This window comes from Grammomys surdaster, unplaced genomic scaffold (genome assembly GCF_004785775.1).
Source record: "Grammomys surdaster isolate TR1022 unplaced genomic scaffold, NIH_TR_1.0 174, whole genome shotgun sequence".
Classification (NCBI taxonomy): domain Eukaryota; kingdom Metazoa; phylum Chordata; class Mammalia; order Rodentia; family Muridae; genus Grammomys; species Grammomys surdaster.
Window position 1 is genome coordinate 24,478,832 of NW_021604622.1, and position 122,561 is coordinate 24,601,392.

Genomic DNA, 122,561 nt, shown 5'->3' on the forward strand with positions numbered 1-122,561 from the left:
CTAGCATTCAACAAGCTGATTTTATATTTTTCTCCACTTTGTAGGACAATCTGAGAGTATAATGTCACCATCAGCACCCTACCTGGCTCTAGAAAATTAGAAACATTTAGATTTGTGGTCTCTTTCCTTTATTATGGTTAGTTTCCTAACAGAAATTATCAGCTCTTCATCTCCAGGATCTTACCTTGTAGAACAATTGCTAGGTAGTTACTAAGTCCGGCACCTCTGAATTACAATGGAGGAGGACTCACTGGCTCTAGCTAGCTCACTAAGCCACACTCCAACAGTGCCTGTTTTGCCACTTTGTGTATGGTCTCTATCTCCGCCGGTCCTCAAGCTGGCTCTAAGTAAGGAGACGTGGAGCTCGAGGGACATGGATTTAAACCCTGCTCCACAGAGTCCCGTCTACATACTCTGTCCTTGCTGTGTATCAACACTGACTCACGTCTAAGAAAAACACCCTTCCTTCCTTCCTCCCTCCAGAAACAAATTACTGAAGATGGTTTCTTTCCTAACACATGGTATTATAATTAAACATCATTCACGTAGTAGGCAACAATTAAAATATTAAACAGTTACAAAATGTATAGATAACTCCGCAAGAGGAATGAATACTCACATGCTGTAAGAGGAACAACTCCCAGCCATGCAAAGGCCACAAGTGTGTAATGAAACCAGTATCGTATTGCAGTGCCAATACTTGTAACTAGTCCAGCAAATATGTCTTGGATTGGTAGCCGTGAAGGCATATCTGGAGAATAAACTATAAGAGGAAAAATTACTCAAGATTTCATGAGAATCTTTAAGTAACTTAATTCATAAATACAATGTAGAGATACCACACTTAAGTTTATTTTTCCTATAATCTAATGATTTTCAAATCATTTCAATAATACTATATTTATAAGAGTTATTTATTTATCTAAACCACAACTAAAATATGGAAATGGCTACATAAAGTCCACTGGGCAGAGAAAAGGCATCAAGAGGAAAGACATCTACTTCCTCAGCCCACAGACTTGAATCTCAAACAGTGTTAGTTTACACATATGTAAGAGGCCAGCCATTTGATAACCTGGCTTCTCCAGCTATAAAGGATCCAAAAACGGACACAAGCGCAAGAGGAATTCTGCAGGCATGTTACCAGAGGACTTTCTAAATTCAAGTGCTAGACACAGCATCCCAATGGCCTGTGACAGCAATTTCACTGGAACAAACAGCTCACTGATGTCACTGAGCTAACCCTCTTCTCAATTCTAACATCGTATTTAATTTCCAATCATAAATTCAGACATCTTTGCAAAATGCAACTTAGATGTGGTTCAAGAATATTCCTGAATTAAAAAAAAATAATCTTTGTAAGAATTATTCCAGTAAAAGCTATTTATTAAAAAAGATCCCTCCAGATAATACATATTGTCTTTCAAACATCTCTTTTCCCAAAGAGGCCAAAACAAGGAATTGTCATATAAACTCAATGATCTAAAATTATAAAACAGGGCCAGGGGAGGAGAAAAATAACTAAAACTAGACTAAACAAAAGACCATGCTGGGTGTTAGCTCAGATACAAGGTACATGTTAGCACAGATAACGTACTAGGTTTAATCTTTAGCAGCCAAAAAATAATTAAAAAAAAAAAAACCCTTCAAGAGTGGTCCTACAGGCCTTTACTCCCAGCACTTGGGAGGCAGAGGCAGGTGGATTTCTGAGTTCAAGAGTTCGAGGCTAGCCTGGTCTACAGAGTGAGTTCCAGGACAGCTAGGGCTATACAGAGAAACCCTGTCTTGAAAAAGCCAAAAAAAAAAAAAAAAAGAAAAAGAAAGAGTGGTCCTACAGAACTATTTGGCTACAAACAAGAAAGAAGCAGTAACAAAGGGCAAGCCTGCGCTCGCCACAAACCACCCAGCCAACAGGACACTTGGTGTAAAGGACAGCAGAGCTTCCTGACAAAGGGCTACAGGAAACATTGCATGAGTGTCAGGAGGAAAGTCAGCTGGGGAGTGAACGCCTATTGGCCTCAAGGTAAAGGTCCACAGGTATTAATGTGTGCCATACACTTTCACAAAGAATAACATGCTCATGCACCAGAGAAAAGTAACGACTATGAAAGAACACAAGTAATAACATTTTTGCTGGCGACAAGCAAACAAAGTGCAGTGACTTTAGTCATCATGCCTGTCGGAGAGCAAGTGAGATGAATGATAGTTCCAGCATTGGCAGTGAGTGAGCAGCACAGGGTCTTCAAACCCACCAGGTGCAGTGCACCAGGATCCCCAGAGTGAAGGACTCTGCTTCCATTTTTTAACAATTTGCTAATACAGTCCTGCTTATTTAATAGTCACAATAAAATCAACAGGTAGAAGTATTATACTTAAAATTTTAGACATCTGAAAAATATTTCTAGCCTTACAAACCATGGATTCAACAGTTTTTTTCCTGGGGCTGGGAAGACAGTATACAGGCCTGAAGATCAGAGTTAGGGTCTCTGGCACCATGTGATGCTGGGTAGGCATGAAAGCCATGGCCTGCCTGGAATTCCAGTGCTCAAAAGGTAGGGACAGCAGACCTCAGAGCAAGCTCGCTGGCCAAACTTGCTGAGGGGAGGAATTGTGAATTCAAATGAGGTTCCGTAATATATGTTAGAAAGCAATAAAATCAAGGACACCCCAGCAGGGCATGGTGACATATGCCTTTAATCCCAGCACTCAGGAGGCAGAAGCAGGTGATCTCTGAGTTTGAGCCCGATCTGTTCTACAGTGAGTTCCAGGACAGACCTGACTGTTACAGAGGGCTCAAAAAAAGGCACCCCATATCCATCTGTGGCACATACACATCTGTGCAACATACTCCCCCAACACACACGTACATGCTCACCCACACAGTCAAACACACATGCCCATACATTTTTAAAAATTGGTTTCAAAAAGAAACAACCACGTGCTCTAAGACTTGTTCTCCTCTACGACCATTTTAACATCACAGTTCCAACTCAGATGGGAAAGCACACTGAAGACGCCACATTCTGATGAAATCAAAGCATCATTGTTTTTGCAGAGAGGTATAATGACTCATAAAAGGAAGGAATGTTTTAGTGACACATACTGAAAATGAATAGATAAAATTAAAACAGGATTTCTTAAAAAAATAGACTAAGAAAAGATTACAGAATATAGTAAAAACGAGAGTACAAACAAAATGAGTTGAAAGCCAAATGCACTCACAAGCACTCACTAAACCCCTCTGTGCATGTTTAAGCTTGTCTGCGACCAAGCAAAAACACACAAAAAACCAAAACACCTATAAAGCATAATTCTTAAAATAGCCTTCTAAGTGGAACAGGTTTTTCTATTACTATCAAAGACAATGAAGTTGAAAATTCTGCTTTCAAACTCTTTACACACCTTTTATTGATAGAAATAACAAAGAGAAAACCTTTTATTGATAGAAATAACAAAGAGAAAACTGTATGAAATTTTCATACAAACTTACTTGGTGTAAAAGCAAATCTGTGCTTGCATAATTCACAGTATTCTTTCCGACTATGTTTCAACCACTGAACTAAGCTGTAATTACAAATATATTCGTAAATACAGTGTTTAAAACAAAGCAACATCACAGTTTCATTGAAAACTCATGTTAATAATTTTTTGTATTACTGAACTTTTATAGTTTTCAACATTTCAAACATGGAATATTTTAACATTTTATATGTCCTGTCTAAGAGCCTAAAACTTAAAAACAGCTTAATATAAAACCAGTATGTACTGTATTAATAAAAAGATGTAATTAACCTAAATTCTTCCGAGCTAAATGAGAACTGAATAATACTGAATAACCCAGGGGCCGGGATCGGTTTCGAAGCCGGCCTCACAGTGCTCGCAGCTAGTGAGCAGGTCAGAATTCCCGTTCTGCCCCTGGCAAGCATGCGTCTCAGACACGTCGTTCCTTTGGCCTATGCTCTGCTTCTTCATCCACATAACAACGTTGCAGACTTTTCTTGCAAACAGTGAGTTAAGATGTATAAAGCAGGGGTTGGTGAGATGGCTCAGCAGTTAAGAGCACTGACTACTCTTTCAAAGGTTCGGAGTTCAATCTCCAGCAACCACTTGGCACAGAGTATTTAATTAATATAAGCTATTATGCCACTTGAAACCAGAAAAGCATAATTATTTCCACAACCAAAACAAGTTCTCCATGCTAGAAGTAAACAACAGACTATCATTAGCATATCCACAGTATACCAAAATAACATGCTAGGTATTAAACTATGAATAATTTCTTTTCAACTTTTAAACTTTTATAACAAAAGTTTTAAAAATAGTGATATGGGGCAAGTTCACTGAAATGATCATTTTTATTACAGAAATGACAAAATTGAATTTAAGAACTATACAATTTTCCAAATGACTTACCATTCTTGATGAATAAACTTAATACTGCCAGTACATACACAAGGATGATAAAGAGGTTTCTCGGGTGTTCCTTCTGACCGACACACTCGACATATATCTGATAACAAAGGAGAAAAAGTGGGATTACCTTTGGGTATGACTTTTATACAAAAAGACCAACAAAACAAGAATATATTGTGCTAAAGGTAAAATCTATCACATTAAACAATAAGATGGAGAGCTGAAAGTTGTGATAAAACTTATAATTAGGGGTACACCTGAATCTAAGTACATTCCTTCAAAATGGATTAAAACGAGTTGTTCCTTACAAAGGTCTGTAAATGAAATTGAAAATTAAACACACACACACACACACACACACACTTATCTACATTTGCATTTTCCTGTAACAAACAAATAAGTAGAATCATGTCACCTACCCACAAATAACAGTGTCCCAACAGTGTAATGTTTAAAAAGTCTAAATTCAGTTCTAAGGGTTTAAGTAACACAAAAGCATCTGAGGGAAGGAAAAATGAGAACAAAATATAATGACATGCATGAAAATGCCAGAATGAAGCTCACTGCTTTGTATGTCAACCTAAAAATTATTTTTAAAATAAGATCATTTCTAAAAATGTTCAGGGATCTAAAGAGATGCTCCGTAGTTAAGGGCACTGGCTGCTGTTCCAGAGGACTTGGATTTCTTTCCTAGTACCCACTTGGTGGCCCACAGATGTCTGTAATTCCAGTTTCAGGGGACCAGATGCCCTCTTCTGGTCCCCACAGGTATGGTACATGTAGACAAAATACCCATACACATAAAAAGGAAATATAATTTTAAAAATAATATTTTTTAAAATCATGTCTGAGGACTTAAGATGAAAACAGCAGAGGAACCCACAGTAGATTCCCTTTCTGAACAGGCGTGTGTTCACACACACTTAGGATTTGGGGACAGCACCTCAGGACCTTGCAGACTCCTACCAGAGAATGAGGAACCAGAAGCTTCTTTAAGCAGAGCTACAGCAGCCCAGGGCTGAGGAGTCAGCAACTATGGACTGCACGGCCTGCCCCAGCACCAAAGGGCTCTAGGCACACACATCCCATCCTCCCACCTGCTGTAGCCAGCACGCAGCATGGAGGAAAACCTCAAGAGAGCTTTTGTGTTCTCTTGCTCATTTCTCCTAAAAGGTCCTCTGCAGTACCTCATTCTGAAATTTGACTATTGCTATTACTTAAAACTGTTTTCTCAGCTGACCCTCACAGCCAAGTGAAAATTAATTCCAGAGTAACTGTCAATGTGCAAAATGGACAAAGACACAATGTTTCTGAGTTGCTCTCTTACGGGAAATTCCTCACTCAATGGAGAATAATGGCAACCCTGATGATTCCTGCTTCACTAATGAACTGAGAGGGGGCCCATGGTATCCTCTGGATTAGCAGCACACAAGCTGAGAACTGACTATGCTGCACCGTCCTAGACACTTGGCTGCTCATTCTTGAGTGACAGAATGCCACTTATCAAAGCTAAAGGACACCAGATAGTCAGGAAACCCTAACAGGTTATGACACTACTCTCCCTGATTCCCAAACAACCAGAGAAGTATCTTTCTTTATCTATATGGAAGCGTCACATCCCCTGCCCACAAAAGAGCTCTACCTTAGAGCTCTCTCCTCTGTGGGAGAGCTCAGGAGCTTCCTTCCACTCACTGCCCCTTTCCTGCTTGGGAGTTAGTGATCTGCATGTCCCCGCCCTCCTCTGTAGTAGTTTAGCATGCCCTCTCTGTGGAATGAATGAAGATTCCCCATCATCTGGATTCCAGGTTAGTCATGGGCACAGTAGGCAGTGCAACTGACACATAAAAGTGTCAAAGGCTGATCTACAAGTACCAGAGCCACTAGCACCATGAATGCAGAGGAGTATCCTGGGTAAATTACCAGTTATCCAGGCAGGAGATAAATGCTGCCCAATGTCACCACTGTACTGAGTACTGACGCAATTATTCATTAATGTAGATTAACAAAGTAGACTGGATGATGTTAATACAGATATGGGATCCTGTATCAACAGCCGTCCTTTGAGAATGCTCCACTGGAACATGATGCAAAGAAAGACAGCAGTAACACAGTCAGGCTCACACAAATGGGGTTGTCACATTACCCACTCTCCAGGGAGGGAAATAGTAACTGGTCAGCTACCAAGTATGAATTGGGAAAGAGCAAAATATGGAACTTACTAGTACACTGTAGTCAGCAAGAGACAAGGACAAGGGTGAGTGAGTGAGAAAATACATGGGCATAGCTAACAAGGCAACTCAACTCTGTGTGAGTGGGTGAGTGGAGAAAGCAGCGCTGGGACCAAGGCAACTTCGAACTACAGGGGTGTTCACCTGTGTAGAAGGGAGTCTGTGGACACGAAGGACTAAGATAGGGAAATCTCCTTAGGGGCACACCTGGAAAGGACACTGATTTTTTTCAGAAGGCCTCCATCCACTTCAGAGACAAACCAACAAACATAGTGTCATGCATAGACAACCAACTTAAACTCAATCCCAAAGCTCTGTTTAACACCGATGAGTGGCAGAGACCTGGCTCCTGGGAGTTCAGACTGTCCCTTCCTCATTCAGAGACTGAAAGGTCAGAACTACCTTCTAACAATCCTGAGTAGTATCTCTTCAGTCACTGATGAGCCAGTCTACAGAGGGCTCTCTTTCTGTTCTTCCTTTCCTTCTTTCTTTTAAGATAGGATCCCATTATGTAGCCCAGGTTAACCTTGAACTCAGTGCTCTCCTGTGACAGTCTCCAAATGTTCCAATATAGCACCACACCCAGCTTACAGTAGCATCTGTAGAGAGCACATGATACAATATATTGGATGCTGCCACAGATAAAAAAGAAGAGCTGTTGTTCTATTAACTAGACATTAAAAACAACTGTAAATATAAACCAGGCTTGGTGGCACACTCCTTTACTCCCAGAACTTGGGAGGCAGAGGCTGATGGATCTCTGCACTCAAGGACCTGACCTACATAGCAAGTTCCAAGACAGTCAGGAGAACACAGAAGAACTCTGCCTCAAAACCAAAACCAAAAAAAAAAAAAAAAAACCAACAACCCACTCTTCTAACCAAATTGAGGATTTAGAAGATAAGAGTTTCTTTGAGGTTTGTTGTTGTTGTTTTTCTTTTTTTTTTAAGATTTATTTATTTATGTATTCACCATTGCTGTCTTCAGACACACACCAGAAGAAGGCATCAGATCCCATTGCAGATAGTTGAGCCACCATGTGGTTGCTGGGAATTGAACTCAGGACCTCTGGAAGAGTAGGCAGTACTCTTAACCACTGAGCCATCTCTCCAGCCCTGTTTTGGTTTTTCAAGTTAGGGTTTCTCTTTGCAGCCTGGCTGTCCTGGAACTCACTCTATACATGAGGATGATCTCCGACTCAAGAGACCCGCCTGCCTCTGCCTCCCAGATTCTGGGATTAAAGGCATGCACCAACAACAGCCAGCTCAAAAGATAGTTTTATGAAAAACAGTATGTATAAAACCATAATGGATGAATATGTTATTTAAATTAAATGAGCAGTGAAATTAAAATGGTTCCATTTTATTTTCTAATAAAACAAATAAAACTCTTATGGGTCTTTAAGAGTATAAATGTATGTTAAAACCTCAAAAGTTTGAGAGCCAGGACTAGGAAGATAGCTGAGCAGGTAAAAAAAAAAAAAAATGCCTCATTTAAGTCTGACAACTGCAGTGTGACCTCTAGAACTCATATAAAAAGCTCCATGCAGGCACCTGCATCTGCAATACCAGCACCTGTTTAGCAAGATGGGTGATACAGACAAGAGCCTGGAAGCTCACAGACTACCTAGCCTAAGCACACAGCACAGCAGCCCCCATTTCAACAATCAACTCCTCAAAGTTGATTTAGTACAACTAAACTTTAGTACAACTAAACTTTTTTTTTTTTTTAGTAAACTAAACTTGAGTACAACTCCTCATGTACTTGTGGGTGGGTTCTTTCTTTAAAGTTTGAGGACCACTGCTCATTAGTAATTGTTCTGATACATTTTTTGGCTCTTTGGAGATGGTGGTGGTGGTGGTGTGTGTATGTGATAATGGTAATGACCCTTTCCAAACAGATCAGTAAAATGATTATTAAGGGCCTCTTACACTCAGACTATATAGGAAAAAAAGGAAGGTAACTGTAGACTGCTCATCCATTTTGTTTTTTGTGGGGTTTTTTGTTTTTTTTTTTGTTGTTGTTTTTTTTTGGTTTTTTTTTTTTTTTTTGGTTTTTGGAGACAGGGTTTCTCTGTGTAGCCCTGGTTGTCCTGGAACTCACTCTGTAGACCAGGCTGGCCTCGAACTCAGAAATCCGCCTGCCTCTGCCTCCCAAGTGCTGGGATTAAAGGCGTGTACCACCACCGCCCAGCCCCATTTTGTTTCAAAACCATGGAAATCATCTTTGCAAGTACAAAACAAAATTATATCAAAATGGGAAATAAGCAACTTGTAAATGAAAATACAAACAAATCAATAAACCCAAGCATATACCATGGCTAGCCACAAAAAAGAAATGAAGACACTTTAAGACAGCAATATGGAGCTGGTGAGATGGCTCAGCAAGTCGAAGTACTTGCTGTGTATATCTGACAGATGGTTCGAGTTCTACTGCTGGTACCACGTGTAAAGGTAAAAGAACAGAACAGAGGCCTCAAAGTTGTCCTTTGACCTCCACATACAGTGTGTGACACACCCATGTCCACAGATACACACACAATAATAAACAGAAATATCTAATTTTAAAACTAAGAAAGAAAAAGAAAACGCAGCAAGGGTTGGAGAAGGAGCTTCAGAGGCTAATAGCATCTGCTACTCTTGCAGGGTTTGGTTCCCAGTACTCGTATCAGACATCTCACAGACGTGACTCCAGTTCGAGGACAGCTGACATTTCTGTGCATACTGACACACAGAAGTGTACATTTATGCAAGCAGCTACACACACATTCACAAAAATACACAAAGTAAAAATAAAGAAATACTTTTATCATTATTATTTATTTATTTTATGTATGTGAGTACACTGTAGTTGTCTTGAGACACACCAGGAGAGTATATCAGATCCCATTACAGATGGCTGTGAGCCACCATGTAGTTGCTGGGAATTGAACTCTGGAAGAACAGTCAGTGCTCTTAACCACTGAGCCATCTCTCCAGCCTCAAATAAAGAAACCTTAATAAAAAAAATTAAAACCAGCAATATATTCATACATCCCTCACAGACTATACTCTAAGGCAAAGGATATACAAAGAAATCCTAAGCATAATTCTTAGCTGTTAATAAAAAAGCAGAATAGAAATAATATTGTGGTTATTTAAAACCGTAGAGGACAGAGGCTACAAGAGGGCTCCAGTACGTGGCTAAGCTTAGCACATACACAGCCATAAGCAAACTCACATTAGTGAGTTTCTCATGTCACTGACCCATCTTTCAGCATGAAGAACACTGCACTGACAATAGGTGGAAAGAGAAAACTTAAATAGTATCTGTCTCAACATTCCCAAATGTCAACAACTAATTTAACTTTTACTACTGTACCCAAGACAAACACTACAGGAAAAAAATGTGATCCTAGCCCTCCCTCTGCCAGTGAAAGCCCAAGGTATCAAACCACCTAACTTAGCAAGAACACAACCCACCAAGATGATTTGAAGGGGGAAAAAAAAGCTAATTGTGACTACAACTTCCACAAATAAGAAAGCACTTTTCTCAGTTGCAGGTCTCAGGAGGGCCTCAGAGGACCCGAAAGCCCAGTGGGCAGTGACAAAGCACCACCACTGACATCAAGGGTGGGGAGAGGCTTTCACTTCCAGCTCCAGTAATGGGGCACGCCTCCTCTACCTGCACATCAGAAACAAACAAAACCAAGCATTTTAGTAAGAACCAGAGGCTTAATACAAGCAGAAATATCTATGATACGATTGAAAAACCACTCATACCAAGCATAAGGAAAACCTCAACCTAAATTAAAAACCCCAGCCAATAGATGCTGCAGCTATCATAAAAATAATCCTGTAAACAACGACAAACAAATCTGAAAGATAAGAAACATCAAGTTTTCAGAGACACGGAAGATAAAGAACCCACTGTAACAAAAACCAAAACAGTTACTGAAAAAAAAAAAAAGTAAGATTTGAAAGTAGGAACTTCTCTTACTCTCTTCCTCTCTTGCCTCTAGCTTCTCCTCGCCCTTCCTCCCTTCCCTTCCCCCTCTCTCCACGTGGTCATGGCCGGCCTCCACTTCTCTCCTCTCTCTCTCTCTCCTCTTTCTCCACCATCTTCTCCCGTTTCTCTCCCTACCTTTGCCCTCTGCCCTGAATAAACCCCCTCCCCTTTGGAAAAAAAAAAAAAGAAAGTAGGAACTTCTCAATCTCAATAGAGAATACTTGTAAAAATCCTTTAAAAGACTTCAGAGACTATTACAAAGTATGTAATGCTTTTGGCAGCAGCATTAAGAAGGTAGAGTAAATAAAGCTCACAAACAAAAACTCTTTTTTTAGCCACAGAAAACAAATACCAAGAACAGTGAGTACTTGAAACTAAGAACAATGCCAAACCCTACACATACTATGCCTTTCTTATATACACAAATTAATGTAGGAGCACTCAAAAACATATACACATGGTAACAGGAAAGAGTGAGTAACAAGAAGCAGGCAATTATAATACATAGTTACAAACTCACAAACATCACTAATGATTGAGCAGTGAGGGATCTCTGCACATGAGTGTTGCGATAGCATCAGAGCTGATCTGATAACTCTGATAACCTGGGGATTTAATGGGTAGGCAGCAACAGTGCAGAAGCACCACATGGAGGGTGACTCGGCCTAGACACAGGTCCTCAAGAGGAAGAACAAGTAGTTCTAGGCCAGTCCTCACATAGGACACACACACATCAGAGTTGAATCTACCCATTTGTTTCCTTACTTTTATTGTATAAAAACAATGACAGGCAAGGTCTCAAGTAGGAGGATCCACTAAAAGGAATTCTAATATTGCATTGTTTCCCATCAGTTATATAATGAAGTATGTATTAATGCAAGCCTTAACAATCATTCTCTGCTGCTAGCAATATACATTTTACTCAAGTGCCATTTCTTCTTTTTTTTTTTTCGGTTTTTCAAGATAGGGTTTCTCTGTGTAGCCCTGGCTGTCCTGGAACTCACTCTGTAGACCAGGCTGGCCTCGAACTCAGAAATCCGCCTGCCTCTGCCTCCCAAGTGCTGGGATTAAAGGTCTGTGCCACCACCACCCGGCTCAAGTGCCTTTTCAACTAGCTTTGTTCATTCTCAAGTGCATGCTCAATTTATAACTGGCTATGTACTATGTGGACAAAAACAGAAACATGAACACACCAGGAAATTTTCTATCAATTATAATACACAAAATTCTTTGAACAGTTTTAAATTTTCTAAACCATACCAAGTAAAAATAAATTCTACAGAAGTATTAGAACAATCACATTCCCATTAATATTATGGAGACATGATAAAAGAAAACAAAAATTGTTTTCAAAACATCCGACTACAGTTTCCCCTTCCTCTGGAGAACAGAAATTTTTAATTGTGGAGTCTAACACACATCCTTAATTAGTTCTTAGGAGAAAGTAAAACTAATTTTCTACTCTGTTGTGGTGGTTTTCTTAAAGATTTAGATTCATGAATGTTTTGCCTGTATGTATGTGCATCAGATGCAAAGATGGTTACAAGCACCCTGTAGATGCTAATAACTAAATGCATGTCCTCTGGAAAAGCAGCAAGTACTCTGAACCACTGAGTCAACTCTTCAGCCCGTCTTTCAAGGTAGTAAAACACAAAACACTCAAGGTTCAAGAGAGCTTTCAAGAATGAATTCATTTGTTTATTTTGTGTGCAAGAACGTGTGCATGTGCCGTGGATCTCCTATCTAGAGAGCAGAGAACAATTTGCAACAGTCAGGTCTCCCCTTCCATCATGTGGATCCCAGAAACAGGATCCAGGTTACCAGCTTTGGTGGCAAGTGCTTTTACTGGCTATGTCATCTCACCTGCCTTGTCATGGTACTTCTAAAAATAAACCCAAACACGTTTTATTATTTTCCAGGTCTATCTTAGGAAATTAACTGCCTTTTCAGGAAGAGCAGGGAGTGCTGATACTGTAAGATAAAGCATCAAGCAATCCAGGTTGACCTCAAATTCACTGCATACTTGAGACTATCCTTTGAATTGTTGATTTTCCTGCCTCCACCTCCTGAGTTCGCTGTGTCCTTTTCCACATAAATATTGTCTACCTGTACGTGCATGCACGTTCATGCAGAGATACTCAAAGACCAGAAGAGGACACTATAACCCTTGGAGATGGAGCAATGTGTTATCGTGACCTGCTCAAAGTGGGTTCTAAGAACTAAACTCTAGGCCTGGAAAAGAGCATCAAGCACTCTTGACCATCAGTCATCTCTCCCGCCCCATCACACGCCTTTTAACTACGATTTGACACAATATACTAAGATGGTATCCTTACCATCTATTCCTTCGACTTTGTTATGCTCTCCCATTTGTACAGCAAGTTTTCCTATAGTGAAACACATTACTGAATGTAGATTAAAAAAAAACACTAGAGAGTGCAGCAGCTAATCACAAAGATTACTAGCCAAACTGAACATTTCCAAATACTGTACCAAGTTGTCATTCTCTGTAAATTATGTCTGAATTCTTTATTCTACTTTTTTCTTGGCGTCTTAATAGGAGTGTAACAAGTGTACGTGTGCACATGATGTATGTGTGTGCAACCACAGTGGCCAATACCTAGGTATGGGTCCTTGAGACCACTTACCTTGAGAGAGAAAGGCATTGCATATGCCAGGCTAGCTGGTCCACAAATTCTTCTGGGGATTCTCCTGTCTCATCTGCTGTCTCCCACAGAAGCAATGGGATTAGACAGACTATTGTGCTGGCGGCTTTGCTCAGGTGCTGGGATCTGGACTCAGGCCCTCCCTCATACATGGTAAGCATTTATCTAGTGAGCCATCTCTCCAGTCCTGTGTTTCTTTCCTTTGAAAATTATTTCTGTAAAATGATTTGAACATCTCCTAGCTCTGTTGGTGATAAATGTGATGATTTCAGAGTTTACTATCAATACTAGTAGACTTTATTTTTATAGAACAGTCAACTTACAGAAGTTATGAGATTAGAGAAAATTCAGTACAGTATCTCTTATTAATGTCTTATCAGGATTTGTTACACTTTCTTAAGTTTAATAACCCAATACGGATCCATTATCATTGAAGTCCACTGTTGGCTGAGAATCTCTTAGTCTTTGCCTAAGGCTCCTCTCCTGCACATTCCATACACACTTAGTGGTCATGTCTCCTTGGGTTTCTTTTGATTCTGGGAGTTTCTCACTTTTCCTGATGTTGATGACCTTGACTTAGAAAGTGCTGATGGAGGCTACTGTTCAATGCTCTCTATTGAAAACTGACTGGTTCCTCACTGATTTGGAGCAGGAGCCCACAAAGGTACACTGCCATTCTTATCACATCCTATCCAGAATATACACAGCAACATGATCCAAACAATGCTGGCCTTGTTTCATCTGCAAAAACTAAACTTTTATTATCTGCCAGTAAAATGTTTACAACTAGTAGCTTCAATCATAATAGGCAAATATTAAAAATGTGTGATTGAAAATATTACTCTGGATGTCTTGTGATTAGCCTACATATGTGAAAAGATCTGCATTAATTGTATACTTTTCATTATATGGAATATAGTTCCTTTAAAACTGTATGTGTACACAGAAAAAATGCAGATTGACTAAACAAAGCAGGAATAAAAAAAAAAATAAACACATTCTACTTCTCAATAAAAAACAACAGCTTGCCGGGCGGTGGTGGCGCACACCTTTAGTCTCAGCACTTGGGAGGCAGAGGCAGGCGGATTTCTGAGTTCGAGGCCAGCCTGGTCTACAGAGTGAGTTCCAGGACAGCCAGGGCTACAAGAGAAACCCTGTCTCGAAAAACCTAAAAACAAAACAAAAAAAACCCCAAAAAACAAAAAAACCAAAAAAACCAAAACAACAAAAAATAAAAACAGCCTAAGAAAGAAAATGTAAAAATTGGAGCTGTTATAATCAGAATAGAGCTAAGAGCTGGTGGGGATGGAGGACACCAAGGAAGCAAGGCCTTCTAAACAGAGCATGACGGAAGCACATATGAACTCAAAGACTTCAGCAGTAAGCACAGGTCTACTGGGTCTGAACCAGATGGAGTTCTACAGTTGAGACAAGTGGATATACACCCCAACCCCTTACCCAGAAGCTAGCTCCAACCCAAGTGGGTCTCACTAGGGAAGCAGACCACATGTAAAGGTATGCCCATGGCCAGCAGTACTAATACAAAATGAACTCAGCAGCGTCTGTGAAGTGTCTTTGTAATGTTGTGTTAGAACTTTTTTTTCACCTTACAGGTCTTTGCATGTTTCTATGGAATTCCTGTGTGTGCAAATATCTCTGTGCATCTATATGCTTCCTGTGCTTTTTGGGGGGAATGAGGAACATCCTTTTTTTCTGTTTGTTTTGTCCGAACACAGCTTGATTTTGTCTTATCTTATTATTCTTCCTTGGATGCCTGTTTGTTTTTATAAGAAGAGACAGAAAGGGTGTGGATCAGGATGGGAGGGCAGGTGGGGAGGAACTGGGAGGAGTTGTGGAAGGGGAAACTGTAATCAGAATATATGCTATTTTAAAATCTATTTTCAATGCTGCTACTTTACAATTCTAGCAATAAAATATTTTAGCTGCTCAAATTCTATTTTTAAACGTTCATTTTTGCTAGGTACTGTAGCAGAAAAATCCTAGCACTTGGGATATGGAATAAGTTCAAAACTATTCCCATTCCCACAGGAACTTCAAGGACAACTTAAGCTCCATGACACCCCATCTCTGATTCCCAAATTCTTTGTCTGTGAAAATATCTTTTGTTTTTAAACGTGGATTTAGGAGGCAGGCATCATACACTGTTGAAAACCCCAACACCCCCCAGCCCCGCCCCCGCACAGCTCTGCTGGTAATGGCATTTGGATTTGAAGCACAGCTTGACAAGCTGAGTCCAATCCCCAAAGCCACATAAAAGAGGAGGGCAAGAAATGACTCTCCAGACCTTTCCTCTGACTCCACATCCACATCCATACACCTCACAGACAATAAAAAGACACTGAAACTCCTATTCCCTTTATACCCCCAAGTTTATTTTACCTTCCTAGATTACTACCAATGCAAACAAAACAACAACCTTTCCTGAAAACTACACTTTCTGGCCTCCCGAAAGACTAAATTTGTATTAAGAGTCTGTCTATAAGGAGCACTTCAGAAAACAGAATGAAGGAAAGAAAGAAAGATTGTATGGATCTGGTTCTAACAACCAGCAGAAACAATTAAGTTGCAGGTATAGGGCCCCAACCTATCGCAGAAGTTAAGGAGAATTTTGCCAGTAGCTTGGGGAGAAGGCTTAGCTGCAGAAGCAATAACTATTCTCAGCCTCAAGTCACCCCTTCAATGCCTAAGTTCCACCACCTGCCCTTTCTTTTTTTCAGTTCAGTTTTGTCAGTAAACGGTGCTGGCAGGCAGGCAGGCACTGGAGAGGAAGGAGGTACTTTCCTGCTCCTCCTGCACTGTCACCGGGCTTAATGATCATTTTCTCACAGCCCTATTAATGAAGACCTGACCTACTTCAGACCTTACAAGGGCTAAGACTTGGTTTGGTCAGTCATTTTACCAGATCAGTTTAGCTACTCTCTTTAGAATATCACAAATGCAATTTAGCTTTCTTTTTAAAGTACAGTATACTTTATACACCATGAAGTTAAATCACAAAGTATGCAATTCAACACGAGTTATTTATAGTACCCCATCATCACTACTTTTAAACCTTGTAACTCACAGCAGTTCTATCAGGCCTTCCACTTCAAGCAACCACTAATCTACTTCCTCTCTACAGAGATTTGTCTATCGGACATCCATACAAAGTGGATCACATAAAATGTGGGCTTTTGCAACTTGTTTCTTCACTTAGCATAATGGTCATGAAGTCCACCTCAGGTGTGCCTTGTTTCTAAGGACTGGCGAATAAAGCCCATTCATACACACGGCACGCTTATTTATCAAATGAGAACCTTTGTAAAAACGTAGCAAAGCCATCCAACAATCCTTTGCGAGATCAAGCTTCCAGAAGTCTCAACCTAGTCCAAGACCACAAAAAAAACCCTAGTTAGGTTTTAGGCTTTTTCAACCGAGTCTAACATTCTTTTTGAAGTAACCTTGATTTACTGAAAGGACCATGGCTCCAAGTTCATTTTCCTATCGACACTCAGTTATTCCAGCATCATTTATTAAAAAAATGTATATCTTCTATGGAACTACTTTTGTACTTTTGTCAAAAATGAACTGCCCATGTACATTTCACAACATATAGAAGCATCCATACCATCAAACGAAGAGATTCTTTTAAAAATCAGTTTCAGATTTACTAACTTTATGTGTACGAGTATATGCCTGTGTATCACATGCATGCCTGGTGCCCTTGCAGATTACAAGAGGGAATCAGAGGCCCTGGAAGTGCGGTTGCCCATCACCATGTGGCTGCTGGGAAACTAACTGGGTCCTGTACTAGAGCAACAAGTGCTCTTAACCTCTGAGCCATCTCCCCAGCCCTAGGCCAGTTTAACATCTGACCTAAATCTTTTCATTTAAAAATTGACATTTTCAGATACATTATCACTTCAGTTTTGACATAGTAACAAACACACAAAAATATCTGAAAATACTCTTCCCTTTTCAATCTGAAGTTTTCACTTAACCAAAACAGGTAAACCGAGTAAATGCAAAAGCCAAGTGACTATCTTTTAATAATCCATATATAAGACATCTTCAAAGACTTAAAATACTACTAGACGTTACAGTCAAGATTTTCACCTTGGGAAAACATATGTATCATAAGGTTATTCTGTTAGTATGTACTAACATTATTCCTTTTACATTTTATTTATGTTGTGTGTATGTATGTACACCACCTACATGCCTGGCGCTTAAGAAGGGAGAAGAGGGCACTGGATTCCCTGTAGCTGTGTTACAGGCAGTTCTGAGCCACTGTGTAAGTGTTAGGAACTGACCTAAGTCCCTGCCAGAGCAGTAAGAACTCTGACTGCTGAGCCTTCTTTCTCTCCAGCTCCATCATTACTTTAATACTCTTAACTCTTAAAGGTTGTGTATCAACACTATCAAGACACCTCAGCAGGTAACTAACAAGCACTTGCTGCCCAGCCTGACTCCTGAGCTTGATGCCAGAAATCCACACAGCTGAAGGAACCAACTCTCCTACAGTGTTCTCTCATCTCCACACTCAAGCCTGTGTGCACAATCTCAAAATAAACATGAATCAACAGTTTGAGAAGACTGATCTTCCTTTCCAATAGGGCAAATATCTATTTATACAACCCACAACAACTTAAGTGCTGTGGCTCCTCAATTTTAAGAGTTCAGAGAAAGCCAGATGTGGTTCCAGCACATTTAGACACTGACACAGGACTGAAGGTAGGAAGTTAACCTCGGACACACGGCAGATGCAAGGACAAATAAAGAGCCAGTTTCAAATCAGACACAAACAAACAAACAAACACCATAAAGAGTATAAGGGGTCCTGAAAGTAAACTTGGAACACTCCTCTGTATCAACCATCCTCTATTACTTTTCTTGTCAAAGTGACACAACTTCTGACAGAAGCAATGTAGCAAGACTAATTTTGACTCACTGTTGAAAGAGATACAGTCCAACATGGAAGGAAGTATAGCCACCAGGGCTCTTCCTTGACCGCCTGCAATCAGACTTGTTACATCTCAGAAAATTAGGAAGCGGAGAACTCAGACCCAAAGGATGTGCTCTCTTGACAATCCTCCAGGCCCACAGCCCCCTAACCCACTTCCCTCTAGTGAGACCCCACCTCCTAAAGGTTCCACCACCCCCATACAGCGCTCTCATCCAACACATTAGCCTTTAAGGGTCATTCCTGAAACAGACAAAGAATGACAACCTTCAAAATGTTACATTTAGGACAATGCCTCTAAGCACTATACAATGAGGAAGAAAGAAATGAAACATACTAACCTAGTTAGCAAAGGTCTTAAGTACACAGAGGTTCAATATTCAGTAAATAGGGACAAAAATTTCTAAAGGTGTGATGTCTCCAAATCCCCCATCTTAAGAAAAAAAATGTTCCAGCAGAACTGCGTACCAAAAAGGTAAGTTTCATTGGGTGCAAATGTACTTTACTAATCTATTTCGATCTTTAGAATACACTATCAAGAAGTAAAGGAAGGTCTGAAAAATAAGAAAGGCTATGATTCTGACGTTAAACAACAGTATATAAGAGTTGAGGGAATGCTTCATTGGCTTCTAAGCCTCAAGAACTGAGCATGCTACCCCATCCCTCCCACCAGAAACACCTCTCCGACGTGACCACACTGGAAGAGATGATTATGTTACAGTGCAGTTGTTAGTGTGGGACCTAAGCAGTAGGACTGTTTGTGTAAGAAGAGACTGAGACACAAATCCGTGCAGATGCAAGACCACAGGGGGAAGACGACTATCCCCAAGCCTAGGAGAGCGCATCCCTCAAGAGGACACCTGTCAGGAAGAGGGTCCAAAGCTTCTGTCCTACAGGGCTGTGCACAGTTAATACCCCGACTATGGTCTCTGTCACAGCAGTCCTTGAAAACTAAAACAATGGTCAAACCCCCACTCTTCCCATTGCTGACTGATACTACTACCCTAGACATCATTTCCTTTTCACTCCTCCTCCCTAAGCTATCTCAATTATTCAGCTCTTGTGAGTTTATACTGATCTGCTTTATGTACATTCCACTCCCACTGCCTTAATTTAAACTTCCATAGCCCACTAAGATACAATGGGTATTCATCTGAAGCTTCCCTGTTAAGATTTCATTCTTCATTACACTAAAAATGAGTTAGTTATCTTCATGTCCTTATAGAAACAAACAAACAGATCAGTCTAATCTGAAAAAAACTGGATAGTGGTTAACTCAAAAACAGTCTCTGGGCAGCACAGAATTCATGGTAGCATTTCAATCCCAAGTACTCTAGTTCACCCATGCAGCAGGCATGTTTTTGGATGTCTGGCCAGCTCAAGAACAGACATATTCTAGCTCCCAGAAATCTGGGGTTAACAGCTAGTAACAAAATAAGGCTACATAAGGAAAATAGCCAGTAATAGAGTGGCGAGAAAATTTGTTATGTCACCTCTGCTCTAGCTACAGGAAAAGTTCTAGAGCTCCTACCTCCTAATAGTGGTATGGAAAGCCCCACACTGGTGCCTCCTCTGAACTTCCAATAGACAACCACCCCCAAATGTCTTTATGATGGACCTGTTCTCCCTCAGTTCATTCATTCACTCACTCCCCAGAGACATGCCTTCCTAGTGGTTTCTTGACATTCCAAGCATGCTTGTACCTTAGAGACTATTCCTGCTCTACCCACAAAACATTTGTGGGATAACTCCTTCTATGTCCTCTCTGTTATGTCTTCTGCTGTCAAAACTGAAAGCTCTGTCCTCATACCTGATGTTTTGCACAGCACATATCAATCTTCTATTTATATACTCTGCACACTTTATTTAGTTTTGTTTTTCCTTCATCACCTACCAAATTAACTAGATTTTAAGCTCAATGAAAAAAAAAATTCTCTACTTTGCTTCCTTCCTAATTCAAGCATACAAACTATGTGAATTGAAAGACATGTTCAATGCTATGCCAGATAAATGCAGGCACACTTGGTTCATGAATGTAAGCACACTTGAGCCACAAATCTGTGGTTAGAATGAATCAGGTTATGTCTGGAAACAATAGTAAAAGACCTATTTCTAAAACATTCTAAAAATGAAGCTAACTAGCTATCTAACTTTGATATCTGCCCGTCCTTTTAATACATTTCTCTCAATGTAGAAGAATTTTAACCCAGTATAATAGCTGCCCCAGCAAGGGATTACATCCAAAGACCTAGGTCTGTGTGATCCAGCTAGAATACAGACATGCTTTTAGTACACATCTTTAATCCCTAACATTGAAGGTAAAGTTAGTCTGTATAAGGAAGCAGCCATGTTTACTTACAAGTGTTGTCTAATTGAGGAGCAGACAAAGCGATGAATTGGAGAAAGGACTGACAGACTAAGTCAAAGATAGGATACACTCAACTCTCACAAGAACAGCACAGGAAAGAGGTGACTTAAGATAGCAGTGCAGAGAGACAGAGACACCAGAAGAGTATTTACAGAGAAAAGTTGCAGGTGAAACAGAAGGAGACAGATAATAAGAAGCCAGAAGATTAGAACAGATTATCAGAGCTGGAGAGATGGTTCAGCAGTTAAGAGCACTGACTGCTCTTCCAGAGATCCTGAGTTTAATTCCCAGAAACCACATGATAGCTCACAACCATTTATAATGGTCATCAAATGCTGTCTTCTGCTTTAACTCAAGGCAACGACAGTATACCCACATACATGAAATAAATAAATCTTTATGGTCCTCTTAAAAAAAAAAAAAAGGGAACAGATTACCAGAGTTAGAAGCCAAGCACAACTCAATGAGAAGCCAGATTGAATCAGTCAGCCTGGAGAGGAGTTTGAGCCAGAACAGCTGAGTTGAACCAGCCAGCCAGAGTTCAGAAAGAACTAGAAAGAGTGAGTTTATTCAGCAGAAAGGCTCTGAGATGACAGCTGCATCTGGCAAATAAAAGCTACTTCTACATCTAAGTTTAAACTGCTCCACACTTTTGCCATAATGTTGATCAATATGATCAGTTGTAATACATTTCACCTTCATATTTTTAAAGATGAGTATTTACCAAGGCTAGGCATGGTGGTGCATACCATTGATGCAAGCCAGCATTTGAGAGGCAGGCAGCTCTCTATGAGTTGGAGGTCAGCCTGGCCCACATATTGAGTTCCAAGACTACAGAGAAAAACCTTGTCTCAAAAATATAAATAAACAAAAAATAGTATTTTCCATCATAAAACACAAAATAGAACTTTAGTACCCTACAAAAATACTGATATAAGTTTGTATTATGTTCATTACTATAAGTAGCTATTTAGCAAAATGAAAAACGAAAGAGCCTGTATCTATCACTAGGTTGAAATATAAGTGTTCTACTGTAGCAAAATACTTAATATTTTTATGGGAGCTTCAGACATGAGTTCTTGACTGCAGCATCTATTCCAACACTGTAGCGCTTTTCCTCTAAAGAAAAACCTGTATCTTGGAGCACAGCATAGATTTTGTTCTCTGAAACTGAAAAATCTCAGTGCACTGGAAGATTAGACTCCTGACCCATAAAATGAAAGGTGGATGCCCTGAGGTCTCTTCTAGCTCTGAAATTTAAAGATTTGATGCCAGCAGTTTACATAACACACCTGCACTTATACAAACTATACACAAATAATGAGTTATCTACCAAATGCAAGAATAAATTACAAAAAATTGCTGATTTGACAAAAATATAATTCAATACACCTAGCATTTTAGCAATCTTAAACTATAAAATAAATCCTTTACTAAAAATACAAACATCCTGAGCATTACAGTATTGTAGACAATGGTCTAACAGAAGAATGTAATATGCTATTTCTGTGGTATTTACTAAATCATTTTTCATAGAATATTTAACTTTTAAAACAAATCTTTCCTAAGTAGGAAATAGTGCTAGTAGATTTTTTTAAAGACTTATTTTTCTTCATATATATTATATATACGCATCTGTATGCCTACCATGTATGTTGGCAAGCAGGGGGTAGGGAGGGGTGCTCTCAGAGGTCAAGAGAGTGAGTTGTATCCTTTACAGTTGGTATTAAGGCAGCTGTGAGCCACCTGACATGGGCGCTGGGAAGTAAACTGAGGTCTTCTGGAAGAATATGGAAGAAAAATGAATGCATTTTTAAAAAAATATTTTAATGTGTATAGGTATTTGTCTGCAGGTATGTTTGAGCACCATATGCACACTTGGTACCTTTGGAAGCCACAAGAAAGAGATGGATTCCCTCCTGGAGTTACAAACAGCTGTAAGCTGAGATATGGGTGCTGGGAATAGATCTTGGGTCCTCTGAAAGAGCAGCCAGGGACCTTAACTATTGAATCATCTCTCCGGCTCTGTAATATGCACTCTAATTAACAGATATTTAATGGATTTGGCTCATCAGGTAAAGGTGCTTGTTAATAAACCTAACAACCTGACTTTGGTACACAGGGCCCACATGATTGAAGTAGAGACTGAATAGAGAACCAACTACCATAAGTTGTCCTCTAAACTCCATAACTGCACCATGAAATGGGCGCACACACACATACACACATACACACACACACACACACACACACACTTACCTTCTCTCTTTAAATAAATAAATAAATAAATAAATAAATGTAATAAAACAAATTTAATTTGCTTTCTGTTAAGTCATACTTTCTAAACAAAATCAACAGTTTGTAATCAAAAGAAACAAACGGCATTTCTTTAGGAAACAATCTACAGGAGCTGGGCAGATGGCTGGCTCAGTAATTAAGAGCACTAGCTAGCAGTTCTGGCAGAGGACCTGGGTTCAGTTCCCAGCACCCACAAGGAAGCTTACAGCCATGCATAACTCCAATTCCTCGAGATCCGATGCCCTCTTCAGCGACCATGGCACCAGCAGGCACGTGGTGCACATACATACATGCATTCAGTCAAAACACTCTATGATATCCTGCAATAACTGAGCAAGTAGAACAATCGTTTACAGGCTTTGTGCCACCTTCATTTTACAATGTTTGTCATGAAACTATCCCTTGCAGTTATTTCAAGTCAATTTTAAATAGGGAGAAAAAAAAAGAACCTTCCAATTCAAAACTTTACAAAAATGGTCATGAAAGCTGTTAACATTCACTTTCATATGCCAGGAGAGTTGACACCGCAGGTAAAGAAAGGTGCCTGATGACTTCAATTCAGATCCTAGAACCCATATGGTGGAAGGAGAATACTAACAAAGGTCCTGTCAACTTATATTCATAATTCACCCTCCAAAGGAAATGACAAAAGCAGGTTCTCACACTCTGGAACACTTGCGGAGCCAGCCTCATGAGCCATCTCTCCAGTTCACTTATAAGTAACTGAGCACGGGGCTGTCAGGAGTGAATCTTTCCCCTGCCACTTACCTGAGTGAAGCTGGGCAAGCTGCTCATTGAACTTAACCTTTAGTTCCTTCACCTGTGTAAGGGCAGGCTGCTGCCTAGTCCTAACCATGTTGAAACAACTGAGATGTAACACAGTGCTAGAGAAAGCACACTGTGACTCCTCAGTAAGTTATTAGTTATTTTGAGCACAATATCAAAATCAATTTTTATTATTTATCAATTTATCCCAATATAAAAAAGTACCTTTAAGCACTAGAAGTACCATTTTCTTCACGACATCACAGACACTCAGTTTCTCAATTCCCGAGTTACTAGTGACTGTGGACATTTCATAAGTCTATGTATGAAGTACTAAGTGCCCAGGTAGAAAGAATTCAGGGTTTCATATACTATGCCAGTGCAAAGCAAGAAATACATATGCTCACTAAATTTAGTCATTAAAACTTAAATTAAAGGAGATTACGTGCAGTTAAGAATACTTGTTCTTGCAGAGGACCAGGGTTTGAGTCTCAGCACACATATGGCAGCTAACAACAATCCAATACATACAAGCAAAATACAAACGAACTTGAATTAAAGCCAGTCATGACAGTGCAAGAGGCTGAGACCGAGGAATAGGAAGAACCCGTCTCAAAAACCAAACCAAACAAGACAAGCACTGGACATAAATGGATGTGAAACCTACGGAGATGCACACACTAGGTCAACCTGTGTGACGGTTAAGCCCTAACAGTTTCATTTGACTCTTTCCCAAAGTTCTGCAATGGCGACTAGCTTCACTCACTGAATAGAGCCATGCTGTAGCATAGGGAAGTGGCAGCAACAAGCAATGAAAAAGGATCAACTGCCTCTTACCACCTGTGTGAATCTTAACCAAGCTATTAAATAAGCCTAAATTTCCGTAGCCACAAAAGGTAATACAGATCCACCCCCCCCTCCCCCCCCCCCGTCAGGAACTTCAAAGTGAACCCTCCTGTGCGTGTTTTGTAAACTATACTTATTTTTAATCAACTCATCACATTACCACTAAACTTTTTATTACTCTAATGACTTCAATACAGTGCTTGATGGTTCAGTTGAATGTAAAGTCGGCAAAATAGACCCTGAGGTTGAAAAAGACGCTCATTCGAACAAGAATATATCCAAACAGTAAGTATCTGCACTAGTAAGTACATGATCAATAATTTCCTCTACTGACTCACTAATACATCGGTGTCTCTAAAAACTGCTTTAAAACACTCTGCCAACGTCAGGTAAGCGGCTGCTTTCTAAGCGGCAGTTTTTTGTCTCGTGTTCTCCGCTAATTCAAAACAACCCCATCCAAAATACACGTCCACAAACAAACCCTTGCTTGCTGGTGTCAAGGATTTACAAGAAATCCTAAATACTGGCCTCTCTCCCTCCCAACAGTCTCTAGGAACCCTCCTCCCTCGGGTCTGGTCAATGCACTTAGGGTAAGGCAAGCAGAGGGCAAGGTTTTACAACAGGGGTCAGTTCAGTCCACTCGGCAGTCGTCACCTCGCGGTGTGTTTTCCGCGAAGTTTCAAAGTCAACAAAGAAGTTTTGTGGCAGAGGCAGGGCAACAGCAAACAGACCCGAACACGGGGGGAGGGAAATGAGTGGGGGAGGGGAGTGGAAAACGCCCGCGGACTTCGCACTGCGGCCCCCTCCTCCGCGGACCGCGGGCTGGCGGAGGCCGGGGCCCCGATCTTCCTCACCGGAGTCCCGGCAGCCCCACGGCTCGGGCAGCCTTCGGTCTCCAGCGCCGCACTTCCCGATACCCCCATGTCTCAAGCACCCCACGTCGCGACACCCCCATATCCCGGACATCCCACATCCCGGTGCCCCACGTCTCGGACACCGAAGTCCTGGCACCCAGTGTCCCCAGTCGTCGCCCGCGGGAACCGGCGGGGGGCGCGCAGAAGAGGGTCACCTTCCGATCCGAGCCCGCTGGAGGACCGGCTCGACCCGCGCGCCCCACGCCGGCCCGGCGAGCAAACTGCCCGCGGGAGCCGCCGCGAGCGCCTCGGCCCGACTGGAGCGCGGGCGCCGCTGCAAGGGCGCGGGCGCCGCCGCCTCACCTTCCTCGGCGGTGTCCATCTTGTCTGGGGGGCGGCGGTGACGCAGCCGCGAGGCGCCCGCGACCCGGCAGAGCCTCAGGGCCCGAAGGGAAAGGCGGGGAGGGAGGAGGGGAGGAGGAAGAGGACGCGGGCCGGGCAGGTGCGTGCGCTCCGGTGCGAGAGGAAGGCAGACGCGGGCGAGGGGGAGAGGGACAGCGGCTGACAGAAAGCGAGCGCCGGGGAGGAGGAGGGGCGCGCGGCAGAGAGACGGGCCTGGGCGGGGCGCGCGGCGGAAAAGGCGGGGCGCTGGAGCGCTCGGCGTCACTTCCGGCGCGCGCTCCTCTCGCTCGCGCCGGCCGGCCGGGCGGGGGTTGGGAAGACGTGCGAAGAACGGCCGGGCGGCGGAGGCTTCGCGGCACAGGGACTGAAAGCCGAGGCGGCATCTCGCGGAGGTGCGGCACGTTCCGGGACAAAGGAGCGAGGAGCAGCGGGAGCGAGCGCAGCGGCGAGCCCGGCGCGCGCCCAAGCGGGAGTGCGGGACAAAAGCCCCGGCGTGGGGAACCGGACCGCCACTCCTTAGGGCATTCTGAATCGGCCCCGGAACAAGCATCTTGGTTCCGCTCCAGAGTGGTTCTGAGGCGCGTCTTAAAAGAATTGCAAAAGCATCCCTAAGATGGAAAAAGACAAGCACCCAGGCTATCAGACTCTCTCCTGGGGAGGCTTATGCAATTGATTGGAAAGACCACGTCTTCACTGCTGAAAGCTGACATTGAGTCTACCTCTGAGGGAAATTGGTTCAGATGGCGACACAATTAGGAAAGCTTACCTGGCCAGAACTAAATGGCTGATGAAAGAATGATGAAAAACTCAGCTCTGCTCTCATCAGTAGGCCACCTTCCTCACATAATCCTTAGAGCTTTCTCTAAATAAGACAGTACAGATTAGAAGGAAAGTTTTCCCAACCCCGATGCTTAAACATGCACATAACGGAAAATAGATTCAAGAAACGGAACTTTGCCCATCAGTGTGATCCTACTGTTACTACTTTCGATCCTCATCTGAGTTTGAAAAGGAGTCCTTCAAAAAAGACTGCAACCCTTGAATAAAGTCATTGATTTGTCTGTCTTCTGTATGACCCGAGGCGACTCTTGCTGCCACAATAGTAAAGATGATTCCAGTAAGAATTCACTCTGTAGGACCTATAGCGGCATACTTCGAGCTAGCTGAGACCAGGAACACAGAACCAAAATTCAAGTCTGTCAGATAGCATGGGAGGAAGGATTCTGGTAGAGAGAGAAAGGGTTGCAGAAGGAAGTGTCATCAATAGTATTCAGGGTGGGTGTGTAAGCCTGTTGGCTGTGGGTAATGTAAGGTGGTGGAATGGAAGACTTTCTCCTTTTGATTTGCTGTGTTTTCTCTTGGGAACTCAAGGGTAAAGTTCACCCTTCGCCAGGTCTCTCTTCCACAATGTGCAGTGAATTACCTTTTGTGGTTTAGACTCTGCATGAGATATAAGTAATGTATATAGACAATGTCTGTCTAGTCCCTACTGTGTGCCAGTCTTCACAACAACCCTTTGAGTTGTATAAATCAGTCAGACCTCCCAGATGCCTCTAATGGAAACTCAACTACTTTTAGGCTAAAAGCCGATGATATTCTTAATGTGAACGTCAAGACTGTGCTGGGTCACAGGACTCTAGAGCCAGAGTCTCTCTGGCCCATGCTCAGCTTGGCCTTTCTATGCACATTGGGTTCATCTTGTCCAACCAATGTCTTCCATGTGGCTGGATACAGAAGGAGCATGAAGCTCTCTGTTACCAAATTTAAATCTCCCAGGGAAAAGCAATTTCTCCAGCAAATTGCCCATCCCTGAACCTATTGACTGTGCTGAAGAAGTGCCGGTAACAACGTGTATACAACCATGTTCACCTATAACAATGTGAACACCACCATGTTCACCTGTAACAACGTGGACATCACCAAGTTCACGGTACTGCCACAATTGTGTGGAAATGTGCTGTTTACTGTGCTCTGAGGATAGTTTACTACCGCTATTGTAAGAGAATGTTGGAGTCTGAAAACAGCTTGTTCTGTTTGTTGGGTCTGTTGTAATTAAAAGTTTGACACCTAGAGGTGTCACTTGTGGAAAGTGCTGGAAACATTGGGAAGTGGGACCTAACATCAGGTGCCTAAGTCGTTGGGGTGTGCCATTGGAAGATCGTAGTGAGAGTTTGGGTTTACACACACCCAGTTATGTAACATTTTGTTTTAATCCCAGGTGTGGGATATGGGGCTCCCTTAATTTGGCTACAACCATTAACTCTGATTGTCTTGTGTTCATGATCTTTGCCAGCTGCAAAGAGTTTAATTCTGGGGATCCTGGGGAGGGAACAAATGCCAGAGCCCCCAGAGGGGTGGGAGATGCTTTGAAGAAGGAAGAGGAGACAGCAGAGGAGGAGGATGCTGGTTCCTGCTGCTCCTGGTTGGTCTTGTTTGATGAGAAGTTGGAGAGCCTGTTGATGAAGTTTGGACTGGTCCCAAGAAACTCAATTCCCCTAATCATCAGGAAGTAGTCAAACGAGGTCTACATCCCCTTTTCTCTCTAACCTTCCTCCTACCTTAGTGTACTAAACATAAACATACAATAGCCCCCCCCCCGAAATAGCCCCGACAGAAGACAGTCCCTGTAGGTTTGTCCTTGAGAGTTCTCACCCCAAAATGGCCAAGCGTAGCCCCAGGCAGACGCTCAGCTCCAGCTTCTATGCACTCCTGTGTGTACATCAATTCCTGTGGTACATCACCTTCGTCCTTCCCCATATCCTTCACAGCTTGCAGTGATAGGAATGGAGAAAGGACAGATGTCTTACAGAGAAGCTGAAATCTGTGGGCCATGCTTACTCTCATGGACCGATCTCATGATGCCACAACCCAGAACCTCGTCATGCTTACTTCGAACACAGGAGGAGGAATTACCCAGTGCAGGTAGGAGTCTCTGTGACAGGACAACCTCACACTCCAGTCATCTGGAGGAAGAAGCTGCAGTTACTAGGTTTTGCACACACCGGTCAATTGTCTGTAAGCATACTTGGACCAGAGGAAGGCCTTGCCGTGCCTCTGAGCCTCACTCACAAGGAAAGCTTTGTCAGTTCCCATGAGTCGCTGGGGACCTTGACATGCTTGTGTCCTTGTCAGTAATCCACAGTCGCTCAGGACTTCACCCACACCTCACACATCCTCATCAGGAGATCCTCACACCACATGAAGTTACTATGTCGGACACCATGGTCTTGAACCTAACAAAACCAAACTAGATGAGCCTCTTTTCCCTCTCCCCATCCCTCACTCTGGAACATGGTCTCACCATGTAGCCTTGGCAAGCCTGGAGCTTCTTTTTCGGTGTAAGCAGCTTGTGTCAGGTATCTTGTTATGGGATGAGAAGATGACTCAGAGGGGACACGTGGGAGGATACAGTATAATTTTTGAGCATGAACTATGACAATAGCAAACTAATAATAACAGTAATTAGCCAAAGTTCCTATTATGTCTAATGAATATCAATAGCAATTCTATGAAGTAAATAACACCTGTTCACAGATGAGGCATCAAATTCACAGCAGGTGACGAACACAAAGGGAAAGAGGAAACGTTAAGCCACAGACAGCTATGTCTGACTCTAGGGCTCCATTTTTTTAAAAAGATTTTTATTTATCTTATTATGTATGTGAGTACATAGTCTCTTCTTAGACACACCGGAAGAGGGCATCTGATCACATTACAGATGGTTGTGAGCCACCATGTGGTTGCTGGGAATTGAACACAGGACCTCTGGAAGAGCAATCAGTGCTCTTAACCACTGAGCCATCTCTTCAGCCCAGGGCTCCACATTTTAAACCTCATTGGTTTAGCATAGCAGCCGCTCACTGCCATCAAATCCTCGATTCTTTATTGTTTTTACTGTGAGCTTAAGTGTGTATCAAACCTGTGACCTTGAAACAGTTGCACAGAAGCCTGCTGAGGAAGCATGGGTGTAGTAAGTAACAAAGCCAAGAGCCTTACCACAACCGTGACATTATCAAAAGCAGAGAATTGCTAAGGGCAATTTATGGCACTGTCTTAAAATTGAATTCTTTCCTTCCCATCTCAGTTTCTCTTGTTATTGTTCTCTTCCCTTCACACCTTCCTTTATTCCTATCTTCCCTCCCTTCCTATCTTCTTTATTTCTCTTCCTTGAAATGAGACCCAAAAGCAGGGTGGGGAAAAAAGTATACAAGTAAAATAGAGAAGCCCACTGTGGTTAGACAGTGTATTATGGTCAACAACTAAAGATGTCAAGAGTAAAGATGTCTCCCCAGTAATAGAGGAAATACAAATATGGAAAGAGGGAAGGCTAGAAATAGTCCTGAAAAATGAAATCTATGAATCACTTGTGGCAGGCATTGAGGTTCAAATTCAGCCATCAGTGATTAAATCATCTCAGGCAATGAATTTGGTAGAAACAAGCGTGGGCTGAAGCCTGATGGCACACACCTTGGGAGGCAGAGGCAAGCAGATGTCTAAGTTTGAGGCCATCCTGGTCTATATAGTATAGTCTATTCAGGACTACACTGTGAGATTCTGTCAAAAAGAAAAGAAAGAAGAGAGAAAGAAAGGAAGAAAGAAAGAAAGAAAGAAAGGAAGGAAGGAAAGAGAGAGAGAGAGAGAGAGAGAAAGAAAGAAAGAAAGAAAGAAAGAAAGAAAGAAAGAAAGAAAGAAAGGGAAGGAAGGGGGGAGAGAGAGAGAGAGAGGAGGGAAGGAAGGAAGGAAGGAAGGAGCGAACTTGGGTTGCAAGGTCTCTAAGCTCTTGGCAAGAGTAACCATGAATTCTGGTGAGTTCATTTGTGGAGATTCTTTGAGAGTGTGTGTATGTAAACTACAAGAACAAGAAGTAATACACAACAAACAGTAGAAACCACCCTCACTGATCTCTTTCTCTCATCCTTGGAGAGGCCAAGCCTCACCCAGACCGAAGTTGTATGCCTTCCTGCACATGGCGTTGGGTATCTATCTACTGGAATCTCTTTGCCACCTGGTTCAGTTATCATACATGTACTGATGATGTATCCAGATCTCTGATGCCTTCCTCAATTCCTGAACCCAGCGTGTGCTACTTAAAATTCTTTCACCTGTAGTTCAGAAACCTGAACATCTCTTTTTTTTTTAGGTTTTTCCGAGACAGGATTTTTCTGTGTAGTCCTGGCTGTCCTGGAACTCACTCTGTAGACCAGGCTGACCTTGAACTCAGAAATCTGCCTGCCTCTGCCTCCCAAGTGCTAGGATTAAAGGCATGCACCACCACCGCCCAGCCGAAGATTTCTTAATTATCTACATTGGTTAAGGTTTCTATTGCTATGATAAGACACTAGAGTCAAGTAAAATTATAGAAGAAAGTATTTACTTGGGTTCCAAAGGGATAGGAACACATTACTATCATGATGGGGAAGGCAGCAAGCAGCCAGCCATGTCACTGGAGCAGCAGCTGAGAGCTCTCGTTCCAATCCACAAACAAGGAACAGAGAGAGCTAACTCAACATAGCAGCAGTTATTTGAAACCTCAAAGCCTGCCCTCAGTGGCACACCTTCTCTAGCTACGCTCCCACTGGCCACCAACTGGGGACCAAGTATTCACATGCCTGAGACATATAGAACATCTCATTCCAACCCCAATATGCAACACCGTTCTCCTGCAGAGTCATACCATTGTCAGTAACATGCGAACAGAAAAGAAAACATCTTGAGGCAGTGTCATGAGTACCAAGGCCCTGTGAGTCCTGCCTAACTGGCTACATTTAGTTAATATCCATGCCGGTCTTGTTAGAGGATTAGCAACCTCGCCTTTAACATCAGAGGACCCTTCCGCCTCCCTAAAAGGTTTAACTTTGCCTCTTCCAGCACTTTCCTACTGTGAATCTGTCTCCATGTAGGACAGGCCTCAAGCTTTCCTATACTCTGCCACATACCCCACTTCTTTGTTAATTGGATTGTGAGCACCTCTCTCTAGAGCTCTCCAGCCTCTGGGTAGTCCCTAAGAAACTGCTCATATAAGCAGAAAGTGGCCAGACCATTTGTAATAGAACTTTGTCCCACAACCTGCAGCAGTGAGCCAGGCACAGCAGACCAGGTTTTCCTCTGTAACACCGATTCCCTCCATGTTTGTTGCTGCTGCTTCTACTTTAGGATCAGCTAGAGCGAGACAAATATGCTCTCATTCCAGTCACATGGGATGCCCTGACCTCATTCACACATTAGCCTTTAACCAAGTCTTCTCCCTACCCAACTCCGCCTTCCTATTTTTTTTTTCCATTTTAAAGACCTTTCACTCTTCTGTTTGTCTTTAGTCTCTGCCAAACACAGCTGGCAGTGGAACTTGCTTTCCACAGAATAGCCTCTGCTTGTTCTTGTTTGGGGAGCCTTTGTTTATCTTTACCTATTTCTAGTGGCTAGTTCTGAGTTCTTCTGGTTAGTATCTTGTCCATCCAATCTTCTGGTCCCCTCCACTACTCCAAGGACTTCTTCACCAGCCTCTAGTTTGTCTCATTTCAGCAGGAATGACAGTGTCCTTCCAGGCAGTGACTCATCTGTTTGTTCATTGTGTCAGAGGAGACTCCAATCACCGTTGGACACCCACAGAGCCTCATTTTAGCCCCAGTGCTAGGGAAGCAGTTGCCATAGTGATAGATGCAGTCCGCAGGCTCACTTCAGAGTGGCTGGCTGCAGCTAGCCCATGCCAGGAAGGGTCAAGCCTTCTGCACGGTCAGTGTTGTTCACTACACCCAACCCATCCCTCCTCACCTCTAAGAGTACGAGTGAAGCAGAGGGTGGGAACCCTCCACGTCCGTCATTCTTAGAGTCTTGATGTAGCGTGCCCTGCCCCACCCCCACCCCCCTGCACTTATTCTTAATGGTTGGCCTCTCTGGGTTGTGCAGCTTAAACTGTGTTGCTCAGCAAAGGAATAAGGTAAATGCGGCCTCCACTGAATGTGTATGAATACCTCAATTTTTTCAAGAGGGTGTAGGTCTAAGCATTCCACGCTAAGATGGCAATAGGGCAGTCTAAGCCTTCTCAAAGGAAGGTTAACAACAAGAACAGAGAAAGCGCACAGCGAGAGTGCATATCTTGATAAATTACAGTCAACATCCAAGTCCGGATAGAGAAAAGGAGCGTCTCCATCTCTCCAGGGTCCCTGAGGAGTTTCCTCCGACCTTCCTCAGTGCTTCCTCCTCAACATGGATGTGATTTCCACGATCACCCTGCTGCTCCACTGGTTTAAGACTCACATAGCTAGACTGAGACTGTAGACCTTTGTATCTGACTCGGCTCAGGGCACTATGACAGTGAGATCCCTCATGAGTTGGCGGTAAGGGGTGTGTGTGTGTGTGTGTGTGTGTGTGTGTGTGAGTGTGAGTGTATGCGTGTGTGTTCACAGTGCTGAGCACAGTTCCTTCCACCCCAGCAACAAGACTATCCCGTTCAGTAGTTGGTCTTCTACATTTAAAATAATTCCCAGTTTAACAAGAACACTGAGGCTTGCAGTACAAATTTTCACAGACATTTCACCCACACTCAGCAAATGTTACTATGTTGCCACCTTTTCTTTACCAATGTTTCTGTCTGTACAATGTATCAATCCATCTTTAAAAAAAACCCATGTAAGAGATAATCAATACAGGTTCTTACCCCTAAATACTTCAATGTACAAGCACATCTTTAAGACTATTTTGCTTTTAATTATGTAGTGGTGTAGGGTTGTACATGTGAATGCAGGTGCCCACACCAGAGGGGTTTGATCCCCTGGAGCTGGAGTTACAGGTGGTTGTGAGATGCTCAGTGTGGGTGCTGGGAACCAGGTTCAGGTTCTCTGCAACGGTAGTACTTAAATGCTGAGCCAGCCCCCCGCCCCGTGTGTGTGTGTGTGTGTGTGTGTGTGTGTGTGTGTGTGTGAGTGTGTGTGTGTTTATTATATTTTTATTTATTTTGTTTGAATGTGGGAGTAGAAGGAGCCATGCCACAACTCATAGGCGGATATCAGAGGACAACTTGTAGGAGTTGTCTTTCTCCTTCCACATCTATAGCCTAGAAATCTGGTTGTCTTGGCAACAAGTGTTTTCACCAGCTAAGCCATCTCACCAGACTTTTTTTTTTTTTTAAGCAAAGTCCCACCATATAGCCATGGCCAGCCTGGAACTCACTATATAGAGTAGGTTAGCCTTGAGCTCCCACCAAGTGCTGAAATTACTGGCCTGGAGCCCTTCTCCTTTATCCTTGAGCAGCAGAGATCAACAGTGATGGAATCCAGGTGCCAGCCTGGCACCAAGGATTTGAGAATAGCTCTGAAAGTCTTGGATCCCACCAACCTGGGAACATGGCAGAGAAGTAGGTCCTGGTCCCTACAGGCTCTGACCTCTCAAGGACCTTCAGTGCCCCCAGGAGCCTTCTCTAATGTCCCTACTGCCCCACCACAGAGAAGATGAAGCATGGAGGAAGGGGAGGTGGTGGAGGAAAAGCCTGGGGCTTTCTCCCTGGATGCTTTCCTGACATAATAATGAACACTCATAGGCCCCATTGGGTCTGATTCTTCCCCTGAAAGCATACAGTATGGTGGTTTATTCAGTTATACAGCCCTGACCACAATCCATCTTTAACCATTTTCTCTCGGTAGGAAGAATGCCTAGGAAGTGGGTAGTCACTCCTTTCTGACTACAGATTGGATTGTTTCAGATGGTGTGCTGGTTTAAATGAGAATGGCCCCACCGTCATGTATGTGTATTTGAATGCTTGGTCCCCGCCCCTTTGGAACTGTTAGGGAAGGGTTATGAGGTGTGGCCTTATTGTAAGTGTGTCACTGAAGGTGGGCTTGGTAGTTTCAAAAGCCCACACCAGGTCCAGTCAGTCTTAGTCTCTTCCCGACCCCTTTTCTGCCTCTCACTTGTGGATTAGGTGTAAGCTCTCAGCTACTGCTCCAGGACCATGCCTACCTGCCAACTAAGCTCCCAGTCATGATACTCCTGAACTCAGCCTCTGAAACTGTAAGCAAGCCCCCAGGGAAATGCTTTCTTTTATAAGTTTCCTTGGTCATGGTGTCTCTTTACCACAATAGAATAATGACTGAGTCAAATAGCATGTTGTGGTAGTTTGAATGGGTATAGTCCTTACAGACTCCTTGATCCACAGGGAGTGGCACTATTAGGAACCATGTCACTGTGAGGAAGGGCTTTGAGGTCTTTTATATGCTCAGGCTACAACACACAGTGTGGCTCACAGTCTCCTGCTGCCTGCGGATCAAGATGTAGAACTCTCAGCTCTTCCAGCACCAAGCCTGCCTGCACGATGCTGTGCTTCCCGCCATGATGATAATGGACTAAACTGTAAGGCAGCCCCAAATTAAGTGTTCTTCTTTATAAGCCTTGCCTTGCTTGTAGGGCCACTTCACAGCAATGGAAACCCTAACTAAGACACATGTGATCTTTCATATCTAACCTCTTTTATGTAAGATCCGCCCATGGGATAGCAGGAATCAGCACATCATTTCTTACAATTGCCACATGACATCCCATTCTGTAGATATCAGCCTCACGTATTGAACACTTGGACTGTGCCAACACTCCTGCTATTATGAATAACACTTCTGTGGATCACCAACTTGTGTGGATATACATGTGCCTAAAAATTGCTGTGGTTGCCGGGCGGTGGTGGCGCATGCCTTTAATCCCAGCACTTGGGAGGCAGAAGTAGGTGGATTTCTGAGTTTGAGGCCAGCCTGGTCTACAAAGTGAGTTCCAGGACAGCCAGGGCTACACAGAGAAACCTTGTCTCGAAAAACAAACAAACAAAAAAAACAAAAAAAAAATTTGCTGTGGTCAAGTGGTAAGTGATTTTGAGAGACTGTCAAAATCTAATTTTAGATATTTTGGGAAGAGGGAACAATGTGAAAAGCAAACAAAGTTTGAGGACCCAAGTTTGATCCCCAGGATCCGTGTGGTAGAAGAGAAAACCACCTTCGACAAGTTCCTCTGTGCTCTGGCCATGGCATGCACATACACATGTACAAACACACACACACACACACACACACATACAGACACACAGACACACACAGACACACACACACTGAATAAAATTAGTTGTAACCCAATAGGAAGCAACAGACCTGCATAGCACTGACAACTCTCCTGGGGATTTCAGGAGAACCTCTCTCTGCAGACATCCCAGAACACAAGAAAGTAGGGAGTGTTCTAAAAAGAGGGGATGTAGCTGAAGAGCACCAGGGGAGTAAGCACCTTCTCCTCCTCCAGGACTGGAGAGAGGCGGATACCCCACCTTGCAGCCATAACCCATCCCAGATGTTTTAGCTAGGAGTGAGAAGTCCACAGGAAGGCCCAGGAGAGGCCAGCTCTGCCTGAACATGGGGGTGGGGGCAGCAAAATCTGCCAGATCAGAGGAGGAGCTTAGCAGCTGAGATAATATTTACCTCTACCTTCAAAAGACTCTGTGAGTTGGCAGCAAATCAGAAAAAAAAAAAAGCATTGTGGGAAGGAAGACCAGATTACTTTACATTAACACTAAGCCATGTTTGAAATTATGATATGTTTGCTAATAGAGAGAAGAAAGAAGGTAAACTGAGGAAGAGAGTCAGTGACACATTAGGGAGTTTAGATACAAACCTAGAGGCCCTGAGTGCTTTCACAGGGCAGGTGGTCAGCTCTTTTCCAGCCTGTCTTGGAGGGGAAGAGGCAGGGAACCTGAGGGCGGAAGTCTCCCTGGAGGCAGCTGTGGAAGCCAGAGCAGGAGAGGAGGTAATCACATTATCAGGAGGGCAGTGAGCGAGGAGAGGAGAGTCAGTAAGATTTCATTTAGCTGAGTGAGTTCCAGGACAGCCAGGACTATACAGAGAAACCCTGTCTCGAAAAACCAAAAAAATAAAAAATAAAAAAAATAAAATAATAAAAGACTTAACTTTTCCAGAGAAAGATCAACCTGGTCTGAAGTTCTTAGCTCTTGGGGCGTGTATTTTCCCTAACTGCTTGTTATGTCTGCTCTGTAAAGAGTCCCCATGGGCTCGTGTGTTTGAAAACTTGGTTTCTAGCTGATGGCACTGTCTTGGGAGGTTGTGGAAACTTCAGCAGGAGGCTAAATCTTGACCAGTGTAACTGTGTCCTGTTCTCCTCTTCCTGCTCTACAGTATGTGCCTCCTGTCACAGAGCAGGAGGTCTCCTCCATGAAGAATTCTATTCCCACAAACCGTGAGCCAAAGTAAACCCTTCCTTCTTCAATTTGCTTTGTGTCAGGTAATTTGATGCTGGTGAAGAAGAGTTATAAATACAACTTTAACAGCATCTGTCTGATGATGAGTTTGCGTGCCAATACATTACCTTCAGGAGGAAACCTGGAGTTTGGAGGGAACAGTTAAGTATTTACCTTCTGCCTTGCTGGGAACTGTCAAGAGGTCCCCTTTGTCAACATACCCTTCCCCCTGACCCCATGCCCAGCCATTTACTTGCCAAACCATCCAAGCTCTGTACTGACAGTCAATGGTACCTCGGCTTCAGCTGCTGTGGGGACAAGAGCTGTGTGACTTCTTTCTCTCTCACACCCCTTTACTCTGTATGTCTGCTTGTCAGTAAGTACCAGCCACTTTCCACCTACCTGATGTTCCCAAGAGACTGGCTGCTCTCGAAGGAGCATTACATCTCCTCTAACACTCATGCCCTGGGTCAGGCTAAAGATCAGCATTCTAGAAAGGGATGCTGACTCAAATAGTCAGATGGAAAAACAGCCCACGGACAGATATGGCTAAAACATTGGGCTTGATCTATGGAACGCCTGGCCAGAGAGTACAAACCTCAAAAAAACCTTCATTCTGTTCTTGGTTTTCATTCAATGTTCTTGAGGGTCAAGTTCACGGCCAAAGATGAACTGTTAAGACAAAGGCTTTGAAAGGGAGACAGTTGGCAAGGGTGAGCCACTGCTCAGGCTGGCTGTTGGCTTCCTCACTGGGGTATTTGTGCATTGCACCTTCTTCCAGGGATTTCTTGGAGTGAGCCCAGGCTGCAGAGGCGATTGGGTACCAGTGTGGAGCTGGTCCCCATCCAAACATGATTTCTTACTGCTAGAGTTTGAGCTTGGCAAAGCTTGGTGGGGCATGGGGTGTGTGTGAGGATATGTTTGAGAGCAGCGTGGGTGAAGATCATGTAGGTCTTTCTCTGTGTCACTCACCAGGGACCTGCAGTCTGAGCGCCAGCACACAAGGGAATTAATTCATGTTTGACCACATCCTTTGTGGAATTGGATTCTTTCATTTGTTCTACAACACGGGGCATCAGGAAACCAAAGAGAACTGGCCGACAATTACATAATAATCATACATTTAAAAATAGTGAATGGATTCTGTGGGATTCTTTGTGGGGAAAAAAAAACAATTTTTTTTCCAAATGAGATTTCATATGAAAACTGTCATTTGAAATCCCAGAGAATACTAAATGTCCATAACCAATGAAAATGTGGTGCAGAGTTGCCCTGGAATTGTATCCAGCTGTCAAGAAAATTGTAATTTGCAGGAAAATATCATGTTCTGTAGAGTATCTCAGAAAGACATCAATGTGCTCTCAGATAGGGATCTATTTCTATGGTGTGTTTATGTGGGTGAGAGAGTGGGCAGAGGTCAGGGAAGTAGGAAGGATGCCTGAGAGGAGGAAAGAAAAAGCTTTGAGAGAGGCAGGAGGGAGGCTAACAGACCGCATATGACAGGAAGGTGATAAGGGAAGTACAGGGATGAAGGGGATGGGGAAGAGTGGGGGAGGGGAGCACAAAAATGCAGAATGCAAGGAGGAACCTGCAAAACCCAAGTAAATATGTATGAAATGGTACCAGGAAGACCATTCTCCATGCTAAACTAAAACAACAAAGCAACAATGGAGTGGGGCTGGGCAGAGGGTTCAGTCCAGGTTTGTCCCCAGAAACAAACTAAGAAGCCAGATAACGGTGCACATTTGTCATCTCAGCAAGGGACCTGCTAGCTCGAGGAGTGGGGTGTAGAGGGCAGTGTGCAGAAACAAGAGAGCCACAGCGTGGGAAAAGGAGGAACTTGTCTTCCGAAAGCTGTCCTCTGATTTCCACATGTGTGTCATCCCTGAACACACAAGCGCACACACGTGAAATTAATACATGAAAATTTAAAACACAAGAAATGACATTACTCACATGCCTCTACAACTGATTTCTGGTATTTTTTAAATGATTAACTGCCAGGGAACTTCCCAAGCCTTTATAGTTCTGCTGAGATGGAACAGAGCATTAGACAAACGCCCCAAAACTGGAATGATCTCTGGTCTTATAATTCTCCCTTGCTGTTCTGGGGGCCACAAGCTGACAGCCTCTGGAAATTTAACTCCCTCTTGCTATTCTGTGGCTGAAAGTTGCTCATTTCTGGAAATTAGCTCCTGATGTTAGCAGCAGATTATGTAAAGAGGTTTTAGTTGCTAGGGCTCTTTTCTCTCTGACTCAAGGGCCCCTCCTTGGCCAGGCAAGAGGCTTGGAGTTTGTCAAATCTTTATGAATCAGAGGGGAAAAAAGAAAAGAGAAAGAATGAAAGAAGGAAAAGAGAAAATGCATGCATGTAGACGAACACTCACTCACTCTGGATGAAACAGAAAAAGAAGCTCCAACAACCTTTATTTTTTGTTCTCAGTATATATAGTGTCTCTAAAACTTACCTCATACAACTATCAGGCAGAACCGTTACATCAGGATAATTGGTAACATGATTTTCTAAATACTTTTGCACTCCAACAAGCTCATAGTCACTTTAAGGCAATAATTCATGTCATAAACCGATAAGACTTAAGGAAGAACAACAGAATTGTGTAGAGGGTGGTTCTGACGCTTTCATCAGGAAACTGTTCACTGCTGCTGAAGGTCGGTGCTCTTGGTTGTTTTTTTTGTGTTTTTTTTCTCTTGTTTTTTTTTTTTTTTTTTTTTTTTTTCTTGGTTGGTTTTTGATCTATCAATAAAGTTCCCAATAGCCAATGACTGAGCATGCGGCAGGACACTGAGAGTGGGTATGACACAGGAGAATCAGAGGAGACTGGGAGAGAAGAAAAGGGGAGATAAAGCCAACCAGCCATGTGAGTTTTGGGTAAGTGGCCTCTAACCACATCCCCGACTGGGCCTAGGGTAGCAGGGGATGATTTAGTAGTGCCTAGTCACTGTGTTAGCCAAGGTGTGCATATTAAGAATAACTGAGGTGTGTGTGTGTCTGTGTGTGTGTATGTGTGTGTTTTCTATTCGAAGATCTGAGATAGCTCCTGGGTGAGTGCATGAATGTGACCATCTGGGAACACAAAGCGATATAGGCAAAACTATGCACAATAGAATTTATATGTTTTTTCATTAAGATTAGTATCTCATTAAACATTCATCATCTGTTACTAGCCCCTAAGTTCATTTTGAGTTTAGAACAATAATGTTTATGTCACAAGTTAGCACAGTTTTGTCAAGAGAAAAATTATCTGATTGTGTTTTATTAGTTTTCAAGTTTTGTATAGATAAACTAGTCAATATTTTATGTTTTGTCCTTATACCTACCATAAATTTTCCATTCCCAGTTTATGACCTTTATTTACTGGATAATGGTCTCATGCCTAATCTAGAAGGAATGTTTTCCTTGATCATAAATTTGTTCCACGTCTGCTTTCTTTGTCTAGTGCAATGAGCCTGGGACACATGAAGATTTACAGAGCTCTGTTTGCATCTTTTTATTCTACAGGTGGCTGAGATTACTTGTATCAATTTAAGAATTGTATGAAATCATTATCAGAAATTGTGAAAGCATTCATTCACATTACTACAGTACACAGCATTACTACGTGAGAGAACATGTTCATGTTGATCTGCAGAATATCTGCCCAATGGAGCGGCTATGCCTGGAAATCACTAGGCTATGTAATAGTGACAGGAAAAAGCAATCCTGGGATAAAGTTTCTTGGGATCTTGCCTCACAGAGCTCACCCATCCAAGGCCAAGGAAAACAGTGGGCCAGCTCCAGAAATTCACTTACATGACTTTACCTTTCCTAGATGGCTTCTGACAGTTAACTGTATTAAAATTGCACTGAAAAGGTTGGAGAGATGGCTTAGTGGTTAAGAGCCCTGGCTGCTCTTACAAAGGACCTGGGTTCAAATCCCAGCATTCACATGATAGTTCACAGCAGTCTGTAATTCCAGTTCCAAGGGAGTTGACACCCTCATGCAGACATAAATGAAGTCAATAAAAATGTAAAAGTTAGAGAAAAAAAATCTGCACTCAATGTGAATTTCCTATTCAAAACCATTTTAACCTAATTTCATCCGGTTCACAGTTTCACGGTTTAAGAGCTACTTAGCATCAGGTGTGGTGAAGCACACTTTTAATCTCAGCACTGGAGAGGCAGGTGGATCTGCCTGACTTTGAGACCAGTCCGATGGTCTACATGACAAGTTCCAGGACAGCCAGAACTATACAATAGACAAACTCTCTAAAAACAAAACAAACAAATAAAGAGCTAACTTAGTGAATTCCTCCAAAAATGTCTAGCGCTACTGATAACCATGGTGGCTGGAGGTTACAATTAGCCCACCCCCACCCCCCCCACACCTCCACACCCCCACCCCGTGAATGTACACCTGTGTCTCTTCCTTTGCAGTGTGTCACCTCAAATTGCTACAGTTTCATTCTGCTGTTAAGCCTGTAACTCACTTTAAATATAATGTTGCAGAAGTCGAGCCATACAAGCACTGAGTGTAGGCCTTGAGAGATAATGTGAACCTTTTTCATTCCCCGGGAACAAGCAATAATCTCATGTCAAGGGAAGCTGTGCTGATGGCCACACCAAGGACCCAGACCTATCCCACCAACTCCAGCCATCCATGGCTCACTGAACAGGGAGTGTAGCCTGGTTCGATTCAGACACCATACGGTTCTGCTTTAGGATTTTTGAACTTCAGCGATGAATGACTAATATAACTGGTACCCTGCCAAGGTGGGAATGGAGTCCTTTTCTCATAGGAGACCTTATGGACTGAGGAAGGACAATGGTCAATAGTAGCGTACTTGTCTGGTTAGGGGGAGGGTCCAGGTACAGTTTCCAGATTCCTAGCTCCAAAACCAAACCCCCAAACCCTAAAAAGGTTTCCTAACTTTTAGTACCATGGAGTAGACATCTCACCACTGAAGTGATTAAGAAAGCCTATGAATTTAGCTTTTCACCTCAAATAGAACAATGTGTATCATGTGAAATTTTAGGACAGAGCTAAAGGGCTTGTTAGGGGGAAATGAAACTGTTCATGAATGAACGGGTCTGTACTCAAAGGAGTGTGGCTCCACTCACTTCAACCTTGGCTTTCTGCATTAGGAAAGTTGAACCCTTCCTCCCCACTCCTTTTGTTTCCAGACAGGAGCACTTCCCCTCAGCAGCTGTCTGCACACTAGATACAGACTGTTTCCATAAGGAAATACTTCTCCTTTCCCTTCTCTCTCCCTGATAGCATGATATTTCCTGCAGCAGTTTAAAGAATTTTACTCTTTTTCCAAGTCAAGATTTTGGGACACACTGTGCTGCTTTTTTAAAAATTTTTTTTAAAAAGATTCATTTATTTAATGTATATATAAATACACTGGCTTCAGACACACCAGAAGAGGGCAATCAGGTCCCGCTACAGATGGTTGTGAGCCACCATGTGGTTGCTAGGAATTGAACTCAGGACCCCTGGAAGAGCAGTATGTGCTCTTAACTGCTGAGCCATATCTCTAGCCCTGTGCTGCTTTATTGAAAAAGAAACACATAACCAGGCATGGTGATGTACACCTTGAATCTCACCATGCAGGAGGTAAAGGCAGGCATGAGTTTGAGGCCAGCCTAGTCTTCAGAGTGAGTTCTAGGACAGCCAGGGGTACATAGTGAGACCCTACCTAAAAAAGGAAGAAAGAAAAAAAGGAAGGAAGGAAGAAGAAAGGAAGGAGGAAGGAAGGAGGAGGGAGGGAGGGAGGGAGGAAGGAAGGAAGGAAGGAAGGAAGGAAGGAAGGAAGGAAGGAGAAACACACATATCTTTTCATTCATTGGGTTATTGGGTTTCCTTGTATTTTTTTGTTTGTTTGTTTTTTGAGATTGTCTCATGTAGCTCAGGTTGACCTCAAATTCACCACTGAGGATGATCTTAAACTTCTGATCCTCCTGCCTCCACCACTTCTTGAAGGCTGGAATTACAGGTATGAGCAATTATGCCTATGTAAGCAGTTCTGGGAATCAAACCCAGGGCTTCATTCATACATTACCCCCATTACATTGTAGCAAATGAGTTATCCCCATTACATTGTAGCAAGTGAGTTACACCCATTACATTGTAGCAAGTGAGTTACACCCATTACATTGTAGCAAGTGAGTTATACCCATTACATTGTAGCAAATGAGTTACATCACAACCCCTCTCCCTAGTTTTAGCTTTCAGAACACCAGAAATGGAACAGGTAAGATAAAACCTTTGAGACTGATTCTGTCACCCAGCTACTCATGTTTTAGACTGTGTGAATGACTTGCTTCCTTTTATGTCTAAGAAGTGTTTCATCATGCAGATGTACAACAGCTTGTTGATCCATTCATTACGTGTTAAAATTGGTTCTGATCTGATCTGGCATGGTTATAAATAGAGCTATTATAAACTGCTCTTCATTTTGATTCATAAAATTCCAGTGTTTTTATTCAAAGCTACTGTGTCAGCAGAAATATTAAACTGCCATTTATAATTTGTGGCTTTTTGGGGGGAGTGTTAAATAAGGATGCACTTTTAAATTAAGCCTTTTTTTTTTAAAGCACACGTTAATTGTAAAAAAGAAACCGATGAGTTTCATTATTAAATTTATTTTGATATAAGTTATGTGGCCCAGGTTGTCCTCCAGCTCATTATATAGCTGAGAATGACCACGTACCCCTGATTCTCCTGCCTCAACCTCCACACTCTGGGATTACATGTGTGTGTCACTATACTTAGTTTTCCTTATGACAGTTTTGTACAAATATATTTTTATCATAGCACCTACACATTACATATACACACCTCCAGCCTTCTGGTCCCCCCTCTGCCTGTCATTCAATAGTACCCTTTATGACATGGAATCTATTTTCCACATATTAAAGAAGTCTACATATGAAAGAAGAGATGCAGTCATTGTCTTTCTCATTTGGAAAGTAGCTAGGTGTGGCCACTTGTACGAAGTGAGCTGTGCGTGGTTGCAGACTGCATAAGGCTTAGCACTGGGATCAGCTGGACAACTGTGCGTGATAAAGTGTCAAATTTCATTCTGTCTGTGTCAGGGGCTTTAGAGAAAAACACAACTGTCTTAGTTGGGGTTTCTATTGCTTTGGCAAAACACCATGACCAATGAGCCGGGCCGGGAGGAAAGGGTTTATTCAGCTTACACTTCCATATGGAAGCTCATCAAAGGAAGTCAGAACAGAAACTCAAGCAGGGTGAGAAACTGGAACCAGGAGCTGATACAGAAGCTAAAGAGTGCTGCATACGCGACTGCTCCTCAAGGCTCACCAGCCTGCCTTCTTATAGAACCCAGGACTACCAGCCCAGGGATGGCACTGCTCACAATGGGCTGGGCCCTCCCCCACAAATCATTAACTGAGAAAATGCCTTACAGCTGGATCTAACGGAGGTATTTCCTCAAGTGAGGCTCCTTCCTCTCTGATGACTCTAGCTTCTGTCAAGTTGACACAAGACTAGCCAGCACAACTGACCCACTGTCAACTTAATACACAAGCACATCACTATTAAGCCACAAACCTTCCTTCTTATTCATCCCCAAGATCTCACATTCAAAACATAAATCACTTTAAAAGTCCCGGTCTTTACAAATTCAAACACATTAAAATTTCAGTCTCTTTAAAATAGTCAATCTCTCTAAAAGCCCATAATCTCTTTTAAACGTTCAAAGCTTTTTGTAAAAATTAAATGAAATACCTTCTTCAGGAGTGAAGAACGAGGGCACAGTCACAACTTGAACCAAACAAAATCAAACTTCAACAGTATAAATGATGTCCAATTATCTGGGATCCACTCACGATCTTCTGGGCTCCTTCGAGGAGCTCGGTCACTTCTCCAGCTCTGCTCTGCAGGACACATAGCTTGTCTTCTGGGGCTCTGGCTGATTCTACTCCACTGCTGCTGCTGTCCTTGGTATTTATCCCATGGTCACGGGCATCTCCAAAATGCGAGGGTCTCCTGCTGCAACTGGGCTGCAATTTTCACCAATGGCCTCTCCTGGTCTCTGCTGTTCTCCATGACCCCACATGCCTTCAAAATCAGTACCACCTGGGTAGCTGTTACATTTCCAAGTTGGCTGCTATCATGAAATACAACCTCAGCGGCTTCTGGAACTCAACTTTTGTGTGCTGGCTCCCAGCAAACACTTTCCAGAAGATTTCACCCCAGTGACGCTGGTCTCCTCTCAGTCACCACTTGTTTCTTAGCTCCAGCTGACCAGCATCAATTTTCCTTGGAGCACAAAGGTTTCACTTCAGGGTTGTTGACCTCTTGTTTATCATAACCAAATCTTCAGTCCCAGCTCAGCAGAATAACAAAAATCTCAGTTCAAAATATCCTCACAGAGTCTTTACACTTCCTTCTGAACTCCATATGCCAGGCCTCCATCTTTTGCCCTGCTCTCAACATTTTTTTAAAATAAAATGATTTATTTACATATGCATATGGAGATTTTGTCTGCATGTACATTTGCATACCAGAAGAAAGTACTGGATCACATGGGACTATAGTTATAGACAGGTAGTAAGCTGGTGTGTGGGTGCTGGGAATTGAACTCAAGACCTCTGGAAGAACAGCCAGCAGTCTTAACTATCAAGCCATCTCTCCAGCCCCCTCAACATTCTTATCCTGAGGTAAGAATGCCCCTACAGAACATTCCACTGAACTCTCAACACTCAATGGCTTTTCTAGCCCAAAGTTCCAAAGTCCTTCCTCATTCTACCCCAAAACATGGTCACATCTGGCACAGCAATATCCCACAATCCTGGTACCAACATGTCCTCGTTAGGGTTTCTATTTCTGTGACAAAACACCATGACCAAAAAGCAAATTGGGGAGGATAGGGTTTGTTTGGCTTGCACCTACCTATTGCTGTTCAGTAGGATGGCCAGCTAGGGCTGTTTGGATGGTGGCACTCCTCTGACCTCCAATGTTGAAGTACTTCACTGAATTTGAAGGTAGAGGCTTGAGGGATGGAGGTGAAATGAGGTCACAGGCTGGAGCCTTCCTACATCAGGACTGTTGTCATTACAAGAAGAAGAGACAATAGGTGTGTCGTTTTTCACAGGTGCACAGAAGTGATCCCTTTTACAAATTTCGGAACTCAATTTCTGTGATGTCCTGTGTTTGGACAATGGACATAGTTTGTGATTATTCTTCATCACCCGTATCAATAACTTCCCCAGAAGCATCTACCATATCACCCCTAATTTGGTCATTTGCTGTCCCTGGAATTGTGGAAATATTAATTTGAGTACTCCATTGTTGTAAAAGATCTTTTCCCCATAAATTTATGAGCATGTCAGCTATGTAAGGTCTTAACTTCTCTGTTTGCTGTCCTGGCCCCACACAGCTAACCCATCGGACACATTGTCTTACTCCTGATAATTTACCAATCCCTGTAAATTGTGTATGAACGTTCTGACGTATCCAATCTGGATTTCAAGACTTTTGGGCAAGTATACTAGCATCACCTCCGGTATCCACCAAACGTTCTATGTTAACACCTTTCATTTGTACCACTAATTTGGGTCTCTGATCTCTAACCACTATTTGACAGAACACATATTTTCCAATACTCCCCAAACCTCCTGTTCTTTCTACTGGAGCAGCCTTGTCCTTGATGTTAAAAAACGACAACAACAAAAATTGAACAATTTTATCCCCTGCATCAATTTGCACCTCCTTTGTCCCGTATGCCATGATTTTTATTTCTTCCTCACTATCCCCATCTACTACACCTGGATGCACAGGAAATCCTTGAGAAGTCAAGCCACTTCTTCCCCAGATTATTCCTACTCCCCCTAAAGGTAAAGAACCATACGCACCGGTGGTAACTCGTAACATTCAACTTGTGGAGATGATGTCAGAGGGGTATCTGTGGCCAAATCCAAAGCTACATTTCCTTCTGTAGCATGTATAAGAGCAGAAATACTTAGTTTTGATTTTCTTGCCTGCTGGGTACTGCCTGGCTGACCAAAGGAAGACGGCTCATATTGTGTGCTGTGAAGCCTCAGGCTGACAGGCCCTCTGTTCATTTCTGGATGGCAAGAGGTTACCTCGCACGTCTCTCTTGGACTGACAATCCTTAGACCAATGCTTGCCCTTTCCACCGTGGCTACAGTACCCTGGAAGCCTTTGTGGATCATTGCAACCAGAACCGGCTTGTTCTCTTCTACAGGTGTCATATTCTCCAGAGTCAATGTGCCTGCAGTTTTCTTTTAAACTATAGGCATCATTATAATTAACAACAAAATATTCCTGTGCTTTGCTTTGGCAGCAATATGCTAAGAAATATTCCTGAATTCTAATAACTATGAGAAATCTAGAACTTTGAAAGGGTGCACAACTCAACTTCTCTGTTAAGTATTACAATAAACTTTAAATTTATAAGACTTCATCCTTGCATCCCAAGGATAAAACCACTATTAGGATATACTTTATATTGGTATTAAATACCTGATCTTCCTATAGGCTAACATCCTTTATCTAAAGAACATAAAATATGTATATATCCCACTAAACAGAATTCCAGTGAGATTACGGTTTAATTCTTATAAGATTGCACTAGAGATAAGTATTCTCAACTAAGAGATACCTGCCCCCAAGAGTTGGTGGCTCACTGTCTCCCATCACTGAGCTGCTGAGGCTGGGCGCTTGGAGCACTTATCAATCCTGGTATTTCAGCGATAGAGAATGGATCTTCTTGCTGTCTGACAGCCCTGTAGAGTACCTTCCACAATACTGATGCTTCTGAGACTTACAGAGAGTGTGCCATGTGGCTCACAATTAAAGTCCTTATACACCTCCTGCTTTGACAGTTGTCTTAAAGTAAGAAAAACTCGTGCCTCTCAACGTGGAAGAAGGTTGAGCTTACTGGTATCTTACATTCTCTTGCTTTGTCAGACTGTAGGTAACTTATATTCAAAATAAGGTCTGGATGAAAACTGGATGCCACACATGCATCCATCCATTGATGAGGTTATTCTACTGCCCGAGGCCTGGTGAGGAGCCTCTGTGACATGGGGGCCTATGTCCTATCACCTAGAATCCGTGTCATCTTTTTACAGATGTAATCAAGGATCTCTTTTTGGACCCATGTTCCATGCTTAAATTCAATGTGTCATTGTAAGAGGTGGCAGAGAAGACTCAGTCACAGAAAAGCCATCATGCAGATGGAGCAGAAACTGAAGAGGAGCAGTTACAGCCAGGGAACGCTTGGAACCCCAGAAGCAGGAAGATACAGGGAAGAATCCTCCTCCAAGATGCACTGCACAGCCTGTATCTTCAGAACTGTGAATGAGCACACTCTTGTTGCCTTGACCCTCCAAATTGTGGACGTTTGGTAAGGTGGCCGTATTCACATGAGATATACAGGACCTACTTCATGGAAGGTATATTGAGATTCTTGAGTTGTCAGTATGGAAAGCTAATGACAAGCTTAAGCTTGAAACAACACTTGTCTTAAGGAAGCTAGCTACTAGAATTGAAGTTTGAGAAAGGACCTAGAACTGGACTTGATGGCTTACACCTGTATTCCCAGCATATGGACACTGAGGCTGAGACAGAAGGATTGTGAGTTCAAGGCTAGCCTGGGTTACATAATTAGATATAGTCTCAAAATAAAATATCTGAACCTGAAGATGGGAAAGAGATGGAATGCAGGTCTGGAGTCCTTGTGGGACCTTCCCTCCTTCCCTCTGTTTCTGTTTCAATGTCTTCTCTCACCGAGAGCTACACATGTTGTAGAATACGGCCACGGGAAAGCACCTGCATTCACGTGTGGCTAGTCCAGTCCTACTTTAGCAAAGTTCTTGGGAGCCGACTCCTAGCCGAAAGCGGCTGTCATCTTTGCAGCCATCTCAGGCCATATACCCTGACAAGAGACTTGTTTTCAACAGCCTACAACAGCTGAGCACACTCTGATAAACATCGTTTTTCTCACATATCTTGTTTTGCTGTTTAGTGCCGCCAGCTGCAAGGTGCACGTGGTCTCCTCACAGCTAGCTAGGTGCATCTGATATCCACGCTGCAAGCCACATGACATAGTGCCTTCAGCTGTGCTTGTCCACGAGGGCAAGGCACGTGATAGAGGGTATAAATACCCAGGATTTCCTTCCAATGAACGAGACTCGATCAGACTCCCTGTCTTGTCTCCATTCTTCGCGTCTCCGTCCCCACTCTCTCTCTTGCTAGACCCTGACCCTCGGACCAGAGCAGCAGAACAGGCGGTTACACAAAGTAACTCATTTTCTCTCAGCCCCAAACCAAAGAATCAGCCTAGTGATAGAAAATACAGTACCCTGAGATGTTGGCCAGTGGCAGCAAATAGTAGCAGCTTTTAAGCTGCCTACTGTCATGAGGGAAAGAAAAATCACTACTCTATAGTATATTGTGCTGTTAAGCTACACTGTTCAGAAAGTTATGTGTGCCCAATACTTTTTCTACCTAGATTACTTGCAATTTATCGTGGGATTACAGGTAGTGACTTTACCATAATAGAGTGGCATCTGTGCTCCAGGACTTAAAGCAACAGTAGACACTATTTCATCTTTCTGAGAAGCAAGGGAAAGCCACAGTGCTTCCTGTGACTTACTCTAGAAGGCACAGGCTGCTGCTTTCCTTAACTAAGTTCAGCCCACATTTAAGGTGCTGAGCCATCTTCAAAATATTTATGGATAGATTTAAAAATTTTTAGCTTATTTTTATTTATGTGTATGTATGTTTACTTGCTTGTCTGTATGTACACCATGCACAAGCGGATACCTGTGGAGGCCAGAGGTGTTGGAACCCCTGGAGCTAGAGTTACAGATGGAGTGAGCCCCTTGTGTGGGTGTTGGAAATCAAACCTGGGTCCTTTGCCAGAGCACCAAGTGTTCTTGGCCACTAAGCCATCTCTCCAGCAGTACCTATTTATAGGAGATGTTAAAAGTCACTACTAGGCTAGGTGGTGGTCACCTATGCCTTTAGTCCCAGAACTTGGAAGGCAGAGGTAGGTGAGTCTCTGTAGGGCAGCCTGGTCTACAGAGTTAGTTCCAGGATAGCCAGAACTGCAGAGAAATTCTGTCTTGAAACCCAACTCCCCACAAAAGGAGACTTATTATAAGAATGTATCTGTGGCACTTATTGGATTCTGGATTTTCTAGAGCTGGAAGAGCTCTAAAGACAACTGACTTAGGGGCAAAATGTCATAATGTCTTCAATTGACATTCAAACACATCAAGAAAAAAGAAAAAAAAAGGAAAGAGAAAAAAGGCTAGTACTTCTTAACTTCCAACAGAGGGCACACAAGTAAGGGAACAGTATCTACTCAAGACCCCCAAGACTAAGTTCTCAACACAAAGAAGACTTCTTTTCCACAGGGGAACAAAGGTCAGAGAACAAGAAACAAAGACAGGAGATGGAGGGTGAGGGAGAAGGGGAAGGGAACGAGGGAGAGGGAGGCAGAGTTACTTGTCCCAAAGGGTGACAAGGGACTGCCTCTGGATAGAGGACTGTAGGATAACTAGTTTAAGCTCATCCCAACTAGCTTATGGTTAGTTTATTTGGCTTTGACAATTACTGAGGGATAACCCCTAATCTACTCTTCTGGCCTGGCTACCTCACAGCAGTGTACCACAGATACTTGCTGTTCCTCCTGGCCATGTGCTCATGGTCCTTCTCCCCACGTGATGGCATTTACCTTCTCCTCCTCCTACCCCAAACCCGGGAACCCTAAACTCCACCTATGTCTCTTCTGCTCAGCTACTGGCTGTCAGCATCTTCATTCACCAATCAGAAATAACTCGGAGACAAGGTCACATAGCGTCACTTGGGTCTACGTGTGGACCTGCTCATCTCTGAGGGAACCAGGTCTTGAGGAACCAATTTAGCATTAGAATACAAGCAGCATCAGGCCAACCCACTACAGGAGACAGATATGGTCCATAGGAAAATGGAGGTTTATAAAGGTAAAAGAGAAAACCAGCCGGGCGGTGGTGGCACATGCCTTTAATCCCAGCACTTGGGAGGCAGAGGCAGGCGGATTTCTGAGTTTGAGGCCAGCCTGGTCTACAGAGTGAGTTCCAGGACAGCCAGGGCTACACAGAGACACCCTGTCTCGAAAGAAAAAAGAAAGAAAGAAAGAAAGAAAAAAACCCCTGTGTTAGGAGGGGGTGTTTAATTTTAATTGGGCATATTAATTGGATGAGCTAAAGGGGGCGTTTGATTGCTGGACTTCAATACTTTGATAGCTGGGCCTTGGTAGGCTCTCCCTCAGGAGGAGGAAGTGGCCAAATAAGGGAATAGACCTTGGGACCTAGCTCTAGGAATACAATCGAATGGTTTTTAACGAGGCAGAGGGAATCAGAGAGAAGGGCAGGGCCTGCCAGAGCAATGTTTGCTGTGCTCGGGCTGGCTAGAGTCCCTTCAATACAGTTATTGATCGGCCTAATGAAAGGATTTCCACAGCGCAGCTTGGGACAGATCACAGCAGGCCAAGATGGTTCCACGAGGGGAGGTTTATTAAGAGAGTGGGAGAGCAAGAGGAGAGAGAGAGAGAAGTAGAGAGGAGTAGAGGCCGGCCATGACCACGTGGAGAGAGGGGGAAGAGAAGGGGAGAGGGGAGAGGATAACCTGCAGGTGCTCAGGGTTGAGGCGCAAGAGAGAGAGGAGGGGCCAAGCAGCCCCTTTTATAGTGGGCAGGGTTGCCTGCCTGTTGCCAGGTAACTGTGGGGCGGAGCATACCTGGCTGTTGCCAGGTGACTCTGGAGGTGGAGTTTAACAGATTGCTAACATTCCCACGTTTTGGTTTAATTAAAAAGAAAAATTAGAAAGAGGTGACGGCGAAGCAGGAATAGGGTCGTTGTGAAATCTGGCTACTTCCTGCTGGCATTGGGGACGACGTGTCTCTAGGGGGAACCTAGAAGAATGGATATGGGGGATGTTTGTCCGGTCTTAGAAGAGCTGGCTGTTTTCTGATGTCCAGGGTCAGGTCCAGTAGAAGCAGCTGTGTGTGGCAGGAGATGGAGCATCTGAAGGTTGCTTCTCTGGAGCTGTATTGGATGCACCTGGACTTGACAAGATGTAGGAAATAAGATTAAGAACACTTGGAGAAAGAATTTTTTTTTAAGATGTATATTTGAAACCCAGAGGGATCCCACCCTTTATTATAGGTAGTAAGTAGGAATTTTAGGCAGATGTACTTATCTGGATGGTATCCATGAGAGGTAGAAATGAGTGGGTTTCCTGTAGCTTATAAGTTTACAAAGGAGATAACAGCTTGAGTTAACAACACAAGTAGTCTTTCAACTGAGTTTAGGTAATGAGGTAACAGATAATGTCTTTGAAAACTTAGCTGTCAATGTAGTCAGAAGTATGGTAAAGAGTAAACAATCTACCAGTTATATATTATTTTTTAAAAAATGACAGAGTCCACTAGCCAACAGTTCCCATGGTTTCCATAGTCTCTTGGGTGAAGTCAGTCTTGCTTCCAAGCGTAGAAGCCACAGGGTTTTTTTCTGTGGAATGGGTACGCATGATATGAGAAATGACTTACCTTTATTTAGCCAAGTCATTTGACTCAGGGCGTCCCGTTGTGTTTGTCCACATACAATCTAGGCTGTATGTTCTAGGATTCAGGTGTCCAGGTCTTCTGAAACCATCTTGGGCTAACTGTTAGAGGCTTTGGGCATTCTGTCAGCCATAAACTTAAAATATATAATTAGCAGACTTCTGACAAGATTGAGAGCCATAAGGATTGGTTGTAACTGAATAGAATAGCAGTAGTAAAAATCTATCAAGACATGTTAGAAAAGAGTCTTAAGTAACTTTGGTAGGTTGTATAGGAAGAGAAAAGCACAGTTTTGTATTAGCAAAGAAGCATTTTTGTTAAGAAAGCTGGATGGTAGCCGGGCAGTGGTGGCGCACGCCTTTAATCCCAGCACTTGGGAGGCAGAGGCAGGCGGATTTCTGAGTTCGAGGCCAGCCTGGTCTACAGAGTGAGTTCCAGGACAGCCAGGGCTAAACAGAGAAACCCTGTCTTGAAAAACCAAAAAAAAAAAAAAAAGAAAGCTGGATGGTAGGGCTGTCACAGGTTGGAGCTGTGAGTCACGGTTGCTGCAGGCAGGTCAGGTCTGTGGGGCCGGCAGCATAGCTGTAGGGCGGGTCTTCCTGCTAGCAGCCGGAAGTCGCTGCTCAGTGACTCTGGTGGCTGCATTTAGGAAAAGTAAGCATGTCCCGTATCACCACAACCTTAGTTGTTTTTGTAGCGGTGCCAGGCGGCAGGATGTAAGGGGACAACCAAGAGCAGAGTTAAGAACCATAGAGGGAAGGGACCAGGCGAACCGGCTGACTGATCGCAGAGGAGGCGAGGGGAGCTAGCTGGGCCCTGGACCCGCTAGCTTTCCAGGCAAGGCACTGGAACCTCAGTTCCAGTCGACCCGCAAATGACGAAGGAGGAGGAAAGGGAAAAGGGCGCGAGAGACTGGCCCTTGGAAGAGACACCTGGGGACTATGGTCGGAGCCAGTGCTCCTGAGGCAAGGAAAACAATCTGTCCAGGCCTTGCCTGGGGTATTCAGCAGCGAGAAACTGTCTCGAGAGGAGAGGGGAAGTGTCTCATCTAAGGGGAGCCGTCCTAGAGAGGTTCAGGGAAGGACAGGGTTCACTCTAGCTCAAGGAATCTTTCCTGGGACCATGTGGAGGGTTACTCTGGTCAGTGGGGGATGGTGAAGCTTACCAGTTCTGGCTAGTGTGTGTGGAAGCTGCAGACATCCACTAGAGTCACAGTAATTCCCCCATTTTGGTTTAATTAAAAAGAAAAATTAGAAAGAGGTGTGGGGCAGAACCTTGGGTGGGAAGCAGGTGGAGTACATAGAAGGGGAGTAACGGAGGTAAATAAATGCACGGATATAGGGGATTTTCTTCCATTTACCGGACTGCTGGCAATATGTATTAAGACTCCGTAAAATAATGGGGTCTAGGGTGCCATTACGTGGCCATGTGGTCATCCCATTGTCTAAAGGGTACCCAATCCAGACTTTATTGCAAAGATGTATTAATTTGGAAGGCCTCAACTCAGGCGTTAATCGTAAAGATTTGAGGTTTTTCAGTAGACAGCCCAGTGGGGTGTCTGCCGGTACGGACGAAGACGGTGAACCCATTGAGTGAGTTACCAAATTTAGCTTAGCGTCCTAAACTAATCTTTGGCAACAGAAATCAGGCACTGCTTATAATAATCGGGCCGTCGCGCGATTAAATAAGGGCCTCGACTGGGCTAACCCACCAGAAGTTAGCCAGTCAGGAGATAGCTCGGCTGGTACCAGCTTTTTGTGGAGCTGCAAGAGCTGAGGAGGGGTTACGAGCTATTCCGAGAGGGGAAATCACTCAATCGGTTCAAGGTCCTAGTTGAATAGCAGTTGTGGTTCGGCTAGAGGCCAGACACATGTGCTGGGGCAAAAACCAGCCCTGTGGTCCAGGAAGCGGTGGCCAGACGCAAACCCGGAGTCCAGGGCCCCTCACACGAACCAGAAGCTCCCTATGGATTAAAAGCCGGTGTGTGCATGAAATTGTGCAGTCCGGTACCTGGAAGGTGGAACGAAACCAGGGACCTGTGTGTCTGTCTGGGTATCTAGGCCACACGGCAGAGCACCGACTGGGGGAGGGGTGGGCTGAAACAGCACAGCTCACGTGGTGGAAGTTCGGTGAGTCTCAGCAGACACGGTGAAAACGGCGGGCTGCCCACAGGGGTGTAGCAGTCACGGGCTGGTGGAGCTGAGGCTGAAGTGGCGGTATGGCTGCAGCGGCAGGAATGGCGGACCACGTGGGCCTCGGAGCAGCAGCAGATGAAGTCTGAGTGGTCATTGTGTCTATCTTGTACGGTCGCAGCAGCTGAGGTCCCCGAAGTCTTCGTATCCGAGTCTCGGCACCAATGAAAGGATTTCCACAGCGCAGCTTGGGACAGATCACAGCAGGCCAAGATGGTTCCACGAGGGGAGGTTTATTAAGAGAGTGGGAGAGCAAGAGGAGAGAGAGAGAGAAGTAGAGAGGAGTAGAGGCCAGCCATGACCACGTGGAGAGAGGGGGAAGAGAAGGGGAGAGGGGAGAGGATAACCTGCAGGTGCTCAGGGTTGAGGCGCAAGAGAGAGAGGAGGGGCCAAGCAGCCCCTTTTATAGTGGGCAGGGTTGCCTGCCTGTTGCCAGGTAACTGTGGGGCGGAGCATACCTGGCTGTTGCCAGGTGACTCTGGAGGTGGAGTTTAACAGATTGCTAACACCTAATTTTTAACTTTTTGATATTTTTAAAGTTTTTTTTTAACCTAAGGGTAGTCAAATACAATAGGATAATTTGGGCTCCCATTTTGGATAGGTCTCTTAAATTCAAGGGTTAAGACTCAGGTTGCTGTCATTGGATACTGCCCTGCTTCAACCACCCCTCCTGACAAGTGCTCTGTGTGGACTTCTGGGAACGCCACTCCTGAAGAGAAATATGACCATGTGATGAGGGCGTCTTCTGTAGGGTGATGCCTTCTCATCCTGGTGGAGAGACACATGGTACATGTTGAAGACATTTGGGGAAAGCAGAGAAAATCAGAAGTTGGTGTCCAGGAGAAAGACCAGCATCCCTTAGAAAACCCATAAATTCCAGAACTTTCTAGCCTCCCTGTCAGCATTGCAAAGAAAACCCCGCTGCATCCTTTATCTGCTGAACACCTGAGGTTCCTAGAAGGAAAGGAGGGAAGATTGTGTGCAAGGGTAACCATCATTAGAGACCTCAGCGGACTCCTCAGATATAATCTTGTTCTGCATTAGAGAATGCAGCAAGTATCATTGGAATTTCGGTGGAGACTGCACTGAATGTGTAGATTGTTTTGGTAATATAGGCATTTGCATAATATTAATTCTCCTACTCCGCTACTGTGTAACAGTTTCCCCCAAGATCAAAACATCCCGTCCTGCAGCAAAGCTCCTTAAACAAAAAGGAAATCCCAAAATTTGAGACCAGCAGGAGTGGTACTAGCTCTCCATGTTTCTGTGCCTGCCTCAGACGTCTCCATGCTAATGAGGTGTCTCAGTACCTTAGCTTTCTGCCAGTGACCTTTTCCCACCCTGGATAATCTCCAAAACTATACAACCCTTGGTTCAGCCCGAAATAAAGTGTATGCGTTCAAACCCACCTGAAATAAAGAAATATGAACAAGCTAAGATTGTCTCAGAGAATTGCTTCATTAAAGATTGTTGGAGAAGGCCTTTGCCTAAAAGAGTCATAACACTAAGATTCTCTGACAAGGTCTTCTCTTTCCCCGCCCTCCCCAGCACTGGCTCCCAACCTGGCCAGATGGCAGCAGTGTCTGAGGGAGGAAACAGAAGACTGGGAATCACAAAATTCTGTTCCTTTCACTCCCTCCAGACAGGCAGTGGCCGTGGATGCCTTGGAGGGAAGAGGCAGACAGCAGACCCCACCCATTCTAGACTTGAATTGCCCATGTACCAGATGTAGAGTGAAAAATTATAGATACTGGGTATATAGAATTCTTTTTAGACATATAAAGTATTCTTTAGGCTTTCTTTATAAAGGCATGGAGAAACTGAGGCATGAAGCAAGTTAGGAATGTGGAAAGACCAGTCACCATTACTGGAACTGGCCTATCTGCAAAGAGTTAAGAAAAAATGCAAGTGAACTAGGTGGAACCAAGCTGAGAACCAAGTTGAGAACCAAGCTGGGAACCGCAGTGACAGGGCAAGGCCGAAGTAACAGGGCAGGACCACATTCTTGAGAAAGATAAGCATACAGAGAGTTTTCACCTGACCCTGACTCCTGTAGGTTGGGTTCCTTTGGAATGTTCCACTATTCTTATGTTACATCACCCTAACAACCCCTCACCCCCTCCCTATTCCTTGGTTTGTGTTTTTTCCCTTTAAAAACCCCTTTCAAACTGGCAGTCGGGGTCAATTCAGCTCCTGCGTGGGCATACGAATTGACCGGCAGCTAGTTGTCACGCCCTAATAAACAACCTCGCAATTGCTCCAGTACATGGTGTCTCGAGCAGATTACTGGGTGGTCGCGACTTTCTGAGACTTGAGAGAGGGCCTCCCCTCTGCGGAGGTCTTCACCAGACACCCTGGGAAAGAGGCGAACCGGAACCACATTCAGGAAGTTCCTAAAACTGATCAGAATCTAGGCCTCTCTCTGCCAAAGTAAACAATAAAAAGAGCAAGCTACCAAAAAGACTAACACCAGACCAGCTGCCAAAAACATAAAAACACCCCCCCCAAAAAAAAAAAACCAAAACGTCCAAGCTTTTCCAGTGACGCTGGCTTTGAGTCACTGCTGTTCCTGTAAGTAACATGTCACTCATTCCTATAAGTAACCCCAATAAAAGTCATTGGTTCAGCAAGTTAGACTTTGGTGGTACCCATATTTGTAGGAGGTTGGTCTGGTGCTGCTTGTATTCAAATGCTACATTCTCTTCCCCAAGATCTGGTTGCTCCAAGATGAGCAGGTCCTCACATATACCAGCTTTTGTTGTGTAAACCTTGCCTCCCAAGTTCTCCATAATTGGTTAACAAAGATGCCTGCAGCCTGTAGCTGGGCAGAAGAGAGGTAGGCGGAGCTGATGGTGGTGGGGGGCATTAGGGTCTCCAAGAAGAAGAGACAGGAAGGGAAGGAGTTGCCATGGGGTAGGTGGATCGTGAGCAGATGGCCACGAGGGCCTGGTTTTTGGAGTAGGAGCGGCCCAGGTGGAACATGGCAAGTGATATCTCTGGGTTATTGACAGGGAAGTGGACAAAATAGCGTAGAAGGTTGATATCTACCCAGCTCTAATGCTTTAAGGCTTACTGTACATATAAAGATTTTGTGTGTTTTAATTAGGAAATAAGTGATCTAAAGTGGGGTAGAAAAATAAATAGTATTTACCACAACGCGTACTTTGGTCTATCATGGGCTCCCTGTATCTGAGGTGAATGAATATGTATGTAGAAGCTCCTTTAAAAAGTTTTGTCACACAGCGTACGTGAAGATGGGAGGTCTTTCCGTCTCCTAAGATTTTCTTTGATTTCTTTCTTCAGCGTTTTAATTCTTTCACTGTAGAGATTGTTCATTTTCTGATTTAGGTTTATTTCAAAGTGGTTTTGTTATTTTTGAAACAATTGTGAATTTGGATGCTTTAACAGCTTTACTGAATCGTTTATTTTAAAATTATACTTGTTCGTGTGTGGGTGTTCATGCATGTGTCACACACACAGAAACACATGCATGAGCATGGCAATCACAATCTGCATGTAAAGGCCATAGAATAACTCTCCAGAGTCGGTTCCATTCTCTTGTAACACGTGAGTCTTGGGGATTGAACTCAGGCTGTCAGGCTTGGCAGCAACTGCATTCACTCACTGAACCATATTGCTGGCCCTGATCCACTGATTATTTTCTTAGAATGTTTGTTACTGGTTATGATGGTTTGAATATTCTTGACCCAGAGAGTGGCACTACGTAGTAGGTGTGGCCTTGTTGGAGTAGGTGTGTCACTGTGGGTGTGGGCTTTAAGACCCTCATCTTAGCTGCCTGCAAGTCAGTATTCTGCTAGCAGTCTTCAGATGAAGATGTAGAACTCTCAGCTCCTCCTGCACCGTGCCTGCCTGGATGCTGCCATGCTCCTGCCTTGATGATAATGGACTGAACCTCTGAACCTGTAAGCCAGCCCCAATTAAATGTTGTTCTTATAAAAGTTGCCTTGGTCCGCCGGGCGGTGGTGGCGCACGTCTGTAATCCCAGCACTTGGGAGGCAGAGGCAGGCGTATTTCTGAGTTCGAGGCCAGCCTGGTCTACAGAATGAGTTCTAGGACAGCCAGGACTACACAGAGAAACCCTGTCTTGAAAAACCAAAAAAAAAAGTTGCCTTGGTCATGGTGTCTGTTCACAGCAGTAAAACTCTAACTAAGACACTGGTATAAAGGAAGGCTACTGATTTTTGTGTTGTTTTTGTATGCTTCACTGAAAGTGTTAGCTAGATCTAGGAATTCTCTAGTGGGGTCTTTAGTCTCTTATGTCTCGTCTGCACATAAAGATGTTTCCTTTCTGTTTTGTCTTTGTCCCCCTTGTGTTCCCTTCCAGTATTGTTGCTTTAGCTAAGATGTTCAAGTACTGTGTTGCGTATCAATGGAGAAGTGGGCACCATTGTCTGTTCCTGATTTTGGTGGAAATCCTTTGATTTTCCCCATTTATATAATTGGGGAATGGGTTCATCATAATAAAACATGGTCCTATTCCTAATTTTTTTCAGGACTCTAGATTAAGGAATTTTTGTTTTGTTTTATTTCAAAAGTCCTTTTTGCATTTTTGAGATAGCAGTATGATTTCTGTCTTGAGCTTATTTATGGGATGTATACCACTATTGATTTGATTGTGTTAAACCATCTCTGTATCACGGGAATGACGCTGCCTTGAACATGATGGATGACCTTTGATGTGTTCTTGAATTCAGTTTGCAAGTGTTTTACTGAGAATGTTTGCATTTATGTTCACCAGAGAGGCTTGCTTATAAGTGTGTGTGTGCGTGTGTGTGTGTGTGTCTGTCTGTCTGTCTATCTCTCTATCTCTCTGTGTAGCTGCATTTTGTTTTAATGTTAGGGTAAATCTGGCATTGCATGCAGTATGGTAGCATTCTTTCTGCTTCTAGTTTATGGAGTAGTTTGAGAAACATTTGGTATTAGTACTTTAAAAGTCTGGTAGAATTGAGCAGTTTATCCTCCAAAGTCTGTTTTTTTTTTGTCACTTCTCTGACATCATTGCACGTCATAAAACCATCTAAGCTATTTATCGCACATGCTTTGATTTAGGTAGGTTATGTGAGTCTGGAAATGTGTGCATTTTTAAAGGTTTTTCCAATTTAAGTTTTTAAGGTATATCTTATTGATTTTCTGTATATTTTTATTTAATATAAAGTCTCTTGTGAAAGCCTTTTTTGTAGTTTCCATGGGAAGAAGTGGGCAAAGCAGGGCGGGATTAGACATTTAGGGTAATGTCTGATAGTCCAGGAGAAAGCGCTATCTCTGGGTGAATCACGTCTGACCCTGGAGTGAAAAGCTGGTCAGTGTTCTGAGTGTGAGAATCCAGAGCCCGGAGCTCTGATTCAGGACTGGCTCACTCACAGATGAAAGGAATACAGTCTGTAGGAATCAGCCAGCTCTGAAGGAGTAAGTCCAGGTCAGAGCAGGCTGAAAGCATCAGAAACACTCAACCAAACACTGAGTGGCTCAGCCCACAGCCCACAGCCAGGTGGGGTGTTCACAACTACGCTGAGTTCTCGGGACAGTGCTGTAGAAAGGCTGCAGGTTCAATGTCAGCATGGGCTGCTTAGAGACAGAGCCTGCTCTCAACAAGTGCATGCTACTCACACGACATTTGGAAGTTCAGATCCCTTCTAGGTGTTAGGCATCTGAGCTTAGTGCCTCAGTGGCGCTGGCTCAGAGTCTCTCAGGAAGTTAGTGTCAATACATATCCAGGGTTACAATCATCTGGCACTTTACTGAGGTTCCAGCATCTGTGTACAAATGGACAGCCATGTGGCCAATTGGAGAGAATTCTTAATTCTGTGCTAGCCTTTGCTAAGAGCCTCAGTTCTTCATCTTGAGGCTTCTTGGTACTGGCCTCTCTTGGAGTCTGTGGATTGATAAAGGAGGGAGATCATGATGAAGGGAGGGAAAATCTTGCCTTGATCACTATTCCACCTTTATTTTTTTAAGACAGGGTCTGTGGTAGTTTGAATAAAAATGTCCCCCATAGGTCCATAGAGAGTGGCACCATAATGAGGGTGTGGCCTCATTGGAGTAAATGTGGCTAGGTTGGAAGAAGAGTGTTACTAGTGGGTGGGCTTTGAGGACCCAGTTCTCTTCCTGCTGCCTGTGGATCCAGATGGAGCTACCTCTCCAACACCATGTCTGCCTGCATGCTGCCAGGCTTCCAGGATGATATAAGAGTTGCCTTGGTCATGGTGTCTCTTCACAACAATAAAACCCTAACTAAGACAAGTCCTTCCACAGAACTTGAAACTCATCAGTTCAGCTATGCTGGCTCTGCCTGCCTTCCCACAAGGCTGGAGGTACAGGCTGGCTCCTATGGCTATATCTCTATCTGGGTTTTTCAGATCTGAACTCTGGTCCTTGGCTCGCACAGCAGGCATTTTACTTACAGAGCTATTTCCCCTGCTCCTGAAATCTTAAAAATGCATGTTTTCTGGTCATGCCTACAGATCTCTTGGTGACAGCTTTCCTGACAGACCTCTGCATCTAATCTTTGCTTGGAAACCACTTCACACTCATGCAGACTAGTTTGCTTCTGAGAAGGCTGACAATGTCCAGAGCTACCTAGTCCCAGCTCCTGATGTGCTGCAGATTCCTCTGTTAAGACCCGAGAACTACTTCTTTTGTTTTTCGAGACAAGGTTTCTCTGTGTAGTCCTGGCTGTCCTGGAACTCACTCTGTAGCCCAGGCTAGCCTCGAACTCTCAAACTCAGAAATCCGCCTGCCTCTGCCTCCCAAGTGCTGGGATTAATGGCATGTGCCACCACCACCCAGCAACCCGAGAACTTCTAAAGAAGGCTCTTTAGACTCTTTGAAATACACAATTCAAAACTCCCAGGAAGTCTCTGAAACCGATCATATCACAAGACCCCCCTGACCCCAAGGTCAGATAAGCAAGACTGCTGAAGAGACTCAGACAAGACTAGCTACCTGTCAGAGACTCTGCAGCCCGTTGAGCTGTTCGTTACTCATGCCTGGGTGGGCTTTTGATGCTTTTGAGTTATTTCTGACCTTATAAATAACCCCTCACCCAATAAACTTATTTCCAGAGGACTTTGGTGATATGCCATTTTGGTCTATCGTTGGTTTTCTTTCTGGGGTGAAGAAACATTTCATGACAGGTATCGTGACAGTGTCCCCATCAACATCTTGAAGCAACTGGAGGAAATTGGCAAACCGCGACATTCTGATTTGAAATGTCCCCACTAAGAACCGAGATCAGTTGCTTCCCTCCGTGGGGCTGCAGTGAACAACGCTAAGCAGCGTTCTGCCAGACTCCAGAAGATCATGTCTTTGAATTTCTAACAGATTCACCTTGGTTTCCTGCAAGCACCGGAAACCTGACTGTCCAAGGCTTTCAGCCACTCTCACTCAATAAAGTCTTCTTTCCAGTTCCAAAGCCTCTTCCACATGTGAGGTTTTGTAAAAGCAACACCTACTTCAGGTACCAGTAATCACAAAATTTATCATCATCATAGAGGGTTAAAACAATAAACTTAGTTTATTGTTGCGTAGTTTGTGTAGATTTAGGAAATGGCTCGGCTGGGTGATGCTGACTCAGCATCTCTCATGCAGGTGCGAGCTGGGGTCGCAGTTAAACATATTCTGTGTCAATATAAGGCCTTCCACGGGGCCACTCGAAGCATGGCAGCTACTTCCCTCGAGTAAATATGTGACGAGTGAGGTGGGGAGAGAGGGAGAGAGGTTGTGAGGAGGGCCGCAGGAAGGTCCCGCGCCCATGCCTGTTCGCACACAGAGCTGCAGGGCTTCCTAGCGGCCTCTCTGCAGCTTCTCCCTGTAAGTGCGAACCAAGGAGGTGGGGCGATGCTCTCCTTCAGGCCCTTCCCCGGACACAACTGAAGCACCAAAGTGCTGCTTCTGATTTTGTTCCAATTTCTTTGGAGAGGTCGTTCAGAGAAAATTCTTTCTCTAACCTTTAGATCAAGGGCGGCTTTCTTCACAGAGGCACTCAGTCAGCAGTTTGATTTAACTTTGCCCTCGCTTGCTCCTTTGTTAACTCAGCTTGGACTCATTGGCCCTTGGAATTTGGTTCCTTATTTCCTAGTGAAAACTCAAAACAACTTTGCAAGAGCCACTTATGGCAGCTGCTGACTTGGTGCTCACTCTGCTGGGAGAGCTCATCAGGATGAATCTCTCTCTCTCTCTCTCTCTCTCTCTCTCTCTCTCTCTCTCTCTCTATTTTGTGATAATGGCTGGTCCTCAGTTCATTCTAGGTGGTAATACACTGGTGGCTTATCCTCATTATTCAGTTGTTTAAAAATAAGACATTGGATCTACTTGGCGAGTTCCAGGACAGCCATGTCTACATAACAAGATCCTGTCTCAAAACAAAAACCAACAACAAACAAACAAACAAACAACACAAAACCTAAAACATATTATCCTATATTCAAGGTAAGTCTTAAGGCAGTATGTAACTCAGCTCCAGACATTTCAGACTAGAATATGAACCATTCTGTTTGAAGGTGGTGAACTACTCACATGCATGGTCTATCTCCACACATAGACAGGTGTGACAAAGTCACCCTAGGTTGGGCGGATTACACAACAAACTTTGTAGAGCACTAACACACTCAGAATAGAGCTCCTTCCCAACAGGCTATCTCCAAATCCCATGACAGTGAAAGTTAGGAGCAGTGTCTTAATGGGATGTGTAGAAGTCACAGAATTTGAAATCTATTTGAGGGAGGTCAGGAAATGCATCCACCATAGTGTGACAATTTAGCAAAGCGTCCCTGTTGTAGACTGAGCCATGTTTTCTCGAATTCTCTTTGCTTGTGTGTTTCCAGTTTGAGTGAGGAGGAATGTGTTCTCCAAGAGATAGTGGAAGACTATTGTTGCTCTGTAGAGCTCCCTACTGGTGCGGGTCTGCTGGCTAACTCTCCTAGGGTGCGTCATCTCTGCACAAGTGTATGAGTTTGGTTTCATGAAGAACTACTGTGGGTTTTTGCAGGACGTGCTCAGCACCACAGTGAGAGGCAGGAAGGACAAATACAGGGTTCTGTCCATAAGGTTTCGCTGACGCACAATCTCTTCTTACCAACTCTGCTTTGTGTGTGAACTTTGGCCTTTAACACGGGATGTGGTTACCTAGCAACATTTCAGGGCCAGCTTGTATAACTAAGACGTAATCCTGCAATGACAGTGCATATCCTCAGTTTCTGAAGTTCCTCAGGACCCTTGTTTAAGAAGCTCTGCGGCCAGGGCTTAGCCTTGCAGTTTCACCAGCCTCCCCAGGGAGAGTATAAGGACCAAATCCAGTCTAATCCCCTTATTTTGCAGTTAAGGGGACAAGTGCAAAGGCCTGGGTCATTTTGTTGGATTGCCCAGAGAGGGGGCAGGAGAATCCTCGGTAATGACTCATGGAAGAGCAGGCTTTCTCAGTTAGAAAAAGGTCCAGAAGCCCAGTTACAGGAGCCAGCTTCTCTTCGTTACACTCTACTCACCACAGGCTAGCAAACTATTAATAACAGTGTTGTTAAATCAGAGACTAGTACTGATGCTTAAGGAGCTAAATTTAGCAAATAGAGAAAATGATATGTAATTAGTCATATCTATTATTTCCTTGTCTACACAGTTTCAAAGATGTTGACCGATGCTTGGAAAAAGTGTCATTTGTTTAGTTTTAATGCAACATTGTCTCCTGTAACCCAGGCTGGCCTCAAACGTGACAATGTAGCCAAGGAAGGCTTTGAACTTGCTCTTGGCCTCCGTCCCCTGAGTGCTGGGTCAAGGGAGTACACCAACATTCCTGATTTTATTATGCAGTGCTGGAAAGTCCAACCCAGGGCTTTGCGCATGTCAGACAAGCACTCTACCAAATGAGCTACAGTCCCAGTCCTTGAACACACTTAGAGCTTTTGAGCATTCTGTCCCGATTAGTAGTTCGCCCCATTCTTAGGAGAGCTTTCCTCTATTAAATTAATTAATTAATTAATTAATTAATTAATTATTGTAAAACAGAGTCACACTACATAGCCCTGGCTATCCTAGAACTTACTATGTAGACCAGGCTGGCCTCGGACTCACAGAGGTCTGCTTGACTCTGCCTCCCAGGAGAGAAGGGGGAGGGGGAGGGGAGGAAAGGGGGAGGGGGAACCACTGAACCTGGCCTGCTTTCCTCCTCCTCTCCTTTTTTTCCATTTATTTATTTATTCACTTTACATCCTGACTGCAGCCCTCTTCTTGGTCCCTCCCAGCCCCTTCCCTACATCCCCCTCTTAAAAGAAGGGGGAGTCCCTCCCCTCCCATCAACCCGCTCACCCTGGCACATCTAGTCACTGCATCTTCTCTCACTGAGGCTAGACAGGGCAGCCCAGTCAGGGAAACGGGACCCACAGGCAGGCAACGGAGTCAGGGACAGCCCCCACTCCAGTTTTTAGGGGACCCACATGAAGAATAAGCTGCAGATCTGTTAGATATGTGTAGTTGCCCAGGTCCAGCCCATGATTGCTCTTTGGTCGGTGGTAGTTCAATCTCTGGGAACCCCCAGGGGTTCAGGTTAATTGACTTTGATGGTCTTCCTGTAAAGTCCCTATCCCCTCTGGGTTCCTCAATCCATTCTCCTCCCCCTCCCCCTTCCCTCCCCTCCCCTCCCCCTCCCCCTTCTCTACTTCTTTTCTTTTCTTCTCCTCCTCCTTGTCCTCCTCTTCTTCTTAATACACTGTATCTATTTCTGTTTCTTAAAAAAGAAGAACGGCGGGCTGGAGAGATGGCTCAGTGGTTAAGAGCACTGACTGCTCTTCCAAAGGTCCTGAGTTCAATTCCCAGCAACCACATGGTAGCTCACAACCATCTATAATGGGATCCGATGCCCTCTGCTGGTGTGTCTGAAAAACAGTGACAGTGTACTAATCATATATATATAAAATAAATAAATAAAATCTTTAAAAAAGAAGGAGGAGGAGGGGAGGAGGAGGGGGGAGGAAGAGGAGGAGGAGGAGGAGGAGGAGGAGGAGGAAGAGGAGGAAGAATGAAGAACTGGACTGGCTCAGTGGTTAAGAGTTCTTGCTGCTCTTCCAGAGGTCCAAGGTTTGGTTCCCAGCACCCACATAGTAACTCACAACTGGAGTCTGTAATTGCAGTCCAGGAGGGCATCAGACAACCACACGGTGCACATACATACAAACATACACACATCATATGTGTGTCAGGTCCCAAAGAAACTCAGGACAAATGGGTGACTATTAGCATATGAAAGCACATACTGACCTCCAGGCTCACTGGTACTGGTGGCTCTTCTAACCCCACCCCTACCTAAACCTCTCCAGCATAGGGGCTGCTTCCCTTCCCCCAGCTTCCTTTTCCTGTGTAGCCCACCATTACAGTCACACACGTTCCTGGTTCTTTCCCTTGGTTCTCTTAGCTTTTTCCTCTCTTGCCCCACCCCCTCCTAGCTCCCTCTCTCTTCTCTTACTCCTTCGCTCTCCCATCTTCTTTCTCTTCTCATGGCCGTGTCTTTTCTGCTGGCCATGTTCAGTCTGGATGACCTATAACTCCAATCCCAGGGGTCCACTACCCTCTCTGGTCTCAAGGGGCACCAGGCATGCAGACATACATGCAGGCTAAAGGATCATACACATAAAACTAAAAAGTAGGGGCTGGGGAGATGGCTCAGTGGTTAAGAGTACTAGCTGTTCTTCCAAAGTACCTGGGTTCAATTCCCAGCACCCACATGGCAGCTCGCAACTGTCTACACGCCCACAGACACACATGGAGGCAGAACACCAATGTACCAATATACATAAAATACAAATAAATGTATTTTAAAAGTTAAAAAAAATGAAAACAAAAACACAGCTAAACCTCCCTCACACATACTAAAACAAACAAAAAGCAACTTAAAAAAACGAACCTCTATCTTAGAGAAAAACATTTTGCTTTTGTGAAACACTAAGGAGTACCCTCCCACTCCATTGTACGTTCTCGTTTGACAGCTTCGGAAACAGGGAGAGCAATCCTGCCCCACCCGAGACTTTTAACGAAGCTCATGGGCTTTGGGTGACATCCATCTTTCTCAACAGAGATACGGTTTTTTTGTGTTATTGGTTTGCCGTGAGGACAAGCGCTGCCCAAAGCAAGGCCCTGAGCCAGCACTCACATCTTCCAGAGACAGCACCGGAAGATTAACAGAGTTTCATCCGCTTTTGCCTCGGAGTGTTGGGGGAAGGTTGGGGCAAAAGGAAGCCGCTACCCCTCCATCTTCTTTCCTCAACGGTTTCTTTCACTACTTTCCTTCCTCGAAGACAAACGACTTGAGTCACATGAAGGCAATACGTAAGTGGGGGTAAGTACACAAATGTAGTAGCTTATTCCCTGAAATAGCCTGATTGTGATTGACCACAGAGAAGTACTCGTCCCAGTAGACAGGCCCGGGGCTCTGTGCCAGGCTCCCTCCCTGCCTCCTCAGTCCTCTGTTTCCCACCTATCACGGCTCTTCCCTCCCTGCCTCTTGCCTCCATCCCGGAACCAGTCCCTTCGCGGTCCCTGCGGACCTGCCCCTCCCCCAGCTTTTCCCGGGAATGCAGGACACTGTCACCGCGTCCACTTCCCTTGCGGACCGAGACTCCTCCCTTCTTCTGCAAGTCTTTCCCTACCGGGTCAGCTCCAGGGCGTCTGCCTCCAGCTGACGTGCTCCTCAGCATTAGACAAGGTAGGTGCTGGTTGCTGGGGACAGACAAACTTGCTGAACCTTGCTCATAGGTTTGCAAGAAAGCCAAAGGCTTTTGCAGGTGCAGACAGCCGTGCGTGAGGCACTTGCAGGTTCATTTTCCAACATGAACTGCTACATATATTGTCCTGGCAAAAAGGCAAGGGGCACAGTCAGCCCGAGGTACCCACCCTTTACTTCTGAGTATATTTTTCTGTAGTTATTCAGATGCTAGCTTTTAAAAACAGCTGAGAGCTTGTAGTCAAACGTAGTCAAACGTAGTCAAACTCGTGTCCCTGAGAAGAACCCTTCTTCCCTGCCCTTAAATACTATTTTTAGGCTGGGCATTTTGATTGTATTGTTTTTCTGTGAACGTGGAACCGTGAGCAAACTGAGCATATTTGCATTAAAATCAGTACCTAAGTCTGGCAGCCATTCTTCTGGGTGGATAGAAGCAAAGAGGTGCTGTCATGTAAGAATATGCATCCTAGATGGTGGGTCGATCTTGCCAAGACAGTGTGGTTTTACACTCCATGGCCACTGGGGCTGGCCGAGGTCCTAAAGAGACTGGCCGATGCAGTTTATATCCACTTGCTGACAGAAAAGGCCACCTGTTGTTTTTAGAGCCAGTTTAAAACAAGGTAGTCAGAATGGAGCCCTGTGTGTGTGCACAAACACACACACACACACACACACACACACACACACACACACATGGGACAGCCTGCTGGGCCTGCAACAAAGAGAACAGGCCAAAGGCACAGTAGTGATTGACATGTTTAAAGAAATCTCTACGTTCTCCTTAGGTTTAGCTTTCTCTAATGCTGTCCAGACCATGGTCCTTAGGCAAATTGTAGACATGGTCAGGAAAACTGAGAACTTGAAGGAGGGACAGCAGGATCACCCAAGGCTAGGAGTTGGGTCTGCCTTCCCCAGGGCAGGCCTCAAAATCAGGTGCAGTGAAGTTTCTACAACCTTTAACCTGGCAAACCGCCAGCCCCTCCCTCTTGAACTTCAGCTTTCTACAGGATCAAACTTGCCAGTGCACTCTGAGCCCGTGTTTATGATTCCTATTTGCAGGTACCTCCTGATGCAATCCTGTTTGTGCCTTGAGCTAGTTGAGTTTCTTTTTTCTCTATTTCTTTCGGACAACTTCATTGTGTGATCGGACTTCTGAGCTACACAAATCCTCAGAGTTTCAAATCAGGAAACCGGTACTCCGTGACATGCTTTCTTACTGTGCGTGTCTGACTTCCAGGGGGCAGGGAAAGTGATAGTGTTCTGCTCCTAAAAGACTGTCTTCCACAAAAGGTGAACGTTCATCCAGGTGTAAAGAGCAGAGGGTTTGCGGTAGTCACGACAGAGGGGACAGATGTCCTAGCTGACTCGAGAAAGATGTCAGAAAGTGCAGACTCATATCCAGCAAGGGAAGACCCCAGGGAGGTGCCTATGACAAAGAAGACATTGAAAACCCTTGGAGGGGATGAAGGAGCCCTTGGAGGAGGTGAGGGAGCTCTTGAAATTTACCCATCACACCTACAACAGGAACCTAGGTTGTGTTCAAGCTCTCTGTGTAGCCAAGGGCAACCCTGAACTTTTCACCCTTTATCTCCTCAGTGATCAGATTACAGGCCTGTGTCGCCAGGCGGTATTTGAGGTCTGGTGATTGAATCCAGGGCTCCATGTTTGCCAGATGAGCACTCCCTCCACCTACCAGTGACCCCCAGCCTACCTCGTCCTTTGCCTTGTGATTTATAGAGGGGTTTGCCTGTGAGAGGCAGGCTGGTAGGGCCAACATTTGTTCTTAGGGCAATGGGGCTACATGGAGCTCCCTGACTTTAGAAAGCTCTGCCAGTGGGGATTGTGGATCTGCTCTAAGGGTGTACGTAGCCAAAAACACAGAGTTAATGAGCCTGCCCCAACTCAAGAAGAACAGGAACCCTGCCACTCCAGTGAAGGACCTGACACTGTGCAGAAGAAACCGTGCTTCAAAGAAGAGTGCCCTCCTCTGTGGCTCACTCTCTGGCCCTATTCCATGTATCTGAATTTTGCAGTTCTTTGTAGGTCATGGGTTACCGGTAGGCTGACAGATTTCCAAATAATGTCCTGCCTGTTAGAATTAATCTCCTTCCTGCTTCCATTGAGATGAAAGCTTGTATCCGTGTGAACCTTGTCTCACCTTCTTGTTCTCCAGCATCTCCCCCTTTCTCTCCTGTCACCCCAGGTGTGAACTTACTGTGAACTATGGCTACATCAGAGGACAGAATGTTTTCCCCACAGGGTGGCCTTTTGGAAAGAATTGCATAAACCATTCTAACTGAATATACCCAAAAGCGAGGACATGAAGGAGTGTCTTGGCAAGTCCACATTATCTCTGTAGGAAAGGCAAAGGCCCGGGAGGAATATTCTAGGCTTTTATCACATGACTAACGATGTATCACCAGGGGCCTTTCCTTGTTGTACTTTATTTGCTTAAGCTAACCGTAAATGTCACCTCATGTTTTGTTTGCTCTGATAATACTGGGAGATGCTTTGTGCTCTTTTTGACCTTAGAGGCCTGAAGCCCCATGGTTTGTTCTCACTCGGATCATTTGATCCTTGAGAGTTAGCCTCCAGGGCCACAGGACCCAGTGATCATTTATAGTCTGTACAGAAGTGAGGTCTTTGCTTTATCCTGACGCTTGTCTTTTAGGAAATGTGTCATGGGGAAAAGCACAAATCCTCAAGGCAGACCCAGAAACCGTGGGCTGTCAAGGGTCAAGCATGTGTTCCTGATTCTTAGCCTGAACTCCTGCGGGTCAGGCCATGAGTAGAAATTGCCTGCCCTGTCCAGAGTACACTTGGCTCTGCTTCACAGGCTGGGCTCAGTGGTTCAGCCCATGTGAAGGAACTGGGCAGGACTCCAGCCTTCCCCACGTGGCGTTCTTGGCCCTATGTTGGCTCTGCCCCACTCCGTGGGAGAAAAAACTTGGCTCTCCTGGATGTAAAAATTCCTTTTGTAATTGGAGCTCGAGTCAGAAGAGCCTGTTGCCAGCAGCTTTGGAGAGACTAGATTCCCTTGGGTCTTCCCAGCAGAGTCCAGGTAAGAGACTAGCTCATGGGACCGGTTCCTTTTTTCTTTTTCTTCTTTTGTTCTGAGATAGGTTGCTCACCATCTCTCACCCAGGCTGGCTTCCAAGCCAACTTGTAATGCTTGTCCTAGTTTGCTTTCTATTGCTATGATAAAACACCGGGACCAAAAGCTAGTTGAAGAGCAACGGGTTTGACTTACACTTTAACATCACAACCTATTACTAAGGAAGTCAGGACAGGAACTCACGGTCGGAACCTGAAAGCAGGAACTGAGGCAGAAGTCATGGAGGAATACTGTTCTGCTTACTATGCTTGCCTTCTCCGCCTGCCTGCTTGCTTACCTTTTTCTTTTTTTTGGAAGATTCCCTTTCTTCCTCTGCCCAGAGCAGTGTACAGGTATCCCCTGCCTGACGCCAGTTTTTACAGAGACCATCTCAAGTCTGCCCCGTAACGCCTGGGACAGAGCAGACTAATCGTCCTTGGGAGGTTTTTCTAAGACATTTTCATAGGTCAATGGGAAACACTAGACCCAAGAACGGGAATCCATGCCTTAGAGGAGGGGGAGCACACTGGCTGTCTTGGAGGGCCCAAGTTCAGACCCTTTGCTTCTGGGGAAGGCTGAAGCAGAGAAAGGCTCAGAACCAGACTGCAGAAGCCTTTGAGCGAGTGGAAGGTCATCTTTCTTTCCCACTCAGGATCCCTATTGTCTTAGAGTTTCTATTGCTGCAACAAAGCAAAACGTCAGGGAGGATCCTGGAGGCAGAGCTGGTGCAGAGGCCGTGGAGGAGTGGTGCTTACGGGCTTGCTTCCCCTGGCTTGCTCAAGCTGCTTTCTTATAGAACCTAGGACCACCAACCCAGGACTCACAGCACCCGCAGTGGGCTGGGTCTTCGCTGATTGATCACTAATTGAGAAAATGTCCTCTCTGATGATTCTAGCTTGTGTTGTTGACTCAAAACCAGCCATTACACCTGCCCAGAGATGGCCCTCCCACATCCCCTATCAGTCAAGAAAATGTCCCACAAACTTGCCTACATGCCAATCTGATGGAGGCATTCTCTCAACTGACGTTCCCTCCTCTCAAACAACTTTGGCTTGTATCAAGTTGATGAAAACCTGTATCAAGTTGATGAAAACCCCTAACGAGCATATCTCGTGGTCGGCCTGCAGAAAGCTGATATAACAGGCATGCACCCTATGTCAGGCCTTGGAATCTCTTCTCAGTACAGGGTAACCATGGGCATGGGTCTTGATGTTTGTCTCCTGTGATATGTCTAACTGGTAATCATTCTGTAAGTAGCTCATAAAAACAGACCAAGAACACTACTTAGCTTGCTTGGCTGGATAACTTCTTAATTCCCCCCCCCCCACCCCATATTTGAGACAGAGTTTCTCTGTGTAGCATTGGCTGTCCTGGAACTTGCTCTGTAGACCAGGCTGGCCTTGAACTCACAGTGATCTGCCTGCCTCTGTGTCCCAAGCGCTGGGATTAAAGGTGTGCATCGACATTCCTTGGCTTTTTTTTTTTTCATTTAAAAAATTTTCATTATCTCTCTGTGTGTATGTACACCTGCATAAGTTTATGTGCACTGCGTGCGTGTTGGTGTTTCAAGGATCGGAGAGAGGGTTTCAGATCTCCTGGAACTGGAGTTACAGACCACCTAATGTAAGTGCTGGGAACTGAACCCAGATCCTCTGCAGGAACAGTAAGAGCTTTTCACTGCTGAATCATCTCTCCAGCCCTGACTTTTTTCTTTTCCTTAACAGTTGGTTAAAGTAAATTGAAATGTACTAATCTTTCCCTTGACGTTTTGATTTTGGAGTCTCATTTTAGAAACCCCATTGTAGTTTAGTGTTAAAGGAAAGGTATTCTCCTGCATGCGCATGGGACAGGCTAATTCTGCGTTCTCAACTTGGATTTTGAGACTTGGGATATGATCTCTGATGTGCTGGGAGGGGCTCTGTGACTTGTTTTCTCAGCTGGGCCTCTCTGTGTGGCTTCTGTTGCTCCTTCCTTGGTCAGTCTGTCCTTCCCACGTGGGTCAACCGGTCAACTGTGTCCTGTCTTGTTGGCCTCTAGGATGACCTCACAGTGCCCTGCTGTGCCTTTCTGCCCAGCTGACACTTCCTCCTCACTCCAGGACCCTGATAGAAACACAAGGCCTGGGATGGAAGACAGCTTCCCTCCTGGTTTTAGGTTCTCCCTCATTCTTCTTAGTTCTATTAACAAATGAAGGAAACCTGATCCCTCACAGTCTGCCTTGGGACACAGTCACCGACTCTGTGGTGTTTTTGTTTGTTTTCTGAGACAGGGTTTCTCTGGGTAAAAGCCCTGCCTGTCCTGGAACTTGAACTGTAGACCAGGCTGGCCTCAAACTTACAGAGATCCACCTGCTTCTGCCTCTTGGATCACCAAGTCCGACTCTCTCCTGTGGTGTTTTTTTTTTTTTTCCCCCTGCTTGGTTCCATGGAGTTTCACTTCTAATTTCAGATTTTTTTTTAATTTCATGTTTTTTTTAAATTTCTTTGTGCATGTGTATGTCTGTGGGTGGGTGTACGTGTATGTCTGTGGGTGGGTGTACGTGTATATGGGGTACATGTGCACATGTGTATACATGCATGGAGAGGCCAGAAGAAAACCTTGGTAACATTCTTCAGGTGCTGGATACCTTTTAAATACTTTTTAAAATTTATTTTTGTCTTCTTCCTCCACTGCTCCCCCTCTGCACCCCTCTGCTTTATTCCTGTGCGCTCTCTCTCTCTCTCTCTCTCTCTCTCTCTCTCTCTCTCTCTCTCTCAAACACACACACACACACACACACACACACACACACACACCTCTTGGGTGTATATGAACCTGGTTTAGAACTCTTCCAGGAGTCGGAATCTAATGTTTTTAGTCTCTTCTATTGTTCATCTCGTTGAAGGATTTGTTAGATCTGAACGTACACACACTCCCAAAGTAACTACACGGACCCAACCATAGTCCTGCAAGCAGCGCTATCGGGAGATGGGGTCTGTGGGAGGGAGAAGGTCACAAGGGCCCAGCTCGCCTTAGGGTCTTACACGTGCCCTTATGAGCATCCAGAGACCTGTCCTACCCCGTGAGGGGACAGGGAGGAGGTGACATCTGTGGGTCAGGAAGAGTTCATGCTCCGGATGGTAGTCAGTTGCTCTGCCGCTTTGATGATGGCCTTCTGTGTCCGCAGTCTTCAGGACCATGTGGTTCCTTTTGAGCTGTTGTCTCTTGTTCCAGCGGCGTGAGTGGACTCCCAGTAGGTCTGCTCTGTTTCTTCTGGAGGCTGAACTCATTTTCACTCCATCTTCCTGAACACACAGACTGGAGAGTTCTCTGCAGTCCATTCTGCCAATTTACTGAACTTTGAACACACTGTTTCCATGATAACTGATCTGCACAGCTTTTCAGTTTTTATTATGACCTTATCGTATTTAGCTAGTTTTGAGACAGGATCTCTCTCGCACGGTCCAAGCTGTCCTCAGATTTGCTATGTAGCTGACAATAACCTTAAACTTCTCATCTTCTCGCCTCTATCTCCCAAATGCTGCTCAGGGCCTGTATTTTTTTCAGGCTCTCTGTCTCTTATCCAAGGTTCACACGATCTCCAAGTATCAAGGGAATGTTATTTAAAACAAAGCAAAGCAACAGAATGGGTCAGAACCACCATCAAGGGTGCCAGCCGGGCATAGGGATGAAAAGGGTCCTGAGAGCCCTGGTTATGGCTTGGGCTTTCTGTCTGTGGAATTTGAGAAGATGGAGAGTTTGGTTAATAGGGGGATGATTTGGATGGTTTTCATTCTGTGTTTTGTTTTGGAAACAGAGTATTATTGTGTTACTCTCGGTGTTCTGGAACTATATAGATCAGGCTGGCCTCAAACTTGCAGGGATCTGTCTGCTTTGCCTCCCAAGTAATGAGATTGGGCAACTATGTCCATTTTTTGTTTGTTTCTCTATTACGCTATGTGATCTCCTCTTTATCGGTCAAAGCCCTCCCCGTAACGTACCTGATTTTAATCACATGTATGCTCAATTATGAATAGGCACAAGATGGCAAACAGACGATTCTCACTAAGTTCATTTAGAGGATACAGTTTACCTTACCGCAAACCCCCCCCCCCAACCAGTTGAAACCAGATCATCCCCTCCTACTGTAACACAACTGGAGCATGGTTGACTAGAACCTAAGTTTGATGATCGTGAAGGAAAGGAGAAACATATTCCATTGTTCTGTAGGGTTGCATATATAGCTTGATGCCAGGGGTGGGGTGGAGGGAGTCCTATGTGTTAACAGGTTGCTATGGGCATTGTTCAGAGAGGGTATGTATGCATAGTATGTATAGGTAGATAAGGTTTGTAGGCTGCTGGGTATATTATTAGAAGAGAAATGTGTGCATAGCTCAGCCCAAGTGGAGTCCTAAGTTGCTAAACTATTTCCTATGCTTGCCTGACTTCATTGGGTTTACAGGTGTGCACCACCACACCTGGTTTGTGAAGTGCTGGGGACCTAATTCCGGGTTTGATATATACCAGGTGAATGCTCTAGAAATGGGCTACATTTCCAGTTTGCTTGACAGTAGCCATTGCACCACTGAGTTTATTTATAGTTTATTTAGCATAGATTATCCCTAGATCTGAACCACTTGGCATGTGATGAACATTTCATTCCCTCTGTAGCCTGACATCAAGACTCCAATGGCTAACGAAGCTAACCCTTGCCCATGTGACATTGGTCACAAGCTAGAGTATGGTGGCATGGGCCATGAAGTTCAGGTCGAGCACATCAAGGCATATGTCACCCGGTCCCCTGTGGATGCAGGCAAAGCCGTGATTGTCGTCCAGGATATATTTGGCTGGCAGCTGCCCAACACCAGGTACATGGCTGACATGATTGCCGGAAATGGATACACGTACGTATGAAGTTCTGTTCTTTGTTTAAATTCATGTGGATTTCTGTGGGTCGTGTTTTCACTTCAGAAGGACGAAACCAAAAACCCAACACAGCTTGAGTTACAATCTCCGTTACATGATCTATTTTGTTATCTCGGTGATCAATGGTGTGAAGTGGGAACTAGGTATGTTATGAGAAAAGAAGTGTGTGGATAAGTCAACCCAAGTGGAGTCCTAGGTTGCTAAACTATTCCCTATGCTTGCCTGACTTCATTGGTTTTTCAGGTGTGCACTGGCACACCTGGTTTGTGAAGTGCTGGGGACCTAATTCCAGGCTTTATGCATACTAGGTGAGTGCTGTAGCAACTCACCTTTGAAATTTAACTCTAACCTTGTACAGCCAACTGGTCCCATCAGAATCCCAGGGCATCAGGTCCCCAAGGTACTCAGCCCAATAGACATGCTGGACAGAGGGTCCTCTCCCTAAGAAGGGTCCCATCCAGGCACAGGCCAGCACATCTGTTCCCATTCCCCTGTGGACCTTGAAGCATCCCAGCCTCAGGTCTTCACAGGTCTGCTTGGACGGTGACTCAGGATGAAAGTCAGGTAGATGAGTGTCAGTGAAACCTTTTGCTGAAGGTGTCATATGACAGCTGGTGACATTCTTAGCTCTTGTGTTGGTAGATACTACTGCTCTGTTAGTGCATTCCAAAGGATTTAGCTGATAGTCAGGAGGCGTTAGGTCAAACGCAGAGCGCTGATGAACAGATTATGAGAGAACTGGGTCCGGGCCTGTGGCATTCCGGACTCTCCACGGTGATGACATCCCAGTCACTCCACTCGCTGTGTCCTTTGCACACACGAGCCAGGTAATTTCATGGAAACTTGAGTCCCTAGTCCAAAGAAAGCTGGAAGTCTGGGGTGGGGCTGTCTTCCTTCTCCCACTGAGAGGCATGAGAAGACGTCTTTGGGGAGAGTGGGACAATTTCCTGGGAAAGCCTCTAAATATACCTATAATAGCCAAGATGGACAGGGACTTTCTCCTTCCAGCAGCCCTGGTAGGGATGGATATTACCATCCCATATTGCAGATGGGGAAGTCAAGGCACGAAGACAGAGGTTCTCAGTTGCTCTGGGTGAACTTTAAGCAGCTGTTGGAAGGGGACAGTGCCTGCTTAAAAAGAGTCCTTAGGTATAGGGAGGATATAGCACAGGCAGAGAGATAACTAGGCCTTCTGAGCCTCTGGCCTGTTCATGGTACTTGTCTACTTACCATCAAGCCATCTGAAGGTGGACAGTTCACACTTCTGTCTGTCTGTCTGTCTGTCTGTCTGGCCAAGTCAAGAATGTGAGCCCGCGGGCTGGAGAGATGGCTCAGTGGTTACAAGTACTCCATGACTTGGCAGAAAACCCAGGTTTGGTTCAGACAACACACACGGCTAGCTCACAACCATCTGTAATTAGGTACCAGAGGATGTGACGCCATCTTCTGGCCTCTGCAGGTGCCAGGTGTGTATATAGTACACACAATATGTGCAAACACTCATAAAAACAGACACTTTAAAAAAAAAGTGTGAGGGATAAAAGTTGTCAGTTACTTGCCAAGTTCTCTCTATAGTACAAGGAGACCTCAACCTGGCCTGTCAGGCCGGGCCTTGATGCTCTGCCTACCTGTGCAGTAGAGGGGGCTTGTCTTGGGACAACAGAGGCAGGATAGCACACTGGAGTTCATGGCGTACTCTTAGAAGCCAAGCCAGGATGGATGGAGCTAGGGCCACAGTCTCTCAAAGTAAAGAGTTACCTGTGGCTATGTTTCAAGGGACCAGCCCCTCTGCCGCACTGCCCAGGCCCAGATTGTTTGAGGGTAAGTCAAGTGACTAGGACTAGTAATGCCCGTGATTTCCAAACTCTGAGTTGCCTGTGGCTGGGTGATCTATCATTTGGTCCTTTATATGATTTGTATGCATATACAATGACGTATATATGTGTGTATGGTTAAAGGTTTGTGCTCACCACTGCGAGCATTTAGAGGACAACCTCAGACGTTAGCCTTCACTTTGTTTACTCTTCCCGTAGCCTGTTCTAGAACCTGCTGTGGACCTTACTCTTGGGACAGGAAACTGTTTGGCAGCCTGCGCAGGGGCTGAACTATATTACTCGATCACAGTGGCTAGTGTGCCCTCATATTCCTCAGGGGTGCCCTTTGGCCAAAGCCCTTGGCTGGCTGACAGGACCAACTAACCCCACTGAGGCAGGAGGAACCTTTGGCAGGGCACACCCTTTGCCCATAGGTCCAGGTTTCCCTCCTTCTGTGCTGGGATAGCTCTTGAGACGTCTCCCTGCTGATGGCCCTCTCACTTGCTAGAGCAGGGTCACACCAAAGCTACTGGAAACTGTGTACTTGCAGTTGTAGAATCTGAGGCAATCTGGCCTGCAGCAGATGATCTCTGTCGCAATAAAGGCTGGCCTTCGTGGCCAAGGTTTTTCCTTCCCTCTGCCTAGAATCTGTAACCCAACAAAGCATTTAATAAACCCGGACACTGAGTCCAGGTGACTCAAAGGTTGCTTCACGCCCATATTTTACAGAACTATTGTCCCAGACTTCTTTGTGGGTCAAGAGCCATGGGACCCAGCTGGTGACTGGTCCACCTTCCCTGATTGGTTGAAATCAAGAGATGCCAGAAAAGTCAATCGGTAAGTTATCAACAGGCTTGCTTTTGCATTTGACATAGCCCAAGGAGGGGACAGACAAGCTCAGCTCCCTCCCTTCCTCCTTTCCTCCCTCCTTCCCTCCTTCCCTCCCTTCCTCCTTCCTTCCCTCTCTCCCTCTGTCCCTCCATTCCTCCCTCCTGCCCTCTGTATGACTTCACTTGGCTCTAGACAGAGTCCTTCCAAGAGCAAGATGGGAAAGAGTTTTGGTCCAGCACACTCTATAAGCTGAGGATGGAACCTGACATATATTCCTTGTCACACTGCCCCAGCAGGCATAGCGGCTCACTTCCCTTAGAAGTGATGAATTCAAAGTCCTGCATCCACCTAGGTGCTTGGTTGCAAGTGATAGAACATCTATCCCAAGTGGATCAGCAGTTAATGAGCTATTGGTTTATAGAATCAATGAAAGTAGTTTGGGGTTCAAGTAGGAATTGTAGGAATTGGCCCAGCTCTCATCCGTGAATCACAGCTCAGCTTCACTTCCTGTATGCTGGCTTCATCCTCAGGAAAGCCCTCACCTCAGAGGCAGCCCATTGGTCTGTATCCTCTCTCCAAGTAACCTGGAGAGCATCATGCCCCACCCCTCCCCCACTGACTCTGTAGTCCATCCTGAAAACCCATCATTCTGATGAGGGGATTGCTCTTCTCTGACTGGTCAAGTATAAGCCACAGAGATTTAGTTTACACCAAATTCTACACTCTGCAATGGAAGCAGTGTCATGAAGTCTTTTTAAAAAAGACAGTAACAGAACAAAGATAGATTCTTAATCAAGACACTTTCCAAATTATTAATTAGGCAGGTACAGCATGGTAGACAAGTCTCAGCTGTAGGACCCAGATGCTATCTGATAGCATTCTTAGCCCTTTGATTGGTGGAATATATGGTTTGGTTGAGTTGATACATTCCAAGGGTTTTTTTTTTTTTGTTTCCTTTTATCTACTTATCAGGATGTTAGGTTCAACTTTATCTGCGAATTACAAGGGTTAGAACCAACACAGAGAGGCAAAGAACGGCTCACTAATGGGCTAAAGGTAGCTCAAGATAAAGCGCGATTGGCTCCAGACCTGCAACCTCCCAGACTCCTTACTGCCACTAAGTTTTTAGCAGTCAGTCAGCCTTGAAGTTGCAGCTTCTTTCTAGGAATTCCGGTTCTCACCACCAAGGAAATCACAGACGTCAAGTACTATTCATTCAGCCATTCCCGTTACCAGCAAGCCTGAGGGTCAGCTTTGTCAGCTCTTTCTGCAACGCCTTTTCTTTCTGTTCTAGAGAGGTTGATGCTGTCTTGAGGTATCTGAGACAACAGTGTCACGCCCAGAAGATTGGCATTGTGGGCTTCTGCTGGGGGGGTGTTGTGGTGCACCAAGTGATGATGACATACCCGGAAGTCAGGGCAGGGGTGTCTCTCTATGGTAAGTGCCCAGCACATTTTACTCAGGGAAAGCAGGAGGATGATTGAGTGACAGGCTTCTCTCACACGCTGCAATACAAAACCCGCTGGCATGAGGCAAACCAGCTTAGCATGGCTTTCAGAATCTAAAAATAGAGCTGTAGAGATGGCTCTGTCAGTACAGTTTTTGTCTTGCAAGCATGAGATGCTGAATTTGGTCCCCAGAACACATCTTAAGGGAGAAAGAGACAGGTGATATTTTGGGCTTCACTGGGCACTTTGCCTAGTCTACTTGATAAGTTCTAGGGCCTGTCTCAAAAATCTAGGTGGAAAGGCTCCCTGGGAACACAGCCAAGGTTGTTTTCTGACCTCTCATGTGTATGTGCACCTGTGCACCAGCAAATTTGTGTGTGTGTGCGCGTCACACACACACACACACACACACACACACACACTCTGCAAACTTCAAACAGCAACTTTAATTTGCTTTTTAATTAGCAGATTTTTTAAAAAAGATTTCTTTATTTTGTGTATATGAGTATACTGCTGCTCTCTTCAGACACATCAGAAGAGGGCATCAGATCCATTACAGATGGTTGTGAGCCACCATGTGGTTGCTGGGAATTGAACTCAGGACCTCTGGAAGAGCAGTACGTGCTCTTAACTGCTGAGTCATCTCTCTAGTCCTAATTAGCAGATTTTAAAAAATTACACGGGCATGTTGCCTCCATGTATGTCTATGCCCATGTGTGTGTCTGGTGCTTACAGTGGCCAGAAGAGGTTGTCAGAGCCTCTCTTTGGTTATGCTTGTGAGTCACTCTGGGGACTGAATCTGGGTCCTCTGGAAGAGGAGCCTGTACTCCTACCTGCTGAGCCATCTCTTCAGCCCCAACATTTACACTTTAGCCAACAGGAAACAAAGTTATTTTAGCTATGAGATAAGAACCCTTTATCTGCCCTTTATCTGTTGACAGAAACAGCACACCGAATAGACAATTTAAAAGCATCCAGACTAAAATATGTCGAAAACAAATATAAGAGAGTTGAGCGATGTTTCAGTTACACATTCAGGTTTTTATCTGGTGCCTGAACTCTGTGACATGGCGTTTCATCTTCCATTAGCACTAAGGAAAAAAAAAAAAACAAAATATTTCCTTACACAAAAAGAAATAAAGTGAGGTGTAGTACCCCAGTACTTGGGAAGCTGAAGCAGGAAGATTGACATTTTTTTGGCCAGCATGAGGTACACAGTGAGAACTAGTCTCACACAACAAAACAAATGCAATAAATCACTACTATGAGGCCAGCCAATTGTCAGGGCAATGGTGTCTATGGGCAAATTAAAAGGTGTCCCTGGATGCATGCCTTTCTAGCGCCACCTGCTGGCTACTGTTGTGCAGTATGTGAGTGGCAGATTATGGCAGGTGCATCATCCACTGAATGTCCAGACCTATTATCTGGCTTTGTCAGAGTAGTGCAGGATGCACTGCCATCCTTTCTATGGGTCACTGTCTTCTGGACAGGAGTAACACGGAGGAGAGACACTGTGTGTTATTTAGCTCTGCTCTCACAGTGGCAAGAAGCAGGGAAAAAGTTGTTTTTCCTCTCATCTTTTAAAATCATGTGTATGTGTGCACAATGTGTGTCTACACACAACAATGGTGGTGTGGAAGCCAGGGAACAACTTGATGTGGGTTCTGGGATCAATCTCAGATTCCCAGGCTTGTGTGGTTAAGTGAGCCATCTCACCAGTGGGCTGCCGAGCTTGGCAGAGCAATACTTTGCACAAATTAACCTTTAGGCTATCCAGACAAGGATGATCAATCAACTGTATACAATAACCTGTAGAACAGATATTGCATCGTTGGGGTCTTGTTTGAATTAACTTGGTCCAATGGCTGTTCTTATAAAACTGTCTTAGTTCATTGAACACGTGGGGCCTGTGTAGAAACTTCTAGAGTGGTGGTTTGAAAGTTATGACCTGATGTATAAAGCCCTCTCAAAAGAGAACAGCATCAAGTCTATTGGCCTGGTTCCTGCTGAACAGGATGCAGAGTTGAAAGATCCGGCTAAATCAGTTGCACTTCTACAGAATCTCATAGGTCAGGCTTCTGCGGGATTGCTAAAAATAAACCAACAGTTGGGGAGATGGCTAAGGCAGTGAAGACCACACTTCCATGGACACCTGAGTTCAGATGCCTAGCATCTGCATAAAAATCTGCTCAGGGGGAGGGGGGTTGTACATAGGTCACCCCAGGGTTCAGCAGGTGGAGACAGATGGGTTCCTCCGGCTCACTGGCCAGCCAGTCCACAGAAATCCCCGAGCTCTGGGCTCAGTGAGATCCTACGGTAAAAATGAAGTGACTGACTTAAGACACCTGGCCTCCACACTTACACACACGTGTGCAAGACCCCATGTGGGCATGCACACGAAAGCACGCATACCACCTCCATCCCCAACACATGAAAGCAGTCTCTAGCGACGTGGTTTACTTTGCAAAACCACACACACCAAATCCAGGCAGCTTTCTGCACAAGTCAATCTCCCTCAACTCTTTCCAGGTATCATCAGAGATTCTGAAGATGTTTATAATTTGAAGAACCCAACATTGTTTATTTTTGCAGAAAATGATTCCGTGATTCCGCTTGAGCAGGTGAGTGGGCAGCCTTTCACTTGGCTATTGAATTGCTTATTATGACGCTTTTGGATAACGTTTCAAAAACTAATTTATGACTTAGTTTTCCAATGATGAAAATTTACTAATGGAACTTAAGCCCAGAATAGAACTGTTCAGAATGACAGCCAAAGGATGTGTTCCTCATAGCCTGTTCACTGTGAATGGTTTCCATGGTAATCCACCAGTTACCATAGCCTGAGATGGATGTATTAAGCACAGGAAGTTGGATAGGAAAAAAAACCTAACTTAAAAGCAGCCGTTTGTCAATAAGTCTCAATACAAATAATTTTCAACAGTCCTCAACGCTAACACTAACTCAACAGTAACACACAGCAGGCCAATTTTCTGGTCTAGTCACCCATGTGTATGGTCTCAGGTTGATAGGTGGGACAAAGTACATCTCCCCAGTAGCCCCATAGTCAGTAGGGAAATGAGCATGTCTCATGTGCTTGGCTAAGCTGGGGTGGTCAGTAGGCAGTCCTACTGAATGCCCACCCTACCTTGAAGAGGGCTGAACCAGCAAGCTTCACACATGCCAAGAATGTGCTCCACCACCTCAAGCTTTTTCAGATATCTCACTATGTAGACAGACCATGCTAGCCTCAGAGATCTGCCTTCCTCTCAACTGCTGGGGTTAAAAATGTACACCACCTTGACTGGTGCAATTGTGACCCACAGTGCTTTGAACTCACAGTGGATGCTGGGTCTCAGCTCTAGTGTGGATGCAGGGGCTTCTAGAACGGCTATGGAGGCATCATTACACTGCTCTGCAACTCCAGAACTTAAGACAACTTAAGGGCAGTAGAGCCTGTTCACTCTGCCTACTATTGCAATAGAAGACTATCTGGGTGTGGTGGTGCATGTCATTAATCCCAGCACTTGGGAGGCAAAGCTGGAAGCCAGCCTGGTTTACAGATTGAGCAAGTTCCAGGACAGCTAGGGCTTTGTAGAGACCTTGTCTCAAAACAGAACCAAAACCCCCAAAAGGATTGGAAAATACTACTGAAAGGTTAAGGTCACACCATTCTCACATTTGTATGTGTATTTCCCCACCCTGGTGTACTAGGTTTCTACACTGACCCAGAAGCTTAAAGAACACTGCATAGTTAATTACCAAGTTAAGACATTTTCTGGGCAAACTCATGGCTTTGTGCATCGGAAGAGAGAAGACTGCTCCCCTGCCGACAAGCCCTACATCGAGGAGGCGAGGAGGAATCTCATCGAATGGCTGAACAAATACATTTAACAGCACTCAAGCACAAGTTTGAATAGTTAAACTTGCCTGAATAATTAACCACCTTATTTTACACAAAACACAGGGATCCTAAAATTCTGAAACATATAGTAGGAACTAAATGGTCAATACCTATAGGATTTGAATGATAGCAAAACTAATTATTGGGAATCTGGGGCCATTCAGGGACCAGCTAGATTCTCAGGTACGGCCTTACATTGGTAACTGGAGTAGTATCCCGAGTTGCCACTCCGTATATTCAACCTCCCCCAGTGAAGCTCAACGCCACACTTCAGTATGAGCAGTGCTGACATTCAATTCTCACAGCTCTACCTATTCAACCTAATAAAGTCATGTTGAAAAAGTGTCACTTCGTATCTTCACTTTTAAACAAATGCTTGTGCCTAAGCGCCTTCCATGTGGAGGTTGGAACTTAACTTGTGACAATCCTTTCACCACGTGGGTCTGAGGAATCATGGGTTACTGGGCTTGGTAGCCACCCCCACCCTGAAGCACCCTGCAGAACTGAAAATGTGAGACTATCATCCAGCTGTGTCCTAGACTGGGCTCCAAGTCCATCAAACTGGTGCAGGTGGAGCAGACTGCACATGCAAGGGTGGTTTTCTCCAGATTTACTCAGAATGTTGGTTTTCATGGGATCCACTGAGACAGGTAATTGCTAGTTGCATGGGCTTTGACCTCCATGGCTCAAATCATCACACTCAGCCAAAAAGGCACCCATGCTTTTGTTGCTCTCTGAGCACATGCTAGAGGCACAGAACTGTCCAAGCCAGTTCTGACTGGCACCTGAGCTAACTGGCCATTGTCCAGCAACTCAGGAGGAAAAGTGGGTTCAGTCTCTAGCACTGGTTCTATCTATGCAGGTGCTGCTGTAACCCAGGAATACCATCATGGACATCTATAGTCAGGACTGCTGCTCCTCGGCTCTCAGGTTCCTGTCAACTGAAGGAAAACCAGACAACAGGGCACCTGAGCTGCTAAAGTGTCTGTAGTGTTGTGTTCTGCAGATAAAAGACATCCAGTGAATGCAGAAGCTGTGAGACTACACACTCCACCAAGCTCTGAGTAAGTGGAAGCAGTTACCAAACAGCTGCGTTTATTCCAGCATCTACAGGCTGTGAGAGGACCAGCAGTAACTGCAGACGCAGCGAGACACACCCTTTATTTAGTCACAGTGGTAAATGGTACAGTTTACTCTTCAGATTCTCCAGGCTTACGGATGTCATCAATCTTCAGAATCATCCTAACCATCTGTGTGGCAAGAGAGATCTGCTGCTTTTTGCCAATCAAGGTCTCTATGACATGCTGATACTGCATATCTGAAAAACAAAACCCAGCCATCAGTGGGTCCAAGAGCACACAAGTGTGTTTATCAACAGCAGCAGCTGCTGTAGAGCGCAACTCTGTGTTCTCAGTTACTGGGGAGGCCAAGGTGGACCTGCGGGGTTCAAGGTCAGTCTGGGAAAGAGTGAAATTCCATTTCAAAAACAAAAATGGTTTAAGTCTGTGCCATTAGTCAGTCATGGGTGGAGAGTGGCTCATGGGGCCCCACCTCTCCCTGTTAAACTACTCCCTCCTGGTGGACTCTGGGTCATCTGTCTTCAGTTGTGCATACTGTTGAGCCCACCAGGCTCCAACAGGCAGTTTTACAAACCTATGGTCATAGAGAACGACCTGGTTAAATCCAGCAGTTCATCAAACAGAACAAAAGGCTGGAATGTGGAAGACAAACTTATAAGGAGGAAACAGGATGCGAGGGCAGGAGTATTCAGAATATGTCATATATCAAAGCATCAAACAATGAAGTAAACTGTATCTGTCTATAACAGAGGGGCTGGAGATGACTCACTCACTGACTGAGAGCACCAAGTGCTCTCTCTTACAGAGGACCTGAGTTCTTTGTTTTGTTGTTGTTTTTTTTTTTTTTTGGTTTTTCGAGACAGGGTTTCTCTGTAGCCCTGGCTGTCCTGGAACTTACTCTGTAGGCCAGGCTGGCCTCGAACTCAGAAATCCGTCTGCCTCTGCCTCCCAAGTGCTGGGATTAAAGGCGTGCGCCACCACTGCCCGGCTAGGACCTGAGTTCTTAACATGGCAGCTTACAGCCATCCAGCTAAATCCCTGGACCCAGGGCACTCTTCTGACCTCCAAGGGCACCAAAACACAGCACACACTAAATGCATGCAGGCAAAACACTCATTTACATAAAATAATCTTAGCAAGTAAAACCCTAAACTAAAACCCCCAAAGCTGTAGCAGTAAACTGGCTACAATGCCCTATGTCATTTTCAGATGGGTTTCCTAAGCACTGAGGACACGTGTTAGTGGGAACAGGGCAGAGCTCACGACTATGAGGACATGTGACATGACATCTCACAGCACTCAGAGCAACAGGAGAGACACATTTCTTTGCAATGCTGAATCAGTAGACAGTTCCTGTCAGAACAGCAACATAGGCCACCTAAGAGCTGCTATTTTTGTTTTGGATGCTGGTGTAGACTAAACTCTGGTTTCCTGCTTGGTGCTGGAGTCACCATTGTCAAAATGATTTTACAATTATCAAGTTTTGTGGTTGAATTGAATTCATTGCAGGATTTCAGGTAAGGCCAGTCTATCAGCACAGAAATGTAGCCAAGTTTCAAAGCTAAATGTCTGTCACCTTTTCAAAAGTAGGACTGCCAAGCTGCTACACAGGTAAAGTTTCCCATACTCCACAGCCACAGGCCAACAGCCAGGGAGCAAGCTGTGAACACAAGCTACTTTGTATGGCACCAACAGGTACCTGTACTATGGTTAAAATGAGCTGTGTTGGTAAGATTAAGTCCTATAGCTATCAACTAAGACACTAAGACCCAGAATGTACTGTCCCAAGTGCATTAAAGAACTCACAGATCTGGGACAGCCTTGTGGCACTTTCAAGTCGATGGAAGTTTGTTCTACTCCTAGAGCCCAACAAGCAACTCACCGTTACTGCCCTTGTGCAGACAGTCAATCCCAAGGGCAGGGTTATTCTCCTTCACTTGTCTGGCTCGAACTTCAGTCATGGTCTGGATGGGATTCATGCCGCTGTTTTCTGAAAGGGCCATGGGGATGACCTCCAAGGCGTCTGCAAAAGCTCTCATGGCATACTGTTCCAAAGTTGGGCACTGGAAAGACACAGGGGCAGTGAGCGCACTAGGCAATGGCCAACCCAAGAGCTGTTCATAAGCATACACTGAAAACCTCACTCAGGGCAAGCTCAGTAAACTTCCTTTCACCTACAGAATGAAGCCGGGAGGACACGACACAGGAGACCTTGGACAGTGGTGCTCACTGCTACTCTGCCCTTACCTTGTCTGCCTCTCGGCTGACTGCCAGGGCGCAGGATATTTCGGCTGCCCCTCCTCCATACACGACACGGTTGTCACGGATGAGGTTCCGGATGACACACAGGGCATCGTGGAGGGATCGTTTTGCTTCTTCAATGATCTGGGGAGAAGGCCATGTCTCAGTTCCTCACACCGGCAGAGCAAGTACTCAGACCCACAGAACCATCTCCCCAGCCAAGGACAGAATTCTTACCATCTTGTTTCCTCCTCGGATGAAAATGGTCACAGCTCTGGAATTCTTACACTGCTCGATAACCAGCATTTTGTCTTTTGTAGTGCCAAACGAGATCTCACGTACCACACCAGCAAAGCCCAGCTTCTCAGAGGTGAGCTCTGAGAACCTTGGGACAATCCGTCCTCCTGTTGCAATGGCGATCAGCTATTAGGATGCATCAGAGAAGACAGACAGATGCGGTCAATGCCAGTGAACTTCCAAAATGGAACCATAAATGGACTACATTTAACCTAGGGCCACTTGGTTCACCAGACAGGCAAAGTCTCCAAGCTTCCTGCCAGGTGTCTTGTGAGAAGACGGGCTCTGAGGAGGTGGGTCCTAGGTGGGAGCTGGTGGTACCCAGCTCTCTTACTGTCAACTCACAATCCAGTCTCTTACTGTCTGTGGCCCTGGCTCACACGCCCTGCCCAACACAGCAGACTGCAGAAGGAAAAGGGACGGACGTTTGTCCACACCAGTGCTTAGGAGAGCTGTTCCTATTCTGCTGCCCAGAAGGGCACTGGAGAAGGCTTTCTTGTCTCTGAAAGCCAACAGGGAAGCCCAGAGAGTTGGCTATGCAATACCAGAAATACAAAGTACTGCTATGGTTCTAGAATGTTCTTCTGCTATTCCATTAAGCTGTTGTTTTGGTGTCCTGTGGTTGTTTTAGGTAAGTGCTGTTAAAGTGATACTGAATACATGCATCTCGGGCTCACCTCACACCTAGCCAGGGGTCTGCGTGCTGGCCTCCTACCTCAATCTCAGGTCCTCCTACCCAGCGAACTGCAGGTAGGCCGTTCTGAAGAAGTAAGTGATTGGCTTCATCATCAAAACCCCACTGGCAAATAGCTAGGTTAGCACCGGTTTCTTTAATCTGGGAAAAGAGATGTCACAATTTTAGCAATAACAAGTAGGTATTTGTCCTTGTTACATGACCTGTAAAAAAGGGGAGGCACACAGCTGTGTGTGACGTCAGCACACAGGAGGGACAGGAAGGCCGACTCTAAGACCTGTGCCAATGGGAACCACTCTGCTTTCCAAACCATGCTTTACCTCCTGTTATGTCAGCTCTCGTCTGTTCCACTCAAGGCCAAGAAAATGTAACGAAAGGCACAGCTAAACCCTCATGGCGGCCCAGGACAAAGTCAACTTCTGTGTTCATATGCCATTTGAGTTTTCAGACTGTGCTTGTTTCTGACTGACACTCAACACAGTTGCACCGCATGCTACTTGTAGCTATGCGACGAAGCCCCCAGATGCTAATTCTGTCAGTGCCTGTCATCTAGGAACCTGTGGAGTCAGTTCAGGAATCACCTAGGTCTCACCTGCTGAATCATCTCTTCAAACTTCTCCTTTTCATACTTCTGCAGGGCTTTGTAATCCTCCACAGACGTGACATCCAGCTTGTGCTTTGTCTTTGGTTTAGGTGGTTCAAACGGACACGTGAGAATTGCAATCTTAGCATTAGCCACTTTCTACGGGGAGAGGAAGATCACCTCAGTGGTGGGTCTGAGTTAAAAGCGTGTATGAGTGTAAGAGCACTCACTCACTCACTCACTTTCGGCATCTGTGGGTGACTGAAGTCCTTATCGACGATGACACCCTTTATGAGTTTGGTGTCCTCCAGCCGCCCACCTACTTTGCCTTCCACTTTGATGAGCTCAAAGTCAACGTCCCTCCGCTCCATATCTGCCACTGTGAGGACGGCATTCACGGCAATCTCAGCCATTTGTCGGTGACAGCTGTTAACCCTGATGAAAACACACACCCTTTACACTCCTCGTATGACTGCAGCACCCCAGCCACACCATGCACCTCAACAGCGCTTCTAGTGCTTCTTTCCAAGTTCAATGTAGATCGGGGTCAATAATGGTCTAGGCAAGGCAGTAAATCTGAGCCGGGCAGACCCTTTATGATTTGAACTTGCAAGTCTTGAAACCCAAGTGTGCATTCACTGTCCCTTAAAAATGCGCGGATCCCCTCGTGGTGGCAGGATGCTCAGCTTCCCACTCTCACTGTCTTTTAGCCTCGTCTCTTCTCTGGCCCTGTGTTCTGTGTTCTAAGACACTGAACGAGCAGTCCTCAGGTGCCTCACAGCTCAGACTCACTGCACTTCTGTTTGAGTTGAGACCTTTCCTGTTTTCCTGCTGAAACTACCAGCTAACATACTAAACATTCATCAGTCACACATTTAAGTACCACTCACACTATAAATGAGTTAACAAAGGGCCATAAGGCTGCTAAGTTGGCTTAGTAGGTAAAAGTGCTAGCTGCCAAACCTGGTTACCCGAACTTGATTCCCAAGCCCACATGGTGGCAAAGAGCAGACTTCCACAGGCTGTATACACACATACGAAATAAACGTAAGCAGAGAACAAGGGAGAAGAGAAACGGCAAAAAGGAAACAACGACAACACCCCAAGTTCTCTCATGTGCACAGTATTTACACTCAAAAACTTTAAAGAGTGGTACCAAGCAGAAGAGGGACAAACAGGACAACGTACAAGGAAACACTTATGAAACACCACAGTAAAACCCTACTATGTAGGGTTAAAAGTAGCTCCTGTGTAACTGCTTTCCCTAGGTTTGAATACAGCAGCAGACTGCAAGTTTCTGCTACTGTAGAGGAGGATTTTTGGCTGAGGTTGCTAGTCCTCAGTAGACATTAGGAAATGTTGACAGCACTTTTAAGACAGGAAGGCCAATTTTAAGACCATTCTTCTAATTACATTAAGTCTTTAGATCAGTACATTTGCTTACTGAATACAAATACAAAAGCTTCCCCAAAGTGACTTCCTAGGGCTGAGATGATGGGAAGAAGGGTGGGTTAGAACTGTCAAATCCAGCCTCCAGTGAGAACACAGGAAAACAAGCAAAACCAACGGAGACTTGAGCAAATTCCACTGCTGCATTTTAGGACAGGTGAGCAGTCCTCCCAAGGGAAGGCTTACAAACCACAGCACACGACTGACAGGACACGTACACTTTGGAGCCCAGCGTGGTTTTTGCCGTCTGAATCAGAGGTTCAGGGTTGTTGATGTCAACAAGCACGTTATCGCTGATCTTGTCCAGGTGCTGTATAGCAATCCGGGCAGCCTGCTCATAGCCGTCAGCGATTCTGATTGGGTGGATGCCTCGGTCCAGCAGCTGCTCAGCTTCTTCCAACAAGGCACCAGCCAAGACTGCAAGCAACAAGCAGACCATCAACTGAAGATACACATTTCAGAGCAGCCTTACAGGCTACCCTGAAAATCACAGCATTCTAAAGCTGGGCTGGATGTAATCCAGGGCTATTATTGAAGGGAGGAGACCCCCACTTCTCAGTTTTAACCATAGTCAAGGTCCAATAGGCTGCCCCTTAAAGATGACTTAGATAATAAGAACTTAAGATGGGGGCGGGGATACAGGGGTTTAAGATACTGCCAACACCGACAGCCCTGGAATTCACCGTAGGAAAACTGCCTTCCCAAAGTTGCATTCTGATGTCGGTATGACCCTACCCACAATAAATGTAAAAACAGAAAGATGTAGGCCTGTACCTGGTCTTTGACTTCATGGGTTTCCCCACCCTTTACTCCTCCCCTAGACAGAGATCCCTGAAACAAATGTCTTTCCTTTTGTTTTCCTTTGATCAAGGCTACTAACAAAGCACAAACAGCCTCCCTAAATTATCATCTACGACCTCTGCCCCGCCCCCAGCCCCCTGCAAAAACAAACAAACAAACAAACAAACACACCAAAACTGCAACAACAAAAACAACAACCAGGGCTACACCCCTTGAAAAGTTACCAGCATTTCAAACATCAGACAATTGCAGAAACTATCTGAAGCTGGCAAACCCACGCCTCTGCTAGAGCAGGAGGCAAATGACAACCAGCTGCTTCGGACAGTATGAAGCAACTCCATATTCACACACCTGGTGATTAAGATGAAAACACTTTCTCTAATGGAACTACAATCCCAAAACTGTTACTACATAGGCCATAATGCAAGAACATTTTAAATGGAAAACAGCAAACTGGGTTTCTGTGGCCAGGGACTTCTGCTCAGTGAAGGAGACCTGGCTTCTGGAAGGCTGATGAGTGCCTATTCCCACCACCACCCCTTTTCCCTCTTGGTGACAGAACTGAGTTTGGTTCTGCTCATTTAAATCCACTGTGCTCCAAGTACACCCTACAGCAGTACTTGGGAAATTATGACAACTCCAAAAGAGTGTTGAATAAATTATTTTAAATTAGCTGCAGCAAATGTAACCCCCTATATGTTAATATGTCTTCATTTCCTTTGATTCGAAAAGCAATGACAAACCACGCTAATTTTTGTCTCTGTGTACAAGAATACATGGGCCAGCTGTAGCCAGTGCTCGCCTACAATGTGGAGGAATCAGGGCACATCCCACTTCTGTATTTTGGTATGAGAACCAGGGCATTCTCCCAGTGCAATCCACAATATAAAATATGGCCCCTGTACAGTTAACTCAACATTTGCAGCTTAAAAACCAAACGGATCAAAAGCACACATGACAACTGGCTGTCCCATCTCCCTGGCAACCCTCCCAGCCTCCTGGTTTTCCTTCCAATACTCACTTTTCAAAGTCTGGCCCACTTGTGCTATAAATGTGTTCCCCAACTTCAGTCTGTCCTCTACTGTCTTCATGACGCAATGCAGAAACATTTGCTCTTGTTTTAAATAATGAACAAGTCAGAAAGGCTGTTTCGTTTCTTACCAACCACCCCTGTGGTCCCATCTCCAATTTCTTCATCCTGGGATTTGGACAGTTCAACCATCAGCTTGGCAATCTGATGATCGACATCCATCATGCTTAGAATGGTGGCTCCATCGTTTGTCACAGTCACATCGCCGTCCTTATCAACCATCATCTTGTCCAGCCCTAAACAACAGAGTTCACAAAGAAGCTGAGCAAAACAAAGTGTACCCAGTACTGGGAACTATAGGGGCTGGACCTTCTCACTAGTTCCTACCACAAAATTTATTTGCAACAGGTAATCCAACACACATGAAATAAATATCCATCAGCTAACCCAAACTCTACATGGGAAAGTCTAAGTGTCTCAACCGGAGAAATGTGATCAACCACCACACACAGAGCACCATTAAAACCAGTGTTAACGTCAGACGCACAGACTCACTTGGGAACATCCTAATCAAGTGAGGAAGAGCCTGACACACAGCATCTTGGCTGTACTGAGTAAAGGACCATCTACTGCAATTCTAAAGAGGTACTGTGACTTCAAACCTTTAGTAAAACTATCAATGGTTCTTTCTCACCGTTTGGTCCCAGTGACGTCCGCATTGTGTTTGCTACAGCTTTGGCAGCCATGATATGAGACTAAATGGAACAGAAAAGCAAAGACCCAGTTACATGTCATTCCAACAGTTAAAGACACATAGCTCATATTTGTAGGAAAAAAAAAGACTTGGGATGTAATTTCTAAAATCTAAAAATGTCTACATCAGCAGGGAGGGATGACTAGAGCAGTAACACTCACAACTACAAGCTTTAGTGTCAAGCAAATTACATTTCTCAGCATGTGAAGGAGGTAAGCTGTCACCATTTTGAACTCTGAGAACACAAAATCCAACTAGAAACACACAGCACCTTCAGTTTACCAAGCAAGGCTCACTGTAGAAAATTACTGCACCACATTAACCTACACAGAAGTCACCCTTGTTAACATTTTTAGCAAACACTATTTTCAGAAGAAAAGTTTTGAAAGATGGCTAAGAGTTTAGTAACAGTGACCCTATCAGTTGTGGAACCTGGAGACTGCTCTCTTTTAAACTGTTCTAAAACGTATCTAGAGCTTGTCAGAAATCCTAGTAACAATGACAGTTCAAAATTAGTTCTGAGAGATGGTAGAGTAAGGACTGGAATTGCAGCTCACTGATAGTGACTGCCTAGCACGCACAGGTCAGGTCAATGGTCGAGAGCATCTGCGGTTCTGGAAGATACAGGTTCGGTTTCCAGCACCCACAAAGAAGCTTTCAGGGCCTATACTCCAGTTCCAGGGGACTAAAGAACCCCCTCCAGATCAATAAGAACACACACACACCTCATTATCATGCAACCTGACCTCATGTTTAAAAATAGCAAAGGTTTATGTATGACATTATTTAGAAGTAGTGTTCTTTATGACTTACTCTTAGTAAAGGCTTGATGCTTACCTTATCTTTATTTACGTCTAGGCCCTGTGTCGTGTAAAACTTCACACGAGAAAAGTGTGACCTTTACCAATAAGTATTATGGTCATGTGACTGTCCCACTGCACACATCTGGTTACAACACTATTACCACTGTCTTAACTTTTGTCATCTTGGCTCCCTCGGTCCCAGAAGCTCTATGAGATTGGGGCCAACTACATATCCCTGAACAGATCGGAGAGGCTGATCCAGACAGAGCATTTGACACTTAACAGTACTCATGCCCTGCTCCGGGGTAGTCACCCACAGCACACTGCTCAGGCTCATTAGTGTTCATGACATCCTTGTGAACCACCCCCCACTGACCTCACTCAATACTAAGACAGTGATGGCCCAGGCCTGAAAGGACCTTCCCTGCTCCTACGAGTACCTGGCTCACTTCCTTCAATGCATGCTCTTTTGCCATCACCATCTTAACTCAGGGCAGAACCATCCTGTGGATTCCAAAACCAGATGCTTTCCACTTCCTAGCCACTCCTTTCCTTGTTTTCTAGTGACTCTAGCAATTCTAAAGGTTCAAAGCCACTCTTGTGCCTTAATACCCAACAACAGCCTTTTCTGTGGAGTACTCCAGGCTCTCCCCGAATCAACATGATCTCTGATCGTTTCTCCACCTTCTCACCCCCAAGATGCAGATGAGTAAACTTCTGTAAGCACAGAAATACTGGGGGTTTCAGAGCTGTGCACGTACACATGCATTAACTTCTCTTGCCACCAAGACAGGGTACAAAGCAAGTTCATTTGGTCTTTGTAAACTCTGGTGCTCTTAAAATGTAACCTGAAGGTATGTATTCACAATGGAGTTTCTCAATAGCCATCTCTTGGGGTGCCCAAAGATACTGGACACCCAGACTTATTTTTGGTTGGCTAAACTGGTATGTACGAGCAGAAGCCAAAGAAACAGCCCAACACTATATACAGAACAGGCCTCCAAGCACAGATGCTCTGGTCCGAACGCCAAGCCTAACCTCACTGCTCTGGACTGCTAGCTCTGACTCAGTTGGAGTGGGAAGAAGTCATTGCTCTTACCTAGTGTAGCTGTGAAGTCTTTGGCACTTTCTCTATGACCCTGTCCCTAAAGTTCCTAATTCTGTAAAGAGGACCCATCCCAAGTGAGGACCACACACAATAGTCCATGTAGTTAACACAACTGTTCACATGAATCACACTGGTAAATTTTCTGTCTGTTGGGATTTTACGTTATCTGCAAGTCCCCTAACATAGAAAAGAAGGTGGAACTGAATACATAATGTGCCTAAGCTAGAGAACCAAGCATTTACCATGCCTCAATTGCTATGTCCACTTCTTCAGTCACTTCAAAACACCTGTCAAGTCTTCGGTATGACAGAAAACCCACCAAGAAAACAGAGACGATGTGGAACTGGAGGTAGGAGATTTCCCTAACACCAGGTCAACAAGGGGACCTCAAACCTGGAGGCATGACTGGCACAGTACAACCTAAAACGGGGCTCCCTCCTTTCTCTGCGCTTTTTGTGGCAACACCAGTGAATGTTATTCTTTTCTTACCTGGGATCTAGCACTGGGTCTTGCTTGGCCTTTCTTTCCCTTTAAAAGATTTATTTATTTTTTATGTATATGAGTACACAGCAGCTGTCTGCAGACACACACCTGAGGAGGGCATCAGATGCCCATTACAGATGGTTGTGAGCCACCACGTGGTTGCTGGGATTTGAACTCGGGACCCCTGGAAGAGCAGTCAGTGCTCTTAACCACTGAGACATCTCTCCAGCCCTACTTGGTCTTTCTTATTCCTTTCCTTATGTGAGGCATTCCTTCCTACTTAACGCTTCGGCTCTGCATTCCCTCAGGCTAACTCGCTTGTTCTCCTTTTGGGAAGTATCCTAATTTACCCACAGTGTCTCCTTCCAGTCCTAAAATAACCACGCGTTTTCTGGCCTAAGGGAATTTACGGTCCCCCTGGATACACTGCTCTGGACCTGTAGCCATTCGTTCTGTCTTGGGCACGTTTTTCACTAATTTTCTTCCTTTATGGGACAGCACAGTGTCTACGGGACAAGCTATTTACAAATGCACCGGCGCAGGCCTGCTCCCCAGGTGAGCCGAGGGATGCGACCGCACCCAGCTCGGAAGCGGCGGACCGCTTTCCCTAGCCCACCCTGGGACTAAGGCCTCTCCTGCACCCAGAGTCGGGGTGCGAACCTAGAACCCAAAGGGTCTCCCCGGGACCGGAGATTCTCGACCTTTCGGGCCAGCACATGGCCGACCTGCTCCCATGCTAGCGCAGGCGCAGAAGCGCTCCCGGCCGCCTCCCTTCATCCCGCTGCCTCGCGTTCCGGGCCGTTACCTTGAGGGCCTCAAGCCCCATGAGACGGGACTTGCGATCTTGGTCCTTGATAATGAGAAAGGGGCGCCCATACTCATCGAAGGCCAGGGTCCCCACGGACGCCATGGTGGACGAACTGGAACAAGCGCTCTCCGATAACCGGCGGGGGACGCCTCGGGAAGAGAGACGGCTCCTCCCTCTCGCGAGAAGACGCAAAATCCCGCGCGTGCGCAGTGCAGGCCGCACGAGATTTACTTTTCAAGAGTGACTTTTTTTGCGCCGCCGAGTACCTTCTGGAATCCGCCGCTATTGGAGACGTCTTATCTTCTGTGAGCCGAGGGGGTGTTCCAAACTTAGAAGGCTATGTCTAGGACACAAATGCTAATGCTAGGCATAATTCAGTCACTGATTCAAGGATTTGAGTTTTGAAAATTTTCCAATGCAGAGTTGCAGCGAGGAGGTAATTTCTTTAAGACATTTTTTCCCCCCTTTGTGGTCAGCCCGTCACTGAGACGTTGGGTAGATTCCGCTTCCGGTCTACCCGGAAGTTTCGCGTGATGGAGCGAGTAGGTGAGATTTCACCCGCATGGCGGCGGGCGCTTCAGTTGTCTGTGGCGAGGGCGCGTGTGGGGATCGGGCGCGCGTGGCTGCCGTGCTCTCCGCTCCGCGCCGGTCGGTGTCTTTTTGGCTGAGTCGTGGCTACCACGGTGCTTGCTGGAGGCTGCTGTCCGCACCTCCGTGCACATGATCCTAGGACTGCTGGAGTCCGCCCTGTCATGGACTAGCTGCTGCTTTAAGTTATTGAGCCCTCGGCTTTGTATTCTTGTCTGCAAAGATAGCAATAATAATAATAATAATAATAATAATAATAATACCACCTACTCTACAAGGTTGCTGAACGTAGCCTGGTCACCACGCAGTATTAGTAGCACGGCCTGGTTTCTTGCCCCCAGCGTTTTGCTGTTAGAAAGATAATTAATTGCACCGTATGTCTGCCAGACATCACGATTCATTTTATAAGCTTGGACTTACTTGTTACGAATTTCCACACTCTCCACCCCGTACCCCACAGAACGGGAACTGTCCCTGCAGTATTGTCGGTTTTTATTAGGTACTCAAAATTAGAATGCATGTAACAGCACAGACCTGAAAGCTAGCCTACTGTCTGTCATACAGGTGATGGTTTGTTAATCTTGCCTAATGGCTAGCTCTTTGTCTCTTAGACTCAGTGATGCTGTGTTGGGCTTTGAAAAATTCAGACGGTAGATTCTGCAATCCGTTTTGTTTATTTATTTGAGAAGAATAGGAAATCTCTTGATGGTGTCCTCTGCATCTTATTTTTTGTCTGAATGCTGTCTAGGATAACTCCTAGTATCTAAAGTGGACATGTGTTGAAAGGACACAGATTGACATTATGTCAGGACAAGGTTTTTAAAGTTAGCATAAACAAGGTTTCATTATGACATTTCGTGTGTGTGTGTGTGTGTGTATACACACACATATATATGCATATATATGTACATATATATGTCATTGTACCTTGCCATGACATCTAAGTAACTGTCCCCATTATCCTCTCTCCTCCCACTCTTCCCACACAACCAACACAACACACACTCGAATACAAGCATTCTTCTACATCTGAGAGAAAACATGATAGTTCTGAGTCTAAAGCAGAATAAAGTCCTATTGTGTACATATATACCACACTGTATCCATTCCTCTGTTGGTGGACATCAAGTTGGGTTCAAGGAAGACTTCAAGGATGGCACAGCAAGTAGAGGCACTTGTTGCCAGGCCTGGCCACTCGTGCTTAGACTGCGGGTCCCACGTGGTGAAGGAGCGAGCAGGTCCCACTTGAATCACAGACTGCCTTCCGGCTAGGACTCTGTCCTCCTTCTCTGTCCTCCTCCGTGCCCTGGCCCAGTGACTTGATGCTTTTGCCCCCAGTTGAGATTCTTAGTTTGCTTCCTTTCCTCTGTATCTCTTCAGATGCTTGCACATAGTCTGACACTTCTTTGCCTGAGTTGGTTCCTACAACTCCAAGGCCAGCTGGGAGACCCTGGAGAGCAGGGCGTCACTACTGCCTATTGACTGATGAGGCTTTCTGGGATGGTACATGTGTGTACAGGGGAGGCAGAACTTGGGCCATCTGACACGTGTTTAACTGTCATCGCTCAAATTGATACAGTGTGATCTGTCTATGATGGAAATGGTTCTGATTTAAATAATTATACTTATGTTCAGCTGTTATAATGAATCAGGTACTGATTTGGAGCAGCGTGGATAAATCTAGAAGATACCACTTTAAATGTAGTAAGTTGGTGAGACCACGCACACACACACATACAGATTTATGTATATATTTGCATGGTCGTGTGTGTCTGTGTGTGTGTGTGTGTGTGTGTGTGTGTGTGCAGGAGTTCCGTATGTGTACCCATGTAGGCCACAGTTTGACATGGGTATTTCTGTTGTGCTCCACTCACCGACCTTGCCTGTTTTTGCTAGGCTGGCTCGACAGCCAGCTGCTGGGATCTGTCTGTCTTCACCTTCCAGTGCTGTGGTTGTGCCTGGCTTTCTCATGGGTGCTGGGAATCTGAACTCAGGTCATCATGCTTGAACAGCAAGCACCTTTACCCACTGAGCCAGCTCCCTGGCCCTTGCAAGCTAGTTGATATAAGTCACCTTTGAAGACACTTACGTGTAAGTCCACAGTTGAGGAAACAGACTATCAGTAGTGGTTACTTAGGGCGGATGGCAGAGGGTGGATGGGGAGTGACAGCTGAAAGGTACAAGGGTTCTTGGGCAATAAAAATCTTCTATAATTGACTGATGAGACTTATACATACCTATACTAAAACCCGGTGAATTGTACACATTAAATGGACAAAGTGTATTTTTGTTAATTCTGTCCTAGTAAAGCCTAAAAACTGGGTTTCTAAGCTGAAGCTTTCTTTGTTCAGACGATTAAAAAGGGAAGTTTTATGATTAAAACATGCAGTAATGGATACTGAGATAACGTATTACTAGAGTCCTAGACACACTAAATCAATACATTGGAAAGAAGATTTTAATCTTTAGTATTGAAGAACTTTCCCAAATCACTTTAACTTTGCCAGTAGGATTTTAGAAGTCATTGTAGAATTTTATACAGTATCCAGTGAACTTGTCCTTTAAAAGGGATTAGTGGGGCTGGAGAGGTTGCTCAGGGGTTACGAGTACTTGCTGCTTTTACAGAGGACCCAAGGTTGGTTCCCATCACCCATGTCAGGTACTCACAGCCCTGAAACTCCAGCTCCAGAGAATCCGATGACACTCTCTTCTGGCCTCTGTGGGAAGACCTCCCCTCACACACACACACATATGCACACACACAGAGACAAAAAGCACGAGTCAGTGTCAAAAGAGTTGTTGAGAAGATGTAGCCATGGTTTTCTAGTGTATCCTCCATGTGTTTCTGCTTTCTCTCATTGATGGCTCAAACCTAGAAATGCCTGAGGAAGAAAGGCAGTCGGGCCATGTTCTTCCTACAAGTCTGGAACCTGACAGTTTGAAGAAGAGCTATTGGGGATTCTTGGCTACTGGGGTCGTTGGTGGTGCACTGGTGACTCTGTATGCTGTGGCTACACCATTTATCACTCCGGCCCTCCGGAAAGTTTGTTTGCCGTTTGTGCCTGCAACTTCGAAGCAGATTGAAAATGTTGTCAAGATGTTGCGACATAGAAGAGGACCCCTGGTGGACATTGGCAGTGGCGATGGACGGATTGTGAGTTATCCTAAAACAGTTTAGGGTTTGGAACCAGAATTGTTAAAATTTCTGCTTCATTTTTCTTATGAGGCTTATACAAAGATTTGCCAAATTTGACAGTTTGAAAAGTGTGTGTTTTACTTTGTGTTTGGCAAAACTGTTGTACCATCAGCATGTGTTCAGAGTTCATTTTTCTGTGATTGATTTTTTTCCCCCCTGGAGGAAAAGAACTCTGTAAACATGCCAAATAGAAAGGAGCAGTTAATTGCCAATTATAAAATAGTCTATTAGAATTTTTGGGTCAGTAAAGGCGGCATGATCACAAGAGGCATGCCGCATCCTGGAGTTTAATCGTCTTTACTCTTGCAGCTTGGATGCTTGCTTTGTGCTTCTCTGTATGGATACGTGGGTAAGGAGTGGTTCCTAGGAGTGGACAGAGAGTTAACTAAGAACAGCTCTGCTTCACTTCGGGCGAGTGCTTCACATGGTGAAGCCCTGCCTGACTAAAGCTAGGAATTCAACATGGGCATAACTGCTTGGAGTTGTGGTCCCAGGACTTGGGAGGTGGAGGCAGGAGGATTATGATTTCAAGGCTAGCCTCTTCTATATACAGAATTCAGGCTATATGAGGCCTTGTCTAAAAAGAAATTCAGAATTTTAGTGGCTTCAATATATTATGATTCCAGCCTGACTCTCTTGAGTAAAGAAAAGGTCACTGACCGGCAGGTGAGTGGTCCTCAGAAGCAGGGTGAGGCAGATGACCACATCCTGATGAGCAGGAGTAGAGGCAGTGGGCAGAGGCTGGGTTCTGGCTGGCAACATGTGTGTACAGACCGGCCAGACTGCACCACCCTCACTAGTCCTGTGGACCCTGGCTTTGTGGTGGAGACCTGAAATCATGACAGAGACACTGGAAAGGCTCTCTGTGTAGCTTCAAAAACACGTCTTATACTGTAGCAGAATATTATGAACTGTAACATTTACTACCTTAGCCATTTTTACTTCTGTGATACTAAATAATTCCCATGGTTCAGTTGTCCATCACTGGGACACTTTCATCTGTCCAGAAGGCTGACTGGCTTTGTCTTGTGCAGACAGCCACAGCTGCTGAGGGCTCAGGAGGCTGTGGTCCTAGGGAGGTTATTTTTATTGCTTATTATCTGTTGTTTACTTCGATTTTCCCCTCTGCCCTGCCAGCAGCAGTTGCAGAGATGTGCAGATCTTCATCCATAGTGTGTTGCCACCTAGGGTTAGCTGAGCCAGAATCAGGGATACATTTGTCCAACACAACCCTGAGTGTCTCTCTCCTGATAACTCAAGGTAAATCTTTGAGAAAATGGAGAAAACTTTAGGTTGGCCATTGTCTTGTTAAGATATAGCATTTTTTACATGTTGTTGTCATCAAAGGGGGCAGTAGCCATTTTAAAGCCTATATTATTTACATGGAATAATGAGTTTCATTGAGAGACTTGTCCGTGTATATCATGTTCTCTGGCCCTGTCGCTCCACCCTCTTCTTGTAGCTCCTGTCTTAGTTACTGTTCTATGGCTGTGATAAGACACTATGACCAAGGCAACTTATAGAAGAAGAGTTTTGGGGGGATACAGTTACAGAGGGCCATCATGGTGGGTAGCATGGCAGCAGGCAGGGTCCTGGAACAGTAGCTCACATCTCATTGACCTGCAGAAGGCAGAGAGGGAGGTAACTGGGAGTGGCATGGGCTTTTGAAACCTCAAAGCCTGCCTCCAGTGATACACCTCCTTGAATAAGGCCTCTCTTGCTAATCCTTTCTAAAGACCTTTCACTAACTGGGGACCAAGTGTTCAACTATGGCCTATGGGGCCATTCTCGTTAAATCTACCACATTTCTCCTCTCCCTGATCCCTTCCTATTTTCAGTAGACCTCAAGAAGTATTTTTTACTAGGATGGCTTAGGTTATAAACCATAGATAGGGAACGCTCATACAAGGTGACTTCTTTCTTTGCTAACCCCTTGCCTCTGTCAGGTGATTGCAGCTGCAAAGGAAGGCTTCCGAGCTGTGGGGTATGAGCTGAATCCGTGGCTGGTTTGGTACTCCAGATACCGTGCCTGGAGGGAAGGCGTGCAGGGCTCGGCCAAGTTCTACATTTCAGATCTATGGAAGGTACGCAGCGGTTCTGGGGGATGGAGCTTCAGAGGCTAATAGATGTATTCATTTATAGTTAGTATGACTGACAGAGTGTGTCAAGAGAAAACACAGTCCAAGTGAGTATTTTGGCATAACAAAATGTATACACACTTTAAACTGATAGATCTTACAAATAAGCTGTCCTTTAGTGTTGAAGCTTCAGGTTTTGATAAAAGTCATATGAATGCTATGAATTTATTGACCAAATTAAAGAATTTTCATTTTTTCTTATGAAATAATGAAATATTTCATTTCACTTGGAAAGCATAGTTATTCTTGATAAATATTTGGCTTTTCTGTGTGTGTTTGCATGCTAAGAGACAGACAAAGATGGAAGATAGAGTGAAGTGTTTATGAAATATGCTATAGTAGCTCCTTCCTATCCTCAGAAATAGAAGTATTTTCTAAATATATTTGTATCTTCTGTTTTCCACAGTATTTTTATTATTTGGGAATTTCACATCATGCAACCAGTCACACTCACCTCCCTGTCCTCCAGGTCTGACCTCCCCTTTTGTAACTTACCCCCAACCCCCCCCCCCAAAAAAAAAAAAAAAGAAATAAAAGTCCCATCAGCCCAATTTGTGTTGCCTGTATATTCACAGGTGCATGGTCAAACCACCAGTGGATGGCCTCTTTAAAACATCAGAGTCTTTTCCCACGTCCACCAGAACCTGTCAGTCATGGAGAGCTACACTTCAGTATCTTATGTCTGTACTCATAAGTAAACCACAGACTGCATTGTGTTAGGAAAGCTGTACAAAGTGCTTTCTCTTAAATAGGAGTTTGCACTTGTACCGTGTCCTCGGCAGCCATGAGGACGCGCTTGGACGTTGTTCGTATTGTTTTCAGGCTCTGTATAACTGAGCGGCCTCCATAGAGTAAATAGGACTTTATTGGGCAGTAAGAGTTTTGGCTGAAAGCACTTTTAACCGTCTTTCAACTGCTGTAAAAACCATTTGATTGTACTTTGAACAAACTGTTTTAGGGAAGAGGAAGAGGAAGAGGACTAGAACTGTGAAGATGCCACAGTGTGAAACAGGTGGCTTTAGGTGTTTGACTAGTTCTGCCCTGAATGAGTCCCAGTGAGGACGGGGAGATGAGTCCCAGGATGCTTCAGGAAAGCCGATGCATTGGACTTGTGTGTGTCAGAGTGTGTGTGGTAGTGTATTCTTTCTGTAGTGTGTCTTTCGGCTGTTGTTTGGGGGACTGCAAGCTGGCCATCTGTCAGTGTGGGCTCCTGTGAGACAAGATGCATGACTTGAACTAACCCACCTGTGTTTCCATCTTGGTCAGGTCACCTTCGAACAGTACTCCAACGTCGTTATTTTTGGTGTGCCCCAGATGGTGAGTCTGCACCCCGTTCCCTGTGACCTGCTTGTTGCTGACACTACCAGCTGCATGCAGCACATCACCTCTCTAACACAGGCAGTGAGAGCTTCCTGGTGACTTTGAGGGAACATTGGATTTCAGTTCATTGGTTTAATGAAATACTTACAGATCTTCAAAGTTTAATCTTTAAGGATTCAGCCACATTTTAAAACTTTAGTTTCAGAGAAAAAAAAATCTCAATGATCTCCCAGAACCTTAACAATCGCAGTTTGAAAACTGCTTTATGAGGTTGCAGCAGCGAGTGTCGTTGGTGTTTTTCACGGCTGCTCACTCACAGAAGTTAATGGGATGTTCCCTTTGAATTGATCAGTCCTCCAGTTATGCTGGAAGATAATTTTAAGGGTGGATGAACATTGACTGGTTTCAATTTCCTCCAATTCGCAGATTTGCCAAAGAACTGAGTATTGGACTTTGATTAGGTACATTCAAAGTGAAAATACCACACTATTGTACTGAAAATGGGCCTCGCTAGCCTTTGCAGAGACATTCAGGGTAGGATGCTTTATGTCACTCCTGGCTTAGACACCAGAGATAGCAACCCCTTTTTACTTCTCAGAGTTGTAATTGTAGCCACAATAATCTCGGCAGAATTAGATGTTTGCTGAAATGGTGCTATATAACTGATATGGTTTTTAATTAAAAAAAGGAAATTTAGTTTTTGTTGTTTTATTTTGGTATTTATGCCTTAGACTTTTGCTGTTGCTTTTTGAGCTGGAGTCTCTGTGTGGCCTCACCTACTCCCTCTTGCAACAGTTCTCCTGCCCCCCATGTGTGGGGATTGAGAGTGTGTGCCGCCATGCCCAGCTATGCGGGCCTTTATAAATAGTGCTTAACTGCTTGAGAAATTTGTCCCCACCTTGGAACTTTCAGTGTAGTGGTGCAGTCTTGACTCTGTACAAACCAGCAATGACACTGTTACAAAAGTGGCTGTATTTGTGTGTCTGTTACGGTCCCCAAGAGTAACTGTTCTAAAAGTGAAGGCAGGTGTGAGGTCTTGGTCCCTGGTCATTTAAAACTTGCTTGGGTCAAGCCTGGGCTCACACCTGCAATCTCAGCACCAGGGAGGAGGGTTGTTGTGAGTTTGAGGCCAGCCTGGGTTGCAGACTGAGGTCCAGTCTCAGCTCCCACAGCCCACAGATAAACATGATTTGGGATCGTAGACTAGATAGGGGTTGTGACAGAGACTTACTACCTCCACTGCTCAGCCTTTCCTTCCGAGATGTACTACTCACTGGAGTGGATGTGCGGGAGAGGGGCGAGGCTGACACGTAGGCTCTGAAGCCTTGCTGCCTTGTCCCAGCTGGGGGCAGCAGTGGCCTTCGTGATGCTGGTGGAGGCTGCTCTGCTGCCGGAGTCAGGGCTGTTTCCTCAGGAGCAGCGTGAGTCTTGTTATTTTGAAAAATACATTTGTAATTATTGGTTATTCCCCTGCATACAGACGACTCTCAACCGAGTCATTTCAGCATTTCACCATTCCCAGGGAAAGAGAGGAGCAGTGGGAATTCACAGCATTCCTGTTCCTTCAAAAGGGATTCAGCCAGCCTGTGTTCTCCACATGGTGGGTTGGTGAGGGGCCCAGACGGCTCACTTGGCTTTTGTTGAGCTGGAAGGCTGAGTTTCATGTGTGGAACCCCCACTTTTAGCCCATATCAAACTTTACTCAAGTGGAAGTAATGAGGGGCAGGGGAGAGTGCTGGCTGGGAAGTTGGAGACCAGCTTTGCCCTCTCATAGTTGTGAGGCCCTGGGAAAGTGCTTATTGTCTGGGTAAGGATGCTGTTAAGTGTATCCCATTCTCTTGAGTGCTGCTTAGTACTCCTGTCATGGGCAGGTAGCCTCTAAACCTTACATGCCATGGAAGTGTCTCAGGGTATCTGTGCACTCACTGACGGACACTTGGAGAGTCGGGCGGATCTCAGGGTGTCTGTGCACTCACTGACGGACACTTGGAGAATCGGGCGGATCTCAGGGTGTCTGTGCACTCACTGACGGACACTTGGAGAGTCGGGCGGATCTCAGGGTATCTGTGCACTCACTGACGGACACTTGGAGAGGGGAGGTGAGAGGAGGACATCTGGCTTTGCAAATCCTCAGCCCTGCCTGTGATGCCAACTGGATTATTCCTAGTGGTGCAGTGCGTTTATAAGTGGAAATTAGTGCTAGCACTTGAGTGTGTAGCATGTGTCAGAGTAGGATAACTAGTACCATTTGGACCTGCTGAACACTTTGAAGCTTGCAAGTACCCACATTTAGCATAAGCTTATGGACCAAGAGGTTCTTTTCAAAATGCGGAGCAAGATGGTTGGACCTTTGTTTAAAACCCTCTGTGATGTTGGAGCTGTAGTTCAGGTGGTGGAGTATTTGCCTAGTGTCCATGAAGCCCTAGGTTTAGTCCCCAGTACTACAGAGAACAGATATGCTGACACATACCTGTAATTCCAGCAGGTGGGAGGTAGAGGCACAGGATTAGAAAGAAGTTCAAGGTATTCCTTGGCTACAGAGTGTGTTTGAGGTTAGGATGGATTACTTAAGACCTTCTCTCAAATACCCCCAAACCAAACCACCAAGCAAAACCCTCCGTGACTTCCTGCTGTCTTAGGGAAAAGTCTAAATCTGCTGAGGGACTCAGACTGGTGTGAAGTGGCCCCCACCCACTCGTGACCTTGTCTTAGCCAGTTTTCTGTTAGTTCTCTGCACAGTCGTTCATCTTGTCAGTCCCTGGACTTGGCTGTGCTTCTCTCCATTCTTGACCTCAGGCCTGCTCTTCACTGGGCCTAGTTAGTGAACACCTGCCCTTCCTCTGGGAAGCTGTTCATAGTGGTCTTTTTTCTTTTCTTTTTTTTTTTAAATAAATCTTTTATTTACTTATATGAGTACACTGTAGCTGACTTCAAACACACCAGAAGAGGGCATTGGATTCCATTACAGATGGCTGTGAGCCACCGTGTGGTTGCTGAGAATTGGACTCAGGACCTCTGGAAGAGCAGTAGTCAGTGCTCTTAACCGCTGAGCCGTCTCTCCAGCCCTGTAGTGGTCTCAATGCTCCCCGCTTTCTAATGTGCAGCTCCTTGCTCCTGTCCTTGAGTGAATATTGTGCACTGGGCTCTTCTGTGCCTGAAGGCTTTGCTCATGCAACGAGGATGACTGCTGTGTAAGAGACAGGGTCTCCCTATTGCTTGACTACATCAGGGAGTAACAAAATACAAATACCCTGAGGTACCTTGTCACCACTTTAGAGGCAGTAGGACCTGGGAGAATGGAGTCAACAAATGAGGTGAAGTAAGGTCTCATGCAGTGGCCACCTTTATCCAGAGCCCCAGTTTATACTCTAAGTGTTAAGAAGGTTCTCGTGAGCAAAGTTTTCATGAGTTCATGCTGTATGCAGTCACAAGGACAAGTTACATGTGGCAAAAACACATGAGGTCCATGTTCTGACAGCACCTCTACACTAGTGGAAAGATTATATGTTAAATGAGGCACCCATGTAGAATATGACATATACTAGAGGAGAAGAATGTTCTGAGGGGTTATTGGAAGCAGGGAAGGCGTGAGCCAAGTCACCATCCCAGGAAGGATACTGTCGATGAGTTGTCATCCAGACCGAGGACCTGCAGTGCTCCAGTGCTGAATAGTGAGTGGTTGGTTGGAGAGCAGCAAGTATGTACAGTGGATAAGGATGATGTAGACTTGAGATGAACCAGGGAACAGACCTGGTACATGAAGGATGCTGGTCCTACGGGAAGGAGCTGTCGAGGGTAAGCAGAGGGCATAGAGACTGGCTAGGTAGAAAAAGACCATCACAACTTCATGGAGGTCAGACCCGAGACATTAGAAATTGGGAGACACATTTTATGTTCTCTTTTGGGTGTCCAGGTGACAGACAGAGACTCAGTCTCGAGTGGGTTAGCGGGTGAGAAGATGTCAAATTCCAGCTGCTCTGCAAAGAGAAACTCAGCAGCAGTGGTGGGCATATCCAACGTTGGTGAGAGACAGAGGAGTCAAGGCCAAGTACTTCTTGTCTTCTGCTTCCTGGATGTTTGAGTCCCCAGGAGCTGAGCTGGGGGAGAGAGGTCCAGGAGGAGCCGTCTGTAGCAGCTCAGTATGGGCTCCTGGCATCACATTGGAAGTGTTGGGTAAGGAAGAGTCTAAAGCTCCGGTACAGAACCCTGCACAAGTCCAGTGGCAGGCAGACCTCAGGGAGGAGCCGCCACGGCCTGAGCTTTGTCTTGGAAGGGAGGCATATGCAAGTGAAGATCTCTTCAGGAGATCCTCCTGGTAAAGATGTCCTCACTCTTGCAGCCAAGTGGGAGAGGAAGGAGGCTGCCAGGCCTTGTGTCACATTGTAGCCAGAGGCCTGCCTTGTGCCTTTAGCTGAAGAATGATTAGAATATGATGACTGTGTGTCACTTTGAAACCCATAATTGTATGAATAATTTTGAATTCTGTTAGGCAGGCATAACACATCACTGCTTCTCTTTGTGTGTGATATCAGGACAGATTTGATGCATATTTATGTGTAATTTAGTCAGTTAATTTCTTACGATTGAAATAGCTTCTTTCATTTTTAGGTTTATCTTGACTTAGCATATGACAGTCACTCTGAAATAAAAGAAACTATAAAAGAGAAAAGAATAGTAATGTGAATATGTTTACAATTATCTTTTTATGAACAAAATTACCATAAGAAACCTGATATTTTGAAAAATGCATGTTGTCTCATTTTTGGTGTATTTAATTTTTCCCTCAAGGAATAGTTTCTTTTCTTAAATCTTTGCCAGCCACTAGAAGAATTGAAATCATCTCTCCTTAATGAGATTTATTCTCTTGTTATTAAAGTCTAATGATGCATTAGAATTTTCCTTATGCTGTTCATATCATGGGAGTTTTTCCAAGCCATTTTTATAACATGCTAGTCAAGAATAAAACCTTCATGAGAGCCCTGTTGGTTTTTTCTGTCTTGCTGTTGTACTTTTAGAGGGAGTAGTTTTTGCTTAGTTCTTCCTTTCTAAGTATCATTTTTCATTACAGGGATCCAGGAATCCTTGAGAATTGCTGATCTAGGGTTGCAGAAAGGAAGGTACAAAAGCTGGAACCAGTGTTTGAGCCAAAACATACGGAAGTACTCACAATACATAATGGTAGTGTTTCCAAAGGATGAGCAGCCGGATGCAAGAGCTGCTCCGTGGCCAGATTCGGGCAGTTTGAACATTAGTATAGGCAAGGCCAGCAGTGAATATGAGTCACTGGATGAGCCATTAGAACATGGACATTCCTATCTGCAGTAGATAGATGTTACAGGCTGGGACACAGAGGGACTCAGAAGGGAAAGCTCTTCCTTGCAGCGGAATACTAACTGTCCACCTAGAGACAGATGGAAGATTAACCTATTGTCACTGTGAGTCTTTATGGTAAATAAAGACTTTATGGTTCAGTCAGGATCCTCAGTGTATGCTACTTCTAGGGCAGAGGTGGCCTGTGAGTGAAGGTGCTTGCAGTGCTCTACAGCAGGTCACTGAGGGTAAAGGGACGACAGCAAGTACATTACGGACATACAAGATTCACCCTGATCTAGTGCCTGATGGAACCGTCAGGGCAGAAGGGCCTCCTGGGTTTCTGGAGCCTTGGTCGGTTCACAGGCTTGCAGCAAGGCCATTGCCAGAGACCCACATGCCATGCACTGAGACATCAGGAATAAACATCAGGGGAACCTGAGGGGAGGGTCGTTTGCTCCATTGTCATGGAAGACAAAGAAAGAAAGGAGCTGTTACAGGTCTGAAGAGACTGAAGTGGGTGTGTCTGAGTGGTAGAGCCCTCCCCGGACTGGACTGGCATGTACAAGACAGACAAAAGCAAACAACTACAAATAAAGTTAGGAAACCAGAAAACTCCTATGGCTAAGCAAGAGTCTTCCTCACTGCTGGCTCCTTCCTGGGTGCTGCAGGACGCCACTGAATTGTTATGGGGTTACTGTGGGTAGAATGACATGCTTCCTGAGGTGATCCTCACAGGGAGCGTGGAAGGGGCGGAAGTGTTGTGAGCAGCCTCTTCTCAGGAGGTGTAGAGGCAGAGTTCGGGGAGGAAGAGGGCCACCGTGAGCAATGACACAGCAGTAGAACTCTGCCCCAGGTGACTGCATGTGGGTGCTTTTTTACTTCCTGTAGCTTGTCCTCGATTTTACACTTCTCAGAATTCAGTTGAAAGTAGAAAGTGAAACAAACAATCTTAGAATACGAAGGTGTAAGTACATTTTTTACAAATATAGGTAATTTTAAATAGTTGCTAATTTGTTGATGTAATTAAAGTGTCAATACTTTCAGTAAATATTAAAAGCACTTTATTGATAGGTTGGGTGGTAAAATTAATATAAAGTTGATATAATCTATATTCAGAAATTCCCCGTTCCGGATATAGAGGTAGCTCTGCAGGAGGGGTGCCTAGCGTGTGTGAGGTCCTGGCTGCACTTTAGTAGAACTAACTACCCCTAAGGGAGGACATGCACCATCAGTATGTTATAAACATATTTTAAAATTATTTCTAATTGGTAGAATGTGTATCCTTTTTCATGGTCTGATTAAACAATATTTCACAGACTCTAAATGTTGATGCTGCAGTTATTCTAGGATAATGTCAGTTGTATGGTGTATCCCTCTTTAGAGATGTTAAAAGTGTAGAAAAATGTCTTACCCGATACATGCTATATTGGAGTGCTTAAGTAGGTAAGTCATTTAAAATAGTATTTTAATTGCCATATCATGATTTTTGTCAGAAAAGCAAGACTTTATGATACGTATCTGCTGAAATAGGTTATTTTATGATTGGTATGAGAAAATGTCCTTGTAACTGCTGGTAATGTGTCTTCTTGTGCTCATGGATTGCTTGATTAAGTGTTTGTACCTGAGATGATGTGTTTTGTTGTATTCTCAGGGCCTTTGAAGTACAGAGAGGCATTTCGAAGTCCTGTCTGTCAATGTCAGGGAACCTGATGGCTGTTACTGTCCACAGATGCCGCAGCTGGAGCGGAAGCTTGAGCGGGAACTTGACGATGGTGCTAGAGTGATTGCCTGTCGGTTCCCTTTCCCACACTGGACTCCAAACCACACGACTGGAGAGGGCATCGACACCGTGTGGGCATATGACATGGGTGCTTGTAGAGCACGGGGAGGACGGCCTGATCGTGAGGATCGGCCAGTAGAACTGTAGAGCGCGGGGAAGACGGCCTGATTGTGAGTGGATCAGCCAGTTGAACCTCGAGAACCTGTGGGTTTCCTCAAGCCAGAGACAGAGCAAGGTCCTCGACCTTCAATGCCGAGGAGCTCTCCATTCCTTCTTGAGAACTCGAACAGAGGCTCAGAGAAACATTGAAGGCTAAACTCTACTGCTTGGGGTTGGCTTTGAGTTTGCTGAGAAGGATGACCTTGAACTTCTGATCCTTCCACTTCTACCTCCCCAGGAAAATGTGCTCTTAGTGGAACGTTCTGGAGGCTTACTCCTTTGCATACCCTAGGGTGCATAGGACATAAGTAAGTGACAGTCTGGGGGTCAGAAGGTGTCATCTCAGCAGCATGGTTTAATGGCTCGGGTGAAGAGGACGGGGCACTTATGCAAACAGCTGCAGTTTCCTGTATGTTGTTCGTGACTGAGATTTAATCTCCTTTCTGTAGGTTGTAGCTAAATTAATTTTCTAAAAGATTCAGAGCGACATTTAGATGTTGTAATACTTACAAGGAATGTTTACCCTAAGGCGGGGGCTTACTCTGCTTTATTGATTGACTGTGTACATGTACAACTGTGTGTAAATGGACTATGTAACATGCGCATGTTTTAAGATTGGGGAAGTTGGAATAAACTGTACATGGCTCTGATAGGCAGTGTTGTATGTTTTACTGTCATTGTGTTACTACAATCTAAGTGGTACGATCTCAGATTTGATGAGGCTTTTGAGGACCGTCCTTGGCTCAGGGAGTAAGGTTTACCAGTGATGACTAAGCTCTGGTGTCGTCTGTGGAGCAGTTTGTGACGGTGAATAGTGAGTAAGCTTCAGAATCTGAGCAGAGCTCCTGATCCCTGCAGGAGGCCTTGGACAGTGACTTACTTACTGTCTCTGAGCCTTGGTGTCTGCCACCAGGACAGTGACACACTGGACACGGGTCTGGGGATCAGTTTTAAAACCTAGCCATGCAGTCTTTGGTCTTCCCACAGTATTTTACTTCAGACACTGTGGGGAAGATTTTGCAGGGAAATCACAGATTATTTCTGCCGATCACTTCTCTTATTTTATGAGAACAGCCATTTATTTGACATTTCTCACTTTTGAGAAAAGACTGATTCAGATAGAAGATAAGTTAAGGAAAACCTTTGAGTGTGAGTAGACAGGTTCCGTAGATCTGAGAAATGAATATTGAATGGCGGCCGCTCAGCTCATCCGCCCTTGTCAGAGAAAAGATGGAGCCCGGCTCCTACATCTGGGACCTAAATCCCACATGTCCTAATGGGATTTTAATGTTAAAAGATGGCTGAGTGTTTAGCTAAACTGATAGAAACAGAAACATTTGATATTTTCCTTGTAAGCGAGGACCAACCGGGGGACACATGCATCTATCTCCTCAGTCATTCATGACATGTGATGTCTGTTGAGGCTCTGCTGGTCCATGAGGAGAAGACACGCCTGTCTCCTGACCCCGGCACTTCGGGAGGATGTAGAAACAGATAACAATTATTAGTGTGTACAAGGACCTCTGAAGAGCTAGAACCTTTGTATGTTTGTAAGGAGCACATGGAAGTTTTGGGCATTAATCCTTTGTTGACTGCTGTTCCCCTTAGCTCTCCTGGCCTTGGGTTTTTCTGTGAAGCATCAGTTCTGTGTGAATGGGTGGTCTCAGTGGGAGCACAGACCTTGCTGTCTAACTCTTGCTCTCACCCCTTCCTCTAGCTATAGCTGTGACATTCCAGATGCACTGAGAGGGGCCAGCCCTGTTCCTTGCCACACATATGTGGTGAGGGGATGTAGGGTCCTTGGGACCTTGAATGTATTTCACAGATTTTTATATATGTTTCTAATGGGTTTGTAAAAGCATCAGACTGCAGTCATTTGTAAACTTACCTTTTTTCCCCTTTACTATGGTGAGAATTAACGGATGTTAGGTCCTGTGACTTCAGAGATCCATGGAAGTGTACTGCCCGGCTTCTTTGAGGTCGTGCACTATTCTTTAAGATGGTGCTTTGTTAAGTAAAGAGTGGGACAACGAATTTTGTACAGGGAGGGCGTCTCCTCTCTGGCTAGTTTGAATTTTTATCAGTTACTAGGTTAAGGATACTGATCAAGTTTGTTCATGAGAGCTACCATGTTAAATGTCAGAAATATGGTTCATTTCTAAACAGATTGGGCTCAGGGACCAGTGACAAGTTGTTAAAATTCAAAGCTAAAGAAGCTAAAAGCTCTTGGGAGAGCTCTTGCCAAGCATGTACAAGGCCCAGTGTCACCCCCATTCCTAAATGTTTTGGGCCAAGGGGTCCTTGCCAACGAGTGTGAGCTCCTCAGTGTGCTCCTCTGCCCCTGGGGTTAGGCTGTGCTGATTGGCTTTGGAGAGCAGTGAGGATCTTGGGGCGGCTGTAGACAAGGAGTCCAAGCCCAGTAAGAAATGGGCTCCATGAAGTTACCTGAAGAAGTCACCTAAGTTAGGCTCGCCCTGCATCAGAGCTCTTCCTGTAGACAGAAGGCAGCAGCTGGACGGCCACTTGATGGGGATGTTGCAGAAGCAATCTTTGCAGCATGTATGAGCCGCACGACAACCAGAGTGATGCTTTCCCCCCACTCTTCATAGGGCCTCCAGAATCATTTGAACAGACCTCTAAGGTCAATAGAAGGAGGCGTGCAATTCTGACAAAGACTCCCATGTCCACAAACGCAAGTTCTCAAGACCGTTTTTTACTAAAAGTTTTTTAAAACAGAGTGGTCACAATGTTGGGATGCTGATGAATGAGGTTAAATTATACCAGAGCGGCCACGACGTGAAGCCCAGGGGGCTGGGCTCTAACCTTTAGGGAAGTGCTTTACTACAGTGGACAAAAGCTCACTGAAAAAACACCTTTTACATTAGCGTGTGTGTGCACATGAGCGCACGCACCAGGGGGAGTCGGAGTTACATCACACACACACACACACACACACACACATGGAGGTCGGGACAACTTGCAGGAGTCGGTTCTCTCCTACCATGTGGATTGGAGCGATCAAATGCAGTCGTCAGGCTTGGCGACAAGGGCCCTGACTCACTGAATCTTCTGCTGGCCCAGAGACACAGCTCTGAATCTGCTTGTCAGTATAGTTCATTAATGGTTCCTTATCCTCCCTTAAGGGACAATGTCCACGCCCAACCTTGTCAAGAGAGCAACCGTAGAGAGACCACGCATCCTTCCAAACTTCAGTCGACTGGGACAGGACTGGGTATCTGCATTTGTGCATACTGCTGGCTGGTGGACTGTTTGCTGGCAGAAAGGGGCAAGGAGCTACTTAGACTCCATGTTAGATTAGGGAACGTGAAGATGGGACACAGACATCAGAGTTAAGGGCTAGAGGCCAAGATTAGAGGAAATTCAGGGCTCACTGGAAGGACAAGTCAACAGACTTCTGAGCATGTCTTGGTCCCAAGTGGGAGGGGCCAGCCCACAGGACCAGAAGCCCTTGGGAACAGAACCCAGTCTGCCCTTACTGATCAGGACTAAGTGAACTGTTCTTGGAAGGACTCCATTTAGAAAATAGGTAATTTTTAGGACCAATGAAAATAGCGCTTGCCCAAGCAGGTATTAAGCACAGGGAACTTATTATCCCTAAAGACAGTGCGGACCATACACTTTAATAGGAAGGGGGATATTTGTATAAAGGAAAGGGCAGCGGCATCTAAATAACACAATAATGTCTCTCAGCTTAGAAACCTCGAGTGATTGGAGAGTCCTCTTAGGCAGGACACCTTCCTTTAGATTGAAGTGCTCTGTAATAATGACACATTATGAGTCTCCTGGAAGCGGCACACTTGTGACTCAATGAACTGATGCAAATTGAACATGAACAAAAGGACCATATAACTTTTATAGGCGGGGAAATTAGATGTCTTATTTTTCTAATTTAATATTATGGCGCGAACATTATCCAGGAAGGATTGATCAAACAATGGCTCATTGATCTCCGGGTTTAATCCAAGGGTGGAAGGGAGACGTTGAGTTAGTTTTCTTCTCTGTCATATTGCAGGATGGAAAAAAAGCAGCAGGTCCAAGTTGTTATGAAAACCCAAGCTCCAGAATAGTCTCAGAAAACTGCACATATCTCTGCAACTGTGCTGGACACATTAGGTAGTGGGGTCTTGTAGGGTTTGCTTTAAATTCAGCTTGGCAGTGTGTGTTCATGTGTGTGTGCATGTGTGTACACGTATGTGTGTGTATGTGTGTGATATGACAGTTAACCGAACGACAATGTGGCAGAAGGCATTAGACTAAATCTCTGTAAGTAGCAGTTGGCAAAATCACAAGGCAGGCATAGCTTCTAGCTGGTTTGTCATCTCGCCTCTGTCCTCCACCTACGCCCGGTCCCTAGTGTGCCATAGATCATTTTATCACATGGCCTTTTGTTCACATATCCACTTAAGTGTTAGATTACTTAATGCTATCTTCAAAGGTGTTTGCATTTTGTCAAAAAATCTCTTTAGCATAGATTTGATCTTGGTAAGACTGAACAAAGTGAATTTTGTAATGGAGGAGTGTCACGTTCTTCTGCAATCCCCGCTTACCACACTGCATCCCATGGCAGCCTAGAAAGGCAAAGAAGGTCCATATGATGTTTCCCTTCCCGAACATGTTAGTGAGAAATCTGTAGCTGGGAAACTGATGCCTGCTGTCATGTGTTAACTGTCCACCACAGGCCTTACACGCAGGGGGATTTCACAGATGCGATGGTACACAGCTGTAATTCCATACTTGGGAGATAAGAGGTAGAAAGTCAGGAGTTGAAGGTCACATTCAGCTACAGAGTAAATTCAAGGGCAGCCTACGTTATTACATGAGACCTTGTTTCAGAAATATGGGGAAAGAATTATGTGAATTCTGCAGTGTAGGCAGGGCATTTCTCTTTTGGATAAACTAAGTCATGCAGTCAGTGACAAATTTGACAAGGCACATGCAGTACTTAATCTCTTAATCCTGACAGTAAAGACACACACGTTTCCTTATTTGCACTTCTTGGCCAGGCCACGGGGGAGGCGCTGCTGTTATGAGCGAATCCCTTTGACTGCATGAGCTCAGATGGTGACAGCGTCTGAGCAGCTCCGAAGCTGGGGTTCAAAGCCTCTGTGAATCAGGCTTCTCCTTGGTAGGCTAAGGGTGGTCCGTGATGGAAGGCCTATGCCTGAAGGATAAGGCTGCAGAACTAAGAGATTCCTTCTCCCCACTTTATATATATAAGGTTAGCGAAGCAGAATCTTCTAAGAACAGAACCGCTTTATAGTTTTCCCTTGCTCTCGGACACGCTGGTGCAAACACATCACACATATTAGAAAATCAGCACCGTACGCATGAGTCTCTACGAGCTGGAGCTGCCATGGTGATATATACAGACTGGGGGTTAGACCACAGAGACGGACTCCTCACCTCTGGAGGCTGGAGTCCAAAGTCCAAGTACCAACAGGGTTCTCTCCTTGGCTCTGGATAGTTACCTTCTTGTTGGGTCCTCACCCTAGTCTGCTCTCCTAAGGAAGCCAGACATTGGATTCCATTAGATTGGATTAGGATTCACTCTAAGAACCCCGTTTAAGTTTACTCATCTGTGTGTGTGTGTGTGTGTGTGTGTGTCTGGGATATGTGCATGTCGGAGGTTTGCATGCCTATGTGCTGGTATGTGCATGTGCATTTCTGTGGAAGTCAGAGGTTTGTGTTGAGTGTGTTCCTCTAGAGCTCTCTTCACCTTATTTCTTGAGACAAGGTTTCTCACTGAACCCAAGTTACGGATTTGGCTAAACTTGGCAGCAAGTCCCAGGTGTCCTCCTATTTCTGTCCTCTCCACACTTCCTGGTATTAGTGTTTAGTTGTTAACTTTCATGTGTAGTCTTTTTTTTTTTAATTGGATGTTTTATTTATATTTCATATGTTATCCCCTTACCCCATCCCCCACCCACCCAGGAACCCCCAATCCCCTCACCCCTCCTCCTGCTTCTCTGTCGATGTACCCCAACCTACCCACCCCACACCCAATCCCCCACCCTCAAATTCCCACCCCCTGGGGTGTCCAGCCTTCATGAGACCAAGGATCTCTTCTCCCACCTATGCCCAGCAGGGCCCTCCACTCTTACATATACAGCTGAAGCCATGGATACCTCCCTAAGTGCTCCCAGGCTGGTGGTTTAGACTCTAGGAGCTCTGGTTGGTTGGTATTGTTGCTCTCCTCATGGGGCTGCAAACCCTTTCAGCTCCTACAGTCTTCACTCTGACTCCTCCATTGGGAATCCCATGATCAATTCAAAGGTTAGCTGTGAGCATCTGCCTCTGAATATGTCAGACTCTTGAAGACCTCTGAGGAGACATCCATATCAGGCTTTTATCAGCATGCACTTCCTGACTTCCACATCAGCGTCTACCTTTGGTGACTGCACATGGTCATGTGTAGTCTTTACATGTATGCTAGGAGTCCATGTTCATGTCCTTGTGCTTGCCCACAGCACTGTACCTTGAACATATTAATCCACTTCCCTAGTCCTTATTCACCTCTTCATGTGGTAGTCTGAATATGCTTGGCCCATGGGGAGAGGTAGATTAAGAGGTGTGGCCTTGTTGGAAGAAGTGTGTCACTGTGGGGGCGGGCTTTGGGGGTCTCCTATGTTCAGGCTCCAATCATTGTGGAAAAGAGCTTCCTCCTAGCTGCCCAAGGATGCTTGTCTCCTGGTTGCCTTCAAATCAAGATGCAGAACTCTCAGCTCCTTCTCCCGCACCGTGTCATGGTGCCATGCTTCCTGCTATGATGATAATGGACTGAACCTCTGAAACTGTAAGCCAGCCCCAATTAAATGTTTGTCTTTATAAGAGTTGCCTTGGTCCTGGTGTCTGTTCATAGCAACGGAAACCCTAGCTAAGACAGTCTATCTACCAACAGTGTCAGACTCTGAGATACTGGGGTTAGAGGGCAGCATGGGCCTTTGGGAGTATGATGGCCAAGCTTCATTGTCAGCTTGACAGGATTTAGTATCATCTAGAAAAAAATCCTCTTGATGTATCTGTGAGGATGTTTCCAGAGAGTTTTAACTGAGGACGGAAGACCCATCCTGGATGTGAGCAGAACTATTACATGGAGTGAAGTCCTGGACTGAGAAAAAAGCAGAAGCAAACAAAGGCGATCCTGAACAGATAACAGCACTTGCCTCTTGGTGTTTGGTGACTGGAGGTGTGCTATGACCAGCCACATAATCCTCAGAGCGCTGGGCAGAACCCTCACACTGTGAGCCACAATAGACCCTTCTCGCTTTAAATTGCTTTTGTGAGGTATTTTTTCACAGGGGAGAAAAATGTAGCCTTTACAGAAAATTGTTACCAGAAGTGGGGTTAATTGCTGTGATAAATATGATAAATTCTTATCATAGAATTTGGATCTTTGAACTAGGTTCTGGGATGGATGTGGAAGAGTTTGGAGCTTTGGGGAAATAAAGATACAGACTACTTTAAGCAGAGGTTAATGGGCTTTTCTAGGGATGGAATTTTGAAGACCAGAGTGTGGAGAAACACAGATGGTGAAGATGTGGTTTGTGAGGTTTCAGAGGGGAACAAGGACTCTCATCAGGAAGGAGTGACAGGTCATCTGTGCTATATTCCAACAAAGAACCTGGCTGAATGCTGCCTGTGTCTCAAGAAACAGACTCAGGCTACATGGACTAGTTCCTTCAGCAGAGGAACTCTCAGGGCAGGAGAGCATCCAGACTTTGGAGGGACTATTGCTCACTTTATCGGGGTTGACAGAGAGAAGGAGCACTGAATGACAATGTCCCCATGCTATTGGACATTTGGACACTTGGTCCCTAGTTGGTGGCACTCTCTGAGAGGTTTGCAAGGTGTGACCTAGATAGAAGACGCACATCGCTGGGGTACAGGCTTGGAGAATTTAGACTCAATATTCCTAGTTTGCCCTCTACTTCCTGCTTGCCATTCAAGATGTTAGCACTCTGAATCATGCTCCAGCTTCCATGGGTGCTGCTTCTCTACACGAATGGACTCTTATCTTTCGGGAACCACAAACCCCTGTAAAGCCTTCCTTCCACAACATAGCTTGGTCATGTTGTTTTTATCACAGCAATAGAAAAACAGTGAACACAAGCACCATTAAGGAGAAACCGTTCACTTTGCACTGGGCCAATAGGAATATCTTCTTGTCCCGTTGGCAAGAATCCACCTGTCAGAGGCTCTAACTTGTGAGAATACAAATTCATTTGAAGGGAGAGAACCTGAGCTGAGAATGGCCCCCGCAGAGGATCCTTTCTCAGACACAACTGCCGAGGGTACTGTTCCCCCAGGTTAACTCTTGAAGGCACGCAGCTGCAGCTCAGATGCCAGCAGAACTTGGGAGTCATATCCACATGGGCAGGTAACAGCAGCGTTGTTCCTCTGTGGGTTAAGAATCCCCAGTTGGGAGACTGGGTCCCAGTGGAGACGCTCAGTGTGGGACACCCAACACTGAGATCAAGAACATTGCCCCACCTCGGGGACAAACTGAGGCTGGAGACCAGAATTTAAGGATCATTAGAGATGTCTGACTCCCTGGTGGTGTGTGAAATGGACCCGGAGCTAAAAGAAACACTGAGGAAATTCTGTTTCCGAAATGAGACCGACAATGCTGCCATAATGAAAGCGGACAAAGACCGGCAGATGGTGGGGCTGGAGGACAAAGTCCAGAATGTTTCCCCAGAGGAACTCAAGTTGGAGTTTCCAGACAGACAGCCCAGGTTTGTGGTCTACACCTCCAAGTATGTGCACGGTGATAGAAGGGTGTCCTACCCTTTGTGCTTCATCTTCTCCAGCCCCGTGGGCTGTAAGCCTGAACAACAGACGGTGTTCACGGGAAGTAAAACCAGGCTGGTGCAGATCACGGAGCTTACAAAGACATTTTAAATCCGCACCACAGATGACCTCACTGAGACCTGGCTTAAGGAAAAGTTAGCTTTCTTTCGTTGACTTTTGAGCCAAGGATTTGGAATCCTTACTTCTGAAGACTCAGACTGATAGGATATGAACATCCAAGAACTGAATAAAAGTTAAAATTTCAGAAAGTTAAAAAAAAAAAAAAGAATCCCCAGTTGTAATATACTACTTGTTTGGCTTTTTAAATGTTTCTTTTACCATGGAGTTTGTGATGATTTGTATATGTTCGGCCCAGGGAGTGGCAATATTAGGAGGTGTGGTCTTGTTGGAGTAGGTGTATCTTTGTGGGCTTGAACTTTAATACCCTTGCCCTAGCTGCCGGAAAGTCAGTCTCCTTCTAGCAGCCTTTAAATGAGGATGTAGAACTCTCAGCTCCTCCTGAACCCTGCCTGCCTGGATGCTGCCACATTCCCACCTTGATGATAATGGACTGAAAGTGGAAGCCAGTTCCAATTAAATGTTGTCTGTGTTATAGGAGTTGCCTTGGTCATGGTGTCTGTTCACAGCAATAAAACCTTAAGACAGAGTTTCAGCAGCATTAGCTTCTTCTGAGGTAATGGACTCAAATTAGGAATTCATAATTTATTAGGAATTTAAATAAATTAATAAATTATTCATAGTTTATTTTCAGAAATTAAAATATATTTATATTATTTATTTTGCATTTGTGAATACACTGTTGCTGTCTTCAGACACACCAGAAGAGTGTATCAGATTCCATTACAGATGGTTGTGAGCCACCATGTGGTTCTTGGGAACTGAAATCAGGACCTCTGGAAGAGCAATCAGTTCTCTTAACAGCTGAGCCATCTCTCCAGCCCCAGGAATGTATAATTGTTAAACTCCATTAATTTGTTCATTACTTGTAGTGTACATGCCAGCACAGGGAGGTCAGAGAACAGCTTATGGGGAGGTGGTTCTCACCTTTCATCGTGTAGATCCTGGGGGTGGGGGGCAAACTCAGGTGGCAGCTTTGGCTGCAAGCTGGTCTGAAATTTAGAATTTTTACATAAAAATTTCCTCTTAGCAAATGATTAACTAGAAGATTTTTTTTCTACTAACCATTTTCCTTTGTCATGTTAATTAAAATATGTACTCTGGGGTAGTATATTCCAAGAGAGGTATGAATTTCATGTTTGCTATAGTCCTGCTTTTATTTACATGTAACTACTTCTCTTCTGCTTAACAATATCCATCTAATGTAAAACCAGGCTGCTTTTATCTTCCTCTCCCTGACATTCAGCCTGGTGTTGCTTCAGTGTATGTGTGTGTTTTAGACCTCTGGGCCTCCGTCTCTATGCACACTCTTTCTGTCCCAGGGGAGGCCCTTTCCTTCCACAGTTTACTTTTTCAGAATTCCACTTTAGATGGCAAGATTCAGGCCCTAAGGAAACCTCTGTTTTGCTCACAATGTGCCAGGCAGCATCTTGTTTCTCGGTGTGTGTTTTGTGTCATGGCCTGTCTGCTGATCCAGCATCTCTGTTGTTTTCAGTAAATGAAAGGAAAACATTTCCCCCATTAGCGCTTAGAAGCAAAGAGCTGTTCGGGCACTCAGCACTTCCCTGGATGAGATAAGTGTGTAGTAGAAGGATGCTTTACTCAGTCTGATCAATTGGCTCACATGTGGGGATTTTGTGCCCTCTGTTGTTTGCTGTTGTTTACTTCTTTAGGTAATATTTTTCTCTCTTTAAAAATTTGGTGCCACTTAAGAATTGAAATTTGACCCTGCACAGGGAGAGTTTCTGGGAAAGCAGACGGTTCTGCTTTTTTTATTTCTAGCAGAAAGCATCGCTCTGCTATCAAACACAGGAGATTATGTCCAGATTGATATCAATAAACAGAGATTTCACATCATCCATATGACTACTGGCCAGATCCTGCAAACCGACAGCAAGCATGAAACAATTCAGATGAATTATGATAAAGCAAATGAACTATTGCCAGAACACAAACAAGAAAGGTTTTATACTCGGCTTGTATGTGAAGGGAGAGGAGGGACGGTGATTTGCAATTTCAGATCATTCTTTTTCCCACAGCAGGAGGAGGTTTCAGAGCAAGCTTGATATTTTTTTTCTGCCAGTCTTCAGTCCTTTGTTCAGAAAAACTAATAGTCTGTCCTAAGAAATTGGAATACCTTCTGTGCGTAGCCTGATAATTGCAACATATACAAACACTGCAGAAATGCAACCTCGCATTTAAAGGTGTTTGTAGTAAGATATCGACGTAGAAAAATTCACACCGTTTAGTTCACAGCGCTGTGAGTTTTGACAGTTTAGAGTCATGTGATTAGCACCACAATTAAGACACAGAACAAATCCATTATTCACAAGATCCTTTTGTGTCCTTTTGAAGATGGCTCCTGTCCCCAGGTCCTGCCCGGCAATCACTGGTCCGAGTTGCCTGAGTGACGTCACGGAGATGAGTTCTTTGAACTGGCTCCTTCTGAGGCTCATGCATTTGAGAGTCCTTCGTGCTACTGCGGAGGGTCCACTGTGTGGATGTTGAAAGAGATTCACTTTTCCTTTCTTTTACTTTTTCCGATGATTACAAATAAAGCGTTGGGGAGCAAGGTTGCTCAGGACATGCCAGCTTTATAGGAAAGCAGCAGACTGTGTCTAGCAGGTTGGGGAGAGCGGCAGATGCTCCCACTTCCCTCCTGACCCGTTCTTCTTACGTATTCTACTGCTGCCTTCTCGTGACGTAAGCCGTGGGGTATCTTCTCATCCGTACACAATGCCACACCCCACGGGGTGACGTACACTGGGGAACACCTCACGGGGTGACGCACATCATGGGACACCTCACGAGGTGACATACACCAGGGAACACCTCATGGTGTGACGTAAACTGTGGAACATCTCTTACACTTTCCCCTTGAGTGAAAGTGTCTGTGCAAAGCTTTTTGCCTCTTTAAATCATTGGGCTATTTATTTCTTATTGAGCTTGATAGGTCTTTAATTAGAAGGCAAATTCTTTATCAGGCTTGTGTTTTGTCTCTATTTCTCCCCGTCTGATATTTCTCTTTATCATTTAACACTGTCAGGGCATGAGTTTTTGCAGAGCATGAGTTTTAAATTTTGATAGTTAAATTTAATTAAAATTTTGAAATAATTGAAGTGTGTTGTGGTATGTCTAAGAAATCTTTGTCAAGGTCACAGCCTTTTCTGGTATACTTACTTTGAGAAGTTTTATTCTTTTAGTTTTGCATTTAGGTCTGTGACCCACTTTGGGTTAATTTTTGTTTATAGAGTAAGATATGGAGTAAGTGTGTGTGTATGTGTGTATGTATGTGTGCATGTGTCTGTCTGTGTGTGTGTATGTATGTATGTATGTATATGTGTGTGTATGTGTGTATGTATGTATGTGTGCATGTGTGTGTATGTGTCTGTGTGCATTTGTGTATGTATATGTGTTATATGTATGTATGTATGTGTATATGCATTTGTGTATGTATGTGTGGTG

The 122,561-nt window shown here is 44.8% G+C and overlaps 4 protein-coding genes and 1 pseudogene across 8 annotated transcripts in view; 3 read left to right on the top strand and 2 right to left on the bottom strand.

Annotated features, from left to right (window-relative positions):
* Positions 1-25,997, bottom strand: part of March6 (membrane associated ring-CH-type finger 6) — a 69,550-nt gene extending 43,553 nt beyond the window's left edge. The window contains exons 1-4 of the mRNA XM_028767568.1: positions 25,752-25,997; positions 4,414-4,510; positions 3,491-3,564; positions 620-763 (exon numbers count right to left, since the gene is read on the bottom strand). Of these exons, the coding sequence (XP_028623401.1) occupies positions 620-763; positions 3,491-3,564; positions 4,414-4,510; positions 25,752-25,770 (334 nt within the window). The 5' untranslated portion in view covers positions 25,771-25,997. The remainder of the gene's footprint in view (positions 1-619; positions 764-3,490; positions 3,565-4,413; positions 4,511-25,751) is intronic.
* Positions 25,998-67,127: 41,130 nt separating this feature from the next.
* Positions 67,128-83,869, top strand: Cmbl (carboxymethylenebutenolidase homolog). 4 transcript variants are annotated; one of them, XM_028767615.1, is made up of 6 exons: positions 67,128-67,146; positions 75,275-75,507; positions 78,073-78,180; positions 79,469-79,611; positions 82,152-82,243; positions 83,334-83,869. In XM_028767615.1, exons 2-6 carry the CDS (start codon positions 75,293-75,295, stop codon positions 83,511-83,513), a joined length of 738 nt encoding a protein of 245 aa, XP_028623448.1. In that variant the 5' UTR covers positions 67,128-67,146; positions 75,275-75,292; the 3' UTR covers positions 83,514-83,869. The 4 variants fall into 4 exon arrangements, with proteins under 4 accessions (XP_028623448.1, XP_028623447.1, XP_028623446.1 ...); XM_028767614.1 differs by lacking the exon at positions 67,128-67,146 and adding an exon at positions 67,380-67,512; XM_028767613.1 differs by lacking the exon at positions 67,128-67,146 and adding an exon at positions 70,461-70,591.
* Positions 83,870-84,588: 719 nt separating this feature from the next.
* Cct5 (chaperonin containing TCP1 subunit 5) lies at positions 84,589-95,889 on the bottom strand. The gene is made up of 11 exons (XM_028767519.1): positions 95,651-95,889; positions 92,392-92,452; positions 91,829-91,993; positions 90,085-90,283; positions 88,660-88,852; positions 88,427-88,576; positions 87,856-87,975; positions 87,081-87,266; positions 86,850-86,987; positions 86,485-86,665; positions 84,589-84,841 (listed from the first exon to the last, which is right to left on the bottom strand). The coding sequence occupies exons 1-11, from the start codon at positions 95,753-95,755 to the stop codon at positions 84,714-84,716; spliced, it is 1,626 nt and encodes a 541-aa protein (XP_028623352.1). The 5' UTR covers positions 95,756-95,889; the 3' UTR covers positions 84,589-84,713.
* An 8-nt stretch (positions 95,890-95,897) lies between these two features.
* Positions 95,898-110,803, top strand: Atpsckmt (ATP synthase c subunit lysine N-methyltransferase). Of its 2 annotated transcripts, none has more exons than XM_028767521.1 (5): positions 95,898-96,089; positions 99,118-99,395; positions 101,384-101,521; positions 102,842-102,892; positions 109,938-110,803. In XM_028767521.1, the coding sequence occupies exons 2-5, from the start codon at positions 99,120-99,122 to the stop codon at positions 110,133-110,135; spliced, it is 663 nt and encodes a 220-aa protein (XP_028623354.1). In that variant the 5' UTR covers positions 95,898-96,089; positions 99,118-99,119; the 3' UTR covers positions 110,136-110,803. The 2 variants fall into 2 exon arrangements, with proteins under 2 accessions (XP_028623354.1, XP_028623353.1); XM_028767520.1 differs by lacking the exon at positions 95,898-96,089 and adding an exon at positions 96,168-96,199.
* A 7,903-nt stretch (positions 110,804-118,706) lies between these two features.
* On the top strand, positions 118,707-119,069 carry LOC114621436 (annotated as a pseudogene).
* Positions 119,070-122,561: the final 3,492 nt, after the last annotated feature.

Excerpts from the sequence above, each read along its gene's own strand:
- Cmbl (XM_028767615.1), top strand. The coding sequence starts at position 75,293 with ATGGCTAACGAAGCTAACCCTTGCCCATGTGACATTGGTCACAAGCTA. Across the intron at positions 75,508-78,072 it reads ATTGCCGGAAATGGATACAC|AACTATTGTCCCAGACTTCT; the intron begins GTACGTATGAAG and ends CATATTTTACAG. Across the intron at positions 82,244-83,333 it reads CCGTGATTCCGCTTGAGCAG|GTTTCTACACTGACCCAGAA; the intron begins GTGAGTGGGCAG and ends CTGGTGTACTAG.
- Cct5 (XM_028767519.1), bottom strand. The coding sequence starts at position 95,755 with ATGGCGTCCGTGGGGACCCTGGCCTTCGATGAGTATGGGCGCCCCTTT. Across the intron at positions 91,994-92,391 it reads GACGTCACTGGGACCAAACG|GGCTGGACAAGATGATGGTT; the intron begins GTGAGAAAGAAC and ends TCTGTTGTTTAG. Across the intron at positions 86,666-86,849 it reads TCAGCCGAGAGGCAGACAAG|TGCCCAACTTTGGAACAGTA; the intron begins GTAAGGGCAGAG and ends GTGTCTTTCCAG.
- Atpsckmt (XM_028767520.1), top strand. Across the intron at positions 101,522-102,841 it reads ACATTTCAGATCTATGGAAG|GTCACCTTCGAACAGTACTC; the intron begins GTACGCAGCGGT and ends CATCTTGGTCAG. Across the intron at positions 102,893-109,937 it reads TTTTTGGTGTGCCCCAGATG|ATGCCGCAGCTGGAGCGGAA; the intron begins GTGAGTCTGCAC and ends TACTGTCCACAG.